Source organism: Eschrichtius robustus, chromosome 18 (assembly GCF_028021215.1).
Source record: "Eschrichtius robustus isolate mEscRob2 chromosome 18, mEscRob2.pri, whole genome shotgun sequence".
NCBI classification, from domain to species: Eukaryota; Metazoa; Chordata; class Mammalia; order Artiodactyla; family Eschrichtiidae; genus Eschrichtius; species Eschrichtius robustus.
This window is the reverse complement of record NC_090841.1, coordinates 2,018,946-2,163,124: the sequence shown is the minus strand read 5'-3', so window position 1 is coordinate 2,163,124 and position 144,179 is coordinate 2,018,946. Positions and strand designations below refer to the sequence as shown.

The 144,179-nt window shown below is 47.2% G+C and overlaps 1 protein-coding gene and 1 long non-coding RNA gene across 2 annotated transcripts; one reads left to right on the top strand and one right to left on the bottom strand.

Annotated features, from left to right (window-relative positions):
- Positions 1-92,521: 92,521 nt before the first annotated feature.
- On the bottom strand, positions 92,522-121,607 carry FGF9 (fibroblast growth factor 9). Its single transcript, XM_068526871.1, has 3 exons — positions 120,610-121,607; positions 111,822-111,925; positions 92,522-95,232 (listed from the first exon to the last, which is right to left on the bottom strand). Exons 1-3 carry the CDS (start codon positions 120,884-120,886, stop codon positions 94,987-94,989), a joined length of 627 nt encoding a protein of 208 aa, XP_068382972.1. The 5' UTR covers positions 120,887-121,607; the 3' UTR covers positions 92,522-94,986.
- Positions 121,608-121,845: 238 nt separating this feature from the next.
- Positions 121,846-127,728, top strand: LOC137752027 (uncharacterized). Its single transcript, XR_011071026.1, has 3 exons — positions 121,846-122,128; positions 124,290-124,680; positions 127,580-127,728. It is a non-coding gene; the product is annotated as an uncharacterized lncRNA (long non-coding RNA).
- Positions 127,729-144,179: the final 16,451 nt, after the last annotated feature.

The following is a 144,179-nucleotide window of genomic DNA, read 5'->3' as shown; positions in this document are numbered from 1 at the left end:
AGCAGTTAATGATGGAGAAATCAGAGCTACGTTCCATTAGCGAGAAGGAAAGCCAGTCCTCATCACACGCAGAGTTACAGAAAGATAGTTCTTTTCATACGTGGACAAAACGTTGTGAAACATTCAAAACTGAGGGCGGGTGGCTTGCTAAAAGTATGTGTAATTCCTTACCTTCAGCCTGTGGGCCTTGACTTTGCTGGGTCCCCATGACCCAGAGGCTGCAGTTAGCCAGAAGCCACTTGGAGATGTCTCTTGATGAAGGCTTCACGTGGGTTCCACTCTGCTGACCACTCATCAGGTATTCACAGGGCAGTAAAAGACTTGTTTACATCGCCACAAAAGAGAGAGGCTTTTGAAAGCACAGCAAGAATGTCGTGCATGTTTCCAAATACAACCAAAGACAGAATTAGATACTACCCAAAAAGCATGTTTGTGCAAACTTTTACCGACGTATGGGTATCATAACTGCAATGTAACTGAAGGTAGTTGGCCCAGTGAATGTGTCATGTAAAAATCTGTATTATTCAGTACTTGGTGTTCTTAATGACCTTTTCTGCTTTGAAAGTCCCTGACCCTGACAAGCTAGAAACCCATCGGTCATTCCTTACATGTTACAAACAGCACCCTACTTTCTGGCAAGATGTCAAAGGGCCCGGCCAAATGGCTACTTTCTCCAAGTACAATTGATAGCGGATGACAAGGTCCAGCTCTTCTCTAGATTCTGACAACTATGTAACAACAAATAAAAAACATTCAAATGATTTACTGTTTTAATTCTACATTGTTGTGCTCTGTGTTTCTTTAAGGAAGGTGCAAGTGTACGTGTGAGAGTCGTGAAACTCTGTGGTTACCATGGCAATTATCTGTGTTTAGAGAACGCACGGAGTGAAGGTCCGTGTCGTGGTTGAAGAAGAGTGCATGTTAGCGATGGCTTTCCGCGAGCCTAAATCATGTTAAGTCCCCAGTTTCAAAGCAATGTTGAAAAAAAAGGAATGTAAGCTTTTATGTGGAAAAGCCCTAAGTGCCAAAGTGTGTTTTGTTCCAGGGGCGACGCTCCTCCCAGTAGTTCGACGAGATCTGAAGACTGAAGCAAGGAGCATTGGGCTGGTGCGCCAGTGCAAGAGGGGATGTTCTGATCAGAGAGCTTTCCTCGCTGATTTACGGGGGGCCCACTGGCTCCCTTGCTTCCCACGATCCGGTGTGCAGCCCCTGTAACGCCGCTTGGTAAAGCCCAGTTACCTGGTGAAGCCAGTCTGCCAGAAAATACCCCGTCCTGTTACCTGACGGCTGCCATCTGAACGGAACTCAGCACCAGCTGAGGACAACGCTGCACTCACAGAGGTCAGGAGATGCTGGACGGCAAACTGACGGAGTCATTCTCTCTCTCGGGTCCCAAAAGGCAACTAACAACAGCAACAACCACCTGATTCAACAACGGGCAAAAGACCCGCTCAGAAGAAGATACACAAACGGCCAATAAGCTCGTGGAAAGATGCTCAGCATCGCTGGTCTTTAGGTAAATGCAAATCAAAACCACAATGAGATGCGACTTCACCCTCACTAGCATGGCTACTATTAAAGAAGAAAATACAGGAAACAACAAGTGTTGGGAAGGATGTGAAGAGACTAGAACCCTCGTGCACCGTTGGTAGGAATGTAAAATGGTGCAGCCACTGTGGAAACAGCATGGAGTTTCCTCAAAGATATAACAGAATTACCATATAATCCAGAAAACCCACTTCTGGGTATATATTCAAAAGAAGTGAAAGCAGGAATTCGAACAGATAATTGTACACCCGTGTTCACAGCAGCAGTATTCGCAAGAGCCAAACAGTGGAAGCAACCAAAGTGCCCATCAGCCAATGAATGGATAAACAGAATGTGGTATAAACATGCGGTGGAATGTCGTCCGGCCCTAACGAGTAAGGGAGTCCTGACACAGGCCACACCGTGGATGAACCCTGAGGACATTATGCTGAGCGAAATGGGCCAGACACGGAGGGACGGACACTGTGTGACCCTGTGTGAAGTACCTAAGAGAGTCAAATTCACAGAGACAGAGGATAGGAGGGTGGTCGCCACGGCAGGGGAGCAGTGAACGGAGAGGTAGGGTTAGTGGGGACCGCGGCTCTGTGGGGAGATGAGAACATTCTGGGGATGACAGTGGTGATGGCTGCCCAACTGCGAACGTGCTCAACGCCACTGGACTACATACTTTACAACGGTGGAAATGGTAAATTTTATGTCATGTACATTTTACCACAATTTTTAAAAAGCAAGGGGCCCGCGGTGCCAGAGGACCTCGGGGCGAACCATGTTTGCACAGCACAGCGTTATTACTAACCAGGCAACCGAACGTCAGCAGAGCTGGAGTCGTCCTGTTTGTAACCAGCTAGTCTAAAAATAAAATAGTGACTTTCCCCAGCTCATGGCTTTCATTATAAACGCCCAAAACAAAAATGTTTGCAGCTGAGTGATATTTACGAAAAATTCCTGCTCCCAGGTCCTCAGACCAAGGGGCCAAACAATGACCGGGGCCTCCCAGCAGGGCCGCCCTGAAGTCAGGCCGGAGCCCTCCCCATGCTGCACTGACTCAGCTCCGGGAAAAATCAGCGCTGCAGCTTCCGCGCCGTTTCCTGAGGGCTGCGGAAGTTATTCCTAAATACTTCCAAGCTCGTGACAATGAAGATCACAAACTGATTTTGAAAATACAGTCACTCAAAGGACAAAGGGGTGAAGGACTGACAGCTGCCTCCTTAGGAAATAAACGCCGGTCCGTGGTCTGCACATCAGGAGACAGTGTGCAGTCCTGAGGGTCGTCAAGCTGGGGGCTCAAGGAAAGCGGACGGCACTGTCTTCTCTTTGGAGGGAGGGGAGAGTCATAGGATGGGAAGGAGTTGGAATGTTGCTAAGAAGATGAGTTTGAAGTATTAGCCCAGAAGTACAGAAAACTAAGAAGGTGCAAAATAGTGAGGACACGGTGCTATGTGAATGTAGGGGTTATTCACACAGGTAAACTTATTTTTATAGATCACAGGGTTGATGCCTTTCACTGGAGCTAAATATGCCCCCCCCCAGAGAGTGCTGTCCCGCGTGGGAGAGTACTTAACTCCTGAGTACTTGACCCATCCTGGCTCAGTCCCAGGCTAAGAATCCGATGTCTGATTGTTAGGAGATAGATCCATCTTTAAGAATCATGTTATCACATCTTAACCCTCCGTCACCATGGTCTTCATGCCACCGAGCTTGCTTTACAAGTATTTATTTTAGGGGCTGGAAAAGTCCACGCTGCCTCTGGTGCTGGTTTCGTCTCATCGACTTCAGAAAGCACGGTCAAGTGCGTACCCCATGGTGACTCCCCTGGGAATGTAACAGAACTGAACCGGCCAGAACTTCTTCAAGATGAAGGTACTTTCTAAATACAATCTCTCTGGAATCAAAGCACATTTCAGCCTCAGCCTGGACTGAAGAGAAAGACCTTTTTAAAAAGAGTGAGGGGAAGTTGGGCTGTTCTTTTCTCATTTGGTTAAAGAATAAGACAGCAGATGGCACATAGTGAGTGGCTGTTCAAGTGTAACGTGGATGTGTCCAACCCCACACGGTTTATCACCTTCTCTATGTGGAACCAGCTGTTAGAATGGATCGGTGACTTCTTCTGCAGCTGAAGTTAGGAGGAAAAGAGCTCACCATCCCGGCATTCCCCAAAGTAATATTTATCAATTAACCTTTGCTCTCAGCACCGCTTCATCAAGAAGCATTTTGTGGCAATTAACAACCCTGGCTGGCTGAGCACTTACACTGTGCCAGGCAGCGCGCTCCTGCTTCATACACACGACTTTATTTACACCTCAGACCATCCCTATGAAATAAGAAAGTACGGTCTCCATTACGCTGAGGAGGAAGCCGAAGACGGGACCCCTTGTGACATACTGAAGCCACGCAGCGGCTAAGCTTGAATCCCAACTGCAGAGCCCGGCTCCCGGCCCCCAACTGCCTCACAGGCTCAGCACGGCTTGCTCTGCATCCGTGGAAAGGTGGCATCCCGAGCTGGCCGGCTACTAAGCTCTTCTCCACCCACGGCTGACCTTAGCATGCTCCTGCCACGTGGATCTTTCTTTCCACGAATGGACTGGCTTTTCCAGGCATTCGTTGGGTAAAAGAGCTTTAGAAAGTGACTCTCCCACTGCACCCCGGGGCATGTGGTTAAAATGCAGGTTCTGATCCAGCCCGGCTGGGCGGGCCTGAAGTTCCGGATTTCCAAGAAGCCCCCAGGAGGCGCCCAGGGAATGAGCTGTGACTGCGGGTGGGGCCCTGAGCACCAGAACGAGACAGGGCGTCGAGCAAGACACAGAAGACGTGTTGCAGCACTTCAGGAGCGCTCTCAGACGGCACCCAGCCTGCAGCCCGCCCCCAGCGGCACCCCCGCCCTTCCCAGCCCCCAGCCGCCTGGGCCCCCAGCAGAGGCAGCAGCAGTCCCAGAAGGCACACGGACATGCCGCGGCCCTCTGCTCTCAGAGGGCTTTGGGGCCAAATCTGAATGAGCGTCTTGGACAGTGGATTTGCAACTTCCACGACTTGTACACCAGTAGTACGTTAAATAAATAAATTCCGACTCCACCATTCGAGGACTAGACGGCCAAAGACATAGTAAGGGAACATTTCACGACATTAAGAGATATTCACAGTAAGTGGAAGGAGATGGCCGTGATATAATTACATTGTGAAGAAATACTAGAAGTTTCCACACCAAAATTTCAATGGCAGTTATCTAGGGCTAGGATGTTAAGATGGTTTTATTTCTTTTGCTTATCTATATGTTGTAAATCTTGGGCCTTCCCTGGTGGCACAGTGGTTAAGAACCCGCCTGCCAATGCAGGGGACACGGGTTCAATCCCCGGCCTGGGAAGATCCCACATGCCGCGGAGCAACTAAGCCCGTGCGCCACAAGTACTGAGCCTGAGCTCTAGAGCCCGTGAGCCACAACTACTGAGCCCACGTGCCACAACTACTGAAGCCCGCACGCCTAGAGCCCGTGCTCCACACAAGAAAAGCCACCGCAATGAGAAGCCCGTGCACCACAATGTAGAGTAGCCCCCGCTCGCCACAACTAGAGAAAGCCCACATGCGGCAACGAAGACCCAACGCAGCCAAAAAGAAAATAAATATATATATGTTGTAAATCTTTTACAATTAATACATCTTAATTTGGAATAAGAAGAAAAATAATTTTTTGCTACTTATTTTTAAAGATTACTCTGAATCCATAATGATCCTCAGCAGCACTGAGATGGGATGACCAGAGGTCGGGGGACTCCCAGCACAGGCAACAGGAAGCAAACAGAAGCACCTGTGAAATATTCTTGCCAAAAATGATGAGCCTGAACGGAATCGATCCTCTAGAGCCAACCTCCACTTGCAGGAAACATGGCAGGTAGAGGGCAAGTTCAAAGACTGAACAAGGAGGCCAGTGGACAAAGCCAGAATAGGGGACATTCTGCAGGGCAGCTGGCCCAGTTTCTGCAAGAATTCATGAAGGGGCGTGAAAAGACTCAAGAAAGACATTATAAATGAGTGCAACGTGTGACAGGTTAGGGGTGCTATGGACTGAAGGCCTGCATCCCCCCCAACCCTGTCCATATGTTGAAGCCCTAATCCCCAGTGTGATGGTACCTGGAGGAGGGGTCTTTGGGAGGCAGTAGGGTTTAGATGAGACGGTGAAGGTGGAGCCCCACGACGGGATTAGTGCCCTTATAAGAAGAGACAGAGACCAGAGCCCTCTCTCTGCCACGGGAGGACACGGCAAGAAGGCGGCTGTCTGCAAGCCTGGGGGAGGGTCTCACCAGACCGTTCCCCCCCCACCCCCGAATCGGTCAGCACCTTGATCTTGGACTTCCCAGCCTCCAGAACTGTGAGAAGCGACTGTTTGTTGTTTAAGCCAGCCCGTCTCTGGTGTTTTGTTGCAGCAGGCCGAGCTAAGACATGCAGCCCCAGTGGAACAACCAAGTGTAAGGAGACGTTTTTGAGCTGATCAGGGTAATTTAGTTATGCAGGTAATGCTAATTTTCAGGTGTGCAAATGGCCTGGTGTTATAGAAGAAATGTCCATACTTCTTAGAGATGCAGTCCGGAGTATGCGGGAGTAAAATGAAATGAGGTTCCAGATATTCTTTTAATTTTATAAATGGAGAGTGTAAGCAAAGCAGCAAAGTATCGTAACTGTCAAATCTGGGTGATGGACATGCCAGTGCTCACTATACTCTCTACTCCCCCTGCTTTTGTGGGTTTGACATTTTTCACAATGAAATATTTTCATGTGGTCAGGGATTCTAGTCTTTCTACACTCAAGCAAAGTCCTAAGGTAATCTAGGACACAGATCCACCTGAGACACACGGGTACCTTTAAGCTGGAAAAAGAGGCATTGTACAAAGTGAACTTCAAATGTTTCACATAAACTCACTTGAGTAATGGAGACAGCTGTAGGAAATCTGGATTTCGGGAGCTTTGAAGAGGGAACTTTGCTGTAATGAAGCTGCCGAGATACTGGTCAAGGCTAGATTCTGAACTCAGAAGCAATTCGCCCAGAAACACAGAGAAAATGAGGAGAATAAGAGCTGATATACGTACCGTGCTTTACGGCTCATGTGTATTTTCAGGTACGTCGTATCATTTCATCTTCCCTTTTCATTTAATCCCCTTTACTTCAACTCTTAAGGTGTAAGATTACTTTCCACCTTTTATAGACATTTCTGCAAATAGAGTCCCTTGGAGCAGGGAATGTGAGAGAGAGGTGGCCTCGGCTTTGTCTGCTTGGCACTGGCAGCCAGGTGTGCCCTCTGTGCCCCTGAAATGTAAACCTGACACATCATTTCCCAAATTAAAGTCCCTCAACTCACAAGGTGGAAGCAACCCAAGTGTTCACAGACAGATGAACGGATAAACTAAGTGTGTTCCATGCGTTCAGTGGAATATTTTTCAGCCTTAAAAAGGAAGCCAACTCTGGCATGCACTACAACACGCATGAACCTTGAGACATCATGTTACGTGAAATAAGCCAGACAGAACGACACATACTGTGTGATTCCACTCACGTGAGGTCCCTAGAGCAGCCAAGTTCATAGAATGGGGGTGCCAGGGGCTGGTGGAAGGGGCAAACGGGAAATTATTGTTCAGTGGGGTCGGAGTTTCAGTTTGGGAAGAGGATGAAATTCTGGAGATGAACGGTGGCGATGGGAGTACAGTATGGACGCACTTCCTGCCACTGGATGCTGCACTCAGGTCGTTAAAACGGTTAAACGTTGTGTTCCGGATATTTCACCTCAATGTTTAAAATCCTTCCATAATTTTGTCACCTAGAGAGGAACAGTAAGTTCCTTAGAGCCTGAGGTCGCACCCCAGCCCTGCCCCCTCCCGTAAGCTCCGTTCCGAGGTCCCGCTGCAGGCGTGCGGCGTGCGGCGTGCTGGCCGCGCGGGGGCCCTCCCCCCCGGGCTGTGTGTCCCCTCCTCCTGAGCCTGGGCCCCGGGGCTCAGGGGCCACGCTGCTGCCCGGATCCACGCCCCGCCCGCGCCAGCTGCGCAAGTCGCTGGCTCGCAGGCCTCAGCTTCGTCCCCTAAGAAAGCGCGGCGATAAACTCGCCGCTAGTGTGGCAATGACGTGAACGAGCACGTGCGCCCTTAGAATTGGGCCTGGCACACCGTAAACGCTTAACAAACTGTCACTTGTCGCCCTGAGAAGGTCCTCTGACGGGCTCGCGCCCCCTGGCCTCAGGAAGAGCGGGGCGCCTCCTCCTCTACTCCCCACGCCGTGCCTTTCACACACTTCGGTTTTTTAAGAAAGAAAGAGTGTTCGTGTTTGCGTAGACGTGTGTCTGCCGCCGAACCGCGCGCCGAAGGGGAGACACCGCCTCCCGCCTCCGCCCAGGGGCGGCCCCGGCCCACCGCGCGCCCCCGGCTGCAGGGAGGCTCCGTGGAGGCTGGGAGGCCCTGGGCCTCGGCACGGGCGCCTCGGGAGAGGACAGAAGGGCCGGCCTGGCCAGGCGCAGCCCCATCGCACGTAAACACTCACAGCCCGAAGGACGCGGACGCCAGCCGCGACGGCTGCCACGAGGCAGTGAGGACTCACCGGGCTGCGCGGGCGGCGGCAGAGCGGGGCCTGTCCCCCCGGCCCCCGGCCCGGGTCTCGCCTCCCGGACGGCGCTGTGCCACCAGAGCCGCGGGGCAGGGGCGGGCTGGGCTCCGCGTCCCCAGCGAGAGGGCTGTCACTGACCCGCCGCCCTTGTCACGCGGCCTCCGCCTCCGCCTGCCGACGCCTCCAGCTCTGCCTTCACCTCGCAGGTAGGGCCCCGGCTTCCACCCACCCCTCTCCGCCCCGCACCCTCTTCACAGGATATGTTAAGCCCCGGGAAGAATGCCTTAGTAAACATCGCTTTCTGTCTAAACATGTTAATAATTGTCGAATTTGGTTTGAGGGAATGTTTTATTATAATGGCTGTTAACAGGAAGGTCTCCAGCTGTCAAATCACCTCGCACGCTTCACAGAGAAAAATCTAGGTGTCCCAAGGGTGGTCCAGGACCTCTGCGTGGATGAACAGTCAGGTAGACGGGGCAGGGCGGGGGAGAGAGGGAGAGAGCGTTCGTGACAGAACAAAGAGGGGAGCTCAGGCTCACGACAGAGTGGTACCGACTTGTTCCCAGGCTCTGTGCTTACAAACCCCCAGGGGACCCGGCCAAAGCCAGAATCAGCCGCCCGGGGTGGGGACGGGAGGAGTGGCGGCCCGGAAACCCTCCCAGGCCGCGGGCTGCACGACCACCGTGCTGGAACCGCGAGCCTCTGCAACGGGCAGACCTTCCCAGACGCACGAATGAGCAGTGATTCTTCCATCCTTTTAGAAAAATAATGATCACCTTCAACCAATGTTTCTTTGGTTTTGAAGAACTTTGGGGCGAAATATTCTAGACATCTACTTCCTCAGCGATAGCCCTACCGAGGCCTCTGAAGTAGGGCCTGAGACTTGAATCTTGAGGGAGCCACTTAATGAGAGAAAAATACTGATTTGGGAACAAGTGCAAGAGGGCTGCCGAAGGAGAGAAGTGAGGTTTCGTGTTAAAACCCAATTAACCAACACGTTCCCTCTACCCACTTCGAGAGCTTCTCCCAACGACCCTGATCCAGATGAAAGGCGGCTCTCGTCTTCTAAACTAGATGAACACCTTAAAAGCTGTAAGTTAAACACCTTCTTACATTTCACAGCCTTTGGGAAAGACTTCTTATTCAAAGCTTCCTGTCGTAAACACTTTTGTTAAATAAATAGCATTCTTAATTCAACTTCATGTAAATCTGAGTTGTCCTGAGTTGAGTTGGATGATTTTGAATGAAAAATCACTCTCATTTTTCCTGTCAAATATCCAAGACCTTTTGACTCTCTCAAACCTAAGATTCCACAAAATCCAGACACACGTTCCCCCGAGAATTTGGCTGGTGTCCCAGGAACCCTGAAGCCTTCCACGGCCTGGCCCTCATTTCAGCCCACCCCCACTAAAACATTAAACACGTGAAAGCAAATGGTGCAGACAGAGCACTTCTTCCGTGAGAAATGAAGTCATGGCAGTGCCTCAGCCCGAACACGGCTGGCGCGGGCCAGGAGGGTCTCTGCACACAGCTATCCGTGGGCACGCAGCCGGGGGCCAGGGCAGCACGACGGCTGCACCCAGGACCCTGTCGTGGACTGGGTCACCGCTGGCCACCCTCTGGCCCAAGTCACAGGTCGATTCCTCCCCTCTGGCTCCAATTCCTGCTGCACCATTTGGCCTGCAGGACCCCCAGGCCAGCGAGTGTTCCAGCAGCCTCCCCAGAGGCAGAGGGGCGAGCCTGGGCCCCCTGCCCCGCCCAGGGCTTTCACCAGCTACTTAGCCTTGGAGCCACTTGCCTTTTGTTCCCCTGCAGTCCCAGCAGGAACCTGATGCCAGGCTGCTAGCCCACCAGGCAGAGCACACATTCCAGAACCTGGGCTGCCTGCCAACCACCCACCAGAGGTCCCCACCCCCGAAACCCAAGCCCGGAGCCTGAGCCCAGGAGCCCAGGCGGATCCCACGCTGGCACCGTGGGCCCGGGAGGCCTCCCCCGTCACGACCTGCCGCAGAGCCGAGGCCCAGAGGCCAGAGACTGGGCATGGCCGGGCTCCACTGCCCTCACCTTTGGGCTGACTTCGGTGGCTTCCCACGTCTTAGCCCTGAAAACAAAACGAAGCACTGCTGGGACGCTGCTGTCAGCGGTTTGGTTACGTGGCCAGACAGTCAAAGGTTGCCCTGGGGTTTGCTGAGTTTGGGGCTTTCTTCTCTCATTGATGACTGTTCCCAGTACCCAACCCCGGACGCCGGGGAGCGCTGAGCCCGCATCCTGTCTGTCTTGGGGAGCAAGTTGAGGCTACTCCTAAACCTCACCTAGTCTGCTCTCAGTACAGGATACCCAAGCAGAGACCTTCATCACCACTGGGGACACCAGGACCCCCGAGATGTCAGAAGAACTGTAAAATGAGGACAAGAAGGTCTCCTGAGGGTTCCAAAACTCATCTTTGCCTACGTCTCACAGCGCTGGTTTCTTCTCTGTCTCCATCTCTCCCTCCCTCTCTCTCTCTCTCTCGGCTTTCCCTGAATTTCAGTGACCCCAGATCTAATAGGAAGAAAACCATCTGGGACCCCATCACCCTTGGGGGTCTTTTCTATCTCCTCTGAACCCCCCGCCGGGCCCCATCTCCTTGGAGGCGGCACCTGACACCAGTGAGGGTCCCCCTCAGCCCCGGCCCCTCCCTCCCTCTCCCCCCACCTGTCTCTGCTCCTCCCTCTCCACCCTCCTCCAGGGCCCCAACACACCCTGCGCACAGACGCTGCAGGTCTTCCCCTGCAGCCTGACCGTCCTCCTGAAGCACCTGTGACACCCTGGGAGCCGCGTCCACCTGGGCCCAAAGCAGCGTGTCTGAGGCTGGGTTCACCCTCCCACAAAACCAGCTCCTTCTCCGACCCCCCTGCACCACCATCTCCCCAGGCAGCCGGGCTTGGAATCCACCCTGGTCACCCCATCTCCCTCTGCTCCCGCACCCACCGTCCCCGAGCCCCCTCTGTCCCATCTCCCCTCCCTTCCATCCCCTGCCCAGTCCAAGCAGACTCTTCGACTACGTGCATAGACCACTGGACGGAGCCCCTAGCTGACTCCTGTCCTTTGGAATCCAAAAGCTCTAGAGCAGAATCGGGCCTTCGGAAGCACCTCCTGTCTCCCTGGGCTCACAGGGGAGGGAGGAGGGAGGGGGCGGAGGCCTGAGGCGGCCTCAGCAGGGCGGGCATCGCAGGATCTGGCTCGTGCACTGCCTGCAACAAGACTGCAGCCGAGACACTCCCGTGCGGCATCTGCATGACACCAGCCCATCCCCTGAACACAGCATCCCTTCCTGCCCCTGCTGGCCTCCTTTTACCCCTTTCCCTGGGCTCATTCTTCCCGGCAGCCGGCGAGGCCCCCCTCAGGAGCCGCTCCTCCAGGAAGCCCACTCCGACCCTCCTGCTCCTGAACAAACACTTTCTCGACCTCTCTCGGGACGCAGCACATCTCCCCTCAGTCCAGGCCTCGGTCCTGCTTGAAACCGTAGACCACCTGCTCACTTTTTATCCTTTCCAGAACCTTTCGTCCTGAATAAGAAATAGTTACGCCGAATGGCATCATATGGCTCCACAGAAGCTGGCGGTGGTCCCCAGCCATGGTCCCCTCCAACTCCCAGCCCCGCCAGGAAGTGATCAGGAGGGGAGAGGACGAGAGAGGTGAAACCACCGTACAATGAACACCAGCAGCTATCTTCACAGCAGGAACGACGGGAAGCTAAGCCCGCCAAATGGCCTGCGTTGGGTGAGCCCTGCCCTGCTCCCGGGACGTGGCTGGCCAGGCTCCGCCGCCCCCCTGCTCCTACGGAACGGAAGCCAGTCCTGTCCCTGTTCAGGCTGCAAAACCGCAGGCCCACCCTCTGCCCCTTCCTCCTCCGTCCAACAGAAACTCTCACTACGTTTTCATCAGAAAGGAGTCCGTTCACTCTGAGTTGATATTTTGTATTTTGTTGCCCAGAGCACCATCACGGAACAAACAGGGGGAAACGGTTCCATGAGAAAACAGAGAGGCGACCTTCGAACTCCCGCCAGGCTCTCGAGGCCAAAGGCAGGCGGTGCTGGAGTGGAGGGGGACAGGCCCCATGTGGTGGCAGAACACGGCACGGCGATACAGGTGTCACCTCTCGAGGCCCTGTCACCACGTGTGTGCTGTTGACTGTCACAGGCCTGAGCCTGGTCACGTTGGTCATTTCTCCAAGAAGCCAGCATGGGGGGCGGGCAAGATGTGGCGGCTTCAGGGGATGCCCGGGGGGAGGGGAAGCGTCCCTCCCACCCCCCTCTGCTGATGCACAGAAAGGCAGTCAACAGCCGCAAGAAGAGCTGCGTTTCCACGAAAACAGGCTTCCAGCCTCCCGAGCTATTTCTATGGAAATATAATGTACCACTGGGTATAAATAGAACTCACGGCCGCCAGGAATTTTCTTTTCTTTTCTTTGTCCCTCTACAGAAGCTAAAGATATTCACACCATACGAAGAAAAACTAGTGGAGAATAATTTAAGACACCTCTGAAACGCCTGCTTGGGCTATTTTTACTTTTTCTCATTCCATTGAGACAAAAGGTTCTAAAAATGGACTTGGAGAAGCCAAGCTCTGATACAGCCATTGGGTGAGTTCCTTGAGAGCAGGCGCCCCACGCTGCGTTCCCCTGTGTCCCCGCAGGTGACCGAACAGGGCAGGGGGTAGGGACGCGTGTGGGTGGAGCCTTACAGAAAGGAGGAGATGAGGCGTCCCTTCCAGAGTTTCAGGGCGGCAAACAAGTTCCACGAAGGAACCTTCCTTTCTGTAAACCAGCAGGGTGAACAGGACCTCACAGCGGAACGAGCCGAGGAGCAAGGGCCATCCCAGGAGGCAGCAGCGTGCACAGAAGCCAAGACCTTCGGGGCCTGGGACAGGGTGGGGCCCGGGGCTGAGGCTGGAAGTGACACGGGCCCAAGCCTGGACGCGGGGCCCTGAGGACTCGGGGACTCAGTCACGGGGCAGCAGGGGCCAAGGAAGCCCTTCTGAGGAGAGGAAGCCCTTCTGAGGAGAGCAAGCCCATGGTCAAAGCTAAGCCACGTAGAGGACAGACAGGCCACAGGGAGGGCGCTGCGGGCCCAGAGGGAGCAGAGAGGCAGGGCGACGGCGGCATGGGGAAGAGCCTACTCACGGGACTCGGCGGTGGATGAGACGTGAGCAGGGCAGCAGGGGAAGGAGCGAGGCGCCAGACTGCGGGAGGGGCCACCCCCCGGCAGCCGTGGCTCCCACCTCAGCTGCTCTGCCCCGGGGCCTCTGGAGGCTTGACACAGGGCGCAGTGGAGCTAGAGCCGAGGTGGCTGGGAGCCCAGCACGGAGGGGTCAGAGGGGCCAGGGAGCCACGGAGGACACAGGCAGGGGCAGGGCAGAGAGGAGGGAACCGGGCTGGAGGGGTGCCGTGGGCCCTGCCCGCCTTGGACAGGACCGGCTGCCCCGAACCTACCTCCTGAAGTCGGAGCCCCCCGGAGCCCAGGCCCGGCCAGCCCGTGTAAGGACACTTGGAAGGGCTTCTCCCTAGTCCTTGGCCCCCTGCAGCGGAAGAAGCCCGCTGACCACTCACAACGCCAGAGGGAAGAGCGCTCGCTGTGCCCTCTAGTTTCCTGGTCTCAGCCAGCCCGTCTCTGTCCGGAGCATGAACATAAAACAAGGGAAAGGTCACTCAGATACACGAAGCCAGTGATCTATGCGAAGCCCCAAGGCCCTCCCCGCATTCAGTTAACCTTGTTACAAGCCTTACACTTGCCCTGTAAAGCTAGAGCTCCTGGTATTTCTAGGCAACGCCAAATATTCCCTCAGCAATTATCACATTGACAGGGAAACATTTCCTGTACGAGGGCCTTCTGAAACGTACACACTGGACCGTGACTTCTTAAAATGCATTTCAGCCCACCTCCACAAGCTGACTGCCGCCTCTACCAGCCCTCCCCGCCGGGAGCCGGGGGACCCGCTGGTGAAGACGGCTCTTGGCCACGTGCAGGCGGAGGTGGCCATCACCGAGGAGCCGTGACTCGGGACCCCGACAGCCGGGGTGGACGTCGCACGAGCCCTCCGAGAGCCCAGGGGCCCAGGAGGCTCAACAGAGGCCACCCCTGGGCCGCCACCCTCCTCTCTCCTGGTCCTGATTGTCTCCCAGTCACTGTACTGACTTGGCCTGACTTGGCCTCAGGGCGGATCCCCATCTCTGGCTCCTCCTCGGGCGGCTCGGTTCAGCATCCGGACGGTTCCTCCGGTTGCTGCTCTGTTTCGGCATCTCTCCCCGGGGCGTCCCTGACCCGCTAACCCAGTCCAGGGCCCCTCTCCCGATGCCCGGGAAACATTTCCTCAATATGACCAGCAGAGTGTTCTCTCGTGGGAAAAAACCCAAAGGAGAGAGAATCTAGAAATGGGGAAGGAAAAGCACCTTTCCCTCCTTCCTGGGGAAAACTGAGTTCTCTCAGGCAGCGATGGAGGTGCGTCTTGTGGTCACAGACACCCGCGCCAGGGCTGCCCGGGCGCCCGACTTCCCGAGGACGAGGCAGAGGGGTCAGGGGATCCAGCAGGAATGAGGGAGGCCCTGTCCACCCCTGCGCTCAGCACCTCGTAAGGAACAGCAGGACGTGTCAGCAGACAGATGATCCCAGGCTCCACTACAGGGACACGGAACACCGAGCACGCCCAACAAGCCCTGGTCCTGGAGGAGCCAAACAGCCTCACAGACGAGCCGCACGAACCAGAGAGCTGATGGCGGTGACAGGTGGCTTCTGTTCCAGGTCAAGCACCAGAGCAGCCGTGAGGAGACAAAATAAACTCACACTCATTTTCCTAAAATGAAGCTCATTGTCACAGCCATGGTATGAGATGGATATGCTTATTAAAGAGAGTGTGTGTCTCTAGCTGCTTTTTTGGGCCAAAGGGAAGAAAAGTAATAAGTGATTTTGTTAATCATTATGACCACCGTCATGCCCTTTACAAAATATAAAAGCATCAACAAATTAAAACAATTCTCACTCTGAGTCATAATAAAAATTCATTAATCCAGACTCTACAGGTACATTTTAAGAAACATTTTAAGAAAACCAACGTTATCCTTTTACTAGGAGAGTAAACGAGACTGGGGAGAATGCTAGGACACCTAAGAGGGGAAATGCAGAACGTTCTTCAGAACCGCCTTGACAGGTAAGTGCTGGGTTGTTTATTAACACCAATGAGCTGATCACCCGTCTCTCAGGCATTCGACAAACCACTCACCCCGAGTCTTCCACGCGCAGCCCGATTCAAGGCACTGGGAGTCCCGCGGCAGAGCGGACAGACACGCTGCCTGGCCCGGCACCTGAAGCGTGATGGCATATTTGACGACAAAAACAAGATCCTGCAAGTCAAGTTTATGAGAAATAAATCAAGTATGCAGAAGTACTCTTGAAAACTGAAGTGTTATCCAAATGTTAGCCAACTTTTTTTTTTTTTTTTGGCTGCATTGGGTCTTCGTTGATGCGCGCGGGCTTTCTCTAGTTGCGGCGAGCGGTGGCTGCTCTTCATTGCGGTGCGCGGGCTTCTCATTGCGGTGGCTTCTCTTGTTATGGAGCAAAGGCTCTAGGCACGCAGGCTTCAGTAGCTGTGGCGCAAAGGATCTAGAGCGTAGGCTCAGTAGTTGTGGCACGCGGGCTCTGTAGTTGTGGATCACAGGCTCTAGAGCACACGCTCAGTAGTTGCGGCACACGGGCTTAGTTGCTCCGCAGCATGTGGGATCTTCCCAGACCAGGGCTCGAACCCGTGTCCCCTGCATTGGCAGGTGGATTCTTAACCACTGCACCACCAGGGAAGTCCCTGTTAGCCAACTTTATCCACATAATCCCAGTTATCTATGTTCTTAAACCAGCAAAAATTTAATCTGTTTTCAAATATTCCAGCATGCAGACTTTCCCCTTAATTTGGAAAGAGCTTTCCCTCCATTTAATTTTGTTTAACTCTGATATGACTGTGTATCTAGAAGAGATCTGAGGTTCTGGGATCAAATTATACCACTTTAGAGGTAAGGAAGCCAAGGTCCAAGAAAATTACGTGACCCGCCCAAGGCCAAATAGCAAGTTGGTAGCCAAACCAGAACAAACGCCCAAGTCTCCTGATGAGGCAAAGAATCTTTTTTCCACAAACTGCTTGGTTTGTCCTCTATTGGAAAATCACACTGAGTGAAGATACTTACGATACAGATTGCCAAGAAAGGCTTAGTATGCATTATATATAAGTATCTCCCACGAGCAAATAAGAAAAAGTCAAGAGAGAAAATAAAAATAGGCAAAGATATCAACAGACAATGCCCAGAAGAGGGAATCTAAATTGTCGGGAAAATATATATATCACATCACTAGTAATCAGGAAAATGAAAAATGAAGCAAAACATAATTCCACATAAGCAAACATCTGAAGTCTGGAAACACCCCGTGAGGGCTGGAGCATGGGGCAGGGAGACCCCCGCCCCTGTGTGTCAGAGGACAGGAGCATCCACCGGTGTGGCCACACAGAGCAGCGGCCCGGCAACACCTCGTGAAGTCAGACCACCACCAGCTCCACGCTGGGGACGCACCCTGGAGAAGTTCCAGGCATGCTGCACAAGGAGATGTGGACAGGAATGGGTTTTTGCAGCATTTTAATAGGGAAAATATTGGAAACAACTTAAATATACCTTGATACAGTGGAAAATCAATTGGGAATGGATAAATAAATTCTAACTTATTCATACAATAGCAAGATGGAGAACATTTAAAATGAATTAACTCGCTATATTTAAAATGGATAACTATAACAAGGACCTACTGTATAGCACAGGGAACTCTGCTCAATATTCTGTAACAATCTAATTGGGAAAAGAATTTGAAAAAGAATAGATACATGTATACATATAACTGAATCAATTTGTTGTACACCAGAAACTAACACAATATTGTGACTCAACTATACTCCAACATAAAATAAAAAGTTTAAAAAAAAATAAAGTTTATCCAAAATAACAAAAAATAAACAAATAAACATAAACAGAAAATGAATTAACTAGTTCTACACATACCTACAGGACTAGGTCTCAGATGTATAATTATGAGAGGCAAAATAGTGCTAAATATAAGCTGTACAGTAGGATACTGTTTGCATGATTTTTAAATACCCCCAAAATACTATATATTATTTTAATTTTATACATACTTACTTAGCAGAGATGAAAAGAGGATTTGCTTTGCAGGGAAGGTACTAAAACGCAGATGTAAATAGTACATGCCTGCTTCAGGATAATGATTTCCTCTGGAGGAAGGGTGAGAAATTACAGCCAGAGGCTGGGCCAGTACTGTGGTGGGCATTCAACTGTACCTCTATTTTTATTTCCTTTTAAAAAGATAGGGCAAAATGTTATGTTTTTGCCTGTACTTCTCTGTTTGCTTTATTTAAATATTTTATAACCAAATTCAATTGAGAAAAAAAATTCTTTCTAATAATTCTTATTTGATTAATACAACTTGTCCTATATATATATTAAAAACCCAATGTGCCAAGCAGAATGTGAATCTAAACAACATGTGAGTGACTGTGGGGAAATCTGTCCTCATATGAGTCTTTGCCTATTTCCTGCTGGGGTCCACAAAAGGATTAAATTGAAAGAGAAATCTTTAAGCACTCTTCCTGATTAACGTGAAGGACTCTTGGACTGCTCGGCCTCAGTGATTTTCTTTTCAGAAGATAATGTTCCTAGACTCTTATTAGCTGTCCCAAACTGCTCTGTTATTCTTGTTTCATAGATAGATAATAATGATAGACCAATAAATGATAGAGCTCAAAAATAATAAATAAATGATAGATATAGATCAATAATAGATGATAGATAACAGATAGACAAATGACAGATAATAGATAGATAGATGATAGACAATAGATATAGATGATAGACAGACAGATAGATAGGATAGAATGACTCATCCAGCCCATGAGGGAGTAGCTTTCTCTCCTAACGATTTATAAGATATTGGAGTTGGGGGGAAGGCTTGGGATATGAAAGGCCCTGGAGAGAAAAGGCTGGACCTTAACTCCCCTCTTCTTGAATGTGGGCTGGACTTAGTGACCTGATTCCAAAGAACAGAGTGCAGAAAGGGGAAAACAGTCACATTTCCAGTGAAGAAGCCTGGCAGAGACACCTTAACGCACATGCGCGTTTGACCGCACCAGAGAGGTGCCCTCTGATGGGATATGCTTAGAAAGAACTCCATGCCTGTGGCATTCTGTCCCAAACCCATAACCCCAGAGTCAGAAATTTCCCATGACTTTGTATCTGACCCTAAGTTTGCCCTCATTTACCGTGTCCCACGAGTGCCACCTCCCCGGAGGTGCCAAATGATAATATTAACATCGGGTGGAGAGAGGGCCAAATGGCTTTTGAGATTCTCTTTTCAAACCTTGAGACATCTAAGTCTATACACTCAACTGTCCTCAAAACCAGGAATTAGCTGATTCAAAATGCTGCCACCGTCAGGATTATAATCATTACACAGACTTCAGATCAAATTTTCTGGTGCCTGGATTGGAAGCTAACTGTTCCATAAGCTACTGATTAAGCCCCCTGACTGAAGCTCACTTGTCCGCAAGTATGGAGTGGGCACTGCTGCTCTTGGGGGGCTGACCCTCAGCAGGAGGGCACCCGTGAGTGCACTGCCCCCTGGACGCACCCGGCGCCTCCCAGCCATATCCTGCCTCTCCAGCCCCGGAGCCTCCACCCCCACCCCTCACCCGGCAGCTGCTTTAGCCTCAGACACTCACCTCTTCCTCGGCAAGCCCTCCCCCGGCCAGTCCTGGCCACGTCCTGGAGCCCCCGGCCCTCCGTGTCCGAACAGTCATCAAGGTTTCCATCGCACGTTCAATGTCTGCACCCCCGTAGGCTACCCCTCTGCTTTGTCCAGCCCCCTAGCCCCAGGGCCACCTGTGCCACGCACCTGCCCAGCACACCCCAGATGTTCACCTAACCACTGCTGAAAGACGTGATTTACACGCTCCGGGCAGGAGGTCACCCCCACTCCCCTGTGCAAACGAGCAGCCAGAATTGACCACGGAAGTAGGCAGAGCAGTCGATTCAGACAAGAGGCGTGGAAAGGTCTCCTGAACTCTGAGATCTGAGAGGGTTAAGACCTCGCTTCAGGGGGAGGGGGGAGGGAATACAAAGCCCCATCTTCAGGAGAATAAATTAAATGTACAAGAGCTATGACATTTATGCATTATGACTAGACTCCTTAAATACCGATACGTATCTTGGAAAAACAGACGGCAAAGTAAGGGAAAGTCCTCCCCACAACAGTGCTCCCCTTCAGGGCCCTCAGTCCTTAAAATACTAGGTCGAAAAGCTGGTCCCAGAGAGCAGCACGGCCAAAGGAACCACAGACGAGGGCACTGTCCAGAAACCATCGTGCTCTGCTGCCTCCTGCCACTGCTTACTGGAACCGGTACAGAAGCCCAAGGCTGAATTTTGGTTTTGAAAAATCAGTTGAGTAGTGAAAAGAGTTCCTTCTAAGCATCTTGTTTTCTCATACAATTCAACAGCATTGTTTACTCTGAAAAAAAAAAATGACAAATTGAGCCTTAAGAACCTAACCTGGGCCCCTAAAAAAAATACTGAAACTCAAATATTTCAAGGTGAAAAAGAGAAGATCATCCTGAAGCATCCTTTTCAGCATATGGTGCAGCACGTGTGGTCACAGAGCCTGAAAGCAGCTGTCGAGGGCCAGAACCTCCACCTCTCCCTTCTCTGTGGCCACGACTATGAGCGAGAGGACCAGTTCTCTGTGATTTTCAACATGCACAGGGCCTGTGATTTCCACGAGTTCCCAGACCCCACCCACCACATCCCACTTCGGTTAGAGAAGGTCGTTAATATTAACCAGCGAATGCTCCAGCTTCCATCACGTGAGGGAAAGACGCTCCTTGTTGCCCAAACAGCCACATACCAAATGCATGAATTTACGGTGACTCTTAAAAACAGCACTTGGAGAAATTTCCATCGCTGAGCACAGGCTGCACCGTCACTGCTGCCAGACTCCAAGGACACAGTACCACACTCACCACCAGGGCACCAGAAGGACAACTGGACCAGCCTCCTTGGAGGACTGGGCGGGGAAAAAGCTTTGTCGACTCAGGATACCATCTGTGCCCTAACAGTGACTGACTACATAGTAATAGATCATCCTCATAAATGCCTCTCCCTAAGTGTCAACATGTACATAAAATTTATTTACCTTTATCATTTTATTCATTTCATTGTTACTTAGTCTATAATTATTTGTTATGACGTTACTTATTTCATCATTACTTATTCTGTAATTATTTGTTATGATGTTACTTGTTTCATCGTTACTCATTCTGTTATTATTTGTTATGACATTACTTATTCTGTTACAGGCAGACTGGGGACTTGACTCGTGCAGGCTGCCCCCGGTGCTATGTGGATCACAAGCCAGGCTTCCTGAGACTCCGAGCGTTTTTACCAACACCAGGGCTCACGTGATAAAGGAATATTTTTTAAGTCTGTGGGTTTCTCTAAATTTTTTTTAACTAGGAACGAGGATTGGTCTTTGGCCTTCTAATTTATGCCTCTTCAATTCCCGTCCCAGCTGTCAGCCTTGGACAAGAGAGACAGTGAATCTTGCAAATGTGATAAACTACAAATTGATCCAGCAGAGCATTTTCCAGTCCTGGACGACACTGCTCAATGCAGAATGGAGCAGTGATCATCACTGTTGCTTGCGGTCAAATGACCTTAATGTCTCCAGCCTCAGCTTCCTCACCCACTTAGATAATAAAGATAATCAGCCTTCTTAAAGGACGCCTGGGAGCATTTAAAAGAGGACACATTTAAAAGCACAATGCATGACACACAGAAGATACTTAATACCCATCCCTCCCTTCCCCTCCAGCTTCTCAGAAGAGCCTTCACCCAGGAGTCAAGAAGATTCCAAGAAATTCCCAACAAACCTCACAACCTACATGCAAGTCAAATGAATGTTCTTATACTCACTTTATACATTTATAAATTCACTTGGATTCTATTAATTCACATGCTGTGATCATTTCATCAAGGACCTTCCTTAGAAAAAACTTGCTTCACAAATAAGACAAATTACAACGCCAAGAATATCAAGTACAGGATATTTCTAAGCCCTGGCCGTGTTTTCCAGGATCCTGATGCAGTTCAGAAGCTCTGCTCACATGTGCTGGTTGTCAGTGCCTCTTATCAACCCACCAGTGCAGGTGACCATGGCGAGCAACAGGTTAACGAGCAGGGTAAGTGCAGAGCAGCAGAAATCCGCTGCCGTGATAAATCTATCGTTGGAACATTCAATAATTCGGTCTTATTTCCTCTATAAGTATTCCAAATCAAGGCTCACACCAGATAGCTCAGCCGCCAACAGAAGGACAGAGAAGCCGAGGGCCACCCTCTCACCCATCACAACGTTGCTGGCGTCCTGTCTCCCGGCAGCTGTGAGCTGATGCTGATATGCCCTCCACGCTCCACCTGGGTGCAAATTTGCATGTCACCTTCCCCAATCCTTGACCTACTTGTGCAACCAGATTACCACCTTAAACTGTTTACCTGAGATGTGTTTTGACATGCATTTTTCTCTTAGGCAAAACCCTCTGTGATTTGTGGGAAACTGAACTCATGTGTTTCTGGTTAGTTTATACTTTAAAGCACCAAAATGTTTTTTTGTAGAGCTATTTCAACGTCCAAAGAGTTTTTCAAAGACTTTTTTCTTAGAAATAGAGGTCAACATTTTGCCCAGGGAAACAATCCCCAGACCCTAAGGACCAGGTTTGGCTCAAGCTGTCCTTGGATTTGCAGAAGGCATTCAGTTCAGCAAAGAGATGTCACCACCAGAAGAATCCCAGAGTCTGATCAGTGTACCACGAGGGGAAGCCTGCCGTTCCCTCCGGGGTGCACCACAAAGAGCTTACAATCATCCCTCTGGGGGATCCTGGGTTTGGGCAGTCATTTTGCTCACAAAACCAATAATCTAGAGTTCATTTTTCCATTCAAACACAGCATCTTTTGACAACTGCCAGAAAATGTTTGAAAAGATGTACCTGAAGACTTGCCCACTCTGTTTTGAAATTTTAAACCTGATTACAAAATGTTTGTATTTAAGAGTGTTCTGAGGTTCCTATCTAATTCAAATCTGGGGTAGTATTCTGAAAGCAGGGAAGATCTGAAAACAAGTGAGTATGCGCCCCAGAGCTGCCCAACAGGGCTCAGCCTGCACGTCCCTCGCCCTCCCTGTCTCCTTACCGCTGGTTGTCACTCACTGTCCTGCCCTGGACGGTCTCCATCAACACAACCAACTCTCCCTGAGTCTGAAGGAGGCCATCCCCACCCCTGGGAGACCGTCCTGCACCAGGGAATCTAATAGTTGATGAACTTGGGTGCCTCCACTTTAGTACACACTGTGGGTATTTTTATGCCGTTTGGATAAACTAGTGGCCTGTCACACATTTGGGAATCATTTACTTCTAAATACAGATTCATTTTAGACACGTAACGTGTGGCAGGTTATGAGATGCATCTCAGCACGTTATAGAAGAACGCTCACCTCTTTTCGAAAGCAATGATCTAAAACAAAAGTACTACTATCAACTGTATATGAGAGTTGTTATAAAATCATGTGATCTATTTCTTTTACAAACACAACGGAACTCATGGAGTATCCTTCAAGGAAGCCACAGGAAGCACCGGAGGCAGACATAAAAAGCAAAGACACAGAAAGGCTGCCTCAAATGAGGCAGGAGACTAAAGAGGAAACAAGGAACAACCCCATCTAAGAACGTTCTGCCAGCTCAGAGGCAGAAGGGCACAGCCAAAAGTCGGCTCTGTGAGAATCCACAGGGTGTCAACTTACCATTAATGACATTTTTAGAACTGCGCCGTGACACCAAATCGGGCAGGCACTGTCATCACGAGAGTTCACTTATTTATACTCTGTCTTTTCATAGCGGCAGCCATGCCTAATTTTATATGTAAGAATTTCAGACGAGAATGTTGATAAAGGTCGCCATGGTGACCACACATTTTTGTCTCCATGGTGACACTCACAAATGGTAAAGACCCTTAAATTTAATTTTATTTAAAGTTCCAAAAGATTTTCTCCTCAGACTCAATAATATAACAACACTAAAGCAGTTCTGGCTTTCTATCTGCACTTGTTCTTATGAAATCAAAGGGAGAAGAAAGGTAAAAGGAAGAAGAGGTAAAAATTCTTTAGAATAGATATAATGTGGATGTGGTTTTCTTGCCTGGAAAACAAATCAATGGCCCGCGATAAAGAATAATAACAGTCTCCAATAATTAACCATCTCCTATTTTATACCTGTCTTCCTACTGAATCTTCACAACAGACGTTTGTCCTGTTTTACAGATAAGAAAACTGAGAAGCTGAGAATTGGTTTGTCTAAGGTTCCACCACTGGGAAAGGATGGGGCTGGGGGAAAGACAAGGCTTTCTGACCCCCAAACTCCTACCACTCATTCAAGGGGATAAGCCAAGCCGACACTCACTCAGCTCGACAGGATGGGAAGAGCTTCTGTGAGAAGTGAAGTAAGTCATGAATCTCAGTCCCTGTTCTCCAGACAGGAATTCAGAGAGACTCAGTCAGTCACACGATTGCTGGTGAGATGTAAGCAAACGAACAGAAGTTGAGAGAAAAGAACGGTTTTGCGCTCAGAAGTATGCCAAGAAGGCCAAGAAGGTAACTAAAAGGTGACGTGACAGTGACGTATAAGCCAGAAAAGCCTAGAATTCTTGGGCGGGGCGGAAAGCCTCTCTCACTTTGTAGACCAGGCGTGTGCCGGAGAAGCTGAAAACAAAGTTTCTTGAAATAAAATCTGATTTTTCATTAACTTTATGTTTAAAACATAGCTATTTACCCTAAATCTCCTTTGCTGTTCAGTGGAAGCCTTGATGAGCCTCAGTGTCCCATCTGGACGGAGCGCTGAGCGGGGTCTAAGAGCCCCAGGCTCTGTCCCCACCAGCTCCAGCAGAGTGGCCAGGCTGGCCCAGGAAACCCCTTCTGACCTGAGCGTCTCCGTCTGACCACCGCGTACATCACCTCTGAGCCCCAACGTCCCACTCCCAGCCCTGGTCTTCTGGTGCCCTTCTGACCCTTTCCATGTGGCCGTGCAGAAGCCCCTCCTCCAGTCAGCCTTCACCAGGAGGGAGGGCCACCTCTCGTGACAGGCCCCCTCAAGACTTCCTGTCTGGGGAGCTACAATGTATGTTCTCCCTGATCAATTCTGCAAGGTTCACATTTTCTTAGGACATATTCATTTAAAAGGAAGGACACCTGGAGAACATGTTCTGTGTTTTTCAAACTTTCACTCTGCAAATCCATTCATTGCAATAAACAACCCTCAGGCAAAAAGTAGAAGCAGCAAGGAAATGGCCAATCCCCCTTCCTCACCCCGCTAATTGTAAGGTCACCTGTTTTCTGGTCTCTGTAACGGGGCCAAGGAAACGTGAACAGTAAACAGGAAGAGAGTGCTATGCACGCGGGCGGCCCCCAGAACAACCGCTGAGGAGAAAGTGACAGAGCGTGGCCAGGTGTGCAGGGGACAACCTGGGGGAGAAGTTCTGTGACCAGCTGGGGCAGTGAACGTGCTGCTGACTCAGAGCTTTAAAGATTATTCTTCAGTAATAAGTATAACCCACACTGATGAAGAACACTTTCCTGCTACGGTATCAAAGTAGTGAGGCTGTGTGTCTACACATCTGAAATACGGTGTTACCAGGGGACCCCAGAGAAACAGAACAAATAGGGATACAGGTACAGACACAGACATAGATACAGATGACGTAAATATTCAGAGAGAGGGGGGAGAGTTAGCTTAAAGAACTGGCTCATGCAATCGTGCGTTTATGGGACAAGCCTGGAATCTGCAGGGCAGCCCGGCAGCTGGATACTCAGGCAGGAGGAGATGCTCCGGTCCGGAGGCTGCAGCCCTTCTTCTCCAGGAAACCTCAGTGTTTGCTCTTCAGGCCTTGGACTGACTGATGAGGCCGGACAACCCTGTCCAGGACCATCTCCTTCACTTAAAGTCAACTGACGTGAGATGTCAGTCACATGGCAAAATACCTGGACTAGATGTTTTTTTTTAACTTTTTATTTTATATTGGAGTATAGTTGATAAACAGTGTTGTGTTAGTTTCAGGCGTACAGCAAAGTGATTCAGTTATACACGTACATGTATCTATTCTTTTTCAAATGCTTTGCCCCGATCAACCAACTGGGCGCCACAGACTAGCCAAGCTGACACAGAACCAACCATCACACAAGGAAAAAAATCATTTTCTTTAAAAGGAAAGTGCCCTGAAGATGGCAGGGATGTCCCTGGGGCGGGGGTGTGGGTGGGAGCAGGGGAAGCAGCAGAAGCAGATGCCGGGGGGGGGGGGGGGGGGGGGGGGGGGTGGGCAAAGACCCGTCACAGTCAGTCCACGTGCCTCTCTCGTAAAGGACACAAACAGGAAGCCGCCGGTGTCCAGGGGGCTGGCAGGCGTGTTTTGTGCATTTAATGGACATTTATTTCAAACAGCCAAGCAAAGCATCACCCAAGTAAAGCACTGCTCACCTTTCTGGTTCCCACTACCTTTTACACTCTCAGTCAAAAAGAAGACGACCTTCAAGCCAAACAGTTTTCTATTCTCCTTGACAGTGTTTTGACCTCTAATTCCTCCGTCTCTTTCATTTTTTACCACAGTGAACAAGCCTCAGAGCACCCAAGGAGCTGTCTGGTGTGACACACGTCAAGGCTGAGTTGTAGGGTCGCTGGGAGGATGGGTGGGTGGTGGCAGGGCTGGGAAGAGGCATGCAAACACATTAACGCTTTAAAGCCCTTCTGCAGGGAATTTCATTCAGTTCAGGCAAATTTATACGGAAGTGACTGAAATATAGATACATATTCCTAAAAAGAAGAGCTGCATTACAGTAAGAATGCCTTTATTATCCCAAATTAGCTGCGAAAATCCCTTCAGAGACTTCACAGGAGGTAAAAAAGAGATTTTTCACAGGAGGTAAAAAAGAGATTTCTCACATCATCACAGAAAAGGAAAACCCCAGGATAAGAATATTCATACAATACAATACAATACAATTTTGTTTCATAACACAGTCACACAGTCTTTTAATACCCAGCAATTACAGCAAAGGAGAAGAATGAAAATTGCTGCAGGAAGTGAGGATGAAACACTGGAGAGAATTCACGCAAACATAAAAAGAGGGGGAAAGAGAAAGAACTCTAGTTAAAGCCTTAGGAATCCCAGAGTCAGGAGGTCAGCGTGAGGAGGGCAGCTCCACGCCACACAGGCACGTCTTCACCCCTGGCTCACCACCCAACAGGCCTTCAATGATCCAAACTGTACTGCAAAGCAGTGTGTAGCTGCTGAGTGGGGCCTGGAGAGCAACAAATGGTTCCTGCCTTCAAATATCTAAGAACCTAGTAAACATTCTTTTTTTTTTCTGAGCAATCTTGCAGTTTTTATGGAGTCTTCTATCTTCCCCAGAAAACTGAGTGATTTAAAAAAAAAAACAAACAAGCAGGGAGGAATGACGTCTCTACAGCTAGACGTTAACTGATCCCACAGTGTCAGAAACCAACCGCACACTTGGGTGGCCAGTCCTGCCTCATTGTGGGCCCACTGGATTCTCCTCAAGATCCCAGGGTCCGACAGGCAGCAGACACCATGTCAGCCCGTGGGGATGGGAGAGAAAGGACGTCAACGCAGCTGATGATCTTAGACGGCTTGCATGCCGGCGGGGGACACGGACGTGCACCCAGACAGCGGTGCCCGCAAGGGAACAGGAACCCAAGGGAGGAAGGGAACACCAAGCTGGGAGCTGAGAAGTTCTCCCGGAGAGAGAAAGGTAGAAACCAGCCACGACTGAGGCTCTACAACGTGGGCAGATGTCATGCTGCTGGCGTTGATGCTGGGACTTAACGGGGGAACTGAATTTCAGTAAGTAAACAAGGGTGCTCCAGGCAAAAGGGCAAGTCAATCAAAGGTCGCAGACAGAGACAGTGGGGCAGGCAAGATGTCCTGCAGCGACGGGGCTCCTGAGACCCACAGGCTCAACTCCACCTCGGGGGGACCCCAGGGAATCGTCCTGTAGCCTCTCTGAGCCTTGGTTTCCTCCTCTGTAGATGGTAGATCAGGACACATCATATCAAACGATGACGATTCAAGGAGACGTCTGCATACTGCCCGACACCTAGCTAGTGCTATGTGCTTGCTTAAAAAATTAATAAAAATAAATAAACAAACCATGCTACAACCCCTAACAGATCTTTTAATTAGCCAGATTAAACTCCTCTAGATTAATTCCATTTTCTCCCACTCAGTATTCAACAGGCCTGTTGTTCTCCACATGCAGTATTCAGACCAAGGGCCCATGGACATTACTGTGGTTTGCACATTTCCAAATTCACAGCCACCTCCCTCAGGGTCCCACCATGAGGCTAGTGTACCAGTGTCCCAATATGTGCACCAAACGCTCAGAAATATTTGCCCAATGTCACCACTGTCTGCCGGGCAATCAGGAAAGAGGTGGAGAGAGGCCGTGAAGAGCTGCTGGCCACTTTGCTTTCCTTGGATGTAAAGATCTCTCCCTGAAAAGTACTCAAACGCTACAGACAGAAGCCTCTGCGAGGTGTGAACAAGGTCTCTGAAAGCTGAGAGACGCCTCCCAGGCTGGTGTCCAAACTTATGCTTAGGAGGATCTCCCCCGAGAAGGAGCTGTGGTTAAGCGGGTGTAAATCACCAGTGTAACTGCTACAGTAATAACATAACAAGTGCTACAAGCATGTGCTGGCAGCTTAACCAATTCCTTCATTTTACACATTACTTTTGCAGTATTTGCCCCAAACCCTGGAGAGAAAAAATATGAACTTTACCAAACAATCTATTTACATGATTGAATAAAGGTGGATCTCAATCAGTTCGTAAGTATGTTTTAAAATAACAAAAAGATATGAGGCCTGATGACCTGGAGAATATGGAGCAGCCTAAAGCCACTTTTTTAATTTAAAATTTTTAAACCTTCTGCTGATTAAGAAGAAGAAGAACAAAAGCTCCTCCAATCCATCCCCAAGGCGACCACATGCCCATCCTCTCTGAGCTCTGTTAACAGGCTCTGCGCATTTGAACCATGTCCCCGCAGGAGGGGCTACCTACGTAACCATAGACAGACACACAGATACACAGACACACACATGGGTATTTAGAAAACTACGGTTTTCCTATGTAAAATTTACACTGGATTTTCTCCGACTCTGCAAGTGACAGGTGTGACAAGAATGGATGGTGTTTGCATGTACACAGCTGGTACGCACTGGGCACTGCCGTCCTCGGCACACACAGAAGCCACGGGTGGTTTAAGAAAAGATGAAGGCAAATCTTCCTCAGAACATATAGACAGCATCCTCCTCCTCCAAGACCTCACTTAAATGACAGCAAAGAAATGAAGTGGTGATAAACCAACAATGATGCAGAGAAGGAGGGGGGAAGAGAGGTCGGCGAATTTACAGGAGTGAGAAGCTACAGAGAAGAGCTGATGGAGCAGGACGGTTCCAGGGAGCTCAGGAGGGCTGTCCTCCAGGTGGAACCCCAGAGACTCGGTACCTAGAAGTATCAGAGCCATGATGGACAGCGCCTAGGAAGCAGTGCAACCAAGCCAGGAAAGCAGAGGGGCAGGGAGGGCTCTGGGGAAGAAAATGAGGAAATAATTGAAAGTTATTGTAAGAAGGCATCAATTCCACACACTTCGATTTCCAACCAGGAAAATACCTCCAGGCAAAAAAAACCAAAATCTAACACTTTACCCTAAAACATCTAACCGCTACAGAAGAAAGACCTATATATACATTCTAGTATATAGAAGTCCCAGTAAAAAATACTGTCACCACCTATCACCCTAAATCAAACCCCACCAATTCACAAACCCTATTTAAGTATATAGAGCTCATCATCAGGTTTTTAGTGCCTCACCTCAAAATTCAAAGGTCAGTCAGGAATCACCAACATATAAGCCTCCATCATGGGAAAAAAAAAAAAATACCAGGATAAATAGGAAAAAATACTATGGAGTATTCAGGAATAATTTGAATACTCCAATTTGTATAATCATTATAGATGGTATATATTTATAAAGCAAAAACAATGCAATGAGTAGAAAAATTAGAGAAAAATGAAACTTTTAGGGATGAAAAACATGATAAATTAATAAAAAGAGTGGAGGATAAATTGGGAAAACCTCCTAAAAATGAGAACTGTGTCTCTTAAGGAGAGACAAAGTTGAGATGATATTCAAGAAGTATATAGAATTAGTCCAAGAGGTCCAAGATCCAATTAATGGAACTTTCAAAAAGAGAAAAACAAAGGGGAAGAAATTATCAAATAATGTATTCAAGAGAATTTTCCAAAGATTAAAAGATAGCAATCTCCAGGTTTAAAATGCTCCCACATGCCTAGCATAATAATGGGTGAGAAAGGACCCACACCTGTGCCACACCTGGGGGCAACACTGTGAAATTCAGAATACCAAGAATGCAAGGAAATTGTCTTCAGGGAGAAAAATCAACCACAGTGTAAAACAAAAAACTACCACAGTGTAAAACAAAACGCATCAGGTGGCCTTCTCATCAATAACAGTGGATGCCAGTGACAATCAGAGATCCTCTCAAAACTCTGAGAGAAGTTACTTTCTACCTAGAGCTCTATTCATAACTGCAAATTGAGAGGATAAATTATCAACATCTTCAGAACTGGAAGGACTCAGAGATTTCTTCCTGCACTCACATCAAAAAGCTATTTGAGGAGGGCCTAGAGCAAAGGATCAACCAAGGATAAAATCTCAGAATCTAGGAAGCAGTGAAACTAAACCAGGGAAGAAATAAAGAAAAGTCCCAGTACACCAGCCAGGCAACAGGCCTGGAGAGAGTTAAGTCCAGAGAGAGGAGGAAGGCCCTTTGTTCAGGACTGGAAGAGGCCTCTGGGGAAAGACAGATTGAACAGCTGATTAGACAGACTGGGCAAACTTGGTTACAACTGAGAATGTGATACAGCAAAAGGACAAGACAAAAGTAAAAGCAATTATAAACTCCAGGAAAAACAAAAGGATGTACAAGAAAGAAAATACTTGGTTTACTTGGTTCTGCAATGAATAATATTTGCATAGTCACAAAAATAAACCATATATTATTTTTCTACTTGGATACTTAACCTATAGAGAATGAATGGATGAGATATATATGGTTACAGGACAAAATTGTTATTACTCTTGATATTTTAAAAGTAAGAAAGAAATGACAGAAGTTAAGGGAAGAAAGAGAGCTGAAGGGAAAGAGAAGCAACGTCAGGATGTGCCACCCCTGCAGCCCCACAGAGACCCCACCACAGAAGGGCCCCAAGCTTGGTCTAACGCTCTCGTCATCACCATGATATTCATAATACTTTTTAAACAAGGGGTGCTGCATTTTCATTTTCCACTGTCCCTAAAAGGTATGTAACTTGTCCCGGGGCTGAGTGCCCAGTTAGAAGCTGACATACTCCCAGCACTTAATGCAACAAGAAATCAAGCTATACTTACACTCCCTAAAGTGACAAAGTAATCCAGCAATGAAGGGACTCAAAATGTGGGTTGACTGTATCGAGATATTGGGAGAAATGCTGATGAGGATAGGTAACTCCTCATCTGTCCCATCAGACTAGAGAAATAACAGTATAAACCATTATTTAGGGACTGGCCATAACTAACAGAAGAAACAGCTAGAAGAGATAAAAGAAGTCGGGCCTGAGTAAAGGCACAAAGGATGAGGAAGGATGGGCCCAGGACCACTGCTTCTTTTTATAGGTCCCAATGTACACTGTTTTTTAGACCTTGTACATGTATTACTTTTGTTTATAAATTAATTTTTAAAGGATAATTTTAAAATCACAATATAGCAAAGATACATTCTATAAACATATTCTAAAAATTAGTTATACAAAGCAACTAATCATATACCTAAACATTCTAATTAACTACAAACGTTACATGATTTATATCTTAGAACAGGAAGTGGCAAGCTCAGAACATGTATGACATAGTTTCTGCCCTCTAGACGTTCATTCATGTTGTAAATCATGCTGTCTCAGCCAAGGTCAAGGCTATACGGAAAAAGAAGAAATTATCAAAGCCAAGTGGCTTACAATGGTCGTGTTTGCTTTAAAAGGCTGTTTGTCTCACTTTTTCTTTTTTTTACCGTAACACTGAGTTCGAAAGCTGGGCATGTGCAAATACCAATACAACTTTCAGCAACTGGTCCCTATTTTGGTTAAGGACAAAAGAAGCAGAACTCTTCTCCTTGGAAAAATAACTACTTAGTTATTAGTATTCTAAATAAAATGGGGCAGCAGGAGGTTTGAGGAAGCCAATGAGAGCTCCAACCCATCAGCAGCTTTCCCCGGACGCTGTTCCCCTGCCTGACGCAGACAAAAGCACTCCATTTTCAACACCGCTGGAATGAAGGATCTTCCGCAAGTAGGCTACAGCAGCTGACATAGATACAAAGTATGAAAGCTAAGTGTCTGGTAACATAGTAACACCCCATGTCATGAACAGAAGCTGCAATGGGTCCTGCACCGTCATCCAGTGTCCAGTCCTGGACACTCGGCCTTAATGGAAAGAGTAACTGAGGTAATAGCCACACCCCTGCTACCAGATAAAATAATTACGCTTAAATTTAACCAAGACTTAAAGGCTCAAATTCCCCTTCCCAGCACAAGTTTTAAAAAAAAAAAGGACAAGGAAATCCCAGCATGAGAACCACAGACCATCAGGTGCATAAACCAAAACTTGGCATTTCCCGGGTTTTGCTTAGTTACAGTATTTTCAGAAATTGTCTTAATGCCAAGATGATCAAATTCCCTTAATGTGAAAGAGTTATTACCAATCACACGATCATCTTTCGAAGTTGCTTTAACCTAGTTGATCTCACATCCCACAGATGAAGGAGTGGCAGGCATGTGATGGTCTACGAGGGGCCACACCTGAAGGGGGGCGAGGAGGACAGCTCAAAAGCAAAGGCGCTGCCAGCTCTGGTGGCCTTGGGAGCTTCAAAGTCCTGCCACGCACCTCAGCGTTGGGACACTTTGAGGAAGCCCATGGTAGGATCTGTCTGGTGATTCCTGAAGAAACCAATCCCGTCCCACCGAAATGACAGCGTTTCCTGAGGGGGAAATGAAAGGCCTGTCCCCTCAAGCAGTGGTCCGGAAGAGGAGGACCAAGACCTAAGAGCTGGACTGTCTAAGCCCAGCTCCAGGGGTCCACAGCCTGGGGCGGGAAACATGAACAGCAAGTGGTGGGGGAGAGGGAGCAGGCGGGGGTCTTCTCACCTGCTGGCTGGCAGGAGGGAGGGCTACCAAAGCAGCCAAACTAAAGGCAGATAGGACGAAGGGACAGGATGGGCAGGGGCTGTCACTGCTGTCTGGGGTCTGGGAGCCCGGCCGCAGGGCGCGGAGGCAGACTGGCTCTAGAGGAAACCACGGAACACGGAGAACAGAAGAAACGGACGGAGATGTGGATTTGACTTTCCGGCCCACCTCCACCCCAACTGTGGCAAAATTAGTAACTTTTTTCCTTCTAACTTTTCATCTTGAAATAATCTTATAAGAGTTGCAAAAATAGTACAAAGAACTTCCATACGCCCTTTATTCAGATTCACAACTTTAACACTTTGCTTTATCATACCCTTTCTATATATAAAATGTTTTACATATTTTACATATACTGTACAATATCATATATAATTACATTCTTTCTGAACCTTTTGAGGGTTAGCTGATGATCTCCTGCCTCGTCACCCCAAAATCCTACATCATGCATTTTCCAAAGACGAGAACATTCTCCTGTATTACAATAAACAAATATTCAGAAAAGTGAGCTTTGATTTGATAGGGTTATCTACTCCACAGTCCGTATCAGATTTCACCAACTGTCCCAACGATGTCTTTTCCATCTGTTTTACCCCATCCAGAACTCATGCGTTGCACTTAGTGGTCCTGTGTCCTGAATCTCCTTTATTCTGGAACATTTCCTCCACTTTCCTGGTCTTTTGTGACACTGGCACGTTTGAAGATTTCCGGTCAGTTGTCCCTCGATTTGAATTAGATGTGGGTTATGCACTTGGGCAGAAATGTTAGGTAGAAGAGGCATCACAACAGGACCTGTGTGTTAAATAGTTTGCCCTGTTGATTTGGTGACAGAAACTTTGCTTTGAATCCTTGATTGTTAATATGGGTCTCCCAGGTTTCTTCACTATAAAGTTGCCATTCTTACCTTTGCAATTAGTAAGCAGTCTGTGAGGAAGACTTTGAGACAATGTAAATACCCGGCTCCTCCCGAGAAACTGTCAACCAACAGTTTCAGCATCCATTAATGATTCCACCCTGAATAGACCTTTACTCTGACAGTTACAAAGTGGTGATTTTCTAACTCTATTCTTTCTACATGACATTCTGCTTTAAGGAAGAGCTTTCTTTTATTCTCCATTTACCTACTTATTAGCACCGTGAACCTGGGGATTCTCATACAATTCAGTGAATTACAGCCTATTCCTGTCATCTCTCGTTTTGCCACTCAGACTGTCCCTCGTTTGCAGCGAGAGCCCCTGGCCTGTCTGCGCTCCTGTGTGGTGTCCTATCACCGTGTGAGCGCTTCCTCACCTTCTGACTTAGTGAGATAAGCCAGACTCATCTTGTTCTTTCTCCTCCTGGCCCTGAACCCAGCCATTTCTCCAAGGAATGTTGGTTTATTTAGTGGGCATAATATTTAGAAACCAAGCTCTAAACACACCGTGTGCTCACGTATTAGCAGCTGCTTACAGGGAAGCATTCAAGGTCAATCTAGAGGGGTTTTGGGGGGGGGGGCGGGGGGGTGAGCTTTGCAGAAGGAGTTTCTAACCGGCTGTATATTTAGTTATATTTTAGCAAGCCCATGGGAAATGTGAAACATACTGCCCTGTTTTTATTTTCTGATAAATGCTGCTGTGGAGGTGCTGGCGTGGCTGTTGTTCTAAAATCCCAGGTGTTGCCTGATGCACAAGCACCTCCAGTCCAGCAGCACTGGCCACTTCCCTGGCCGTTCATGTAGCCTCTGTGTTTGTCAGTAAGAGTAAACTAACCCAAATTGACTCTTCCTGTACATCGACTTTTTGGCAAGGATGCAGTAACCCAACTAGGGCAGTTGCATTTATCCTGTAACAAGTATTTGTGTAATCATGGAATCTACCAGAAGCCATGATATTCAGGTGGCTGAAAGCACTGTCCCCTCACACTGACCGAGCCTGCTGTCTGAATAAATGGTCCATGTCCTCTAAAGACTTCTTCCAACCACTCACAGATGCTTTTCAATCCCTTCTATGTCAACCTTCAAGTACAGCTGCATTCCACCTCCTGCTTTCATTGGCTGGACCTCACCACATAAACCCAAATGTTCAGTGACAAGTTATTCTAGCCTACCACAGTAAAATTAATTTGGGGGAAATAAACGAAATAAGCAAACCCTCAAGGGAGGAGTTTACTACTGTCGCGTGCCGGTTTCCAATCTGAAACTAGAAGGATTAGACCAAATTTCAGCAGCTAGGTGGCATGTGAAAAAGAAAATATTTATTCTACACAGTGAATTTTTTAAGCATTGTAAAAATTTTGCTTCAACAAATTGTATCTCGTGCCACTTCATTTATAAAACTCTTCACCCAAATGAAGGCAGGAAAAGAAACTGCAGAGAGGTTTCAATGGGAAATGGTCCCAACAAAACCCCTTCTCAGATACCCCTGCCTGTTAATTAAATAGAAACTAGAACAAATATTCTCAGCTTGTTATAAAACAAAACATTATCTGCATTATATCCATAAAAAGTTTTTCTACCAGTATGTTAAGAGGTTTTATCCTGAATGATGAAATTATTTTCATACTCTCATATCTTTTGCTAAGTTTTCTACAATGTATATGTATTACCTTTGTCAGAGACTCAAAAGATAATAATAAATATGAGTTTACAGACAACAGGGAAAGAAAAGTACCAGTACCAGCAGCAGTTAGGAGCCTAACAAGAGACACTTCTGGGGTAGGCCTGGATGGTGGCGGGGAAAATGGCATTTAATTTCACAGTCAGTAAGAAGTTCCACAGCTGAATTTAAACAATTACAAAGCGAGAAAATTTCTTCAGACAGCAACTACAGAAAACTCGTCAGTTTTCCACTTACCAGGGTTTTCTGCCAATTCTCAGTAGAAAAAGGTTTAGTTTTGAAAGACTATTTTACGTTGCTGAAACCCAAGAGGACATCAGCTTCCTTTCGAGTCTGGAGACCTGTGTCTCCCTTTGTGTGTAGAGGGAAGGGGCTCCAGAGCGCAGGCAGAAACTGCCGCACGAGGGCCAGAGTGCTCCGGACCGTGCCCTGTCCTGCCCCACCTCAGTACATCAAAAAGACGTGTTCATTCAACAAACGTTTTCTCAAGACCCACCATACATGCCAGGAACTCTGCTGAGCAGCAGTACCACAAAGATCAACAAAATACGGTCCCTGAGCTCAGAAGTTCAGGACAGAAAAGACAAGATGAGGAAAACAGTACATTGAAAGAAGAGAAGGCTTTCTGCGTGGAAGTTCTTAGAAAGAGTGAATGAAAATAAAGAGCAGGGGGGAGGAGGGAGGGAGGGAGGGAGGGGGGGGGGATGTCTACCCTGTGATACCACAGCTCCTAAGCACGCTGATAAGCCAGCTACTTTAGTCTAAAGCTCTTCAAAGCAGAGAAAAAGCACACTTCTTTGCCTTAATCACGTCTAATATTAACCCACTACTGCCACCCTAATCTCTCCGGTTAGCGCACCACGTGTTTAACATTGCCTACAACCTCAGAGCTGAGGGCCCCAGACTGAGAGCTGGAGCCTCTGTAGGAACCTGTGGGTGGTAGACGGACTTCTGACACTGTGCAAAGGAGGTGGACAGCGGAGAAGTTGGGGTCTGCTGACCCCAAGCACCGTCCAGTGGCCTGGCCAGCAGAGTAGAAGGGGTCTATAGCAGAAACGTGGGTGTCCTGCTCCTATGTCCTCAGCATTTACCGTTTTCCTACAGGCTGACCCAACTCCCCACCTGCCAACCCCTGTAACCCTCCCGAGGACTTCGCCCCTCTCTCCGAGCAGGCCAGCTGTGCTGGGGAGTCCGCCCCTCTCCCAGGAGTGGCTCTCAACTGACAGACGGAGCATGAGTCAGTGGGGAAACATCTGTTTCCCCGCCCCGGGCGGGGTTCCGCAGAGGCACAGGACCGGCACTGGCCCCAGAGTTCCCGGCAGGAATAAGGCCCAGACGCCCTCAGTGGCACCTGCCTGAGAACGTGCTTTCCTCCCTGGGCTCACTCCCTTTCTGGTCTCCTGGGATCACCTCCCAGGGAAACTACTTGCGCTGGGATCCTTACCTAAGAATCCACCTCTGGAAGAACCCGCACTGAGACAGTGTCCAACCACAGACAGCTTCCCATCCCAGCTGGCTGCCAGCTCACTCACCTCATTCTGCCACCTTCCCTAAAAGGGTGGTGCACGCACCAAACGCAGGTATACTCACGGGATCTCAAAGCCTGCCCCGAACATTCATCAAGCCACTAGGGTCCAGTAACTAGAGTCTGGGAGATCCTTTGTTGATTTTATATTTCTGGCACATGCATGGAATACAGCTAAGGATTTTGGTGTGCCTTGATCATTCAATTTAGATAATATATCACTTATTTCCAAATCTTTTCTTAAGCACTTGAACTTTTCTCACATTCCAAGCCACAATGACATATTCTAGACCCATTATCTATTACAAATTATAACATTCAAAAAGTTACAACATTACCTGAAGCTAATCTAATACTGTACATCAACTATACTTCAACAAAAATTTAAGAATTAAAAAGTTACATGTAAATAATTTTCTTGTTAATACTTACAAGAAAAGAATGCGTTGATTTTACGTAAGAAATCAATAAATAAGTTCAGCTTTATCCCTCTGTGGAATATACCTCTTTCAACAATAAAATTCCTACATATTCCCTTAAAAATCTCATGAAAGCACTAAGCAGAAAAATAAACAGTTACATATACGTACAAATTTTTGCATTCAATATCTGGGTCTAAAGATTAGGTGCATCTGAGATCTCCAGGTTAAAAATCCTGACCTTACAATTAAGATATACAAGCATTTTAGAAGTGAGGCAAAGAACACATGAATTGTTTTTCATCGTAATTGTACTAATGAAATACACTGTACCAGACTCAGCCATAAACACAATTCCTCTATTCAGCTGTATGGCTGCATGCTGCACCTGAGATTAAAAACCAACTCAGTAAATATTGATGGAGTGCCTGCTTTATGGCCCCGGGGAGGGCCATAGGCTCGTTGCCATGCTTACATGGAACAGCTTACACGCCCCAATGAGGACAGCCAGGTCACCTGCCGCCTACTCCAGTCACCACAGCGAGAAATGGCCTCAGTTTCAGCACACCCCACTCCTCCCAGACCCATGCCCGCGGCCCCAGCTTCTGCTCTGCGCTGGTGGAGGGTGGCCCGCCTCCTCTCTCGCGGCTAGATTAAGACCGTCTGATACTCAGAGTATAGAACAGCATCTTGCATCCTATTTAATAAACATCTGGTGAAGGAATGAACCAATTCATTGACTTTTGAGGTGATCATTTGGAAAAACAGGCCATGAAATTCGAAACAGCAAATGCTACTCTCTCCACGACTCAACCCAGCAACTCGACGTCACACTCCCCTGCTTCCTGTGCCCTGCAAAGCACGCGCACCCAATAGGCTCCTTCCCACCGACGCAAAGAAAACTTTATCATACACATCAGAGCAAAGTGACTCGAACAGGGTGGCCGCTGCACAAAGCAACAGTGGGCGTCAGGAACCCTCCTGCATTTAGCCGACGCCACACAGGCCAGCCGAGGCAGCGCCGGGAGCAGGAAGCCGGGCCGTGCCACCCCGCCGCCACCTCCCCCCCACACCTTCTGGGCACCCGTGGCCTCCACGCTTCACCTGGGAGGCCTCAGCTTCCTTGTCTGCGTCGAGGGTAACCCTGAGATGCCCCAAAGCAGCGGACACATCGCTGTACGCCGGCCGTTGCTACGGTTATGGCCCCGCCTGCGCCCGACCCACCACGCCCCACCTTCACAGCTCAGAAGCAGCACCGCCGCCTCGAAGCCCGTCACCTCAGCGCCAACCACAGTGCCCTCCAACCTTGAAGAGAGAACCCCGCGATCCACTTACTGAGCCTTGGCCGTGCAGCAGGCAGCGTGCTGGGGGCCGCGCAGATGACGTCAGCACGCCCCACCCGGCGGCCGCGGTTCGGTGCCCGGGCTGGGAGGGACAGCGTGCGGGTTCGAGCTGCCCAGGAAGGGCCACGGCAGGTTCCCTCAGGCGGGCAAACGCGGACAGGCCGCTCCCGGTGGCGGCGACCGCGTGCGCACAGGCCCGAAGGGAAGCAGTTTCTGTGCTGTGGGCATTTACAGCCGTTTCCTATGGCAGGGGCCAGAACTGGAGGCGGGAGGTGGGCGGGTACGGGCTGGAGTAGAAAGCCCGGCCGGATCCCGCAGGCTTGGAGACCCCGTGAGCGAGCCTAAGCCCAGGAATGCACGCAGGCTGGCAAGGCAGACGGGTGGCGGGTCAGGGCAGGAGGGTCTCGCGGGCTGCAGGGCGCACGGTGGGTGTCCGAGACCAAAGGATCAGAGGCAGGAGGCTCAGCGAGGCGGCTGCCGCAGGAAAGCAGGCGGGAGCGAACGGCGTGGCGTGGGCGGTGCAGCGGGGGTAAAGTCACAGCCGATGGAAGGGAAAGACGGGAAACTCACGGAGCTCCTGGATACGGGGTGACCAAGAGGAGGGCGTTAAGATTTCTGCCTTGAGCAACTGAATGAATTCTGTGCAATGGGGAAACGGGAAGAGGAGCAAATCTGGAGGCAAAGATCATGAGTTCTGTTTCAGACCTGTTGACGTGGAGATGCCTCGGGACACGTGAGCGGACGTAACTGCTGGGCAACCGCAGAGGTGAGTCTGGCGCTTAGAGACGGAATGCGTTTGGGTGCGCTGGCTCTGGGTAGTAACTGGATCCTGGGAGTGAAGAAGGAGCCAGGCCGCCGGGTAGGCAGGGTAAGCACACGCTCAGGGTACTAGCAAACAGGAACCAAGAAAGACAAGATTTGAAAGATTTCACATTTCCTATTTCCAAAAGTGCAAAAAAGCTAGTTCCCACAGTGAAACTCAGTGCTGAGTTCATTGGTCGCTATGTCTGCTTTGCAGTTTAGAATGCATTTGAATTTCTCGTGGCCATGGAGGGGAAGATTTTGTATTGTTCCCGGCTAAAGATCCTAAATCAATCCTGAACGTAAGCACTGCTGCAGAAATCTGAGCCACCACAAGAAACACGAGCTCCAGGCAACAGAAGCAGTGGCTCTCTGCACGGGCGCTCATGGGGACCTGCAGGTGGCAGGGACCTGCAGGTGGCGTGGGCCTGAAGAGGCAGGGAGGGCCCAGGCCCTGGTCACAAGCCAGCTGGGCGGTGGCAGCACTTCGTGAGGCCCTACCTTTAGGACCTTGCAGGTGACTCTTAGTACGTGGTCTGGGTGCTGCTGTGTTAATACCCTCCTCTCTCAAGAGGAATTTTTGCACTTCACAGATGTTTTGAAGACCATGCCCAAACCAAAATGCAGAGATCTCCTGGTCTAAATTTCAGGCTCTGAGGTAGGTCTTTGAGGAGAGACGCCTACTTCTCAGTCAGGGGGTTGCTTTCCTGGCAACTTCCAAGTCACACTACATAGGTGGCCCAGTTCCTCCGCCCGCTCGTGTGGAGGAAGCCATAGCATGGCCATCACTCCTCCATTCTGCCTCTGAGGCCTGGATGGCATTCAAACTCACCCTCTACCAAGTCCCAAAACCACTTCTGGCTCTCGAGGTGCCGGCCGTTTATAGAAGCTCCGAAAAGCCAGAGTGAGGGCCAACTTCAGCAAAAGCTTGAGGTTTTCACTCAAGTGATAGCCCACTGTTGTGAAAGTCGGCGCTGGCAGGAAAGTGCCCCCAGGGCTCATAAAGCTGCTTTTCCATAAAACCTTCTCAGGCCTTGTAAACACTCTGTCCTTTGCGGATGTAAATGTTCTCAAGGTGTATTAATGAAACTGAATCACTTCCAGTTAAGCGAGTTATTAATAGCTGCTGACTCTTCCCCCCAGTTCTCAGACTCGTATGGAGAAGAGGGGGTAGGGTGGGGAATTCTGTTTACCTGCATAGCCGGAGTTACTGCTTAACCAAGCCGTGCTCAGCATGTGTGATAAGAGACCAGAAAGTAAGAAACAGTGTTTTTTCCTTGGAAGTTAGCAATTAACTTATGAAAAGCAGAGAGATGTGCTGGGCTGATCTGACAAAAGGTTCTAGAAGGTGGCATTCACCTTCCGCTAACCCCACGTCAGCAACTTGCAACCTTGCAAATAGAAAGACCAAGGAAACCCAACTGAAATAATTTGGAGATGGGGTGCAGATCAATCGGAATAAACACAGTTCAGCTGTTGGAAGGAAAAACGTGTGGAAGCCAGAGCACAGGGGCAGCCATTCCCCCCCATGCTCCCCAGCCCTGAGGAGGCTGCCTCCCTGTCCCACGGGAACCTCGTGCTCCCCAGGCCACATGGTGAGGGCGGCAGGGACACGCCTGCGGCCCGGGGCTGGCCCCGCTGGGGAAGGAAGGCTGAGCAGAAGGAAGACATCGTCCCCAGGGCATTCAAATCTTCGCGTGCTCCTCTATGAGAGATATCTGAGGACCCAATACAAAGATATTCTTTTTAAAATTTACTTCTCGGGAAGTAAAAGCGAAAACTCTTTTCTGGCACAGTTTTCTCCTGCGCTGCGCTGGAGTCTGCGCTCTAGGTGCTAGGATGTTGGGGGACAGGCAGTGAGATGGAAGGGGGTAACCACCCCGCTCAAGGAGCGACACCTCCGCTCTCCCACGGGCGTCCTGTGGGAGACTCACATTCTGAGACGGGAGCTGCGGGCTGCCGGTGCAGGTCTCCCCTGGCCGGCCCTGCTCCGTTGGCTCTGGGCGACCAGTTGTTCTTGGCTGGTGGTACTGCCGGCTTGACTCTGCTTCAAATATTCATGCATACTTCTCTTTCCTCCTACGTTTACAATTGCTTTTTAAATTCGGCTATGTTATCAGAGGGGGTTGTGAGCTCTCAGAGCGACACCATTAGTGGTCAATCTGTGCTCTTCACTTAAGTCCTGGGTTTTAATGCCTCATGTATTCATTGAGAAAGCGGCTTCGTCAACCTGCTTATGGCCACTCTGCTGCAGCATTTGTACTTCTCTGTTTATCTAGGTGTGTTTTTTTGTTTCCACATTTTTTTTTAAAAAAAGGACATTTTGAAAGGTTGTTTTACGACCGTGGTGTTGAGTCCGAGAAAGTCCCACATCTTAACCAAGAATATTATCAATGTGCCGTGGATAAAAATCAAGAGCAAACAAAAGCCCAGGTGAAGGGGTAACTGAAACTTAAATTTATAACCTGACGCTGCTTATCCGATGGCCGAGGTTGCCAAGAATCCGTTTCCTGGGTCCTTCCCCTCCGCACACCTCGCGTCTCGCTCTCTTCCCCCTTCTTCCCTCCAGCAGGCTCGGAGGAGAAACCAGGGCGTCTGGGGAAATGAAAAAGACATGCTGTGGCATCTGTCTTGAAAAAGCAATGAAGCAACCGTGCCTGAGAAGGAGACCCATCTTCTTAGGGCTGGTGGCTTCATGCCCTCCCGAACCTTGGGGTCGAGTGTGGCCGCTCGCTTCGCCCGCTAACACCCCGGGTAGAAGCGCATCTCGGAGGGCGGCGTCAGTCTCACACCTCAGACCAGTCAGACACTCGGAAGAGCAGGACAAAGGAACACTCGACGCTCGGCTTCAAAGGTAACGAAGCCGACAGACTGGCTCTTTGAGGTCGCGCACACGCACCCGGGGTCCCCTCTCTCCGTGGAAGTCAAGGCGTCCCGTGCACAGAGCTCACCGCACCCCCGTGCCGCCCGCGAGGCCCTGTCCCACCTCATGGGAGGGAGGGGCCGTCGTCCCGGAGTCAGTCCTGTGCGCGGACACGGCAGGGGCGCCGTCCCCAGGCTCCCGGCGGCCACCTGGAAGCCCCCTCACGCCGAGAACCTTAGTGCGCACCCGTCCGCCATCAGCCACCCAGGCTCCGCGCCCTGCTTCACAAGTACCTGCCTCCTCTTCCGGTTCCAGTACTAGACCCTCCACCGTGGACACGCCCAGAGTGCACGTGCGCGCGCACGCATACGCACGGACGTGCACGTGCACAGGCGCGCGCGCATGCGCACACACCTCGTCCTCCGGGCCGCCCTTCCCGAAGTGTCCGAGTCTGCGGGGGAGGCGCCAGCGGCGCTTGAGTCCCCGCGCCCGCCTCTCCCGCCAGCGGATGAGGGCCCTCCCTCAGGCCACAGGTTGGGGCTGACGCCCGCTCTGCGGCCTGGCCTGCGTTCTTCTCCTAAACACATGGCTCCTGCCTTCGTGTTTGGGCTGTTTCCGGTGTTGCGAGCCCCGGGGCCGCGCGCACACCTGCGGTCTCAGGGGCCCGCCCGGGGCGAGGCTGGGGCGCTGCGGAGGAGCCCGACGCTTGTGAGGCACCGAGAAGCACCAGGCCACGCACACAGGGGCTAGTTCATCCTCATTAATTCCGTGTGTTTCTTTTCTGACTGCACTTTACAGACGAAGGCATCAGTGGCCAGAAAGGACAGTTTGCCCCAAGCACACAGCTAATGTTGACGGTGACAAGATTTGGATTCAGGCCTGCCTGACTCCAAACTGCATGCGCTTTCATTTAAATGAAGTTTCCTGAAGATCAAGGTGTAGGCCAGGAGAAGGAAGCCGTCCAGGGAAACCTAGACCAGGAAGAATATTAGGTAAAGGATGACTGCCACGTCCCGGCATCAAAGCTTTCCCCAGAGAAGAGGGCCTGCCTCTGGCTGGATCTGTAAGGAGTGTACAGCCTGGTTGGTCTCGTGGTTAAAACCTCCTACTGAGACAGCCCTTGGCTTTTCTATTCCAAGTCCTTGGCACCGGATCCCGTGGCTCAACTCTGGATCACCCAGGATCCAGTGACGTGTGGAAGAGCCCCAAAGCCTCTACAGATTAACACAGTGTGAGCTGTAAGCCTCTGCAACTCACGTCAGCCCCATCTCCCTGATGCCCAGTCAGAAAGAGGACTCCAGTTAATTTAAAACCTACCTCTTGGACGAGATCTAGATGAAAGTCTCACTGCTCCTGCCCTCTCGCTTCTGCAAGGACACTTGGACCAGATGCTTGGGCCACGTTCTACCCTGGTGGTTAGAATCTGGTCCCACATCCAAAAGTCTGAACTAAAACACATTTAGATTTTTCACAAAGAGTTGATTGGGTCCACCGTAAAGCTGTCTGCTAGTTCTGTAGTTCCGACACCTTAACCAGATGGAATAACAAGCAGCTGCTTATATGAAAACGGTAAAGAAGAGGATCTGGAGTTGGAAATGTGAGTAGTTTTTCTTTTTTTCAAGGATATAATCTTCATAATTAAACAACCTGTTAACAATTAGTTCTTTCAAAAATGCCCCCTTCTATTTAGCATTTTATCACGTTTACTTTCTCTGCAACTAAATAGTCAGACACATGCAAGAAAAATTATATATATTGTCAGGGTCCATTTTACTAAAAAAAAAAAAAAATCACGGTTGTTTCACTTACGTTTTGATAACTGTAATTCTGGTTCTTGGGTGCTGGAGGACAACAAAAATTTACAGATCTCCACGAATAGTTCTAAATTTAAAAGGAACTCTACCCTCCACATAAAAACACAACTTGGCATTTCTTTTTAATCCTCCTTTTCCTACCCTAAACCCTATCTCTGTTAGTTATGCAATCTCTGTAACCCCATTCAGAGCAGGATGCTGCCAGCATCAGATAAGACACTTAACAGACTCCTATTTTTCTCGTATTAGTCCAACTTCTAATCCCCACTCAACCAGAGGGAGATAGACAGATAGAAGGCACTGAAGAAAGACTCTATTAATTTTACAGCCTTTCAATTAAACTGTTACTTCTGCAACTTCCCAGTCCTCATCTGACCATCTGGGAGAGTACGCCAAGACATAACCCTAAGACAAACAAGTACAAAGCTTGTTTGCATTTTGCAAAGAGCTAGAAATCAAATACATGTTTACTGTGAGCTAAATTCCATGAGTGCCACAACTAAACATTGTATAATCCTATACCTATATTCCAGCCCTCTTTTGAGAGAGGGAAGAACATTTTCTTCCTCCCCCTTCCCCCATAGTGTTAAAATTCTGTTCAATTTAAATCATCAACAGCAAAAATTTTTGAGGCGCAGCACAGCATATCGGTTAAGAGCACAGATTCTAGAGCCAGACCTCCTGGGTTACAATCCCAGCTGTATCACTTATGGCTTGTGTGGATTACTTAATATCTCTGTGCTTCAGTTTCCTCATCTGTAAAATGGGGACATTACAGGATACCTACCTCATAGGAAGCTATGGAGATTAAATAAATTAACATTTGTAAAGCTTTTTTAAAAGGCCCAGAGAAGTGTTTACTAAATAGAGAAAAAAGAAAAAACTAAGTGCCACCACCAGTCACACATCAACTCCAGCCTTTAAGGAAATCAACAACTAGTTAGGAACATGAGACAAAGGTAAACATAGGTACAAAGAAACGTAACATTTATGACATAAGTATTGGCTTTTGATAGTGACTGTGAGTGAAAATGACTGGAATATTAGCCTAAAAATAGACAATAGTCCACAAAGTCCTTTGAATTGATAAGGTGATGTAATATTTATACTATCAGTCATAAAAACTAAAGTCATTTTATTCATGACAATGGTTAGGTTTAAAACTCATAAAAGGGGAAATAATCCATCATCTTGGAACTTCCAATTCGGGATTCCAAATCTGGGCCAGTATTTTTACTGCTGCATTTTTTTCACCAGATAAGTTAAGAATGTGAGATTCCCTCTGTGTTTCTGGCCTGCGAGAAACAAATTCCAACTTAGGCTATAGTGTCATTAAATGCTAAACAGTGATGAGGGTGATATATAACCGTTTTCTCACCTTGAATCTTTAAATAAGTGTCACGTTTGGAGATTCATCAAGCTAAAAGTTATTAACATCTTTATTAAGTTTTCAGTAAAAGTGAAAGTCTATTTTAAGGTATCCATTTTTCCCCAGAGCCTACTATGTCCCTGAAATAGGGCTATATTCCACAAAAAAGAAAGGACTCAATGAAAAAAAATCTGTTCTAGAGGACTTTGCAATCACCCTGGAAAAACAAAACACACTGATATTCTTGAGACAACCAGAGAATAATATCAGGATTGTATGTAAGAAAGTACCTGGTGGGGAGGGTCTTCACTATGGAGAAGAGCCTTACACCAGGTCTCCAGAAGGTCGAGTTTCAGGTAGAGACACACAAAATGTGTACATACAAAATGCCTTTGAAATTAACTTAATGGTAAGTAAGGAATTGTAATAAATGCCGTAGTGCTGTAAACCAGGAGCAGACTTCACTGAGATGAGACCATCCATCAGAGGCAGGTTAGGGCATTCCCATTATCACACACTACAAGGATGACATTTCAGTAAAAGTAAGTCTAACTGTCACTTTTTGTGTGATTTACCTGATGAAAATACTGGTTAATATTCAGATTTTGGAGAGTTGATACATGTTTTTTGATAACGAAAATGAGGAAGTCATTTGTATTTGCTTTTGAGCAATAGCCTTGGACAATGAAATAAAATAAACAGGTTGGAAAGCTAGGACCAGGAAATTCAGAGATGAGCCAAAAGCTGGCGGAAGCAGGCTCCCAGGCTTTAGACTATACTACGAAACTACAGTCATCAGAACAGCATGTTACTGGCACAAAAACAGACACATAGATCAATGGACTAGAAGAGAGAACCCAGAAAAAATCCCACACACCTATGGTCAATTAATCTACAACAAAGGAGGCAAGAATATACAATGGAGAAAAGACAGTCTCTTCAACAAGTGGTGCTGGGAAAACTGGACAGCTACATGTAAAAGAATGAGATTAGAACATTTTCTCACACCATGTACAAAAATAAACTCAACATGGATTAAAGACCTAAATGTAAGACGTAACACCGTAAAACTGCTGGAAGAGAACATACACAGAACACTCTTTGACATAAATCATAGCAATGTGTTTTTGGATCTGTCGCCTAAGGCAAAAGAAATAAAAGCAAAAATAAACAAATGGGACCTAATTAAACTTAAAAGCTTTTGCACAGCAAAGGAAACCATCAACAAAATGAAGCCAATCTAATGAATGGGAGAAAATATTTGCAAATGATGTGACCAACAAGGGGTTAATATCCAAAATATATAAACAGTTCATACAACTCAACATTGAAAAAAACAAACAAACCAATTAAAAAATAGGCAGAAGACCTGAACAGACATTTTTCCAGAGAAGACATAGAGATGGCCAAGAGGCACACTGAAAAGATACTCAACATTGCTAATTATTAGAGAAATGCAAATCAAAACTTCAATGAGATGTCACCTCACATCTGTCAGAATGGCTATCATCAAAAAGAACACAAATGACAAATGTTGGAGAGGATGCAGAGAAAAGGGAACCCTCATACAATGTTGGTGGGAATGTAAATTGATACAGACACTGTGAAAAAAGAGTATGGAGATTCCTCAAAACATGAAAAATAGAACTGCCATGTGATCCAGCAATTCCACTCCTGGGTACATATCCAAAATAAACGAAAAGACTAATTCGAAAAGATACATGCACCCCAGCGTTCATAGCAGCATAATTTATAATAGCCAAGATGTGGAAGTAACCCAAGTGTCCATCAACAGACAGTTGGATAAAGATGTGGTATATATAGACAATGGAATATTAGCCATAAAAAAACAATGAAATTCTGCCATTTGAAGCAATGTGGGTGAACTAGAAAACACTATGCTTAGTGAAATAAGTCAGACAAAGACAAATACTGTATGATATCACTTATATGTGTAATCTAAAAAAAAGGAATATATATGTGTATACACACACACACACACACACACACATACACACACAAAACAGGAACAGGCTCACAGATATAGAAAACGAACTAGTGGTTACCAGTGTGGAGAGGGAAGAGGGGAGGGGCAAGATGGGATAAGGTATCAAGAGGTATAAACTACTATGTATAAGATAACCAAAAAGGATATATTGTAGAGCTCAGGGAATTATAGCCATTATTTTGCAATAACTTTAAGTGGAGTATAATCTATAAAAATACTGAATCACTATGCTGTGCACCTGAAACTAATATTGTAAATCAACTCTACTTCAATTTAAAATACTTAATTAATTAATTAGTTTTTTAAAAATGACCAGGCAGCAGGTCCAGAACCTGGAAGACCCCAGAAGCAAGGGCACAGCAGAGACGACAGCAGCATAAGGACAGGACCAAGAGCCAGGCCTGGTCAGAAGCCACTGCAGCCTGAGGCCCACATGTGGAAATAGGCAAGGGGCCCAGCAGCCTGTGCTGGGGGCAGGACAGTTCCCCTGGGGCTTCACACCAAGATTTCCATCAGATATTTTGATTTCAGATAAGGCTCAGAGTCACTTAATTTTTTTAATTTACTTTTAAAAAATGAAATACTTTCTATTATGAAATTGCATACTGATTTTTATTTTGTTTGATTTTTATCAAAATTACACATGTGCTTTAGTTCAATGTCAAATTGTTCTACAAGTCTTGTGAAGAAAAAAACCATAAAAGCTCCTGCCCCATTTTTCGCTCCCCAAAGGCAACCACTTTCAAATCTTTTAGCTAATTATTTTCACATTTGCATCCATGTCTCTAAATAACTTGCATATATTGCTACTTCAATTTTAGGGATTATCTGTTGACTCTCACCCCAGCCCTACATACACATACATACATTATCTTTCCAAAAGTTTCCAATTTAGTTTGACCAATATTCAGGGATTACATTATTATATCTCTGAAAATCCTATTCACAGATCATTCATGTTATACAATCGTTTCTTTTCCTAGCTGACACAAGAATTTGCTTATCTGTTTTTCATTTTCTTTCATTTCTATGTTCTTATTAACTCAGTTCCAAATTCTCCTCTAGTTCTGTAAACCTCCTCACAATACATTCAAATGCAAACATGTGCTACCTGCTCTCCTTTTCCTTTTGACCTGGTGGGTTTATGCCTTTTTAACATCGCCATGTTATTGTCCGTTTAGCAGCGCCACCAGAGAGAGGAGGGGCCACGGCGGGTGTTCACTCTGCCCTGCTCGCCTAGTGCCCAGAATCACTTAGCGCTGCTTGAACCTAATACTTTCACCAGCTGATGGCTTAATTGGGGTTAGGGCCCTTGGGAAACTGAAACACAAGGAGCAGAAGAAGTCGCTGAAAATGGAGCTGAGGGATTCACTTTCAGCGCCCGGTGTTGGATTTCCTGAGCTGTGCTGCAGATTGACCTGCAGGGCTGATGGGGGCGAACCTCAGCCTGAGGGAGGAGATGTGGGCACCGCTGCCCACACAGCATGACCTGGCCTCTCTGCCTCGGCCACCATCTGTCTCCTCAGGTGACCCTCAGGCAGACTTCCCTGCGCTGTCCTGCTCAGATTATCCCTGCACCTTCTTCTCAAGAGACAAGGGAATCAGCAAACACAAAGCTAAGGAAGAACCATTTCTCTCTGCCTCTACCTCCCGAGCATATTGTGTTTATCACTTGAGGACACATTTTTGGTACCCCAATCCTACAGCCCTGAAATGATTAGGGCTTCAGAACTGGTGCTAGGAAACGCGGGAAGCAGGGACAGTGTGCACTAGCAAGATCCCAGCCTTCTCTGCGGCCAGTTTCCTCCCACCCAAGGCTGGCTCCCCACCCCAGGCTCCCAGCCCGTGTGTATTGGGAAGAGCAGTGGCTGGAGAAAGACAGGTCTGGACTCCTTTGTTTACCAGCCATGTGATGCTGGGCAAGTCATTAAACCTCTCTTAAGCACTTTATTATTTGCAAACTGGAGATAACCATGCTTGCCTTGAAGAACTATTATTATGTTTATAGTTAATACATGGAGAACTTCCATTTCCAACAATATTAAAGATTTAATAACCTGGAAACTTTCCCACTATAACACAATTTAAGATGCTACATTAACCATGAGATTCCTTTTAAATGCCTAGCTGGGTTCTCAAAAAAAAAAAAAAAAAAAAATTGGAACTCTCCAAAGACCAGAAATGAAACTGAAAACCAGAGTGAGAACTGTGTGAGCCCACACTGACAACTCCAGGGAGAAGGGGGTAACAACCTTAGTTCCCCAGAGGGACCAGGAGGTGGAATGGAATCTCCCACATAAAGACACAACTCTTGAAGAATCAAGGAAACAGTGAACTAGGGAAAATTCACCCCCAGTACAGGCAGAGAAAGAGAAAGACTTTCTATCTCTGATAGTTTTCCCCCTCTGAGAATTCAAAACCTCAGGCCAGATCTCACACAAGTTCGGGGAGATTGTGCTACCCAAGATGAGATCCTGGATCACCTAGAAAACCATGCAGAACCTCTCTGGAGGGACATAATTCTCAAACTCGGGTTCATGTACAGCACAAGAAGCAAGAAACCACCAGCAATGAGAGTCGGCAGATGAAATAAACAGCAGGATTCAATTCTTAAGAACTTCTGATAATAGAACTATTGTTTAGCAACTAAAAAAAAAAATTAATGATTTAAGAAAAAATAATAAAAATGTAAGAAATAAGACACTCTTGAAAAAAGGGAGACACAGACTTAAAAAGCAAATAGAGTTTATAGTAATAAAAAGTATAGTCAATGAAATTAAAATATCTCAGTGGATGAGTTTAACACATTATTAGACAAAGTTGAAGGAAGAATTAGTAAACCGAAGATAAACCTGAGGATATTATACAGAATGCAACAGAGAAAGAAAAAAGAGATTTAAATAAATGGAGGTAAAATGAAAATGTCCAATATCTAACTGGAATTCCAGAAGAAATGGAGACTGGTATTAAAAGAGACATTGTCTAAAAATGAGGTACATAAGATGCCTAACAATAAATATTAATGATTTTGTCTTTAGTCCTTATGTTTATGTAACTCTGAAGCTCAAATACTATTAACCACAAGAGCACAGAGATTGCTGTAGATCTTCTACATCTATATTCATAGAATATTATAAATGGAAAGAACCTTAGTGGTGACCTAATCATACAACTTAATGGATAAGGCTGAGTTTTGACCCAGCTCTGTCACTTACCAGCATATAACTTAATTCTCTGAGCTTCAATTTCTTCAGCCATAAAATAGGAATAAAAACAACTAGTCTTCAAAAAGAGTTTCTGTGAAGATCAAAAGGAAAAATGCAGGGAAAACGTGTAATATAGAGTCTGGTACAGTGAGCATTCAACAAATGAAAGCTCTCAAGACTTCTCGTCATTCATTTTCACTTAAAATGAGAAAATAGAAGCCAAAAAAAGCTAAATAACTCCTGAGGGTCACACAGTGTATTCCCAGTAGCCCAAGAATTAGAATCCAGTTCTCTCAACCATATTCCTGTGCTCTTCCTGTCATGTTTCACCACCTCAGAAACACAGAGATGAGGGAGGTGTAGGCTGCCCTTAAAAGAGCCACATGAAACTTGGGAGACATGGCCCAAATGTTTTCCATCCTGGCTTGAGATGACTTAACATACTGTGTGAAGACACAATAAGCTTTCAAGACACAAACAAATGAATACTCGATGATGAAAGTATAGGCCTGTGGGGAAGACATTTCAAGCAGAGGAGTGAAGAGGCAGATCCAACACTTCAAGGCATATCAAGGCAAAATCAATGGCAGCTCTGCTTCTCAGAGTGATGAGGTGTATGCAGGCACCAGTCCCATGCTCTGACTGTCCCAGGGAACAGGAGCACACAGGCATATCAAGGAGATAGGTGCCTCATCATCATATACTGCAAATAACTTCTGGAGCTCAACTGGAAAAATTAGTCAATATCAATGTGTGTACTTTAGTAGCATCAAAGCAGATTTGAAATTGTCCATTGTCAGAGGTATGGTTCCCTGCTGGCCCCAAGAGAGTCTGAATTGGGCTGTCAATTGTGCAGTCAGGAGACTCAACTATAGGCTGCCTACAAGAGGCTCACTTCAGCTTTAGGGACACACACAGACTGAAAGTGAAGGGATGTAAGAACATATTCCATGCAAATGGAAAGCAAAAGAAAGCAGGGTTGGCTATATTTATATCAGATAAAACAGACTTTAAGACAAAGACTATAATAAGAGACAAGGAAGGGCACTATATAATGATAAAGGGGTCAATCCAACAAGAGGATATAACATTTATAAATATTTATGCACCCAACATAGGAGCACTCAAATATATAAAGCAAATAGTAACAGACCTAAAGGAGGAAATAAATAACAATACAATAATAGTAGGAGACTTTAATATCCCACTTTCATCAGTAGATAAATTATCGAGACAGAAAATCAATATGGAAATATTGGGCTTTAACAACCATGAGATCAGATGGACTTAACAGACATTTATAGAACATTCCTTTAAAAAACAGCAGAATACACATTCTTCTCAAGTGCATGTTGAATATACTCCAAGATATATCATATGTTGGGCCACAATACAAGTCATAATAAATTTAAGAAGATTGAAATAGTATCAAGCATCATTTCTAACCATAATGGTATGAAATTAGAAATCAATTATAAGAAAAAAAAATTTTTAAATATGTGGAGATTAAAGAACATGCTATTGAACAACCAATGGTTAAGGAAGAAATCAAAATACAATTTTTTTATTTTTTAATAGAAAAATATTTTAAAATATAAATTTCAAAATATTTTGAGACAAATGAAAACAGAAATACAACATACCAAAACTTATGGATGCAATAAGAAGTTCTAAGAGGGAAGTTTATAGGGATAAACACATACATTAGGAAATAAGAAAGATCTCAAATAAACCACCTAACTTCATACCTCAAGGAACTAGAAAAAGAAGAAAAAAATGAAGTCCAAAATTAGTAGAAGGAATGAAATAACAAAGATCAGAGTGGAAATAAATGAAATAGAGACTAAAACGACAGTAGAAAACATCAATGAAACTAAGAGCTGGTTTTATGAAAAGATAAATAAAATTGACAGACCTTTAGCTAGACTCACTAAGAAAAAAACAGAGAAAGCTCAAACAAATAAAATCAGAAATGTAAGAGGAAATATTACAGCTGATAACACAGAAACACTAGGGATAATAAGAAACTACTGTGAACATTATATGCAAATAAATCAGATAAACTAGAAGAAATGAATAAATTCCTAGAGACATACAATCTACCAAGGCTGAATCATGAAGAAATAGAAAATCTGAATAGACCAATTACTAGAAAGGAGCTTGAAGCAGCAATCAAAAACCTCCCAAAATACAAAAGTCCAGGACCAGATGGCTTCACTGGTGAGTTCTACCAAACATTTAAAGAATAATTAACACCAATCTTTGTCAAACTCTTCCAAAAAGTAGAATAGGAGGGACCACTTCCAAAATCATTTTATGAGGCCAGCATTACCCTGATACCGAAGCCAGAGAACACCACAAGAAAAGAAAATTACAGGCCAACATCTCTGACGAACTTAGATGCAAAACTACTCAACCAAATATTAGCAAACCAAACTCTAAAGTGTATTAGAAGAATCATACACCATGATCAAGTGGGATTTATTTCAGGGATGCAAGGATGGTTCAACGTTTGCAAATCAATGTGATACAACACGTTAACAAAATAGAAGGATAAAAATCGTATCATCGGGGCTTCCCTGGTGGCGCAGTGGTTGAGAATCTGCCTGCCAATGCAGGGGACACGGGTTCGAGGCCTGGTCCGGGAAGATCCCACATGCCACGGAGCAACTGGGCCCGTGAGCCACAACTACTGAGCCTGCGCGTCTGGAGCCTGTGCTCCGCAACAAGAGAGGCCGCGACAGTGAGAGGCCCGCGCACCGCGATGAAGAGAGGCCCCCGCTTGCCACAACTAGAGAAAGCCCTCGCACAGAAACGAAGACCCAACACAGCAAAAATAAATAAATAAATTTAAAAAAAAAAAAAATCATATCATCATCTCAATTGATGCAGAAAAAACATTTGACAAAATTCAACATCCATTTATGATAAAAAAAATTCTCAGCATACTGGGTGCAGAAGGAATGTACCTCAACATCATAAAGGCTATATATGACAAACCCATAGCTAACATAATATTCAACAGTGAAAAACTGAAAATTTTCCCTCTATGATCAGGAACAAGGGTGCCCACCATAATCACTTTTATTCAACATAGTATTGGAAGTCCTAGCCAGAGCAATTAGGCAAGAAAAAGAAATAGAACAAAAAGAAATAAAGACAGTGAAACTGTCTTTATTTGGAGATGATGTGATATTATTTACAGAAAACCCTAATGAATCCACCAAAAAACTGTTAGAACTAATAAACAAATTCAGTAAAATTGCAGTATACAAAGTCAACAACTGGTACAACAGCTATGGAAAACAATATAGAAGTCCTTCAAAAAATAAGACTACCATATGATCCAGCAATCCCACTTCTGGGTATATATCCAAAAGCATTAAAGCACAGTCGCAAAGAAATATTTGGGCACCCGTGCTCATAGCAGCACTATTCACAGTAGCCAAGAGGTGGAAGCAACCCATCCCTTTGGATGTGGAAAGCAGGAGAAGGACAGCAAGGAGTTAGGAGATATGACGGAGGTCCCCTCGGGTGGCCAGGCCTCTCTCGGGTGCGTGATGAGAATGGAACGGGATAGAAGGTTGGCGTTGCTGAGTGGGGAACAGCCTCAATGCCCACAATTCTTGAGTCAGAGCAGTGTGAGAAGCACCGAGGTTGGAGTGTGGGGCTGGTGCTGACTTGTCATCACGACCGTGTGACTTTCTCAGCACTGATCACAAACGCTAGTGAGGGGAAGAGGAAAAGGAGATGCAGGCCTCTGCGGCTGACCATGGGCCGGGAGTGAAGGCTGAGTGGTAGCGCTGAGAACGTTTGTTTCACAGCCATCAACTCAAAAAACATCCACTGAGCACCTCTTGTGTGTCAGACAATGTGTCAGGTACTGGGGTAAACACTTCCCCTGTCATTAGAGAAACCATAGTGTCTTATCAGCTCAGCTGCTACAAATACCACAGATGGGGCAGCTTAAGCAACAGACACTTCCCACAGTCCTGGAGGATGAGAAGCCCAGGTCCAGGGTGCCAGCCGGTCCAGTTCTGGTAAGAGGTCTCTTCTGGGCTTGCAGAGAGTGAAGAGAAGCAGCTCTGGTCTGTCTCTCTTCTTTAAGGGCACTGATCCCCGCATGGGGGCCCATCCTCATGACCTCATCTCAACCTCATCACCTCCCTCAGGCCCCACCTCCTGGTACCATCACATACAGGGCTAGGCCTTGTCCCAGTCCATCCGGCTGCTCTAACAAAGTACCACAGACTGGGTGGCTTATAAACAACAGGAATTTATTGCTCTAGAGGCTGGAAGTCTGAGATCAGGGTGCCGGCACGGTCGGGTAAGGGCCCTCTTCCAGGTCACAGACTTTTGGCCGTGTCCTCACATGGTGGAAAAGCGAGGGACGTCTATGGGGTCTCTTTCATAAGGACACTAATCCGATTCACAAGGGCTCCACTCTCCCACGATCTCATCACCTCCCAAAGGCCCACCTCCTGACAGCATCATGGTGGGTGCTAGGATCTCAACATACGAACTTGGAGAGGAAGTGACAGGAGTAAGCCTACAGTGTCCATCCAGCATGACACGTGCTACAGGGACTCTATAGAAGCACATCGCAGGGGCCCTAACCCAGCCTTGGAGGGTTAAGAAGCTTTCCACAGGAAACGACTTCTAAACTGAGGACACCAGAGGAAGAGTAAGGCAGTAAATTGGCCAGGGTAGAAGGTGGGGAGAAAGGGGTGTAGAAGATCAAGTGATGAAGTTGGGGACACTGGCTGCAGAGAAAAATGGGCCCAAGTTGCAAAGAGCCCCCCGCCAATTTAAAAAGCTTGAACTTGGTCTTGAAGAGCAGGTGCTGAGGCAGGGGGCCAAGCAGAGCAAGGCAGCGTCAGGCTCGGGCTCAGGGAGCTCCCTCTGGCTCTGGTGGATTCTGGGGGCAGAAGGCCAGAAGGCAAGCTTGAAGTTATATAAAAATATTTCCAACGCCACTGGGTTCAAAACAACGTCCACCCACCGCCCACCCCTGCCCCGCCCCGTATTGGGTCAACATTCAAATGTTAAAGATAAAGAAAGTAATAAAGATAAGACAGGTGTGAACCCGAACGCTGGCCTCAGAGCCCAGACAGGTGTGCAGATAGCAAGGCCTTATCCGGAACACGTCTCAAGACACTTTCCTTTTACACCCTCTCTTACAAAACCAGCGGCAGGCTTTTTTTTTTTCTTTTTCTTTATTTATCATTTACAGTGACAAGCATCTTTTTTGTTCTATGAAATAAACTTACAAAACACTGTAGTTTTAACGGTGAAGGTGATGGATGTAAGTCAGTCCAGTGAACCCTCTGGGCCGGGGTTACTCCCTGTGACCCTCCACATCAGCATCAGCTGGCTCTTTATTAAAAACCCCCGTAAATGCCCTCAGAAACTGGTGGCGGGGGGGGGGGAAGGAATATGTATTTTAACCAAGGTCCCCATATTACTGTAGTTTGCTCCAGCCACCATGACAAAGTGCCACAGACTGAGCGCCTTAGCACGGCAAGGGTACTTACCTTGTGGTTCCGGGGTCTGGAAGCCGGAACACAACGTGTGGGCAGGGCCTGCTCCCCTGAAGGTGCTAGAGAAGGCCCCTCGCCGCCTCTCTCCTGACTTCTGGTTAGAGGTTGTTCCTCAGCTTTTAGACACAGCACTCCAGTCTCCGCCTCTGTCTCCGTGGGGCTGCGTCCAAATTTCCCTCTTGTTAAAGGACACCAGTCATTGGATTAGGGCCCGCCTGATCCAGTATAACCTCACTTTAGCTAGATTGCCTCTGCAGAGACCCCATTTCCAAATAAGGTCACATCCATAAGTGCCAGGGGTTAGGATTTCAACACATTTTGGGGGGACACCATTCAACCCATAATCGTTCCTGTGAGTTTCATGGCTCTTGAATATCAGAGCATCCAGGACCTTGGATAACAGATTCATTAATGGCCCATTAAGGCACGAGGCCACCATGGCCACGTGGCGCCCTGACAGGCTGGGTTCCTGCACACCTGGTTTGATCTGAGGGTGCAGGAGGGGGAAGAAGTGGGTGTGGGCAGGCGGTAAGATGCACAGAACTCTCCCTGTGGGACGCACACAGGGCCACAGGCTCCACACTGCAGGCCAGCCTGCCCAGCTTTCCAGCAGCACAGTGCACTTTCCAAGATGGACACAGGGTCACAAAGAACCCATGGAACAAATAAAGTCATCTCATTTTACCTGAAGATCGAACCCAGAACAGAGGCCTTTCCCATCAAGGTTCAGTTTGTCTAGACTGTGGACCTGAGTCTGTAGCTCTGCCTGTGCTTGCGATGAGTGTTTGCTCAGGCTCTGGAGTGAAATGACCTGGTTCAAATCCTGGCTCTGTCACTCACCAAGTGATCTTACACAACGTACATAAGCCTCAGTTTCCTCATCTGTAAAATGGACGTGATAACCGGAAGGACCTGGTAGGATTAAATGAGATAATACATGGAAGCTCTTGTCACATAATCCGAGTTTAAGACACACGAGTTATTCCTCTAGAGCATCACCACCACGGTCCCTGGTGACAAGCTGATATCTGATGGAACTGACTTCTGTCGTTCCAGTACTTAGCATCAGTCCTCCATACGATCGTGTAACTCGAAACCTAATAAGTGTACGAGCCAGTGATTTCCTCCGATATCAATGAATGAAGGCAAAAAGTCTTGAGACTATGAAGTGCGTTTTGGTCAAGACTTCTGGATAAACCAAAGCACTAATACGTCTCCTTGGGGATTACAGAGGAAGGGCTAGGTCTTGGAATATATATTCATTATATTCTCAGTAGCCTACTTAAAATTGCTATGTATTGAAAAGTTTTATTAAATGCCCCATGAAATGTAATATGATTTACTCACACATATAAAAATAGAATAGCAATGTTCTCCCCAAACTCAGTAGAATCCAAGGAGCACGTTGCCAGGTGAAAAAGAAGCTGGCCCAAAACAGGAAGTCGCCAGTTGTGACCAAGAAACACCGAGTTGCAGAGGCCCTCGGTCTGTTTGTTTGCTCATCTAAATGCACAGGGGTCAGCGTTTGTGAAATTGGTGGAGAATGAGAGCAGACAGCCCCTCCGCCCGGCTTCCACGGAGGCTGCCATGGGCATTATTGTTGTGGACTCATTGCATCTTCAATCATAGAAATCAACACTGACACGTCAGGCAAAGGGCCAAGTTCTCCCAGAAGGCTGCCGCTTGTCCTTTGCACATTGCCACCCACGTCAGGGCACTGTGGCCTCTGGTGTCAGAGTGCCATGGCAGGACTTAAATCATGTCCTTTCCAGGCACAGACATCACGCAGGCTGTGCTCTGCCCACGTGTCAATGACCCACCTTCTGTTGGGGGCAAGATGAAAGCCAGTTACACAACAGCACAGATGTTGGTTTCCCTGGTTGATGCCGTGCGGAGTCACGGGACGAGGCTGTCAGGAACCGCGCTCTACGACCAGACACGCGTACTCGATGCCAGGATGCACCAGACACACGTGGGCTCCTGGAGGTGTCGGGGGCTGGTCACCATCTTGCCTGTCCACGGCCCGGGCCAGGCTGCTGGCAAAGCCGACTGGGTACCTGTGTTGTCTGCCTTCCACTTAGAGCTGATAGCAGAATGCTGTACAGTCAGTTATCAGAGCAGTCAATTTTCAGTGCTTTGGTCCTGGCGGGTAGGGAGGTGGGCCAGAGGTGCCGTGAGCATTCTCCGTGACCCCGTCACACCCACTCCATGATCCTTAAGGAGAGCTGTTGAGACTGGGCTCTGATTTGCTGTGATTAAAGCAAACACGCAAAAGGTGAATAATCCATTTGAGTCAATTCCCTTAAAACGCATATTTTTGTGTCTGTTGCACTTTGGGCGTTCTGTGGAGTCGTTGGCGTCAGAGTGGACAAGACACGTTCGCCACGGAGCTGCTGCACTTGGCACTCAGAGGCAAGCGTGAGGGGCTTCAGAGCCCAGGGGAGCTGGGAAGGGGGTCAAGGGGAACATGTCCAGGAGCAGAACTGAGGCGGGGCTGGTGGGAGCCAGGCTGCCTCCAGGGAAGCGAAGCAGGGTCGTGGGCAGGGCGGGAGCTCGGGGGGCGGTGCACGGGGATGGAGACCAACCTATAGACGACTCCAGGTTCAGGTCAGGGAACTCAGATGCCTCACCGAGTCCAGACTCCAACCTGAAGACAGGGGAGATGTGATTCAAGGCGATGATCAGATTTTCAGCAGAGAAAACATCGTACAGGGTGAAGGGCAGATGGGAGGAGCTGAAATCAGGGGCAGGAAGATCCCATGGAGAGCTAATCCCCACGGAGCCCAGGACCGAGAGGCTCTGGCGGGAGGGGTGGAGCTGAATTCTGGAGGTCCCCAGGCTCCTAGGGACCAGCCAGCGGGGGGGTGAGCACACGCTGAGCACGGGAGGGTTAAACATCACTAGAGCACAGTTAAACAAGAGACGCCACCTCTGTGTGACCAGTGTCCTGTTCAAGGAAGCTTGTGGACACGGTGTGCAAGAGGGGGAAGAGGCTAAAAATTCCAGTGCGCACTTCTCGGTCCTTCCACGCAGTGTACAAACACTGTCCCTGCCGTGAGGCCGCAGCTGCTCCGTCCTGCACCTGGCTCTGCTCGTCACCCACCCCAGCCCCACTCGGGCAGAGCCTGGGCTCCAGGAGGCCCCTCTGTCTCCGCTCGCTCTGCTGGCCTCGGCTCCACCCCGCACCCATCTTCACCCCCAGGGCCCCCCAGAACTGTGGCTTCACAGGTGACTCCAGTGCCCGCAGGCCCACAGTCCCTGCGCTCCGCCCAAGTGTGTAGCTTCAGCTGTTGGCCCAGATGGAGCGGGGCCTGACGCTCAGGTCCATCCCCTCGGGCAGTAGCTGCTGAAGACCTCCTGTGTGCAGGTTGTCACCTGGCACCATGTCTGCAAGACACACAGAGGTGCATCAGACCGTCGGCAGGAGTGGGACCAAGGCCGCCACAAAGGGGTGTGAGAGACAACGCAGGGTGAGACCCCCGAGCAGGGGGGCCAGCGTGGCATGGACACTGGCCCACAGACACCGGGCACACTCTTAAGGGCTGGTAGGCAATTTTCAGTGGTCAAATGTCCAGGAACTTTCAAAGGCAGTTGTTAAGCTGAGGGTAGTTTGAGATCAGCCATGATGAGAGTAGGTACACCATGGAAATCAGCAAACCCTATAAATCAGGCCTCCCCCATCCCATCACCCTGCCCGTCTCCTTGACACCTGCAGTGGTAGCTCTGTGGTGCTGCCCCCTTCTCCCCTCCAGCTCTGGGGTCCATCAGGGAGTGTAGGACACCAGCCCACATCACCATGGAGTCTGGCAAACCTTGTGCTGAACCTCAGCTTGGAATTGGACCTTGATGCTGTGAACAGCAGAGGATGGGATGCGGGGGTCCCAGCCACAGAAGTGGGGCGGGAGGTGGAGAAGGGGATTCAGCTCTGTGACTACAGATGGTGAATAAGAGGTGAGGCTGCGCGATCAGCCAAAGAGGAAACCGAGGGGGGGAAGAAGGGGCCAGCTGGGGTCCCTCCCTCCTTCCAGGACACGGCTGTGTGCCCTGGGCACAGACCTGACAGCTCTACGCCTGGTTCCCCATTTATAAAGTGGAGGTGCTAACGTCTGCCCAAGGACTCTTAGGACCAAGGGGCGTGGTGCCTGAAGCATCCCAACAACTGGGCACAGAGCAAGCCCCGCTCAGCCACTGCTGTCTTGTCCTTGGACGTTCCCGATATGTTCACAGGAGAAGCAGGAGAGAGGTAACGTGGACTCATCAGAGGCCTGCTTCCTCTCCTCTGAAAATCCCAGGCATGTGTTCCCACGACTGGACTGCATTTCCAGCAGTCCCTAACCAAGAGCTCCCCGACTATCTCGGTCATAGGAATCTTCTGGGAAACCCCTTCCAGCACAGAGTCAGACTCACTGAAGAAGAGTGCCCTGGCAAGCACAGGTCGAGCCTGTATCAGATGCTCTGGAAGCCCTCCGCCACCCAGGCTGGGGAGCCCCGCCCAGCTGTGGGCCCCCAGGTGCGTGCCCCCCCCCCACTCAGGTGTTTGGCGTCTGGAGATCCGGATGGGGCTGATCCCATCATTGAGAGGGTTTTTTAATCTTAGAATCGGGAGAGCTTTATTGCAATAAACAACGTGTGCTTCCTCACAAAGTAATGTAAACCAATAACAGGCTCCAATAATGCCATTTTTTAAAAGGCTTTAAATAACTTTCTCAATGCAAAACAACCCACTCAAGCAGACTTAAGTCATTTTATGGGCCAGCTGAACCATCGGCGCTCCAAGAGCCGCGCTGAGCCCCGAATCGGAGCAGTTTCATCCGCCACCAGTCGGTGCCCAGCACTGCGGGTTAGATGCACGGGCTCCACGTGGTACCCACCGAGGGATGCAGTCTGTCGGGTCCCTTACTCCCTCCCTTCGGCTGGCGCTGTCCTCCTACATTTCCCTTCACTCTTAACCGCATCTCTATTATGAACCAAAAAAAGTTCTCCTTCTGAGCCTCCGCTTCCTGGTGAACCAGGAGATGCATTCAGCGGCCGTGTTTCCCCTGATAAATTAACCCTAAGGTCCTCACAACGGTGACCTCCAATCCACACTGCGATCAACAGCGGTTCAGCCAACGCTGCCAGCCTGATAGCCCACTCGATGCCTTTTAATTAAAATTCCAAGTTGGTGTTTTTGTTTTCAAAGGAAGGATGGCGCGCATCAAGGTCACTCGGTGCCGGCTGCTGGGAAGAACGCCTGGCCACACACTTACCCTCGGCGGCTCCGGGGAGGGCCGGCTCGCTGCAGCAGGAAGGGTTTCTGACAACTTTCAGCACGTTTTCCAGATATAAATAGGCTCTACGACATGATCTATTCGAGCAAGGAAGACTGGAACAAAAGTAGGTTATTGACTGGCAGATGCCTGCCTTCCACTGGGCACCGGAGCATCAGAGATTGGGTGCTTTCCAGCTAAATTTAGCATCGCGTTAATGTGCTGGCGAACAATGCCCTTTAGAAAAGCCATATAAATCAGAGGAGGAAAGATCACTAAAATTTATGAAGCAATCACTGTGAGAAACCCCTGGGCACAATCGCTGTGATAAATACCTTGTTAAGCCCCCTGCCCATCCCCACCTTATGTTTCTTGTTAACACAAGGGGTCCATTACTGAGGTTGCCACTTCCCCAGGGAGAAGCCATCTGCATTTAGGATTGTGCAGCAATCTGGGCCCGGTCCAGCCTGACAAAACCCTTCCTAGAATTACAGAGATGGAAGAGCTCTCTGAGCAGGCAGGCTCCCCAGGTTTTCCAGGACAATCTCAATTTTTTTTTCATTTTGTTCTTTTTAATCGCCAAGTCATTAAACATGGAAGCAAGTAGATTTTCATGTTCACTCTTGGCAAAATTTTCCATATAAGTAATGGCACAAGTCAGAGAACAATCATCTGTCAGACCAGGCAGCCTGGTTCTGGGGTCAGAAATTAGGATCCATTGTTGGTTTGAAGTCCCCCATTTTGCAAATGGAGGTGAAGGGACATCTTCCCGCGGAGAACGAGCCAGCGCAGGTGAGAAGCGGATCTCTCCAGGGTGCCGTCCTGCCTTGGAGGGAAGACTGGTTGATAATCACACTAGTCGATTCTGCCCCATGGTCCCTCGTGGGCCAGCTGATCCTGTGTGGGCACACGGTGACACAGGGAAGAGTCCATCTAATTCCAGCTCCGCGGCTGACGGTGTGGCCTTGGGCAGAATCCTCCAGGCCTCTCAGCCTCTCTGTTTCTTCATCGGTAAAGTGTAAATAATAAGCATGCCTACCAGGAGGAGTTGTTGTGAAAATAAAACAAGGAAATGTCAGTCAAGGCACTTACTCTGGTATCTGGCATGTAGTAAGTGCTCAAGAAATATTAGGTCTTATTACGCTAGATGTTGATGATTCCCCAAAGGGAAAAAAGGTAAGGGAAATGGGGGGATTTTGAGAATGTTGACTCTGAACTCCATCTTCATCTCCCCGAAGCCAGAGGATGCAGGGTAGATGGACAAGTGCAGAGCTGTGATCTTCCACGAGAGCACCTTCATTCATTCAAATGTGTTTGGAGGGCCTCATGTCTTATGAGGAGGTATTGTGACTCTGTCCCCCTCTCATGAAATGCGTTTTGGTCAGTGCTCTGACCTGTACTGGAAGATGATAACGAACTAAGTCCAGACCGCTGATTGACTGATCACGGAACACAGATCATTTTCGTTTTTCATGGTGATAATGTGGATGTTATTCACGACACACAATTTTCAGAAATAAACTGAGCCCTAGGAGAGGTTAGTGTAATTGGGACAAAGCAAAGGCCTTTCACGTATTGAGCAATATGACAAGATTCAAAACAAGTTATTTTCTCTTTAAAACTTAATGTCCTTTAACCATTTCAGAGCAAGACGCGACTGCTGGCCAGAACAGTGCTGAGAAGCAGCGAGAAAGGTCTCCCACCCACTGGAGGGGTGACCCAGGCGGGGATTAAGTGCCCGAGAACCACCCCAGGCGGGGTAAGTGGCTGGTGTGTGAGAAGAACGGGGAAGAGAGAGACCACGTTCAAATCCTCACTCTAAGCTCTGTCACTCTTTCCGTCATTTGAGCACAGCTCAAACCTCTGTAAGCTTTAGTTTCTTCATCTGTAGAAATGCAAATAACAAGGCCCACCACCAAGGTTGTCGTGAGGATTAAATGGGCACCTGGCCCTGAGTAGGTGTGGAACTCAAGACACCCCCTCCTCCCTGGAGGACAGCCTGCTCGCCTCCTGCCTAGCCCCGACCTGGGCTCTCACCAGGCGAGGGAGAAATTTAGAGCAAGGCCAGTCCCAGGTGTGCCCCACCGTCCTCCGCACCCCAATGTCTTTGTGCAGATGAACTCAAATTATTACAAACATCAAGCAGCACTTGCACGTGACTTGGGCCCTCCCGCTGCACTGAAACTCTGCAGACCTTCGAATCCCCAGCCTCCGTCACGGGCCCTTGTCCTCCTGATTCACACACGTGGGCTCCCCCCACCCCCCGCTGCTTCACCTTCAACTCTCTCCCCCTTGTAAGTCTCACTCATGTCCACGCCTCGACTCATGTCCCTCAAATCATAGCTCCCAAATCTGCATCTGTGGCCCTGACATCTTCTCCAAACCCCAGAATAGGGGCTGAACACCCCAGTACCTACAGGGGCCAGGTGGGTGGTGTAAATAACTCTGACAGGCTGGCCAGGGGGGCAGTAGGGAGCTGTGGGGACTGCAGCAAAGTGGGAGCACAAACTCACTCCCAACCACAGCTGACTGTTGTCTTGGGAGAATGAGCGCTTGGTGCTCCAAATCTTAAGATTTTTCAAAAGAATTCAGAAGTGCAGATTTTTATAAGCAATTAATGAACAACTAATTCATTTTTTAATGGTGCGGGTGAAACCCATACAGGGCAAACAAGCCACACCTGGAAGCCAGACGTGACCTGTGAGCAACTATTTACGCATAATTCCAGACCCCCAAGTCCACCGGCTCGTTTTAAGCCTCATTTGAAAGCCTCTCTGGACCCTCAGAAGTAACATATTCGGACCCACCATAGCCTCCCCCAAACCAGCTCCTCTCAGTGGTCTGTAATGCAGACATCACCAACCCCACTCGCCCGAGCACCCGGGTGTGAAGCCTCCGCATCCTCGTCGACGTTTTCTTCCCTTTTCTCTCAGCTGGCCAGCTCTGCTCTGTTACCTTTGCAGCGGGTCTTGAATCTAAATCCTCCTCTTATCCCCTTGTCACCATGAATTCTCTGCTGCGACATTGCTGTAGACTCACTGGCCTCCCAACTTCACTTCATCTCCACCTCAATCCATCTACGCGCTACGGGCTAGTTAATCTTCCTAAAAACGCTCCTTTTCAGGTAACTCCCCTCCTCCAAGCTTCACAGCCTCCAGTAGTCTCTGAAGTTCCATATGCGCTTCTCAGCCCGGCATTTGAGGTCCCCCGTGACCTGGGGCGGGTACAACCAGTTGTCCTTTAACAGCTGTTCTCTCCTCCTCCTGTGGCAGCAGGACCCCCTGTAGTTTGCCAGGAACACGGGCCCCTAAACCAGAGTATATTTCCCAGCATCCCTTGCAGCTAGGTGTGGGCACATGACAAGTTCTCAACAACGGAATGAGTGTGAAGTCCTGGTAGTCATCTCTGGGAACCTCCTCTAAGAGATGAACACATGCCCCTCACCCCTTCCTCTTTGTCCCTTCCTGCATCCTGACTCTAGAACATGATGCTGCCATCTGGGACCATCAGCTAAGGGCCTACGCTGTGCACTAACATGAGGAGTATGGGTCTGAGACACAATGTGGCACTGTGCCAGCCCTGGGGACCACTGGGCTCCACGTGTGTTCATCTTGTTTAAGCCATCGCTCCCCTTGGTTTTCTGTCACTCTCAGCCAAACCTCATCCTTGCCGACACCGATCCCACCAAACATACCTCTTCCCACTCCCCAAACCATATCCCAGCCATCATCCCAACTAAGCTGCGTGCTGTTCCCCGAAATGCATCTGCTTTCCTATCTCTGCGCTTTCTCATGCTTCATCTGGATGGCTTTTCTCTTGATGAAATTCTATCCCTCTCCCAAGACCCTCTCAAATCTCATATTTCACTTCCATCAAATCATTCTTCATCCCCCAAATAGCACATGATTTCTCTCTCTAAATCCCATCAGCTTCTTACTTATTCCTCTCTCACTTCCTCTTGCATCACACTTATCCTAATACAGTACACACACGCGCGCACACACACAGCCAGCTGTGTGCCCAAACGTCGCTGCCCGATACCTGTGGAACAGTGGGTCTGTGACACAATGTGTTTCATTGACTTGAGGAGGAAAGTCACCAGCGAGAGAACAACAAATGGGCTAAAGGTGTGGGCAGAGGGAGTCCCCTCACAGGCCTTGGGATGCTGGGGACAGCGGCGGGGTCGTGGGGAGGCTCTCTGCGTGTGAGCTGGACGTGCTGCTTGAGGCACCAGCAGACAGAGCCATCTCCACGTCACCCCTCAGAGCTACGTCACCCCCAAGTCTAGGGACCAAGGACTCGCATCGAGTCACCGCACTTTGCCGCTGGCTCTCCCTCTGCCTGTCCTTCCCGAGGATGGTCCTGAAGTCACCACCGATTAACAGGCCGTTGTCTTTCTACTGGACCAGGAGCGCGTTTTGCACCTTCTGACTTGGGCGTAGCCTCCGCTGCACCTAAGGTCCACAAGCCCTGGATTTGTCTTCTGGAACCCGTCTCTGAATGACAGCAGGGATCGCTTGGCTCGGCAGAGGTCCAGGTTAGGGTTAGGTGACATACGGCCCTGTTGGATGCAAGCCACACACCAGCTTATCCGGGGGCCAGGCTGTGTGCCTGTGAGCTGCTCACCTGAGACCCCCCCCCCCTTTACCCCTTGTCACCAGAGACCTTTGACAAAGGAGGACGTCTGACCACAAACAGGAAAGAAGGGAGCTGGGAAAGGAGACAGAAATGCCCTCTCTCCCCGACCCCCGGCTTCTGAGACTGCGCCCCGCAGGGACCAGAGGCTCCCTTCCAATGAGCCCACGTTCGCCTCTCTCCTGGGCGACATACGTTCCGTGAGGATGTGCGCGGCCCTTCGGCTGATCTGCACCACCTCTGGAAAGAGAGGCTTCTTGGCCCGGCCTCCGTCCTCCCCACTGTACATCCTGTATTTCCTAAGCACACAGGTTAGCACCCAGGGGACCACAGACAGGAAGGGAGGAGAGCGTCCGTGTCACAGGCCGGGTGCCAGAGATTCCTGCCCGCTGAGGACAGGGCTGAGCAGGGAGGAAGGGCAAGGGACTGGGGGATGGAGGGGGCTCGGTCTCCCTAAGTTACGAAACAAGTTGCCCGCACGGCCCGAAGGCCAGCCTGCCCGTGGCGCTCTCACCCCTCGAGGCCTCCGGTCCCGGTGACTGCGCTCTCACTACAGACACAGAGCATTTTCCAGGCACTTTCAGACAAAGACCTTGGCGTGGACCTTGGGTCTGTTGTTTTTTAACCAGTCCTTTGTTTTTACTGCTTTTTTTCTTTCTTTCTTTTTATGTGTTACTTTTAACTTTGTCTTTATTTTTATTAACATTTGTTTCATCTTTTACTTCCTCTTTTGTTTAGTGGGAACAAGAAGTGACTGCTTAAAGAGCCTGCACCACAGGACTGTGCCTCTGAGATGTCTCAGGCCTGGGGTCAGCAGACTTTCTCTGCCAAGGGCCAGAGAGTAAATGTGCTTGGTCTTTGCAGGCCACGTGGTCTCTGTCACAGCGACTTGCTGCCGTTGTTAGAGTGTGAAAGCGGCAGTGGACAACACACAAACAAATGAGCATGTCTGTCCCCCAATAGAACTTTATTTCCAAAAATAGTCAGCAAGCAGATTTGACCTGTGGCCTCAGATCCAGAGCTGATCCAGACAGAGAACCCAAGAAAAGAGCCCAGGGAGAGAACCAATCTTATCAGCCCTTCAGCCAGGCACACGTTCCTTGTCCCAGCCCCCCAACACCCGTGGGACCTCCTGGCTCTCACCTGAATCTCTCAGGAACCATAGCTCTTGGTCTTCAATAATCTCCCAGAGCCCTACTGGGAGACCATGGATGGGACATTTCCTTCTCGCCTGTTACCAGCACTGACCCTCACATGCCCTAGTTTTATCTCCTCCCAACGCCAGACCACAGTCTTATTCCTGGACAAAGTGCTAACAGGAGTCTACGAGGACACAGCAACAAAAATTTTTGGTGGTGTCACAAAAGAAGTCACAAAGATGACATATGAGCTAGGTCTTTGCCAGGCAAAGAAGGAAAAAAAGCACGTTCCAGGTAGAGGAGAGAAACTGCTAAACAGAAAACTGGCATGAGATTTTCATCTTAGAAAGACAAACAGCTTCAACAGGGAAGGACGGAAGAGGGTGGGACCAGAGGCAGAGACACAAGGCTGGCCTAAGAGGCCTGGCAGACCGGAATGAGGTCCCTGGGAAGGCAGGGCAGCAGCTGGCATCATAGACTGTGTTTCTGTGTCCTCCCCAAACTCATATGCTGAAATCTCAACCCCCAGTGTGACGGGGTCAGGAGGTGATGAGGTCATGAGAGTGGGGCCCTCATGGTGGGATTGGTGCCCTTAGAAGAAGAGACGGCAGAGAGCTTGCTTCCCCTCTGCTCTCTCTGCCACGTGAGGACACAGTGAGAATCAGAGGTCAGCCATCTGCTTCCCAGATGCCAATCTGCCAGCACCTTGATCTTGGACTCTCAGCCTTCAAAACTGTGAGAACTAAATGCTTGTTGTTTAGACCATCCAGTCCGTGGTATTTTGTTAATGGCAGCCTAAAATAAGGCAACTAGGAAGTCATCTCAAACATGAATCGTTTCTACTATGATATTAAAAGACTTGAGTAATCAGCTGCGTGGACAAGAGAAAGAGGATAAGCTTGGGTTAAGATTAGGTTAGCTGTGGGGTTAGGTAGCATTCAGCTTAGGATCAAGGTCAGGGTTTGGCCCAGAATTAAGGCTCCCACTGGTTTGCTTCCCATGTGAACACATGACTCAAGAGGTTCTCGTGACCCATCGTAACTCACCGAGTCTCAGACGCATTCTTTTCACATTTTACACATCTATTTTTCACACATTTATTTTTCACCTCTCTAAATCTAGGAAGTATCTTACGAAGGTTCTCGCATTTTTTTGTAATATGCTGAATGTGTTCAAAACACAATGGAAAATCAAATGGTTCATGTTACTCGAGAGGAAGCACAAGCATCGTGCTGTGTCGTCTGTTAGTCTCGTTTCTAAATCTTGTCTACTAAGGAAGCTTTTAGACTCAGAAGGATTTTCTTGAATAAAAGCTAATCAAGCGCTCTCATGCATTGGGTGCAGTGTGTTTCCTGGAGGGACCACAGGGGAGCAGGTCGAGAGCTGGGAGTGTTCTGGCAGCAGCTCATAAGAAGACATAAAAATTAAAGAATAAAAATCGAGGTGGCCTCTGTAGAAACTGAGAGTAGAGTTCTTAAAACGTCTGAAAACAGAAAATATAGGAGAGAAAATATGAGAGCAAGAGGTATGGAAGTTTGGCTCAGGAATCTAGCAAGCAGGTGGATTCAGTAAACAAAATAGCTGTTTTTAAAACAACCTGTGACTCATTACCAACCTACTCTATGATTTGAGTTCATTTAGGTCTTTTGCTGTTGTTCAAACCGGACTGTGTGAGTTATCTTATAAACAGAGTGTCATGCGAACATGTTAATTGCCTGAGTCTGCGAAAGGGCTAGAAATCCTAAAAGGTGCCTAAGCATAAAAAAATAGAATCTCCCCGGAGAGGAGTTTCGGTTTTCCTGTCTCTGGCCACACTTCCGGAAGAGGGTAACCACCTCCTGACGGGAATCCCCGACTCTGGTCCTTCTTCAGCACCGTTTCCCACACCCCAGATGGCGCCCTAGGGCCTCCAAACTTGTCCAAATGTTTCTGCTCCGCTCACAAGGCCCCTGAGCGGGAGGACGTGGCTTGTCCTCTCCTGTGTCCTCTGCTGCCAGAAGCTCACTTCAGTCCACCCTCTGTGCCTCTCCTAAAGGTCCAGCCCACCAGGTCCCACCCCTCCATGGAGGCTTCCTAGGCTGCAGTCAACAGGCCAGGGAAGGGGATGGCCATGCCAGAGCTCCTGTGACAGACACCTGTGTGACCCAGTCCTGGCGACACAGCCCTCCCGGGGGGCTCCTGCTGCCCCCTAGGTGACCAGGTTCTGTATGACTAAGACTCTCTGGCCAAAGCTGATTGGATGAGAATGGGCTCCTAACCTAGGCCGACAGTCATAGGCTGGCCGGTGGCTGCTGAGCTCGACAGGGGCAGGTGCAGAAGCTCTGCTTAGAGAAGGATGAGGAGGAGAAGGCAGAGCCATGAGAGCCCCGCTCTTCGAAGTCTGGACAGGAGAGAGAGAGAGTACTTATAGGAGCAGGGGTGCAGACATCAGCAAGTGGGCAAGTTTCGTTAACAGCAGAGCGTTACAGAAGGAGCCGGAAGTCCTGCAGCGGCCAGCCCACAAGGCAGCCCTGTTACCAGAGCAGACTTGGGTCCAGGGCAGCTTCCCGAGCCCGGTTTCTACGGGGCCCAGTCTAACTCAATTTCTGCTTTCCCTAAGAACCAGCGTGCAGAGCGTTTCCTGGATTCTTATGAAGTCTGAATGACAGAGATTCCTGTTTCCCGCGTGTATCCGTACAGTACCGAAGGGAATCTGAATAAGTGTTAATCCCATAAAACAGAAGAACCATACACACACAGCGAGCTTCACCAGCCGCTGTTCCCTGAACATCTGCAGCATTTCCGGCCTGAACCATGCAATCTGGCACTTAATGCAGAATGTCTCTGAAGGTCACTAGTTTTGCATATGCTTTAATTTTGCTTCCCACTGATCATACACTTCCTCGGGGCGGGGCTCATGCCTCATGTGTCTCTTTTATCTCTCACGTCCTGTACGACCTTGAATAAGTTACTTAACCTCTCTAAGCATCAGTATTCTTGTTTTTAAATCTGGAATAACCGCAGTACCTACTTTAAGGGTGGTTTTGAAGAATAAATGAGAACACGTCTGCAACGTGCTTAGCATAGTACCTGGCACACTGTGAGTGCCCAGTGAGCCCTGCTGGGGGTGCTGATGGCAGGGCTGGTGACGCTGGTGGTGATGGTGGTGGTGATGCTGGAGGTGGTGATGGCAGGGCTGGTGACGCTGGTGGTGATGGTGGTGGTGGTGGTGTTAGTAGCGATGCTGATAGTGATGATGGTGGCGGAGGTGATTCTGGTGGTGACGGTGATAATAGTAATGGTGGTGATGGTGGTGGTAGTGATGCTGATGGTGATGCTGATGGTTGTGATGGTGATAATAGTGATGGTGATGCTGGTGGTGATAGTGGTGCTGGTGATGGTGGTGGTGGTGATAGTGGTGATGATTGTGGTGATGATAGTGGTGATGGTGATGGTGATGGAGGTGATGGTGATAGTATTGTTGATGGTAGTGATTTTGCTGGTGCTGTTGTTGCTGGTGGTGATGGTGATGGTGGTGATGGTAGTGATGGTGGTGATGGTGGTGGTGGTGTTGATGGTGATGGTGGTGGTGGCGATGGTGCTGTGATGATGGTGGTGATGGTGATGGTGGCAGTGATGGTGACAGTGGCATGATGATAGTGGGTTGATGGTGATGGTGGTGATGGTGATGTTGATGGTGGTGGTGGTAGTGTTAGTGGTGCTGGTGGTGATGGTGCTGGTGGTGATGGTGCTGGTGGTGGGGAGGATAGTATACATCATACCGTTCTGAACATACAGTAGATAACTTAGAAGTATTCACTGTCATGTGGGTCACCTGGCAAACGACATGCTCAGGGGCTCTCGAGGGGAATAAGAGGTAGAGACGAGAAGAAGTGAAAGCTAACACCTGTGGAGCAGCTCCGGGACACCAAGCCCACCAAGCACGACTATTATCTCATTCATACCTTGCAACAACTCACTGCTAGAAATCCTAACTTAAAGATGAGACAAATTAGGCTCAAATAAATTAAATGACTTGCCCGATTTTATAAAACTAACTAATGACAATGCCTGGGACCCAGATCTGCATAAGCCCAACTGCCAGGCCTTTTCCACAACACCAGGCTGCCCTGCAAATGAGCCTTCGAGGACTAACAGGTGGAGGGAGGGGCAGCCCAGCGACACTCTTCCAACGCAGCCATGGTTTCAGAACACAGACTCTGTCTTTTCTCGAAAAACGCCATACTTCTGCACACTAAATATGCCGTTTGCACCCGCATTTCCCCCATCAAACTCCATGTTTCATTGACCCCTGATCAAGGTTTACATAAGCATCCGGAGAAATAAAGTCAAATTACTCCATTTCAACTTTGACCTAGAAAGGAGGAGGAAACAAAAGTGAGGCGTCAAGAAGCAGTACCGCTGCTGAGGTCGGCGATGGGCCATTAAGATGCTGCAGGTCCAGTTCCTCCTAGAAACATCCTCAGCAGTTGGCTGGTTCTCGCCTTCAGATGACGGTTCTGAAAGGTCTGCTTTGCGGGGCCCACCTGGCTGCGCTTTGTGTCCTGACTCTGGCCCAGAAGCTGCTTTCCAGGTGATGGAGCGGAGTAGGGGGAGGTGATGCTTTCTGAGTGTCCACTACGGCCAGGAACTTAACCTCCACTCACTTGCTGAAAGATCTGTGGTCCTCTCTCCTCCACGCTTGATGAGGATGTGGAAGAGGCCCGGGCAGGGACTCCTCGGTGAGTAACGCGGAGACGGGACTTGGGTCCGGCACCCGGCCCCGGTGCCTCAGGCTCCAGGCGGCACCGTCACCCCACCTGCCCCGCGTCCCCTCATGAGAGGCGCCAATTCCCCAGGGCAAAGGCTTTGTGGTCCAGCTGCCCCGACTCAAACCCAGCTGTGCTGGGTGACTTCCCGCTACTTACCCAGCGTTTCTGGGCCTGTTCCTCAGCCTACTTGCCAGAATCACGTGAGCAAGAATGTGTGACTTGAGCAGAATGTGTCTCGAATGCGAGACACACACACACAAGTCCTGCAGCCCCAGCACGCACACTGTCCCCCTGCCCGTGGCAGGTCCTGTCACTGTCATTCATCACACTATGACACCTGCTCTCTGGGGCTCTGTTCTCTCTCTTTCTTCCTCCGATTTTTGGTGCTGATGCCTGACTAAAAGCATCATAGGAACACCAAAGCCCATTCTGTCCAGTCAGCAGCTGCCGAGGCAGGGTGATGGTGAAAAGAAAATGAGATATGAGTTAGTAAAGCTGATGCAGCAGCTAAACAGCTAATGCAGTTTTGGGCTTTGTTCCCAATGGTTTCATCAGCAGAGAACAGAGGTGAGAGTCCCTCTTTAATAGCCTTTCCCAAACCCACCTGGAAAATTACATTAAATTCCGGGCACTTCAATACCATAAAGATGCAGAAAAGCTGAAGGGAGTTCAGAGCCGAGTAATAAAAATGATGGGGAGGTAGGGGGAACTGATTTACTGGGAAAGATTAAAATAACTAACTATGTACAGCACGTCTGGGTGGTGACTGGTGAGGAGCCCAGGGAAAACATAGCAGCCTATAAATAATGGAGGCATGCAAACAGCCGCAGAAACCCTCTTTAGCTGGTACCAGGAGGCACAGCCAGAAAGGAGGGTAGCACGGAGGAAAGGACAGTTTATGAAGAACGTACAGAAAGCTGTGTGGGCATTTTTTTTTAAAAGGCAGAGAGACGGAGACAGAGAAATTAAAGATACCATGAAGTAATGTTCCAATCCGGCAGGAGGAAGTCCTACTTCTCTAAGTCCTACTGGTTTCCAGTTCACCCTGCGTGACTCCTACCCCAACTGCTATAGCCCTAGGCTGTCACCCTCTGTCCCAACAGACGGCAAGCTTAGCAGAGTGGAAACACACCAGGTTCGCTCACCGGTGACTCCCAGCACCTGAGGCAATGCCCACCTCATAGCCATCGTCCCATAAATATCAGCCGAATGAAAGCGGGGTGAATGACCAGTTTGCAAAGAAATAAATGAAAGAAAGCATTTATTACCAAAAATGATATGTAGTAACAATAATGTTAAGGCACCAAAGGCCTAGCAGGATCATTGCTATGGATTGTAAGATATAGAATTTTAAGATTAAAAGGGCCATTAAAAATCTTATATTTCCTATAGGATGGATAAACAACAAGGTCCTACTGTATAGCACAGGGAACGATATTCATATCCTGTGATAAACCATAACGGAAAAAATATGAAAAAGAATATATATATGAATAACTGAGTCACTTTGCTGTACGGCAGAAATTAACACAATATTGTAAACCAACTATACTTCACTAAAATTTTCTTTAAAAAAATCTTACATTTCAATGATTCTCAATTTTTTCTCCAAACCAGCTCCCGTGTGCGCCTATGTTTTTGCACAATTTCCAGCACGCTAGTGTATGTCCATCCCTGTCTCTCCACCATGAAAATGCCTGTCAGAAAGCAGCTACATGAGAAGGACATTCTCACACGGAAAACCTCGAAGCCACTCTGATCCACTATAACAAAAAAGTGAATAATCCTCGACCGTCCTGAGAGGCCCTTCCTGAGATCCACACGGGGCCCAGCACAGTCCCACATGCACACAAACACTTTCTGAGTTTTTAAATTTTGAATTAAAAGGTATCTGCTCCACTGCTCACACCTGGTTGTAACCTGTGCGTAACTCAGCACCTCGTTTGCTGATTAGGTAGAGTGACCTGCCCCGGGTCACCCAGTTCATGGTTCAGCCAAAACTGCTCAGGGTTTTACTGAGCTTTCCAGGGGCCGTTTTGCTATTTACAAAGGCAGAGACTGAGGCTTTAACTTAAGTAACCCAAGATCGAAACCACACAGGCCACCTGCCGAGCATCCCACCCCTCGGGGCCGCCTCCTGGGGGTACCCAGCCACGCCCCAGATTTCCCTGCAGCAGTTCATCCAACAAAGCTACGGGCACCGGTCTGCCAAGATTTGTGGTGAGGGCAGGATTTTCTCTGTCCATTTAGCGAATGTTGATGAGCCGTGGTTATGAAATTTGGAGGCAAAGTCCAGACAGCCCTTGATGCATAAACTTGTTTCTGGAAAAGTCAACTTCAAAGCCCAAAGTCCATCTGTGGCATCCCAATTCCCCCATTAACACCCAAAATAAAACAGTAAATACATTTCAGGGAGAAAGCAAGCAGAGGGAACCCATTTCTCGATTGACTCCAGAGAGCTGCTGCTGCCCCCGGGCTCCGGGCACATGGGGGGCGCGAGGGGGGCACTGTGGATAGAGCCCAGCACCACTCAGGAGCCCGCCAGCATGGGTGGTGGTGTCACCTTTGAGACGGTGCTCACAGGGAGCAGAGCAGGATTCGGGCTAAAATAATAGGTTCCCTGTGAACCTATGTGCCGAGTTTGAAGTCACAATGAGCCATCAGACAGAGGCATCCAACAGGGAGTTGGAAACACGAGCTGCCAGCCCCAGGGAGACGTTTGGTATCGCATGGTGGTAAATTAAAATTTCAGAGAGTGATCCGGAGCAGAGGCCATTCAGATTATCTTCTGCCCAGCAAGGAGGCAAGTGCAGGGAACATCTGGCCATGCTCTCCAGAAACCCCCTAAATAAGGTCGGTCGCACAGTTGAGGCAGGTGCAGGAAAGCACAGAAAAGGCTCCTGAGTTTCCCTGGTGCCCGTTCCTCCTGCCTCCGTGAGCTGACTTGGTCCCTGAAGCTGCAGCTCCCCTTGGGCCCTGTCTCCTTATACAGCCTCCCCTACTGCCCAGTGGTGTCTCCTTCCATGTCCTCTTTCGCTAACTCCAGACAGACCAGTTATCAGGGGAACCTTGTGGTCGCAGTTCAAGCACCACCATACAGCAATAAAACAGAAGCCCGCTGTTGAGTTATAGAGGTGGGAGAATGTGGTTTGTGCATCTTCTGAAACTGGTGTCATAAGGAGCTACAGAGCCCTCTGAGCTGAGTTGTTATTATGTCTGGCGGATGTAATACTAAGACAATCCCATATACCTCCACCACCACACTTTTCCTAGTGCTAGATTCCTTATACGTATTTTTCGTCTTCTCTGGGTAATCTCTGAAATGGTTTCAAAAGTCATTCCTAAAATGCAGGTGTGGCCTCTAGCGATAAACCACAAAATTCCCAACCAGGGAGAAAGCCCAGCAGTGTACCTAGCCAACAGTCACTGACAAGGTGGCTTTGCTCAAACGGGTAGTTCGGGAGTGGAAAATACACGGTGGAATTACGAAAGATTGCAAAGCCATTTTCCACGAGACAAATTCGTCTCACTCCATGAACATAGATGGTAGCACAACTTACGGGCTATTTTCTGGTTTTGTCTTTAGGATTTGTTACTCGCTTAAAATACCCAGCAGGAAGCTGCTGAAGGTGGGCAACTAAGGCCCTGCCCCGATAGGGGACGTAGAGGTGAGGCAAAGAGGCCCAACGACAGAGGGTCACTGATGCGCTTGCTTCTACTGAACAGCCCAGAGGAGGACGTTTAAGGCGCTTTCCCACCAGCCCCTCAGACACTGGGCTTGTCTACATGGTCAAAGCTGAGTCTCAAGGTCATGTGGGAAGGAGAGGGATAGGGGAGTGATGTGTGGTGTTTGAGGCCAGGTCTAAAAATGCCATAAATCTCTTCTGCTCTTGTTCCATGGCTAGAAATCAATTGGGTGGTCCAGCCCAGCTACAAGGGATGTTGAGGTAGCTGGCAGAAGGGAAACCTGCTGCTGAACATGTTGACCAGGAATCACAGCCCATGGTCTTCCCCCATCGAGCCCAGTGACAGGGGCAGCCCAGGCAGGTACGTCTCGGGGCTCCTGGACCAGTACCTGCCAGGTCTCCTCTGCATGAAGATAAAATAAACCGAAAGAGAAGCCATGTTTTGGGGTAACTAAAGTGAAAATTAGATCACTGGTCTTCTAAGGCAGACTGCTCCTCACTCCCAGTGGAAACTGAACCAAATCAAGTCACTTCATTTCTCTAGCTCCCATTTGTTTCCAGTTCCAAACAAGAAGGAGGAGGAGGAGGAGATGTCGAAGCAGAAGCAGCAGCAGCTAGTTCTGGGCCATGGCTTCACCTCCCTGGAATGTGACAAAGGTAGGTGAGATCACACTCGCCCTCTGCTTTGCTGCCCGGGATGCCCTGCAGCGTGAAAAGACCATAGATTTCGTGTTCGGGCTGCCCAAGCAGAGTCAGGAGGTGCACACGGAAACCCACCACGATTGAAAGAAAATGCTAGGTGGGAGTTTCCAAAAAGTAGAACTCCTGGTGGGCAGCACCGTTCCCGTGCTGTAATACAGTATGAGGAGGAAAGCTGAGGCCAAGGTCAGAGAGCCTAGGTTCACTCACGGGACTAGCGTGAACTAGCTAGTTTTTTTTCTGTGAAACAGAGATAATTAGTTCCTCTACATTTGAATTTTAAGGATTCAAATGTAAGGTGTGGAAGGACAGCCAAATCCCGCTGCGTGCTTACTGTGTGCCAGGCACTATTCAAAACGCTTTACAAACTTCACTTATTTCATCCTGACAACAACCCTTACAGAGGCAGGGCTAGAGGACCAAGCAAAAGCACAACGAGAAACATGGTCGTGTCCCAGGATTCAAATTCAGGCCACCAGACTGCAAAGCATATGCTTGTAAACCTGTGCTAAACGGCTTGGTGGAGAATGGGTATTTAATCAATGCAGACAAATGACACTCATGTAACTTCCACTCTTTTGAAAATGTCGTTCAGCCTCATTGATCTTCCATCCCATGTGAAGATGCAAATAAATATTCTTTATAAGCTGACATCTCCCAAATGTGAATTAACAGCAGTATAAACAATTACTATTTCCATGGGTTCAATCCTCTTTAAACAGTTAAGCAGCACAGTGGGAATGTGTAATTTTTAAGTCCAGTAGATTCCCCTTCAATGTAGGCAGAAACTGGCCTAATTTCTGTTGAGACAAACCATAGCTGGCTTCTTTGCTGCCCTCCAAAAGCGAAGTTCTCATTCTAGTTGTAGAAACAAAGCTTTGATTGGACCTCCTCTCCTTTATATGTAACTTGTTTTCAGACCATTAATCTGAAATCCTACGGTCTTGACCTTTGTATCTATCTTCAGTATAAAGTCCTACGGTCCCAAGAATGGGTGATTCAGTCACTGGATTACACGTTGTATTAATTCCTCCCTCTAATCTCTCGTGAACTTCACAGCATAGTAGGCATTCTGGCATTTGCTTCAAATGCTTAGCCCTTTCCAGAGAGCAGTAGCTAATCGAAGGGTTTGTACATACATTTGTCACACGGCCCTTAACAGAGTTCCCTGAGTGTGCTCAGGGCCATCAGGTGTGGTTCCCAATTTAGCCTCGTGACAAGTTGTCACCAGATAAAAAGAGCTAAACAGGAATTTTGAAACTTAACTCCTTTAGTTCTGAACTAAAAATACAGAACTAATCATTACAAAGCAAGCCCAAAAAGGTATTCTATCTGACACTACATATATGTCTCGATTGTCTTGCTGTTGTTTTTTTGTTTTGCTTGCACGCCTCCTTCATTGTATGTTGTAAGTCAAGCCACTCTCTCCTGCCGACGGTGTGCTGTCCCCACACGGAGGTTTAGTTTGGAATTGGGGGAGAGGGCTCTCTGGGCCATCACCCATCAAGAGCTGCTCTCCCCTGCCCCCAGATTCATCTGCCTCTCTCTGGAAGATCACCCCAGTCCAGAAACTGAGTTTTAGAAAATGGTGATCAGGGACAAATATCCTCATACTGTTTCCCTGCCTCTGGGTGTTCCTTTCCCTGCTGTTTAGCAGACGTGAGGACCTCTTCCCTGACGGAAAGGTGTCAGGCTGTGGCTGTAAGAAAGGGGAGCAGACTGACGTGCCAGGATCACACTACCCCCATCATCTCATTTCAGCTACAGGATAGCTCTTTATATAAATAGACTAAATATTTTATATAATGCTTCCAAATTTTTTCACTGTGGTATAATTGCCATGCCATAAACTGCACAGAAACGTAGAATGTGATAAGTTTGATGTATCTGCACACTCAGTAAATCAAGATCATTAACAAATCCATCACCCAAAGGTCTCCTCATGGCCCTTGGTCATCCCTCCTCCCACCCCTGCCTGTCCTACTCATTTCCGGGAAACCTCTGATCTACTTTCTATAGCTGTGTGTTGGATCTAATTTTCTAGCATTTTATTCAGATGGAAACATACAGTACGTACTCTTTTGTCTAGCTTCTTTCATTCAGCACAATTATTCTGAGATTCATCCATGCTGCAGAGTGTTTCAGTAATTCACTCACCTTTAGAGTCGAGCAGTATTCCATTGTCCGGGCGTATCAGAGATTATTCATTCACCTGGAGGGTACGTTTGGGTTTTTCCCAGTATTTGGCTATTGTTTTAAAAGCTGCATATGCCTTTGTATCTCTATTGGGCACATACATAGGAGTGGAATGGCTGGACCCTAAAGTTGACACGTGTAACTTTTTAAGAAACTGACAAAATGTTTTCCAAAGAAGGTTTACGACTTTACACCCTACCACCTATGTGTGAGCATTCCAGTTCCTCCAAATCCTCACCAACATTTAGAAGGGTCAATTTTTTTTATTTTAGCCATTTTAAGAGGTATGTAATGGTATCTCATTGTGGTTTTATTTCCCATCTCCCTGATGGGCAATGATGTTGAGTATCTCTTTAGTATCTTTTTACTTTTTAGTATCTTTTATCTTTTTAGTATCTTTTAACTTATTTGCCATTTGCATATTCCTTGGTGAATTGTCTGTTCAAATATTTTGCCCATTTTCTTGAGTTTTGAGAGTTCTGTATACATTCTGGATCTAGGTCCTTGGACAGTAAAGTCTGGACATAATTTGCAAATATGTTCTGTCAGTCTGTGGCTTTTCTTTTCATTCTCTTAATGGTGTCTTTGAAAGAGATTGTGTTCTTTCTGTGTTGTAACTGAGAAATCTTTACCCAAGTTCACAAATATTTTCTCCTCTGTTTGATTCTAGAAGCTTTACAGTTTTTTAAAAATTAATTAATTATTTTTTTTTTTTTTTGGCTGTGTTGGGTCTTGGGTGCTGCACACAGGCCTTCTCTAGTTGCGGCAAGTAGGGGCTACTCTTTGTTGCGGTGCACAGGCTTCTCACTGCGGTGGCTTCTCTTGTTGCGGAGCACGGGCTCTAGGCATGCGCACTTCAGTACTTGTGGCTCGCTGGCTCAGTAGTTGTGGCTCGTGGGCTCTAGAGCGCAGACTCAGGAGTTGTGGCACACGGGCTTAGCTGCTCCGCGGCATGTGGGATCCTCCTGGACCAGGGCTCGAACCCATGTCCCCTGCATTGGCAGGCGATTCCTAACCACTGCGCCACCAGGGAAGTCCCAGTTTTATAGTTTTTGGTTTGATTTTTAGGTCTATAATCCATTTTGAGTTAATTTCCATATATGGTACAAGGTATGGATTTGAATTTTTTGCATATGGATATATCCAATTGTTCATACCATTTGTTGAAATGCTGTCCTTTCTCCACTGAATTCCCTTTGTATTGTTGTCAGAAATTAGTTGTCCATGTTGGTGAGGGTGTGGAGCAACTGTAACCCTCATTCCTTGCTGGTGGGAATGCAGGATGGTGCAGTCTGACAGTTTCTTACAAAACTAAACATACTCTTACCATGTGCTCTAGCAATCTTACTCCTCGATATTTACCCAAAAGAGATGAAAACTGATGTCCACCCAAAAACCTGCACGGGGATGTTTATAGCAGTTTTATTCATAACTGCCAAAACTTGGAAGCAACCAAGATGTCCTTCAGTGGGTCAATGGATACATAAGCTGTCGTCCATCCAGGCAATGGAATTTTAGCACTAAAAAGAAATGAGCTATCAAGCCATGAAAAGACTTGGAAGAATCTTGAATGTATATTACTGAGTGAAAGAAGTCAATCTGAAAGGGCTACATATTGTATGATTTCAACTTCCAGGAAAACGAAACTATGGAGACAGTAAAAAGATCAGTGGTTGCTAAAGGTTTGAGGGGTGGAGGACAGAAGATTTTTACGGCAATGAAAATACTCTATGTTACACCATAATGATGAATGCATGTCATTATACATTTGTCCAAACCCATAAAATGGAAAACACCAAGAGTGAGCTGTAATGGGAATTACAGACTTTGGGTATTTTGACGTTATGTGGACGGGTGTATATGGGAAAGCTCTGAACCTAAAACTGCTCTAAAAAAATAAAGTCAATTTTTTAGAAGTATGAAGATTAAAATAATGAATGCAGCGCATCAGATCTCTTTTTCGGTGCTGCTGCTGCTATATTACATTTCCTTTATGAGTATTTGCTTTTTAAGATAAAATAGAGAGTAATAAATATCATTTTTAATTGGGTGTCTACTGAGGTATGGGTCTATTTACGGACTCTGTATTCTGTTCCAGTGATGGATTTGTCTATCTTTATGCCAACTGCACAGTCTTAATCACTGTAGCTTTATACACCTTGAGTTCAAATGGCGTTAGTCCTCCAACCGTGTTCCTTGTCAGAGTGGTTCTGGATATTCTAGCTCCTCTCCATTTCCATGTGAGTTTTAGAATCAGTTTGTTAATTTCTAAAACAAAAACTGAGAAATTCTGATTGGGATTAACTTTGATCAATAGAGCAATACACAGGAAATTTACATCTTAACAATACATAAACATGGTGTATTTCTCCATTTATTTAGGACTTCCTTTATTTATCTCAGCCATGTTTCGTAGTTTGCAGTGAATTGACCTTGAATATACTTTGTCATATTTATCCCTAAACATTTGTATCCTATCAAATGTTATTTTTATTTCAATATCTGATTGTTCATTAAGAATATGTAGAAATACAACAGATTTTTGTATATTGCTCTTCCATCCTGCAACTTAAACTCATTTTTTAATTCTAGTGGCTTTTCTGTATATATCATCAAATTTTCTGTATAAATGATCATGTCATCTGCAAAAAAAAAAAAAAAAAGACAGTTCTTCTTTCTTTCCAATCTGGGTGCCTTTCACTTCTTTCTGCCTAGGATCTCCAGGACAACGTTGAACAGAAGTGGTAAGTGTGGACAGCCTGCCTTGTTCCTGAGTTTGGACTAAAGCACTCAGTCTTTCATAAGTAATATGTTCACGTAGTTATTTTGTCGACACCTTTTATCAGATTGAGGAAGTATCTTTCTATTACTAATTTGCTGAGAGTTTTGCCAGGAATTATTTTAATTTTATCAAATGCTTTTTCTGAGTTTATTGAGATGATAATTTGCTTTTCTTTTTTGCTTGGTAATAGATGAATTACATTAAATGATTTTTTTTGTTTTAGAAAACATGTTTTTATTAATGCATTCTAACTATTTTGTTTACATCATACTGTTGATTAATACTGAATTTATTGTCCAGTAAATTACATAGATATGCTCCTAGTAAGCCATGTTTCTCCCATTCTGGTCTCTCACAGTTTTTTAGATCTAAGTTCATATTGTTATATTTACCTTTTTAAATTTCATCTTGTTTTATTTGGCTCATTGCCCAAACTGTAAAGATGTTTTTTAAGTTGAGATATAATTGACATATAACATTGTAAATTTAAGGTGTACAATGTGTTGATCAGATACATTTATATATTGCAATATGATTACCTCCGTAGTGTTAGCTGACACCTCCATCCATCACATAATTATCATTTCTTTTTTTTCGTGGTGAGAATATTTAAGATCAAGTCTCTTAGCAACTTCAAAATATGAGATACAGTCGTATTAACTATAATCACAAGGCCGTGAATTAACTATCCAGAACTTATTCATCTTCTAACTTCAAGTTTGTACCCCTTGACCAACATTTCTGATAAGAGGTTAATTTCCAAAATATACGAAGAACTCATACCACTCAATAACAAAAAGACAAACAATCTGGTTTAAAAATGGGCAGAGGAATTGAATAGACATTTTTCCAAAGAAGACATACAAATGGCCAACAGATGGCAAGATGCTCAACATCACTAATCATCAGGGAAATGCAAATCTAAGCCATAATGAGATATCACCTCACACCTGTTAGAATGGCTGTTATCAAAAAGATGAGAGATAACAAGTGTTGCCCAAAAATGTGGAGAAAAGGGAACACTTGTGCAGTATTGGTGGGAATGTAAATTGGTTCAGCCACTATGGAAAACAGTATGGAGGTTCCTCAAAAAAATAAAAATATAACTACCATATGATCCAGCAACCCCACTTCTAGTATATGTCCAAAGGAAATGAAAACAGGATATCAAAAAGGTATTTGCACTCCCATGTTTATTGCAGCATTATTCACAAAAGCCAGGATATAACAACAACCCAAGTGTCCATCAATGGATGAATGGATAAAGAAGATGTGATACACACACACACACACACACACACACACACACACACACTGGAATATTATTCAGCCATGAAAAAGAAGGACATCTTGCCATTTTCGACAACACGGATGAACCTTGAGGGCATTATGTTAAATGTGATAAGGCAGACAAAGAAAGACAAATACTGTATGATATCACTTATATGTAGAATCCAAAAGAGCTGACTTCATAAAAACAGAGAGTAGAATCGTAGTTACCAGAAAAGGGGAGGTGGGGGAACTGAGGAAATGTTGGTCAAAGGGTACATTAATTGATTTTCAATTGGCAAGTCAACCTTGCATTCTTGGAATAAATCCCTCTTGGACATGGCATACTATCCTTTTTTTACATATAGTTGGATTCAGTTTGCTAAAATTATATTTAGAATTTTTAAATCCATGTTCATGATGGATATTGATTGGTCATTTTCTCTTCTTGTGAAGTCTTTTTCTGGCTTAATTTATAAGATGAATTTTAAAATATTTGCTTCTCTTCAATTTTCTGAGTTTATCTTAAAATGATATTTCTTTTTCTTTAAACATTTGATAGAATTTACCAGTGATGCTTCTGAGTCTAGAGTTTTTATTTGTGGGAAGGTTTTTAACTGCAAATTCATTTATTAGTTTTGTAATTAATATTAATATCTATATCTCATTATATTAATGTTAATATTTAACATTTAAATATTAATAGCAATAATATTAACCCTATTAGCAGAAATAGGGCTATTCATGTTATTATCTACTTCTTTTTGGCAGTTTATGTTTTTCAAGTAATTTGTCCATTTAATATAAACATTTTAATTTATTCAATATTAAACCATAGCATCAATTGTTCCTAGTATCCCCTTATTTTATTTTAACATCTGTAGAATCTATAGTACTGTAACCTCTCCATTTTTATATCTATAACTTGTGTCTTACTTTTTTCCTGATCAGTTTGCCTAAAGGTTTATCAATTTCATTGATCTTGTCAAAAAACCAGGTTTTTTTGTTGCTGTTTCATTAATTTTTTCCTATTGTTTTTATATTTTCTATTTCATTAATTTCTACTCTGATCTTTATATGTATTTTGTTCTTCTCACTTTAGGCTAAATTTTCTCTTCTTTTTCTAGTTTCTTAAAATAGAAGTTCAGATCATTGATTTGAGAACTTTCTTCTTTTCTAATAAAGGAATTTAGTAAATATCAATTTCTCCCTAAGTATTAACTTAGCAGTGTTCCACAGTTTTTGATCTGTTGTATTTTAATTTTTATTTAGTTCAAACTACTTTATAATTTCACTTGACTTCTTCTTTGAACCATGGGTTCAAAGTTAGAACATTTAGAAGTATGTTGTTTAGTTTTCAGTATTTGTGGATTATCCAGAGAACTTTCTGCTAGTTGGATTCTATTTTGGTTAGAAAACATACTTTGTATGACTTGAATCCTTTTAAATCTATTGAGATTAATTATATGACTTAGAATATCTTGGTAAATGTTCCTTGTGCACTTGAAAAGAATATATATTCTGCTATCATTAGGTGGAGTGTTCTAAAAATGTCAGTTAGGGGGACTTCCCAGGGGGGTCCAGTGGTGGGACTTCACATTCCAAAGTGGGGCGTGTGGGTTCGATCCCTGGTTGGGGAGCTAGGATCCCACATGCCTCGCAGCCGAGAAACCAAGGCGTGAAATGGAAGCAATATTGTAACAAATTCAATGGAGATTTTGAAAATGGTCCACATCAAAAAAAAATCTTAAAAAAACTTAAATTAAAATATAATAATAAAATTAAAATGTCAATTAAGTCAAACTGGTTGGAAGTATTGTTTAAACATTCTATATTCTTAATGATTTTCTGTCTACTTGTTCTATCAATTATTGAAAGAAGGTTCTTGAAATCTTAAATTATAATTGTGAATTTGACTATTTCTCCTTGCAGTTTTATCACATTTCACTTCATGTATATTGAAGCTCTGTTTATTAGGCACACAGTTTGGATTTTTCTGTTCTTTTAATGAACTGACCCCTTTATCATTAAGAAATTAGCTTCTTTATCCCTGGTAACATTTTTTGCTGTACAATTACGTTTGCCTGATATTAATATAGCCACTCCAGCTTTTTTTTTGTAGAACATTATCAAAGTATATATTTTCTCATCTTTTTACTTTTAACCTATTTGTGTTTTTATATTTAAAGTGTGTTTCTTGTAGAGAGTATACAGTTGGATCGTGCTTTTTTAATCCAATCTATCTCTATCTTGTGGTGTTTAGGCCATTTACTTTTTTTTTCTTTTGGCCACACTGCACAGCTTGTGAGATCTTAGTTCCCCGACCAGGGATTGAACCTGGGCCCCAACAATGAAAGCACTGAGCCCTAACCACTGGACCACCAGGGAATTCCCTAGACCATTTACTTTTAATGTTACTTTTAGTATAGACAGGTTTAAATCTATCATCTCGTTATAACTCTTCATTTTATTATCTTAGTGATTGGTTTAGAGTTTATACTACACATCTTCAACTTATTGTGGTGTTATACCACTCCACCTATAGTATAAGAACCTTACAATAATGTACTTCCATTTCTCCACTTCCAAGTTTGTGGTATTATTGTCATATGTTTTACTATTACAAATGTGATAAATCTCACAGTGCATTCTTATTGTTTTTGCTTAAACAGTCCATCATCCTTTAAAGAGATTTAAGTAAGAAAAAATCTTACATTTACTCATGTAGTTATCATTTCTGGTGCTCTTCATTCTTTTGTATGGATTCCTATTTCCATGTGGTATCTTTTTCCTTCTGCCTGAAGGATTTTAAGGTTTTAACATTAACAATTAATACTTATAATTTTAACATTTCTTATAGTATGAGCCATCTGATGATGAATTCTTACAGCCTGTGTATGCCAGAAAAAGTCTTCACTTCACCCTTGTTTTTAAAATATATCACTGGGGCTTCCCTGGTGGCACAGTGGTTAAGAATCCGCCTGCCAATGCAGGGGACACAGGTTCGAGCCCTGGTCCGGGAAGATCCCGCATGCCTCAGAGCAACTAAGCCCATGCGCCACAGCTACTGAGCCTGTGCTCTAGAGCCCACGAGCCACAACTACTGAAGCCCACGCGCCTAGAGCCTGTGCTCCGCAACAAGAGAAGCCACCACAATGAGAAGCCCGCACACCGCAACACAGAGTAGCCTCCACTCTCAGCAACTAGAGAAAACTCACGTGCAGCAGCAAAGACCCAATGCAGCCAAAAATTAAATAAATGAATAAATAAATAAATTTTAAAAATAATTAAAGAAAATATATCATTGGTGGGTATATAATTCCAGTTTGACAGATTTGTTTTTTCGGTACTTTAAAGGTATTACTTCATTGTCTTCTTGTTCACATCATTTCTGACAAGACAGCTTCTGTCATTCTTATCTTTGTTCCTCTGTATGTAATACATGGTTTTTTCTTTTTTAACTGGCTGCTTTTAAGATTTTCTCTTACCACTGTTTGTCAGCAATTTGATTATGATGTGCCTTGGTATAGGTTATTTTTTTCATGTTTCTTATATTTTAGGTGCAGTGAGCATCTTGGGTCTTTGTATTTATAGTTTTTATCAAGTTTAGAAACTTTCTGGTCATTATTTATTTAAATTTTTTTGTCTCCTCTCTCTTCTTTTTTGGGGACTCCAGTTACATGGATATTAAGCTTCCTGAAGTTTTCCCACAACTCACTAACGCTCTGTTCAATTTTTCTTAATTCCATTTTCTCTCTGTCTTCCATTTTAGATAGTTTCTATTACTGTAATTTTGAGTATATGCATCTTTTCTTCTGCAATGTCTAAACTGCCATTAATCCTATCCAATGTATCTTTCATCTCACACATTGTACTTTTCATCTCTAGAAGTCAAATTTGAACTTTTTCTTGTATCTCTTCTTGTCTCACACTATTTTAAAATACAGAATATAGTTATAATAACTGTTTCAATGTATTTTTCTGCTCATTCTAACGTCTTTGTCAGTTCTGGGTCAGGTTGAATTGAATGCTTTTTTATCCTCGTTTTGGGTTGTATTTTCCTGCCTCTTTGCATGCCTGGTGATTTTTGATTGGATGCCAAACATTGTGTATTTTATCTTGCTGGTTGCTTGGTATTCTTTATTCCCATAAATATTATGGAGTTTTGTTCTGGGATAAAGCTAATTTTACTTGAAAATAGTTTGATCCTTTTTGGTGTTTCTTTTAAAATATGTTAGGTAGAATTGGAACAGTGTTTAGTCTAAGGCGAATTATTCTCCACAATTGAGGTAAGACCCTTCTGTGTTCTCCACCTAATGCTCTATGAATCTTGAGGTTTTCTAGTCTGTCTGGTAGGAAGAGGCACTGCTCCTCACCCTTTGGGAGCACCCAGTACTGTTACCTCTCATTCTTTAGGGTGGTTCTTTCCTCAGGTAATCTTCTTATATTCATGTACTAATCACTACATAGCCCCTTTCTAGAGAGCAATTACTAATCAAATGTATTTATAAATTGTGCATACATTTGTCACATGCTCCTTAATATAGTTCCTTGAGTGTGCTCAGAACCATCGGGTGTGGTTCCCCAATAAGATAGCTTCATGACAAGCCATCACATGTTTCTGAGATAAAAACAGTCACACAGGAATTTGGAAACTTAACTACTGTTCTGAACTACAAATAGAGACTAATCATTATAAAACATGACCAAAAAGTATGCTAAATTACATCATATTGACTTTATGCATGTTTTATTTTTCAGAGACATTTTTCAGTTCGAAGTCAAACCAAGAGGGAATTCCTTTGAGAACAATGATAAGCATCCAGTTGAAGGGGAACCAAAAGAAAATCTCCAAATGGCGCAAGTCCATTATAGTATAAAGTACCTGCTTTAAAGAGATGACACTCTGCTTTAAACCACATCCCAGTCGTCTTCTCCAAGGAGAAGTGATATTTTATATAAAGGAGACAAGAAGAAAATTATGACAATAAAATCATGACACTTTCACAAGAGGTAGGCACAAGCTAAGTGAGTCAATACATATTCACATTGCATATGAAAACAAATTTTAACGATTCTGTTTTACTTTATAATCCCCAGAATATGGTATATATCAATATTTGCTTGCTTAATAAATTAATGAGCTTCAGGGAAAAGTTCCCTTCACTTAAATTTTGGTCAGGTTCTAAATAATCCACTGGGTATTATATAGACATGTTGAAAAATCATGGGTTTCCCTAAGAATAAAACTCAATAGTTGACCAATTTTAAACGGTTTAAAAAAATTTAAAGCATCAAATGTGACCCATGACTACAAAAAAATAACTTTTATTTATCCCAACTACAATAATAATATTTATTCTTTCTATTTTATTTTTAGTTTTCCTATAATTTGAGCTCCTACTATTTGAAAAAAAACATGACCCAAGTGTCTATAGCAACCAGCTAATTAGGAAACAGAACAGCTCGTTTGAGAGCAGTCTGGCCATCTCAAGGAACTGATGCATTTGGGAACACGTTTAGGACCATGTGGAATGCAGAATGGCGCAATGGCTCACGGAAAAGTACTCGATGTGACTAGACTGTATTTTCAGGCAGGTTAATTCATGTACTTCAGCAGGAAGCATTGTTAATAATCTACATTTTAAAAGAAATAGCACTTTGCATCTGGAACCAAATGAAAGCTCTGAGATGAGAATAGTAGAATCCAGCCTTCTTGGATAGGAAATATGCCAGAGGAAGAAACAGGAAGCATGGGTATAGGCACATTAGAGTCACCACAAAATTTTAAATTGCTTCTTTGAAGCAGATCATCAGAAGAAATAGTCTGATTTCAAACTTTGCATCCATCTACCAAAGTAGCATTCATAACTCAAATTGATCTCTTGATGGCACGACATTGGGTGAATGGCAGCGTCAGGGAAATGTTCTGCCCTTAGGTTTTCTCCATCCAGGGACAGTCACGGCATATCTCCTGAAGGACAGAGAATTTCTTTTCTTGCCAATATGTCCTGCTTTGAATGCTGCTCTAATTCAATTAGCCCTCGTTCCCTAAACCAAACTCAACATCATAAAACTCTTCTGGAGAAATTCTAAAGACCACCCATCACATCGCACCTGTTCTACTTATTCTGTAACAGGCACCGAAGCATCTCTACTCGTCAAATGTAGGACAAAGAGGGGAAGACCCAAGAGAGTGGGAAGCCAGGGCACCCCTACAACTAGAAGAGGAAACCAAAGCCACAGGGGAAGCCAGAAGCTGATTAACTACAGATTTTTAATTCTGGCGAAGACAAAATGAAAAGTTTTATCCCTCTAACCGAGATGTATAATTTCATCTCTATGGTATAAAAGCTACTGTTACACGCCCATTTATATTTCAGTGAGGTGGGTTGTAAGGGAGATGAGATATTTTCCAAAGCTTCATTGGTTCCTGTAGCTTCAGAGTCCTGGTATCCTTAAAAGACAGCCAAATGTGTAATTGATAAACTTTTGGAATTCCGGTGCCTTTTCCTTTGGATTTTCCCAAGGAAGGAAAAATGGGACGGCCTCTATTTCAAAAGAAACTCATTTACTGCCAAGGAGGAGATCATCTACCGAAAGAATCTTTATCATCAAATCTGAGGACACATTCTTAAAACACTGTCCCGGGGGTGGGGGAGGGATGGAGTGGGAGGTTGGGGTTAGCAGATGCAAACTATTATATTCAGGATGGATAAACAACAAGGTCCTCCTGTAGAGCACAGGGAACTATATTCAGTACCCTGTGATAAACCGTTATGGAAAAGAATATTTTAAAAAGTAAACAAAATTAAAAAAAGAGAACGCTGTCCTACTTAAAACAATAGGACTTGAATGGGTCTGCATCTAACTGGGTTCTTACATATTCATGTAAATTGAATACATGGCTGAAGACAGGTGAAGTCCATGGAAAATTGTCAACATTATCCTAATTGCCTTATAACGTGGGCATCCCAGTCCTACAGTATCTTAAACTGCATGTTGATATAACAATTGACATAGAACCCAGCCTGGTATTAAGTAGCAAGATCAAAATATTGTCTTTTTTTCCTCTACAATATCCTTAGCACTGTTCCATGTCGTATAGCAGCTGCTCAATACATATTTATTGAAAGAATGAAGTGGATATTTTAAAGATTATCTTTTCACCTCTTTTGTTACCCTATAGTTTCATTGCTAGTCTGTTGTGAATTTTGCCTGTGACATGAGGTAAATGTGGAGGGGGAAAATTAAAGTGAGTAATATTAACAAAAGCTTGTAGAGTCACCTTCCTCTGAATAGCAACCAAAAGTAGCCAAAGAGCATTCTGAGCATGGCCCCAGTAGGCACAGGGCAGCAGAGATGGTCTGACTAAAGACTGGTCCCCTTTATCTCCAGGAACCAAAGCCACGACCGATGCTGGCCCATCAGCCGGCACTTTTCACATCCTCAGGGTCCATCACAGGCATCCAGGAAGCATCAGGAAAAGATCCAATGAGCCCCGATTCGCCAAGAACAAAGCACTTAATCTTGACACGGTTAGAAAGGCAGTGACTATAAGCTCTCTCTCTTGTACCTCCTGCTCGCTTGCGTCTCAGCTCAGACGTGACGACCGCAGGCCCTCAAAAGTCCATATGGGATGCACGGATGTCCCACGGCCCCCGGTACCCTCCCATCCCAGGGTCCATCACAACACCTCAGGATGCCTGTGGTTTAAGTTCCGTGTACCATCAGAGACCATGCCTGCCCTTTTATTGCTGATGCCAGCTCCACAATACGACAAAAGAAGGAGGGAAGGAGTGAGGCAAAGAAAAACAGGAAGGGAGGGAGGGGGCAGGATTTGGTCAGCCATGGAGTGAAGAGATGTTTGGAGTGCCGCTTCCTTCTGAAAGAGCAGCTATAATTCTAACATCTTCAAGGACTAGGAAAAGCCCTTTTTATGAATCGGAAACAGAAATCTCCCAAAGCTGTCATGGACCAACCGTGTACACCCGCAGACACTAGAAGCGAGAGGCAACAGCCAGGTGGAGTTTACAGAATGCTTTGCCACATCCCACAAAATGCTTAGGAAAAAGCCTGCGTGAGTGTGTTTACGATAAGTGTCTCCAAGCCGGGCCACGAACGTTGTCAGTAACGCTTGCGCTTCCACTGTGTGAGGAGGGCAGACTCAGCTGCTCAGCTCTGAATGTCCCCTTTACACACTGTCTTCTAACTCTTCCGTTCCCAGGATCAAATGTTCCCAGCTAAGTCCACTAATAACAACAGGAATCATCACCGAAACCACAAACAGAAGGCTCTTCAGAAGGGGATGGGAAAAAACAAGAGCCAGCTACCAGCGCATCTGGCCAAGAGGTACTGAGATATCGGGGATGCCTACCACTTGTTCTAATTAAAGTTGTTTTTAAAATGTTTTCCAAGATATATGCCGGAATACAGTTGGAGAGAAATGAGAAACCTATGTATGAATTTTCTCTCTGACGATCAACCAAAGTAGCAAAGAGGGCTCTCCCTGGTGTTCTCCTTGCCTCGCTGGTGGCCGTCACAACACCGTCCGACCTTACAGCCGGCGTCCACCAACCTGCCGAGTACGAGCTCGTGCATCGCCGAGACGTAGAACACACACACGTGAAGAACACTCGTTACCATTTCTTTCCAGAGAAAATTATAGAAGAGGCCGTTTCTCAGTTCTGCATGCTCCCCCCGGTGAAGAAGACGTTACAAGAAAAATTCTTCTGAAGACCTAAGGGAGGCGGCTGCCGAGGCGCGGGGCAGGCGGAGCGGGGAGCCACGTGGGGCGCGGCTCCGGCCCGCAGTCAGGCCCGCCCGCCACACCCGAAGCCCGGGACGCGGGGCTACTTACTGAGCGACACGTAATTCCTCCCACCCCACCTGTAACAATAAAGTGTCAATTTTCAAATGTGAAATGTCTGTGGATGCCCGTGGGTATTACGTCGCGTGTATCACACACACACACACGCAGACACAGGGGCTTGGCGAACGCATCTTTTGAATCCATCTGGCGTATTCCCTGACCCCCGCCACTTCATTGCTCTTTCATGCAAGTGACCACAAACAGTGGATCTAAATCCGGCACATTTCGAGGTCAAACGATGCAGCAAACAGAACTTGACCTCGGACAATATGCCTCTGTCCGCTCACCATCCACGTCAATGTGCGTACACACTGCGTTTTGCTTGATGCAAGTTCATAAATCTTTACCCCAGAAGCTTCCGTGCTCCCTCATCTAACGCTTACAGAAAAGACAGGACATCCGGATGCGTCTGTGCCCCCCATCATCGCCACATCCCCTCGTCCCTCAACACACACTCAACAGCTCAGCTGTAAGAGCAAGGAGATCGTGTTTTTAAAATCCATCGGTTCATGTAGGCACAGAATCGGAAGCAGCTCCAACATGGACATCAAGTAAAAAATACCAGTTTTCCAAAGTCTGTAATTATGTATTTACACAAATTACATAATCCTGTATGTATTTACATACAATTACAGATTATCAAGTAAATAACACAATGTTGTGTTAATGAGATGAAATCGAATGAAAACCATAAACGGAAGCCGTCCACTTATCCACAGAACAGGACCTGGCAGGGACAGGTGCCCCAAGGTACCTGGCACGTCGGCACCGCCTGGGGACATTCGCATGACAGATGGGGGGGGGGGGTGGGTCAGTCCGTGCCTGTTAAGTCTGTGACCAAGGTGCAGTGTTGGCACAAACGACATAGCGGTTTGGCTGGCCAGGCTTGTGTTTGTGAAAACTGGACCCATCATTCCACAGAGGCTTGAGCAGCCACCCACGGCCTTGGGTCCCTTACGACAAGAACCAGTTGCAAAGCCAGGAGCTGGGGCGACTTGCTCTGCGGCCCAGCAGGACAGCGCCCGCACCAAAACCCTGAGCCATCTACTCTCCCAGAACACTTATGTACAGAAATTGCATAAGTCAGTATTTATTTATTTACAGACCATTACAGTTTATCATATCAATTGCCAAAAGCATATAACATTTTTCTTTTTTCAAAGAAAAAAGTAACCAAAACAAAATAACTCCAAAAGTCGACATTAAAGTAGCATTTTCTAGGAATGCATGGAGAGTTTAGTCTTTTTCACAAATCATTTTCTTTCTTTTAGGCTGATTAATCTAGCATCTCATGCTACTTTAAGATTACTTTTGGCTATTTCCTAAAATCAATTTCTTCGGTGCTAAATATTGTACCTATGACATCCTAGAAACTTGATTCTTCCCTGTGATCAGATGTTTAATGTTTTTCAGCCAACAATATTAAATGCCTTTTGGAAAAACTAAAGCCTGAATATGTGCACATTTTAGCAGCAGCAAAGGGTTAAATAATAAATAAGAATACTACCTCTTGGAATTAAATGCAGTTTCTGTTAAGAAAGTTTAAAAAAAAAAAAAACAAGAAAATAAATGAAGAGGACATTGACTTTTACCACAAATCAGCTATTTTACATTGCTTCTGTCCCCTCCCCCCCAGCATATTTCTTAATTCCAAATGTTGGTTGGACTTAGTTTTTCTTTAATGCACATCAACAGGAGGCCCTGTCCATTCTGCCCTTTGGACCAGAGATGGGCCCCCTGCGCTCGTGACAATCAGCCATGTGCTTCTACTTCGAAACAGCTTTGACTCACCAGTGGCATACTTTTATTTTTCATAGAGAATGTGCATCAGAGCAAAACAAAGTTGGAATATTAAATTTTAAAATTAGTTACATAAATCCCAACACATTTTTTAACTGTCACTTTCAATTTCCCACACAAATGGCTAGAAAGTGTTATATGTGGTATGAGAATTTGTTATAAATTTATTTTTCTTAAATATTGCTTTAAGAATTTGGCTCTTTTCTCCTTAGTATATAGTAAGAAATAGTCTCCCTTGCCCAAGGGCAAGTTTCAAAATTATTGCTACTAAAGAAATATGTATTCTTATGCTTTTCAGCATAAAATGTTATAAAAGCCTTGTAAAAGGTAATCTATAGAGTAACCTCCCCTCTAAAAAAATTGAGTGCTTGTGAAGACCATTTTAAAAAACAAAACACGGTCAACAAATATATACTTTCCCCCTCATTGTCATGATTGATGGAGATTTATTAGTTTCATTTTGCAAGTTTTACTTGAAGGGTGCTTTTACCAGGTATTATGACAGGTCACACCGAAAGCAATTTTCTATAAAAGATGTTACAATAACCCCTATGGTACTTGTGTAATTTCATATTTGAGAGCCAAGTGCACAAATAAAAAGTTTATAAGAATTACCCTGTTGTCTGACTCTGATTCTTGCCCCCTAAAAAAAAAGAAAAATCTGTGCCAAGTAAGCTTTTTTTTTTTTTTTTTTCCTTTTTGAGAATTCTAATCCAGTACAATGTTTGATATGAGTCCTGTTGTTCTGGAGATCGACTAAAATAAAAGCACTGTTATTGTTTAGCTTTGGTATATTCTGCGATACATTTAGACAAGTAGAATATATACCAACCCTTATATTTTCCAACCGTGAAGTTACAATGAGGGAGGAAGTCACTTATGAGAGAGGAAATATTACAGACACAGAATAAAAGTTTGAGACCCAGTTTATCTTTAATCCTCTGGGATAAGCTATGGAACAAGCAGTCTGAAGAGTGGACACTCAGTGTCATGAACGGTATGCATCAGTTTACAATAACACGGGCACAAAAGCGATTGTCGCCTTTAGGACACTAGGGCCATCTGAGTGTCTCGCATCCATGCACGCCACGTTCGCTGCATGAATATGCCACAGGTTTGTAGCCGACGTTGCCATTTAATGCCTACAGAGCCTAAAGCTTCCAAAGTGCCTATCTGGCCTGTACATATTTCATTAAAAATAAACTCTATAGAATAAATAAATATATAAAATAAATAAAATGTTGCCTTTGGAATTTCTATAAATAAATTTAACTTTTTTTCTTTTTTTTTTTCTTTTTTTTTTTTAACTAAGAGGTCTTTGCTTTAAATTCACTGGGATGACACCCGTGACTAGGAACCGAGAAAGTCCTGTCGGTCAGACCGCACCCTCCTGCCTGTGAAAATGCAGCGGGGCCCGCCTCGGGCCGCCAGCCAGATCCCGATGCGTCCAGGTGTGGCAGCTCTGCTGATGAGGATGAAGGACAAGAGACCGGATGGGAAAGCGCATCTATCCCCACATGCATCGGCTGGTCCTCTCTGCTCCCTCCTCTCCGCAGCCCCACTCACCCCCTCACCCTGCGGCCTCCTGCCCTCTGCTCTCCACCCACCCGGCAGCAGCGGGCAGGGGGTCCCGAGAGAGGACGAGCCTGGAGAACAAAATCAGCATGTCCCCTCCACGCCTCCGTCAGACTATGCATGCGACAAAGTTTGGCAACAGTGGAGCTGATGTGATGACACAGCAAATCAATAAGAACCCACCGCGTGAAACCTTTATAGTGGTTACTTTTTTAAGGGCTCAAGTGAAGAAACGGTCTTTGTCAACTTTGGCTTAGGATACCCTTATAGAGTTCGGGTACTTTGTCGGGGTCCACTGGTCTGGGTAAAAAATGTGTGAATTTCTGGTGCCGTTTAGTCCTCGTTCCTTCTCTGGGGGTCCCGTCCTTATTTAACGCGACATAGAACCGCCTTCCAGTGTCCACGTGTTTGTACAGATTCGAGGAGTACGTGTTATACCAGTTTTCTTCAAACTGTTCTCTGAATACACACTCTTGGGTTAGTTTTTCCTGTTGAAAAACAAAAGCAAATATTTTGCAAAAATTAGCTACTTTCCGTACTGAAAGCAATTGCTACATAACATAACTGGTGACAAAATACCAATTTTAACCCACTTTAAGTGCACTTTGCAAAAACTGCTTACCTCTATAAATTTAACTACCTCCTAATTTTTTTTCATAATGATTAAAGCACAAAAGAGTCTAATTTTTTCTAGTTAAACTTTTCCACATGCCAATTATCTGAATGAGTCAGCAGGCAAAGGCAGCTAACGCCATGAGCTGTTCCCATTTTCACCACAGCAATTAGGATGGTGACCATCCTGGGGGGAGGGTCTCTTCGAAGAAAGAGTCTCAGAGCACTGCTTCATCTTCAGCGTATTTTTCAGAAAGTCCTCGCCACACAGACCAACATCACCAGTGACGTCAGAGATTTTCTGCCCTTTGAAGCAGCGGAGGTTATTCATTACACTAGAAGAGTGGTTTTCAAACTTCAGCGTGCAGAAGAATCACTTTGGGATGCTTTTTTTAAGTGTAAATTTCCAATCCCCAACCTTTTAAAATTCTTATCCGGAAAGTCTGGAAATACGCATTTTGAACAGGCCTTGTGGAATTCTGATGCAGCCACTCTTTGGTCCACATTTTGAGATACGATGCTTTCTATCAGGACTGGGTCTTCCTGAGTACAAAGACGTAAAGACAAACATCCTAGCCCTCCTGCTTCCTTGAACTTAGAAGAACCACCACACACTCCCCCCCAGTTTAAAAGCAGAAAGGTTCCACATTTTCATAAATGTATTACACTTCGCCCTCCACCAGAGCTTTAGGAGAGCCTGGGTTCCCTGGAACCCCATAACCTAGGGCCCCTGCAGCCGCATGTCTCAAGGGCAGTAAGGACCAGAAGCGATGCACAGATCGCACCCCAAACCGTGAACTCATTCCAGGCATAAACGTGCTTCTAGCTGCGCCTGGAGAAGTGAGGCAGTGGGGTGGACCAGCTTCTTGTTCTTCTCACCACGTTGAAACTTTAAGATCAGCACCTTCCCAGATGGCAGTGTTAAAAAATAAACACTAAAATGACTTTTGAAAACATTCCCCTTGCTCTTGCCCACCTGGCCCCTTACGTAAATAAGAAAACCTACAAATACATGTCCATGCACAGTCACACCCCTGAGGACACAACTTAGTGCACTGATTCACAGCCAGCCGGGCAGAAGGCATCATCTCCAGCTGCCGTGGTCGCGTCGGGAGAGCGAGGGTGGGGACGGGGGGCGTGTCAAGCTGAGGATGCTGAAAACCAGCGGCCAGCGTGAGCTGGCTTCCCCACATCACTCCGCCGTTCACGGAAGGCTTAAACCACCCAGAAACACAGGGGACCTGCACCTCCTGGGAGCTGCTCTTCTAGGTCAGCGGTCCCCAACCCCCGGCCACCGACCGATACCGGTACTGGTCCGCGGCCTGTTAGGAACCAGGCTGCACAGCAGGAGGTGAGCGGTGGGCGGCGAGCGAAGCTTCATCTGCCGTCCCCATCCTCCCCCATCGCTCGCATCACCTCCTGAACCATCCCCCCGCCCAATCCGTGGAAAAACTGTCTTCCACGGGACTGGTCCCTGGTGCCAAAAAGGTTGGGGACCGCTGCTCTAGGTGATCAAAATGTACTGAGCAGGTTGGTAACAAACTCTTATCTCCTTGGACCAGTCTCTGCTAAGTGAGCTGAAACAAGGGAAAGGAACAACAGCAACCAAAAGCATCGAGCAGGACAGGATGCTGGGGAAACTCTGGACAGCTGATGCTGGGTTTATAGGGACAAGGTGCGTTGCAGGGGGCGAGTGGCACCTGCAGCTCCCCTCCCCAGGGCGCTAGCAGAGAAGCCCCTCACCTCCCTCCACGAGCAAACCTAGAGGAAACCCCCTCTGCTGGGGAGACCAGGCTGAACGTGATTTCTGTTTCATCTCCATTAAAGCGGACAAAATAAAAATAGTGTGTTAAAAGACTTTAACAGCTATTTCAGACTTTACTTCCATCTGTACAATAAATATTCTCCCCACAGACAAGATTATTCCTGGCTTAAAATATCTAGTTTGAGTTTGCAGTGATTAAGTAAATTTTCTAAACAAGCGATGTTCATTTATTTTCTACTTAATAAAGGTGGACCAAAGTATGGAATTGTAGAGCCTTCAGTTCTACCAAGGAGATGAAAAACGAATTCAAACTAAGCTTTCTTTTTCTCAGCAGGAAATCACTTTACCTGACAGACACTTTGTTTAAAAATTAAGGCTCTCCCTCCTCCTTCTGGACCCCAAGGTACGGCCCAGCTTCCATCTGTTTTGTATACAAGTCGCACCTGCAGGGCGATGGCCTTTCACGGATCAGGAGGACACATGGTCACCTCAGAGTCTGCACACCATGAGGGGCCTGGCTTTGGAGCCACAGGCCCTGGTCCGGCAGCCTCACCTGGAGCAGGTGAGTGTCAGCACCTGAGGCGAGGCCATCACAGGTGCGTGGCCGGGGATCGGCACCCGGAGGCCAGGACATGCCCCCAGTCACCATGGGTGCTGTGGACACTGCTGACGTCAGAACCTCTCAGAACTGGAGCCAACCTCAGCCAACAGGTATTGCAACTTTCCTCGGAAAATGCCCGGGACAGGGGAGCCCGGAAGGGAGGTCACCTGCCCCAGACCCCGCACCTTCCACTTCTCACTAACGGAGGGTTCCTCCAGACCCCCCATCCGTCCAGGGACTTCCGAGGCCCCTTCCAAAGGGCCGGGCGGGGGGCTCCATGGACCACGCTCTGGAACTCGGTGCAGCCCCTCTGATTCTGACAATCACATGTGCTGCCTTTCTTCTTTACCTCAAAATGCAATTTTTTAAAAACACTATTCATTTTGCAGGTGGAACGGGTGGAGGTGGAGAGAAAACAGAGCGGATGCACAGAATTCTGCAGTGGGAAGGACGCTGCACGCTAAGACTGAAACACTAATGAGTCCAGTATTGAAGATAAGCCTCAATTCACATGTTTTGGGGGTATTGTCAGTTTGCGAAAAAAAAAAAAAAAACCCTTTTAAAAAAGTTGAACCAGGTAAGAAAATGAACTAACCTTTTCACTGCTCAGCAAACATGGCTCTGTTCCCCTTATGAGGCTGCTGTAACATCGTTTACACACACAATATAACGCTCTAGGCAACGTGGAAAACGAAGTGAACTGTTCCACGTAGAATAGTGTCATCTACAGACAGCAGCTTTTGTGATGGTTAAGAGTTCAGTCCTCTCCTTCACGGGAGGGTTGGATAACCTCAGTTAACTAGTGAAATGAGGCCGTGCAGACATTACATTGCAAAACCCCTGATCCAGTTCAGCTCCTGTAATTATTACACAAGGGGTATAACGCCACTCAGATAAACCTGCAGACCTTAAAAAAATTTTTTAATTTAAATGATCATAAAAATTAAAGACCCTGATACCTTTCTATACCATGTATATGCTTTCAAATAATTTCTTCTTGCTATTTGGGTTTATGTTAATGTGTGATTTTTGTTTCAGACAAAGGTAGACAAAGCAGCAAGATTTACAGAATTAATCTCTTTATGATTAGACTTTAGTACTTAGCGATAAAATAGTTAGTTGAGGTGAATATATTTATGTTACATATTTGTACTCCAAAGTGATTTCTCTAAATTAAAAATAAGAAAGTGAATGCAAATTGGGACAGCAAAAAAATATATTAAGCTGTATTCTTATATATACACAGAGGAGAAAAAACAGTTCCTGCCTTCAAATAAACTATACACTTTAGAATTATAGAACTCAGATGTTTTAAAACTCACCACATGTTTCCAATGCAGACAGTTTATAGAGTATTCCACTATAAAGTGATCAATTCTTCTTTTATTGTATTTCCATGTTTTAATATTTTTGGGGGGATTATTTAACTATAGCTGTTTATGGCATACCTATCTTTGAACTGCTGGATTATGTCACTCAGCTTGGGTGGAGAATGTGGATTTAATTCTAAAGTCTCCTAAAGCCCATGCTTTGGAACAAAATCTGGTGAATGTCAGCAACTATGGAAACCCCTTTTCATTTTATATCATCAAATTCGGAGCAGTGGGAAAAACTGAAATTAAAACTTCAAAACTTTTACCAATCCTATTAAAACCAAAGTATGAGATAATAATGTGAAAATTATAGTATACCCCAGAGAATGTTTAGGAATGTTATACGACATAAACTCATATGGACACTAATCTTAACTATTTGACAATTGGAAAATGTGTAATCCACATGGGCGTTACCATGCCTGATTCCTATCTGTACCCATTTAAAAACTGAAATCAGAAGTTTTCAAAATTTGAGATTCAAGAGTCCTCATTGAAAATGTGTAGACTTATGCTGCTATTTTAAAACATGATTTCCATTTTTATACATATAAACATATGGTGTAGCTTTAACCATACCATCCAAATGGTTGCTTGTGTTCAACTCAATGGGTTGTTTGAACTCCCTGCATAAACTCACAACACATAAATCCCAAGGTCAGAAACTGCCTTGATAGAGTTCCCGAACCTTTTATAAGTTACTGATTTGATGTACTCGCTCGTTCTCTGCCTACCGTTTACCCCAGTCGTGGTATTTAAACCTCCCTTAACTACAATTACTCGTAGAGATGTACCTTCCTCATTAATAATCTAGCAGTAACGTCTTAATGGGAATTGTTGCAAGGATCGGGGTGATTAAATATAATGACGAAAGGATCATTAATAAGAAGCTAGGTATTTTAACGCTTCTCTCCTGGGAGAAGTCCCCAAGCAGAAAGCAACAAACACACAGAACAGGCAGGAAGGCACTATTTCTCATTTTATTAGACGCTCCATTCAGATCCAGCCCCCTTAAGCCCTCAACACGCCTCCCTCAAGGCCCATTTTTCAAAACCTCTTTAAAATCCCTACCATTCCCAACGGGCCTGCTTTTACACCCATGATCCTGGCCATCAAAACTGCCACTGGAATTGTGGGAACAGTTGAATCAGTTGTGTCTGGTCAACGTACACAAACGAAGCAAGTGGGCGGGCAGCGTTTGTCTCATCAAATACACAAAAAAGTAAGAATTCCTACCTTCTCTCCACTCCTCCCTCACCAAACCAGACAAAGCAAAACAGAATTCAGCTTCGCTCCAGAAGCTGCGTACTTAGGTGTACCTGTGGACTCGAAGGTAGGGCCCAGTCTGAATCTGGAGGGACACACTGACATCTCCTATGGCGTGGGCTCACCAGCCATGTGGTACCCACCACACAGCCAAGGACAGAGCCTGCCGCGTGTACCGCAGGGCAGACCAGACAACTTAGAGGCTGTCCTTAGCAGCCACCCTAGAAACAGACATTTGTTTAGCAAATCAAGTGAGCTCATAAACTTGCAATACATGTTCAGAGATGGAGCCCCACAGGGGAAAGAAAATCCTGCCCAAGGTTGAACAGAATTCAAACGGAGAAGTTTAATATTCACCTTATGAAATATTTTTGCTTCTGCCAGCGGGTAGACTATGCACATTTGGTGCTTCTGCCGAGAGCCCTACAGGAAAAGCTCGTGAAGTTTCTCTTAGGGTCTTAGAGCACAGGTAACATTTCTTATCATAAATGATCATCTGATAAGAGAAGTAAGTCATTCAGTGACCACTTAAAATGCACATCAGAGATTTGCAAAAGCTGAAAAAACTTCAAGCTAAATATTTATTACTCTTTGTAAAAACTGAAAGTAGAAGGACAGACCATGGAGGAGAAGTGGACAGCTTCAAGGCTGGGAGGTGGAATGAAGGAAATAATTCCTATTATTAAGGACACCAGGCAGAGACAATGGAACCCAACCACCTTGTCTGCAGGATAATCAGCAGGTGCACCGCAGGAGGGAGAATCGAAACAGAAACACGTACCAGAGATCTTCTATGCTAGACAAAGCAGGCTGAATTCAGGCCTTGAGTGCAGAAATAAAATTAGAGAAACTGAAAGATTAACAAAGATAATGGCAAAGTAAGCGCAAAGGCAATTTCTGAAGAACTAAAAGATTCACGGAATTTCTATGGTAAAGGAATGTCAACCTCCTACAGACACACACACAGTGGGGTTGATTAGCCACCCTGGGCCTCAAGCTCCTTCTCTGTGACGAGAGGGGATTGGACTCAGGGATGTCCAGGGTCTCTCTGAGTCTAAGGCCGAATGATCCGGCCTTGGAGCATCCAGTATGGAGGCCTAGCCACCCACAATGACTCGGGAAGGACGCACTGACCAGGAGATGGAAAAGAAGCTGCAGTGTTGCTGGAAAATAGGGGAAGAAACACGCCCAAATGTGCCACCTCCGTTACCTCTGCAGAGACGGAGAGCTAAGTAATGCTTCCAGAAGCAGCCAAGCGGGGAGGCTGCTGTTTCGGAGAAGAAAGGACGGGGAAGAAGACACGGCTTTGGCACAAGGGGCCCCTCCTTCCCTCCCTGGGAGACCGACAGGATGTCCCCCGGTGTTGGCCTCAAAAAACACGGCTCACAAATGAACGTCTGCCTGACCAACAAACCCTACGTCATCAGCTGCCCGAAGAGGACTTACTGGGAAGAAAAACCAAATCCTGTAGGAAAACAAGAAGTTATCAAAGTCATAGAGCGCCCAGAGCTGGAGGCAAAGTTGGACGTGTGCACAAGGCAGATAAAAGGCAACGCTGAAGAGAAGCGACACCAGGGCTCCGGAATTTCTCAGACACCCAGCCACACCCCCTCCGAGGCACACAGAGAAACCCCGAGTGGGCTCACGAGCACACGCGTGTCTCTGGCACCTCTCGGCTCCCCGGGGCCCCCACCTGCCCGCCACCAGCTCCAGCTGGACTCGCGTCAGCCCAGATTTCTCTGGAACCAAACTCTTCCTCCCAGCCCCCGCCTCGTGCTGGAGAAATGGCCCCACGCTCGTGGAAAGTGACCGGTACTGCTGTCCCTTCCTCACACGCGGGTGGCTGTCCCATTCTCTCGGGGCCCCTCTGCGAACGGCCCACTTCCAGGACGAATCCGAGCTAATGCCATTGGCCAGTCTGCCTGCTCCCCCAAGGCACCAGAGCCATACACCAACGGGGGCCGCTTCCAAAGCAGCACCTTCACCCTGAAACACCGAGTCCGGGGGTGGCCACTGCGGTGCTGCCGCAGCCTAGTGACTTCACCAACACGTGGGCATGCGAAATCATGCTCACCATCACCACGATGGGAATGAAGCCCTTAATAAGAAGTCCAACTTTTTCATTTAATTAAGTGGGTAAAATAGTAATGTGCTGCATTTGAGAAGAAGGTGTATAAAATTAAGCTCAACAAATAAAGCTTTATGGTTAACGTTTTCAAGTATAATGCAAGGGGCGCCATAGTTCGATCTGAAGGGACATGTTTCTTTACTGTCACAGACTGTGTCCTGAATCTTAACTTCTGAATTCAGACTTGCGAGAAGCACCATTTCCGTGCACCTCCACGCAGGCGTCTCCTTCTGGGGCCACACTTACCCCTGACGGAGGCGAAGGAGCAGCTGCACAGCCCCCGGGGGCCAGGACAGCACTGGCTGCATCCTGGGCGCCGTCTCCACTGTCCTCATTACCCTGGTCCCGAGGCCCGGCCCAGCCAGTCTGAGGAGGGTGCCCAAGGCTGCACAGCCCATGAGCCACGGAGCTAGCGTCCCAGGCCCTGCGTTGCCCCTACTCCACGCCGCACCTCCAAGTTCAAACTCTTCAGGATGCAAGTACAGGCTTGAACCTTCCATCGAAACACAGCAAACTGAAAATCTACTCAAAAGACAGGGAGAGAAAGAAAAGGAATACAAGCCACCCCAGAGGGTCCAGAGAAAACGACCTGCCAACACAGCGATTCACAGGGAAAATGGAAGAGAGGGAGGGAGGGAGGGAGGGCAGGGAGGAGCCTCGGGCTGGGCAAGCGTGTGCCCACGTTCAGGGCAGTGTGGCAGCTACACGGACAAAGCCACTCCCGGCCACGGCAGAGCCAGCCCAGCGCGCACCGGGGAGGGTGCCCTTGGCATGACCTTGGCAAGTCCGAGCTCAGAACACTGCACTGAGCAGTGGGCGGTTCCCCACAAAGGAAAAGCAGACTGCAGCGGAGAGCTCTGTGAAAAATCACAACAACAAAAGATTGAGGAAGGAGGGGATGCATTTATGTCAGGATTGTAAGCATTCGTGGAGCCCTTTGCGGGGCTCCACTCCAAGCCAGAACCTCTCCGTCCTTGGGGAGCCTCGGCGGCGGGGTGCTGGGAAGGCAGACACTCTTCTCAGCCGCCTGCAAGGATGCTGCGGGGCGCCCAGGTCGACGGACACGCAGCGGACAAGCCAGTCCTGGCAGGGGGCAGGGGGGGCGCGGCCCCGGGGCGAGCGGGTGGGGCTTTCTCTGGGAGGGGGCGTCTCCCGGGCCGGACACGGAGCAGCAAGGCTGCAGCACCCCCGGATGGCAACGATGATGACAGTGGAGGACCCTCCAAATGTCAGTGTCGTGGCCTCTGGCAGCAGCTGAGAGAAACAGAAGCAGAGGCAGGACCGCTGGGGGTGGAGGGGGAGTAAAGATGGCAGAATCAGGCTCCTCCCGGCAGCCACGGCTCCAAAGCCTGCAGCCCTGAAGCTGCTTTCACGCCAGCCTTTCCCTCCGCGGGACCACCTGCCTACTTTTCTCCATCTCCTCTGTGAGTAATCCTGACGTCTCCTCCCAGGCCAGGGATGAAGCCCCCTCCCCCATGCTCCCCAAGGCCTTTCTGTATACAATTCTGTCACAACACCAATCACACCAAATTATAAGTCTTTGTTTGTACGTCTGACTGCCCCCCCAGAGCTGCAAGGTCACCCCAGGAGAAAACAGCACTTACCTGCATGGGGTGTTGCGTGTGGATCGGGGCCCTGAACCACGGCTCCCGGGGAAACACAGGGTGAGGATCCCGTGAGCCTCTGCTCATGACGTTTTTGTCAACCAATCAATACATGACCTTGTTTTACGTCTGTTTCTGTTTCAAGTTAATAGCGTTGGTTTATTAGCCGTGGACGCAGGCAGTGACTCAGGCCGACGGAGGCCCCTCTGAGGTGCACGTATCCTCCGTGAGGCTCGCCCAGCCTCCTGCACTTGGGACACCGAACAGCATCTCAGCACTCGGCCCCGGGGGCATTCTAACCAGCAAAACCACCACCAAAAGCACAGAAACGTGAGACCCGTGGCAGAGAGGGCGCTTGCTCAGTGGGAGCTGCCCTCACGGGGCCTCAGCCAGGAGCTGCCCCCCTCGAGACGCGGCTCCTGCTTCTCTGTGCAGGCGTGCAAGCGACACGACTGCAGGGTCACGCACCAGCTGCAGCCAGCAGACAAACGTGCGCGCACACAGCCTGCAGTCACGAGGGCCAACTGTACTCCTGGCACCTACGGAAGGGCCGGCCCGTGTGAGCAGTGACACGGTCATGTCCCCTGGCTTTGCAAAAGCAAAACGAGTGTGCAAGCGAGGGGAGCCGAGTGTGGCGGGGAGCGTGCGGGGAGGTGGCGACCAGAAGGAGAAGCGGAAGCCCCACGTCCCCAGCATCCAAGCAGCGGCCTGGCTCTGCGTGCCCGACAGACGACCCTCTGCAAAGATGTGCGCGGGGTGCAGGGAGCGGCGGACCGGAGCACGAGCTCAGAGAGGGTTCGGCCCGGAGACCCCGGACCCTAAAGAAAGACCCTCCCTGCGCACTGAGCGCAGCCCCGGGTCCTGGAACCTCTCCTCCCACACGGGTCTACTGGGCCCCGCCCGTGAGCTTCGACCATTAAACCGGGTCCTTCCCGAAGCCCGCGAAGACCTGTGCTGGGTGACTCCAGCCACCACTAACTTGCGAGGTTTTCCACGCACCTCAGACCGTCAGGGGAGGCAGCTCCGCTGCTTAACAACGGAAACGTAACTAAACTTAAATAAATAAGCAGATACGTTTTTTAAAAGACAATTTCCCACTAATTAACGGCCCAGAGTATAGATGCTAAGGAAGCAAATGAACCACTAAATAGAAACTTGGCTACTAGAAAGAAACAATTGTTTCAAGGTCCTATCTGTGAAGGGGAGACTACAATCTTGCTCTAATATGGGGTTATTTCTGGCAAAAAAAAAAAAAAAAAATATATATATATATATATATATATATATATCTTTTATTCACAAAAACGGATGGCCACTCATGCATATGTATCAGGCAAGATTTACTAATTCACCCATGTTCAAATAGTAAGTCCACGTACGCTCTGTGTTACCCTGACTCAGTCGCTAAGCCACTAAACTCTCACTCCCATCACCTCTAGAACAAGGACACGCTATGAACGAAATCAGCTCACACAGCAGAAGATGCTCTTCTGAGGCGCTGCCCTCCTGTCTTCAAAGTCACCACTTGATCCTCTGAACGCTGGCAACGTACACTAGCAGTTGAAGGCCTTGCTCTATCACCCGAAGTATCTATTTAAAACCGCCCACTTCCAGAGCACGCCTGCCATCAAGGAGATTACTGCACAAATGACCCTTTTCATTTCCTTTACAGGAATGACATTCCTTGGAGACTCGACGTACAGGACACGCCTGACCGTCCACCATCAAAGTCATCTGAACTGACACAGCACAACGACAAACTGCTAAGTCCAGTGTGGACAGGCCATCGGGTACGGTGTCCTGTTCCATAACACAGACGTTCACTCTGCTTGTTCCAAAGCCCCTCACAAGGGCGCCGCAGCACCTAATGCAAACAATAGGGACCCTCCCTGCCAGGGCCTCCCAGCCCCAGGCGTTTTCACAACTGGCACCTACGGATCCCAGGAGGATAAAGGACCAAATCTGGGGGCAACAAGCTTCCTGGAAGAGTGTTTTCTCTGACCCTTCATTTCATGAAAAAGTAAAGGGATCATTTTAAGGCCACTCTAGACCCTCCAGATGATCGCGCATAACCACGTACTGCTGCCCAAGAATGTGCGTGTGTCTAAAGTTACCTTCAGCGCTAAGCAGTACTACTCTCACCATCAGGGCTACTGGGAAGACAAACGACATCCTTGGAACGTCGGTGAAGGCCAGGTGACACCTGGCTTCCCAGTAATTCGCACCGGAAGACATGGGGGGAGGACCTCCTCCCCCAGGAGCCCTGGGGGACAGGTGTGCCGAGCTCAAAGCCCGGACACTGAAGCGGCATCTCAGCCATCACATCAGGCCCACCCTGCTGCTTCACAGTCTATTGGTCTTATAGTCCAGTGTGAACTTTAATATAAATATGTTTTGAATTGCAGTTGCCAAAGAGACATAAGGGGTTCGTGTTTGTACATATTCAAATAAGATAATAAAAATAATCTAAGGCAAATGGGGTTCTGAGGATCTGAGATACTTCACCGTTTTCCTCTTACAGAGGTGGACATACTCCTTCATCCTGGGACGGGTGGTCCTTCAGGCCCCCTGCTGCTGTCCCCACGGTGGAAACACCACACACGTGGAAACACCAGACGTGGAAACACCACACACGTGGAAACGCCGTACACGTGGAAACACCGCACACGTGGAAACGCCGCACATGTGGAAACGCCGCACAAGGAACTGCTCTGGCTCACACACGTCCACCCAGTAGAAACAACTGCCCCAGTGTTTTGGGCTTTTTTAAGTTCCTGTGCACTGGAAACACAGTCCAAATCCATCACACCTTGGTTACTGATTACATGCACGCACATAAACCCAGTCGGGCCCAGCTGTGTCTCTGGAAACGGAACAACTAACAGCAGCACCTCTGTCAGCACGGTGGCCAGGCCCCACAGAGCTGGCCTGAGTCCTCGCTCTGGCCCACCGGCCCCCGCGCTCCGGCCCCAGCGCGAGTCACCCCACCCCCTCCCCCTCAGCCGTGACAGTTAAGCAGGGTCCCGCGTGTGGAAGCCCAGGACGGTCAGGTGACAGCGACGTCCTGGGTAGCGCTGTGCACGAGGGCATGACCGGCTGAGCAGCTGGGGTGACGAACCCTGTGTGCCAACTGCTCGTGCAGAGCGGGCCTGCAGGAAACAGACAGACGGCAAAGACGGAGTCGGGCTCCTAAGATCTGAATCCAGCGGGAAAGACCAACGGGGAATGAAAGCTCCGGACAGAATACAGTAAGTGCTAAAAGGGATACAAACCAGAAGTCCATGTCATCCTTTTCACCACGTTTACAGATCCCATGCTCTGCTTTCCTGTATCATTACAACTTTAGTGATTGTGCTACCTTTTTTTAATGAAAAGGTCAATATCTCTCATTAAATGCAGGCTCCTTGAAACAGGTTAATTTTTTTTCAAGGCATTCTTTTTTTAAAGAGATATTTATTACAGTCAATTATTCTTGACACATTGAAGTATCTTGATGATACTCAGATAATTAAGATTAAGACCCTAAAAGTAACTGAGCCTTACTTCTAGTCTCTTTGATAAGAACGAAAGTGACAAATGTAAACTAATACTCTAATACTTTAATCCTCTGCCCAAGTGTGCACCCAAATGAGTGTGTATGTGAGAGATCTAATACCCTCCCTAAATTTCACCCAGGCAGGATATTCTAATCTTTACATTTGAAGCATTATGTGCCCTTCCTTGTCTGCCCCCCCTTTTCTGAGACTCCTATTCATCCCTCAAGACCCAATTAAGCGCTACCATCCAATTTCCCCAAGCAGTTATTTAAACACTCTTCTGGACTCCCAAGATACTTGTGATTCCTCTAATACAGTGCATTTCACATTGTACTGAATTATTTGTATTTCTCCTACCAGATTTTGAGATATTTGTTGTACTGTCATGCACTTAGCACAATGCTGGGCACATAGTAGGTATAAGTGTTTGTGAACAAATGAGCAAACGAATGGAGGCATGGATGAATGAACACATGAATACAATAATCAAACTCCATCCCAGAAGTAGAACGACTCAGGTTTCCCTTAAATCATATAATGATACACATCAGCAATAGAGTTTTTCCTATTTCCACAATCTAATAGGATGTCACAATCCCACATATTTTTCTGAAGAAATATTACACCATTCACCTCTGGCCTTTTAGATCTAATCCTAATGTAAACTTGGAAACAAAAGATCTACATAGATGAAAAGAGAAAAATAATCCCAAAATACATTTTACATTAATTTTTGCTACATTTACACATTCACTTACTTTATAAAAGTGATGGCTATTTCCCCAAATCTATTTACCTTCTTTCCCAATGAGATCAGTCTTTTCAAGTTTTCCCCAATGTTTAGAAACACACCTTTTGCACTTTACTGAGCTTCACACAACTTCATACAAGCAAACTCCTCGGGCTAGTTTCCAGCGTATTTAATAACAGTATCGTTGCCCGTTTCTCTCTTTCCTTCTCTCCATCTCATCAGGATGAAAAGGGGACATGTGGGTGTCCCCCCCATTCTCACTGCCACGCCAGGATGACAACCACAAACGCAGTGGAAAGTGGCTCCTGGCCACCGAGGAGATGGTCCCCCCCACGCCTCCGCACACCTGCATGAGGTACGGGCCACGGGCAAACCGGGCCGGCTGCTCGGAACAGACGGTCCTGCCGCGTAACATCATGCGCGTAGAGCACCCTGTGGGCCAGGCAGGCAAGACTCGGGAGCGAAGCCTGGAGAGTCCTGAGATCCAGAGCAGGAGCCATTCGGGCCACCTAAGTCCAGCCCTTGGTTTCGCGGATGGGAGGAGCAGGCAAGGCACCCAATGACGTCCTGACGCCCGTCCCCCTGCTCCCCCAGACACCACCTTCTCCAGCCTCGGCCACTCCCCCTGGGGACAGCCCAGCTCAGCACGGGGGTGGCAGGGAGGGACCCCTCCCTCCAGCAGGGCCCTAGGGACACGCTGACCTCAAGGGCTGCACCTCCAGGGCCAGTGAAGCCACGAATGAACCACGACGTTCAATCGGCTTCAACCCAACATGCGCGGGGCCCGGGCTGTGGCAGGGCGGGGCGGGGCGGGGCGGGGCGGGGCGGGGCGGGGCGACATTCAAAAGGAAGCTGCAGCCCAGGCCCTCGACGCGCTGGGGACACGGCCACACAGCCACACCGGAAGTGTACATTCCTCGCGTGATGACGGAAACACAAAGCATCCCCGGGGCCCAGAGGACAACACAAGAAATGCTGACCAGAAACTAGGGTCCGAGTTAGGGGTGTAGGGAAGGTTTCGCAGAAATGGCAGCATCTTCACGGAATCTGAAAGAAAGAAGGCTGCCTCCGCGGGCACAGGGGGGAGGGGACGGCAGGGCGGGGGGGAGGGGGGCCTGACCGCGCGGCCCATCAGACCGCAAGTGTCCGGAGAAGAGCAACGAGGCGGGCGCGGCCCGCACAGGGACAGGGGCAGAGACGACACTGCAAAGCGGGCCGGCAGCGTGGTTCGGGGAGAGGACGCAGCAAGAAGGGGGCTCGGCCTGCAGAGGCTTGAGGGATCCGAGCGGGAAGGGACCCTCCCATCAGGGTGGGGAAGGGGACGAGCGTGGACGCGAGCCGCCTGAGACGCTTTCCCACGGCGGGAAGCGGTCCTGGTCCCGCTGGCCTCCCAGCAGGGCCCTCAGGTGAGAAGGGACGAGAGGGAGAGGGGCCTGTCCCACCTCTGCTGGGTGCAGGCGGAGCTTGAAAGGCCCTAAATCAGGCAGCAGCGCCTCCAGTCCGGCTTCCCTGCCTCCCAGGAGGCGGCCTCCCGGCCTGGCTGCCGCCCCGTTGTCAGCGGGGCTCAGATGGGGCCACAGGGAGGCGGGCGGCAGCAGGGAGGGGGCAGGCGGCCCCCGGAAGCGCCCCTGCGCCAGGGACGCAAGGCCATCGGCTGTCCGCGTGGCCCGAGGGCTGAGGTCAAGCAGCATGGCCTCTGTCTACTCACTCGTCGCTGCCTTCGGAACACTCTGCCTTAAGGCGTGTTTTATAAAATAACGTAACATATATGAACTACGCGTTACATATGAAATTTTCAAATAATTTAAGATGCAGTGTTGAGATCCACACTCAAAAAATCTGGAGACCACGGTGATAAACTACAGTCCCTTCCACCCCACCCACAAAAGGTCAGACTGCGACCCAACACAGAAAGCCTTCTACTGAGCCCAACTATGACTGACTGAATTAAATCCACATTATGGACCTAAAAGTGAAGGAAAAAGTGAGGGGTGACAAAAGGAGAACATCACTTCATGTTTTAAAAATCTAAAAGCTTCCTTACATCTTGAATCTTTGCACTTAAAAGCATTGACGAAGATAATTTAGAAAGTAAATAACTTCATCTAGACCAAGAACTGTGTTTAAAAAACTAAACTCAATCCTATGCTTAAAAACCTATTTTAAAATAATCCATTCTCTCGAGGAAGCACTTTTTTTTAAAAAAGACAAATGTCTAACAAAATCAATCAATCTACATTCAAATTTTACCAAAGCAGAAAAACCATCCTTGTGTCATGAAAAATGGTGGGTGTTATATTCAAACTATACCATTTATTGTCTCCTGGAGTTTCTGAGTAAAAGTTGGATACCACTCCCAACCCTCGTGTGTGTGTGTGTGTGTGTGTGTGTGTATGCGCGCGCGCGTGTGTGTGTGTATTTACCAGTATATGGATAAAAAAAAGGATATCTAGAAAAAATTTCTCCTGATTCTACATAAAAATGCCCTTCATTTCTGCCAACAGAGGACTCCAGAACTTCTCCCATTCTGAGCTTCTTTTAATTTTCAACTTTTTGTAGATTCTAGCCAAAGTTCTCATATTGCAGATAATATGGATTAAATCCCCATTTGACCACCAATAATGGCAACAAGAGACTAAAGGCTGACTTCACTACAAATCTTTTGTTGAAAACTCAAGTTATATACAGTAACTGATAACCTAGTATTCACACTCATACCTTTAGCAAAAATGTGTCAAGTTCCTACTGTGCAGTAAAGAGATACAAAGTCTTCTCCTCCTCTCAAAGCAGAAGTGGGGGACTCTCGTTCATTTCTGCCCCCCCAACCCTGGCACCTAGAACCCTGCCTGGGGGGCTACAGTGAGCGCTCTTCTTTGCCTCACCCAAGGAGCTTACGACCCAGTGGAGATGGGAAGTAAGACAGGGGAAGAAAGAAACTCATAACACTTGCAAATAATTATTATATTTTTATATTCTTATTCACATACAAGAATATCTGAAAATAATTTCCATCTCCCTTCTCTCTCTACATAATGAAAATCTTATGTAGCTCAGAGAAAGGGTTTATACTCACTGCATGGTCTATTTCTAGTTTTAATTACAATGCTTGGCAAAGCTTGGAAGAAGATCATTTCAATTTGTTTCAAAAATAACTCCCATTCAATACAAGAAGATGGGATTTTTCACAGTTGTGAATTTTTTATTTCCTTCACAATGAAAATGGCTTGGCATATAAATAAAGCATTTGCTTAGAAACTTTGGTCTCGTGAAGATCCAGGGCTGATATCTATTAATAAAAATGAAGTGGTTTTCTTCAAAAAGTGAAAACCTACACTCCCCTTCCCACCACTGTTTCATTTCTATTTATAAGCTAGAGAAAGAGCAGTTCCCAGCAAACGTGAGTCAGGAAGGCTGGCAAGGTCTCTCTCTCATGGTACTTACTGATCCGTACAGCTCCCCCTTCTCATTCATGCCGAGGTAGAGTCCGCTGTCCACGCCTCGAATGCTGACCAGGCCCACCGCTATACTGATAAACTCCAGGATGCCTGTGAGACCAACAGCAGAGGGAGACAGGTCAGAGCACAGATCATCTCCCCTGGAGTGTCCACAACCCTGGGAGCATCTCCCCTGCAGCGTCCACATCCCTGGGAGCATCTAAGAGGAGGGCCGCACCTTGACCCGAGAAGTGTCTTCTCTTAAAACCACTGCCCCAGGGGGCTTCCCTGGTGGTGCAGTGGTTGAGAATCTGCCTGCCAATGCAGGGGACACGGGTTTGAGCCCTGGTCTGGGAAGATCCCACATGCCGCGGAGCAACTAGGCCCGTGAGCCACAACTGCTGAGCCTGCGCGTCTGGAGCCTGTGCTCCGCAACAAGAGAGGCCGCGATAGTGAGAGGCCTGCGCACCGCGATGAAGAGTGGCCCCCGCTTGCCGCAACTAGAGAAAGCCCTCGCACAGAAACGAAGACCCAACACAGCCAAAAAAATCAATAAATAAATAAATAAATAAAAATTAAAAAAACCACTGCCCCAAAGAATTGATTTTTCAACTAAATTTTATCTTACAGTAATGAGACAAAAATACTTATCAACACAACACATAACAAAATATTTTTTAAGTAAAAAAGCTAGCATTTACATAGATATGGTAAGAAGTGACATGTCAGTAAACCAATGCACATGTTCTAATTAACTTGAAAGAGTATAATGTAAGAGAAAACTTACTTCCACTTTAACAATGTGAAATTAAGTATCTGTGTATGGTCATGGATTGGAAAAAAAAAAAAGTTCTATTCAGAGAAGGGTCTATGCCCCTCATAATAAGAACAGGAGATGCCAACCAAAGACTTGTTTGGTTTACACCGAAAGTTATCCAGCTCTCTATTGTATAACTGTGTTGAGCTCCATCTGGAAAACTAAAAAGCCCACACATATCCCAAATACTTCTGCTTAAACAAAGTATTGATTTTCACTGTGCTTATCTAAGCCCCAAAGAGATAGTTAAGCAATTAAGATAACACAATATTCTGGGGGGAAAAAATGCTGATTCCAAAAATGCTCTTGATTTAAAATAGGCATGGAATACTATATCCCAAAATCAAATCAGCATAACTATCTTCTTTTATTTCCTTCTTTCACCTTGCTTACCTCACTAAGAATAACAATACCTAAGCTGGGCATAAACCCAGAGTTTTATGGTCATACAACAGCAGCTCCAGGTTCTATAATCATATTGTTGTTTTTTTTTTTTTTAAATTATTTGCTTTATTATTATTTTTTTAATTTTATTTATTTTTGGCTGTGTTGGGTCTTTGTTTCTGTGCGAGGGCTTTCTCTAGTTGCGGCAAGCGGGGGCCACTCTTCATCGCGGTGCGCGGGCCTCTCACTATCGCGGCCTCTCTTGTTGCGGAGCACAGGCTCCAGACGTGCAGGCTCAGCAGTTGTGGCTCACGGGCCCAGTTGCTCCGCAGCACGTGGGATCTTTCCAGACCAGGGCTCGAACCCGTGTCCCCTGCATTGGCAGGCAGATTCGCAACCACTGCGCCACCAGGGAAGCCCCATATTGTTGTTTTAACATGATTACCCAATGGTACATTTGGGACGATGCTAGTATCACTCATGCTCAGCCATTTTCTCCATTTTGTCTAGAAGTGCTACACTTTGCGTAAACCTTGTATCAACACATACCAAATATTGAGTTGTTTTAAAAATGTCTCCAAATATTAAAAAATTTACTTACATTTAAGAGTTTAGAAAGAAACTAAGGGTAACACTGGGCTAGAGTCAGTCTGATGTGACTCATAGAAAAGCACTTACATGTATTTTTAAACAATTAATTTTGCAACTCTCACAAAATAGACTGTGTTGCAATCACAAGAAGATATGAACTACATAAATCTAATAAAGCAAAGGTTCCAAGGTGATGGACAAAGGGAAAGAGATTTCTTATAAAGAGGTATTCCTAATTCTGTTATAAGCACAACTTGCAACAAATATTTTGAGCTTACAGTTTACAGAATGTCTATCTGGACCTGCAAAACTATGTGTTTTAACAGAATGTGAAATAGTGTATGGATAAATATAAAGAGAAGTTACAAATTGTGTTCTGGATCTGATAACCTGTGACCTCTAACCCTCTAGTGAAAAATATATCTGAAATAAGTTCATTACCAGCCATCCCTACCTCACAAACCAAATGGAAAGACAAATAAGGCAGTAGTTCCATGAGAGTCATTTCTTGTGGGATGCACGCCCTTATTGATGAATCATTTTATTTCATTATACTACATCTAACTCTTATGATTAAAAATAACTTACATTGTAGCATTTTATTACTATAGGAGTCACACACATGTGAATCTCTTCTTAGCTACCTGAAAACACACAATGTAAGTCATAGTTTTCCTGGAATAGTATAAGGAATTCATTAATGTCCAACTTTCATTGTAAAATGAAAACATTTGGCCCCTTTGCATCTGACCGATTTAATACACCATGTCAATAAAACTGAAAGTCATAAAACTAAACAATACTTGCACCTTCTAAGAGGGTATCTGATGATCTTTCTCTTTTCCCTAAACAGGAGGGCAGCTCTGAGACTATTAACTGACATTGCCCATCAGACCTAAGAAAAAATAAGTGCATGTGATCTCACAAAACCATGTAACTGGCTGGTCAGCGGAACATCAGGAGTAATGATATCAACAGCGACAATCGTAACAGCTGGACTCCTTGAGCATCTAGTCTGTGCCCAGTGAGAGGCCTGATGTCATTTAGCCCTCAGAACAGCCCTAGGCATTACCATATGCTAATCTCCAGATGACACGTGGGGACACTAGGTTCAAGGATAACTTGCCCCCAAGCAATCAGACTCCAAAGCCTAGGTCCTTACTGACTAGGTACACCTTCCCATCACTTTTACCTTTTCTCACGGGTCCGTGATTTCTGTACCACTTTTACATAGCTATTCCCTCACTAGTGACTGGAAGATGTTACCTAGGTGAGACTCTGCAGGCCCAGCGCACAGGACTAGAGCAGAGGAAATGAGTTCCTGGGACCGTGATCTTATCACACAGAACTTGGGAAGGTGGGCACCTCCTGTGTGTGCAGACTATTCACACATTGTTTTTTGTGCACATAGGTTTTTTTTTTTTTAAAGGACTTAAGGTCCGAAATGATTATTATACATTTTGGAAATGAAGGTAGTAAGATATCTATCTTGTTATCTCTTTCTGGCATCAGCAAGATATGCACTCACTCATTCAATCAGCAAACTAAGGAGTGACTGTGTTGTAAGCCAAGCACCATGCCCTTTGCTGAGGGTATGAAGATGAACAAGGTCTAGCCTACACCCTCAAAGAGCTTCCTGTCTAGTGGGAGGAAGGACAAATAACCAGACAAATGTAATAACGATGTGGGAAATACGGTGAGAGGCAGGCGTTCAGGGTATGCTCAGTATCCAAGGGTGGGCGGCTCACTCAGGCTGGACGAGGAGAGTCAGAGGGGCTTCCTAAAAGGATTCGGGCCGAGACAGGCCTCCGAGGGGTGCTCCACGTGAGAAGGAACTACATCTAGGGACCCCAGGTGGAAAAGGTTTCATCATCTCAAACCAGCACCCCTATCTCTGCAGCTCCTTGAGAAGCAGAGACCTCGAACGAGCAGCCCAGCTTTTTATGAGGTCACCTCATGATCCGAGGACGAGCAGAACTCAGAAGGTCTGAGTCACAGCCGTGCCCTCACGTGCAGAGAGGGCCGAAGCTGCGAGGCCGGAAAGACCTGGCAAGCTGGCAACCAGCTCCCGCCCCCCCGCAGACTGCAGCTCCGATCGTTCCTGCCACCATCCTGTCCACCGTGAACTCTAGAACCACAACCAGCTCAGCGAACCTCTCCCTGGGCCTGAGCCACTGCCGAGCAAGTGATCCCAGCCTCACTGATTCGAGCGGGGCCGCTCCCCCAGTGTCTGTTCACGTGGGCGTGAGGCTCAGGAAAAGCCCAGGAGAAGGCTTCTGTGTAGAAATGGCGACAGGCTTCACCATCGACAGGAGAGGAACGGAAGGAAGGAAAGAGCGAGGAAAAGAAAACGGAAAGTGAGGGAGGGAACGGTGGGGCTGTGCCTGAAATTAAAGTGTGGCCCTCACATGTGTCCCAGGGGGGCCCATCTCTCTCAGGCAGTTCAGAAGGGCCACAGAAATGGGCAGTGATGAAGTGGCCTGGGAAGCATGAGGTCAGTGACGACTGGCATCTGGCGATTCCCTTCCACGGCAGGCAACAGTTCCAGCGAGGATGGACTCACTGGGCCCGGGAAGCCTGACGGGGTCTGGTGGGGTCCACGGTCATCTGTGGTCCGCAAGAGGCCAGGTCAGTTCCTGGGACCACTTCAGGAAAATGACCTCAGCAGACCATCGTCCTCGCTCCGGACTCACTAGGTAGTAGCGCTCAGCCCCCAAGCTCTGTTCACGTGGACCATGACCCCAAAGCAGGCCCAGCTCCCAAGAGCCCCTCTGCATGGGCCTCACCTCCACGCTGGCCATGGGAAGTGGGAGGGCCGGCCCGAGCAGCTCCACTCTGGCCCGTGTTAAACAACCCTCCAGCCTAAAAGCCCCCAACACTTAACAGAGCTGCATTCTTCAGAGGACAAGAATGTGTGCAGACTGTGGAGAGAGGCCTGACACGAGGCTTTCGAAAATAGATTAACCGGCCCGCCCCCCGCCCCCCCACCAGAGCTCCCTGCTGGCCGGGAGAATCCCGCACCAGGGTTGCCTAATCAATCAGCTCAGAGCCCCAATCCCAGCAAGCCCGAGTCTGCAGCAACCTGAGCAAATCCCAGAGTTCATGTGGGAAATGACTAGCTGAATGGGAGCCATAACCCCACCGATTTTTCGAGAATCTGAACCTATCCTGAAAACAGCTCCTTAAATAGGCAGCCTTTCCCTTACTGAGATATTGAAGAGCCAGACACCCAGAACGGCATTGTTTCAAGTGCGAAACCCTGGAAGTAAGATTTTTTTGAACCTCTTTTTTTTAAAGCGTACTGTTATCATGTTTCTCCGCTCTGGTACAACTTCACCTGACCCCTGGACCCGGCAGCCCCAGCCGGGAGCCCTGGTCCTGATGCAGGCGGCCTGGCGGAGCTGCACTCGGGCCGGAAGACGCCCGGCAGGGACGCAGGCATCTCCGCACCAGGCCGGCCGGGGTCACCCCGCTCAGGCTCCTCGTGCCAAGTCAAATAACGGATCAGGCCCGACGCTCACTTCTTTATTATTCCACATTAACATTTCCTCAATTGATTTTCTGCTCACTTTTTCCGTCTAGCAAGTGCTCTAAGGAGGAAAAAAAAAAAAAAAAAGGAAACGAACCGTCTGGCTCCCCTGGCCTATCACCCAGAGATACGAGTCCCGATTCCCTTTCTCCAGGCTGGGCCTCAGCTCCACGCCAGCACCCCCGAAAGGAAAACGAAGAGCTCCCTCTAGGTCCTACCTAAGTTGTCACCGCGCAGCTCCTGCTGGGACAGCAGTAAGGTCCCCCGCCCACGACCCGCACCGCCGCCGCAGTGCCACCGCCACGCTTGCCAGCAGCTGCGGTCACCTGCGGCTGCGGGGGGTGGCACGTCATTTTCCCCGCACGCTTCCTCCTGCCTTTCCGTTTCAGGTAGAAAAGTCACCTTCTGTTTTAATCAGGGTGCAAACCCCCCTCGCCCCTACCCACAGCTACTCTTTCCTATGGACTCGGAAAAAAAAACCGAGGGTGCCTTCGAAGTCCCCAGAGCGCAGCGGGCGAGGAGGGGGGCGCACGCGGGGGAGGGTGAGGGCCCAAGGTGAGGCGGGCGGGGGCGGGGGCGGGGGCGGGAGCGCCAGGTGCGACGGCCGCAGCCCCGCCCCGGGTCCTAGCGCCCACCCGTCGCCTCCGGCATCCCGGGCGGGGCCGGGAGCCAGGGTGGGAGGCTCGGCCGCGCCGCGCTGCAGAGGTTGCTAATATTGGGACCTGCCGCAGCGGGAGACCGCGGCACTGCTGTCACCCCGGGGGCGCTCCTCCCTGCCACCGGATGGAAGCTGAAATAAGCCTCCCGCCTCGCCCTCCTTCCCCGCCCCCACTGCGCACACCACCCACTCAGCCGCATCCAAACCCGGGTGAGGGCGCGGCGAGCGCCGGGCGCGCCCCTCCCCCGCCGCCAGCTCCCAGCCGACCCCCTAGCTCGGGCCGGGCCCCCACGCCACCCCACCCCCGGCCGGGGCTTCCGCCGCCCGGCCTCCCACCCAGCACTGCGCCTACCAGCCCGCCGGCAGCGCCGGGCGGACAAGGAGTGGACGTGTCACCTCCGGGGTTGGAGGTGGGGTGCCGAGGCCGGGTTTTTGTTTTACGGTCTCTGTTCAGCCACCGTGCCAGCGTCCTTGCCGGCTGACCCCAGAGCGCGCCTCTCGGCTCCCCGCTTTCCGGTCCCCGGTCCCCTCCATCCACCCTGGTCCCTCGCTGTCCCCGTGGCGGAGTCACCGGATTCCTAATGACTCGGCTGCGTGTAGCAAACGTCCTACACGAAAGGTGACTGCGTTTAAAAAAAAAAAAAAAAAACCACGGTGGGGGCGGGGTGGAGGAGCCCCAACCGGAGCCTCCCCGTCTCTCTGCGTGGGTCCCGGGCGCTCCCGGCCCGGGCTCGGCTGCACACCAGGCCTCCGGCCGCTCTCGGGCGCCCACCGCGGGTTCCCGGGGCCGGCGCCCGGCCACGCAGGGCGCGGAGAGGGGCGCCGGGCCCCGCTCGGGAGCGGTAACAATGGCACGCGGCCCCCGCCGCCTGCGCCGCCCTTTGTCCCCCTCCCTTCCCCGCGGCTCCCGCCCTGCCGGCCGGCCCGACCCACCTCCGGCGTCGCGAGCCCACCGCTCCCGAGACCCGGCTGTGAGCGTCGAAGGAGGGAGAAGGGTCCGAGATGGGACGGGGCTCAGAGGCCTCGGCCCCGCCACCGAGTCCCCCGCCGCGCGCGCCTCCGGCAGCTCCCACCCCGCGCGCGGCCGCGCTGCCCGGGCGGCGGCTGGATCCGCTGGACCCGCGCTCACACGCGGCGAGCGCGAAGGGACACGGCTCGGGCAAAAGGAGCCCGACCACTAAGCGCGGCCGCAGCGCGCCAGCCGGCCGGGCGCCCGGGACACAGCGGTCCCCGCAGCCGAGGGCGCGCGGGGCGGGGGCAAGCCGCCGAACCCGAGCGCGTCTAGGACCGCGCGGAGTTGGCCGGCGGCCGCCGAGTGGCACCTGCCGGCCAGCGCGTCGGGGACCCGTCTGGGCTCGGCGCCCCCGCCCCCGGCCGCCCCGGGTCCTGCAGCAGCCCCGGGAGCGGCTGCAGAGAGCACTTTAGGAAAGTTTCGTCCCCACTCCTCAGCGGCCAGAGCTGCCTCCGCTTCTCGGGGCTACGTTTCCGTAACTGAGAGCTGCAAAGCAGAGAAGGGAGGCAGCCCGCCGTTCACGCCGGTAGGTTCGGTGCGGGGTGAGCCGAGGCAGAAAATCCCGGGGCTCGTGCATCCGGGACCAGCCCCGTCTCAGGCCCGAACCGTCCTCACCTCCGGCATCGTCTGCGGCCCACGAACCTACACAGATAGTTTAGATCGTGTTCAATATCTGGCGTTAAAGCTTGAGGAAGAGAAATCACCACAGGACTTTGTTTTTACGACCTAGTTTAAGTGTTGTCAGGTGGGTTTACTCAATAAGTTAACTCCTTCCAACAGTCTGGTTGCCCAAACGCCCCCCCTCCTTTTTTTTTTTTTTTTTTTTTGGTAAGTAAGGAAAGAACCCGAGCCGCCCCTGTACCATCAGTTCCCCCCACCCCGGGACTGTGCTCGCCGAGTCGCTGCTGTCGGGCTCAGGGTGGCCCAGCAGGCACGTGTGTGCACTCATTAAAGGGGGCAGTCACCAGCCCTCGGGTCTGCAGCCATCCATGCTGAGTCACAAATACCCTCCTCGGGAAATGAAATCCTCGGAATGCCCTTTAAAATTAGCTCGCAGCTTTTGCACGGGCGCACACACTCACACCAGAGCCACACAGGGCTGCACGCCATGGAAATGACAGAGCACAGGGACTAACTCGTGGCTGGAAGGACAAACGCCCCTGGTGAGCGCCCTGCCCCTTCCCGAGTCATTTTCCCCCAGCGCCTCTGACCCTGCAGCCCAGAGTCTAAAATACGACTTTAGTCCTCTTCCCAACAGAACAATCAGCAACCTTCGCCTAAAGGGTTCCAGACCCTCACGGTGGGAATAAGCAATACGCTTAATTTAAAATTCAAGCAGGATACTTATTGGAGGAAAAAAGGGAAGGGGCAAAAACTTCATTTGACACAAGATGATAAACACTGCCTTCAGGAAAATGCATTTTAAGTTCTCAGTAGTTAATCATGAAAGCTTTAAACTCGTGCAATCAGTCCATTCAAAAGAAACTTCCTAAACCCGATCTTCCCGTGTATCTGATGCAAAAGAACTAGGGGCTTGTGTTGTATTTATAAATCATGCCCTCCTTTACAAAGAAAAAAAAAAAAAAAAAGCCTTTCAATGTAGACCCGCATCAGTGCCAGCGGCAGATCTGCAATTCCGGAGGCTTCCCTCCCCCCACCCCCGCCCCTTGAGCTAGCAAGACAGAGACAGACCGAGACAGAAAGAGGGAGAGACCCCTTCTCGCATCCCCCGCCCAGCCACCTTCTCGGTAGTTACAATCCGAACATGCCAGCATGGACAGTAAAGGGTTAATGGTGTACCTACCAAATCGGCTGTGGTCTTTCCTGGTTCCCTGGATAGTACCATTGGGGAAGATTTCTAAGTGAAATCCAGTCCTGCAGTAGAGCTGCCTCCGCCTGAGAATCCCCTTTAAATGATCCAAGTCCGTGACTGCAGGTCCCCTGGGAAGCCCCCCTGCTTCGGACTGACCCAGGTGGTCACTTAACAAAACCGGGCTGTCCGCCGGCAACACGGGCACATTCCCAAACGGTGCCGCATCCTGCACACCGAAATAGTTCCCAACTTCACCTAGGGGAGCCATCAGAAGACTCGGCTTTCGGAGCACAGCGATAAACAATAATGATGGTGCCAACCCAGGAGCTATTAGGCGAGGTATATCCAACTCCCCTCCCTTACTGCAGTTCCAGAGAGAGAAAAAAGGTCCTTTTCTTCAATCCATTAAATGGATAAATAAAAGTCATCTGCTGTTTCACTGGCACAGGTTCAAGGTCAAACCACGGATAGTCTAAGAAGCCACCACTTTATACTCACACACTGACATATTGATAAACGTATCTATGTATCTCTACAGATAGATTCCCCGGCTCTCAGCAGGCAGGAAGGTCTTCATCCCATCCGACCGTAATAAGGAAAAAAAATCCGTAGTTTCTCCATTTGGTTTGAGATCAGAATGACCATAGCAACTTAAATGCCTAGGCGTTATTATAGGGGTTTTTAAGATGCACGGGCTACGTCAGAATTTACGGATCCAGGAAGGCATGCGCCGTTTTCACTCTAACCGACTCTGCAGATATCAGCAGGAATCCTTCAAGGGGAAAAAAAAAATCTCACGTTGGTGGCGGCGACAAATCTGCCCCCGTCCTCCCTCCAAAAATGAGAATAATGGTAATAAAACAAAAAGAAGGAAAAACTTTAGGCGTCCAAAGCTGGTATCCAGAATTCTCCAGGGGCTCGGCAGGCGTCCATTGGCTTAGCGCGGGCGGCGGGCGGCGGCGGGAGCGAGGGGCGCCGCGGCGGGACCCGCGTGCCGCCGGCGGCCGCGAACAGGTGTCGCCGCGGGCGCGGGGCGAGGTGGCCGGCGAGCGCTCCTCCTGCGCAGCCCCGCGGCGCGCAGAGTGGCGCAGGCAGCGGCATTGGGCTGGGTTTAAGGTAGCGCCGCGCCGCCCGCGCTCCCCGCGGTCCTAGCGCCCGCCACGCCCGCCGCGCTGCGGCAGGCCCCGCGCCGCGTGCCCGAGCGCGGGGCCGGGGGCGCCCCGAGCCCGGGCCTCACAAAGGGAGCGGAAGGCCGGAGCCCCGGGCCTTCAGGGCGGCCGCTCTCCTGCGGAGTCGAAGCCGGGAACCGAACCCTCGCTCGCTGCGGTGGCGGAGGTGCAGACTGAAATCGGGAGACTAGTTTTCACTTGGGCTCAGATGCTGCTTTGCGTTATGAAATAAAACTTAGCTGAGAGTTGGAGGGAAGGGGGTTGGTCTAATGAGCTTGAACGGACACCGCAGTTCCTCTCTCCTTCCTCCTGCAGACACACAGGCGCAAGCTGTGCGGCAGGTGAGACGGGGGTGTGCGCCCAGCCCCCTCCCACGCGCACACACAGGCCGCTGTGGCCGCGCTCCCGGTCTGGTTCGGGGCTTCCTGGGCATCTCGGGCCGGCGCTGCGTTTAGGTCCCGCCCCGCGGTGCGGCCGGCTGGGGGGCGCCAGAGCACCGCCTCTGTCCCCGAGCTCGCCTGGCGCGCGTCTGCGGAGAGTCCGGGTGCAGGAGCGCGCGCCGGGGGCTCCCTACCCCGAACCGCGCTCCGAGGGCCAGCAGGGCCCGCCCTCGGGGACGCGAGAGGCGAGGACCCGAGTCCCCCACGGCCCGAAGCCGCCGCCGAACCGGGGGAGCCCGGCGCGGGGGGCGCCCGGGGTCGCGGCCGCTGCTTCCTGCTCTGCCCCCGCGGGGCGCATGTGGAAGCCTGAGCCCCGAGCCCGGGTCGCGGTTCTGCTCGCGGCCGGCGGCCTTCGCGCCCAGCCCGGGGCCGGGACAAAGAAACCCGCCGCCCGAGCCGCCCGGCGCTCTCTGCGCCCGATCCCCGCGGGGCCGGCTGGAGCGCGGCGCCCCGACGCTCGCCCCCAGCCTGCCCGCGCGCCCCGCTCGCCCCTGCTCCTCTTTGTTCACATTGTCTTAGAAAGGGCCCGACTCTCGGGGCGAGCTGGTGAAAGTTGCCGAGACTGAGCACCGCTCCAGACCGCGGGACGTGCGAGTGAGAAGCAAAGTCGAAAGCAGCCTAGGACCCCTGCGCGGGGAAAGGGAACCGGAGCCTTTTTACGGGGAGAAGTCGGATCCGCCTCGGCGGTCAGCTCGAGGCTGGCGGCGAAGGACGGGGCTGGCCCTACTCGGGACGGAAGGCTTTCGCCGGAAGATGAAAGGGAGCAATGAATTTGCAGATTTCTCGGGCGCCGGAGGTGCCGGCGACCTGGAGCGACCTGCCCCTGCCCCCCGGGCGGGAAGGTGTGCTTGGCCCGCCGGGAGGAAGGAGGGGGCGCAGTGCCCTCCCTCTCCGTTCCCACACCCTTTGCCGCAGTCCCGGGTCATGGGGCGTCCGGGGCTGCCTCGTGCGTCTCGCTTACGCGTTTAGTGAGCTCCAGAGCCCTGCCCCGTGGTATTTACAGCAGTCACGTCGGCGGTGGGCTTTAACCTTAACTGCTCAGTGGCAGATACAAGAAGCTGGGGAGGAAGTGTCACTTCTCATAAAGCACCCGAGTAGCTCGCATTCATCACGCAGGCGTTACTGGACCGCTTGGGTACAAGGCGCGGGGTTGGCTACTTTTTTGTAAAGCCTAATGAAGAAAGACTGGCAGGAGGACAGAGGGAACGATGGAGAGAGGGAGACGCTTGACAGGGCAAGACGAGCAGCACGTGGACATGTCCACTGAAGACAGGCCTGGGACAGTTTCCACCAGCTGTCTCCAAGCACATTCTTTCGGTCTGAATTTAGACCGTCAGCCAGTGAGCAGAGACCATTTCCGCTTCCGAAGCCTCGGCAGCCCGGTGACTGTCCCTTTAAAAGCGATGCAGCAGTGGGCGAGCGGGCTGGGAGCTGATGGAGCACTTCCCCGGCTGGAAGCCGCCTCCTCGGGCGCCTCTTGCCCACTGCAGTTGCCTAGCCCGCGTTTCCTCGCGGCTCCAACTCCAGCTGCAGGAAGCCTGTGCTGCTCCCTCGCCCCTTGAACTTGCCCATCAGGCTTCTCCCCCTGCTTCTCTTGGGTCGAGCTTTCCTCTTCCAGTAATAGGCACGGTATCCTTCCTTTCACCGATCACATCCCGTTTCTCTGGACCTCACCCACTGCCCAGGGCTGACTCCCTCAAGATCTCGCCCCGCCCCGCCGTGGTCGAGAGCTCTGCTCACAAATACTCTTCAGTTAGTACACAGACGCTAAGCTCCAAGAGGACTGAGGCCTTGCTTCCTAGAGACAGGTGGTGTAATTGGCTTAATAACACCGCCTTGGAAGACTGTTGTTAGGAGTAAAAGAAGAAATGCCCATGAAACAGGCAGCACACAATAGACACTTAAGACACGGTAGCTATTAGTACAATACTCCTAATATAGCTCCGTGGATTTCTGCTGCCCATGGGGTATTTAGCAAATGGTATTATTGATTTGAACCCCAACGGTCCCTTAGGCTACCTCTTCCCAGCATATTAATCCCTCTTGTTTCTCCTTTTTCCAGTTTGTCACCTGTCTTTCCTGCTGATAATTTGAGACTGAGACCCAAATGGGAGAAGTAACAAGGGAAGTGAAGAGAGATCCGGAGGGAAATGTGCACTTGGATTAGGGGTCTGCATGTCTGGACCCGGCTTCCCCCATCCCACCCACTCCCTGTGATTTCCCGTTCGCCCCTCACAGAACTGCTGAGCGGACGCAAAGACGGGTCTAGGATGCATGTGTGTAAAAACGGCCTGGAAGCTATCGAGTCTCTACAGATCCAAGGTGACCATTTGGGAAAAGTGTCCTGTCCGCCTCCACTACGTCATTAGCATGTGTCTCCTCCTTTGACTTCCCTGGACCCCCCAAATGCAGACCACCACAGAATGCTTTCCTTCCTTTCCTGCAACAACCAGGTGAGGGTCCTTCTGTGTCCACTCCCCCCATCCTCCCACCCCACAGCCTTTCGTCTACTGGCGGGCTTTGGTGTGGGAACTCTGAGGAGTGGTGGGTGGGAACACTGGTTGGGAGGTTCAAGTCTGTTCCCAGTCTGACCCCCATGTCTGACCCCCATGTCTGACTGGGTTTGAGCTTCAGTGGTTAAGAGGACAGAACCACTGTAGCCAACATTAATCTGTGGCTTACTGTGCTCCAGAGGTTCAACCAAGTGCTTTCATGCTTCATCTTTTTAATCCTCAAAACTACCTTACAAGGTAGGTACTGCTGTTGTCCCATTTTACACATGAGGAAACTGGCTTATAAAGGTTAAGTAGGAGGCACAGTGCCCCGGGGCCAAGTCCATCGACCTCAGAGCCCCACGGTGCAGACCCCCAGCTGCCCTCTGTTATACTGCGCATATGCTTCTAAACATTTAGAAACAGCATGTTTCCATAAAATAAACATATAGGAATAAACAGCTTATATACATGTATAAACAACCAGTTAAAATGCATAATTAAGAAATAAAGACCACACAGTAGGAAAAGAAAGATAAGATTTCTAGGGAAAAAATTAACAAAAATGTGCAAGATTTATATGAATAAATGTGTTTAAAGCTCTCTAGGGACACAAAAGAAAACATGAACAAATGGAAAGCCACACAATGTTCTTGGATAGAAAAACTCAATTTCATAAATATGCAACCATTCCTAAATTAATCTAAAAAACACTTAACATCATCATAATAAAAACACCGATAAGTGTTTTTTTATTAGAAGAACCGATTGCTAAAGTTAATATACAAAATTAAATTTAAATTGAGAAAAAAAATGTTTGAAATTGACAAGAAAAATAAAAGGGTAACTAGCCATACAATATTTTAAATATTTTAAAGCTGTACTAATTAAAACAGAGTAGTATTATCCTATGACTTATTCATATTAGCATATGAATAAGAGATAAAGCAATAACACAAAATAGGAATTTTAGAAATAGACTCAAACACATATTGGAATTTAACACATGATAATCAATGGGGGGGAAAATGAACTATTGAGTAAATGGTTTTGAAACAACTGAATAGACAACTAGAAAAAAAGCAGTAGTACCTATTCTTCATACTCTGCATGAGGGTAAAACCTAAATGGAACAAATATTTAAATATAAAAAATAAAGCCATAACAAGTACTAAAAGAAATAATGGAAGAATTCCTTTATCATCTGAGTTGTGAAGGCCTTAGTAATTGTATCACATAATCAAAACATCTAAAAGAGAGTAATGATAAATTCAACCACACACAAAACATTTGTTTAACTGTGTGGGGGAAAACACAAATTTAAGAGATAAATGACAAAATAGAAAAAAAATGGGCATCTCATATCAAGATAAAGGACTAATTTCCCTAATATATTAAGAGCTCCTACAGATCAGTAAGAAAAATATGACTTCTGGTTTCCAGTCTGACATGCAGAACTTGGAGGTCCCCTCTCCTCACAAAAAGAAAAAAGTTGAACAGACTGAAAGTCAACAACACTTCTTAGATCCATCAAAGAATTGAGGTCACAGGATAAACTGCTGGTCTGGAAACTGGAGAGATAAGACAGACAGATACAGAGAATTCTTACTGGAGCAGAAGCCCACAGCTGGAACCAGTATCAGCAGGAACACTTTAAAGTGTAACTGATGAATTGCTGGGAGCTCAGTGTGGACAAGCTGAAAAGCCCAGAAGAGGCCCAGTCTTAGACCGGTCCTCACACTCTCCTGAGATTTACCTCCAGAAGCCCCATCAGGTTCTCACTGAGGATTTCTGAGAAAAATCTCCTCCTGCTTCCTTCAGGAAGAGGGAGGAAGTAATCATTTTGAAACATGCCCAGAGTTCTCTGTTCTCTTTAACAAAGCCTGCCTTCAAGGGGAGCTATTTTACCAGGACCCAACCCACCTGGGGGCAGGGGAATATCCAACTCCAGCCCACTCCAGCCTTCAATGTGGGGAAGGGAAACACCAGACCCAGGCTCACTGAAAGACGGAGACCTAGTCATAGGACCACAGAACATTTCCGTGTCCCCACCTCACCACCACATCCACAGGGCTTCCGTGTAATAACAGGGATTAGAGCTAAAAGAACTGCAGGACGCAGACCCTATTTAAGGAGTCTCCAGGGAAACCCAAAGACAACAGGGGAGACAGAAACAAGGACACCAGAAGAAATTTTAGCCCTTGACACCATAGCTACTGCAAACAGTAAAAACAGACTAGCTCCTAGCCAGATAAACTTAAAACCTCACACTAAAGGACTATCTACCTCAGTAATTTTTACCCAATACATCAAACTAGCTTTCAACAAAAAATTACAAGGCATGCTAAAAGCTTAAAAACACAAATAAACCAGAGTATGAAGAGACAAGCAAGCATCAGAACCAGACTTAGACAGACTCATATATGACGGAGATTTTAACAAGGGTAAGAATTACATCGGACTTGTCTTCAGAAACCATGCAAGCAAGGAAAGAGCAGAATGAAATATTTAAAGTGTTGAAAGAAAAAAAAATACTAACAACAGGATAAAATAGTCAGTTTACAGAAAAAGAAATGCAAATGGTTCTTAAACATTAGTAAATATGCTCAACTCCATTCATAACAAAAAAGGAACAAAAAATAAAACTGTGCTGATACACCATTTCTTACCTATAAATTTGACAAATATTAAAAATAATATGAACTGGTGTTAGAGTTTCGGCGATTCAGGCACTTTCATACATTACTGTAGAGATGAAATTGAGACAGCGTTTATGAAGGGCACTTCAGTAATATTTACTAAAATTACAAATACCCAGGTCCTTTGACTCAACAATCTCTCTTCTGGAAATTTATCTTAGATATCTATGGGCACATGCGCAGAATCGTGTGTCTAGAAGATTCCTCACTGAAGCACTATTCGTGGTAGCAAAAGATTGGAAACAGCCCATCAAGAATGTCCATCATGAATGACTGGTCACATGAATTATAATAAATCCATAAAGTAAAATCTTGAGCAGTTTGTTAAAGGAAAAAAAAAAAGGGAAGCTTTTTGTATACTGCTATGAACTAATCTCCAAAGAATATTGTTAAGGAAAAAACTACAGTGCAGAACAGTATATATGTTATGCCATCATTTGTGTCCTAAAAAGAAAGCTTTTCTATTTATACATGTAATTAATATCTCTATAAATGCATGCAATCTCTTTGGTTGCCTCCAGGAAAAGAAATTGTATAGCTGAGGGATAAGGGGTAGGAGGGAGAATTCTCACTATATACACTTCTTACCTTTTTGAACCACAAGAATGTAGTATCTATTTACAAAGGCATAAGCCTGGTTTAATTTTTTTAATAATTACATTTCCCTCCTTCAAAGGAGTGGAAGCACAGTGCCTGATGCAAAGATCTTGGGAGAAACCGTAGAAGATGCTGTGATTAGGGACCACGTTCCCACACACGACCCCAGGAGCATGAACTGACACATCTCTGAAAACGTGACAACGTCTAACTCCTCCGGCTCCAGGGCAGCTCTGTGGGTTGCTTCTCTTCGCTGTCTCTCCACTGCAGTGCCTGTCTTTCCTTAGCCATGCTCAGCTCTCTTCCTGCCCATCTTGCCTTCCTGCCTGTCCCTATGTCTCCTGTCACAAAACGTGGCTGACAAAGCCCGGGACTTTCTTCACTTACAGTTGTCCCAACATGACATCACTTTGCTGCCCACCTCCCACTCCGAGTGCATCCTTGTGGCCAGCAAGCTGCCAGCTTCCTCATGTGGTCTCCCCTTCTTGTTTGCCTCTTTAACTCCATTTTTCTTCACTTTCATTTTGGTCACTCCAGTGTAGCCCATTTTAACTTTTCTTGCCTATTTCCCTAACTTTTAGAATACAGATGGAGGTCAAACAGTAACAACAAAACAATAATATGTATCAAATATATTTATAGAAAGTTAATATTTATAGAGATATATATTTACAGAAAGAACTTCACATACATTATTTCATTTAAACTTCATTACAGTGTGACTCAGACATTATTATCTGTCTGTTAAGGTGGAGGAAACTGAGGCTCAGAGAGGTTAAGACACCTGACTGAAGTCACACAGCTAAGTGAGGGAGCAGGATTCTAACATAGACCTTACAACACCAAATCTTGAGTTTTCTTCTCCTTTAATATCTCGTGAAATTTAACAATAACTTAAAACTGGGGCGGGGGGGTTCTTTTAAATAGCTAACTTGGGGATTCTTCCATTCGACCAATTAGGTGAAAAAAAGCTTCCCTTTTTCTCTAAAGGCCTCTTCAATATTTGCTTCTTCCTTTATAGTTGATGGAACGTTCCTAGTATTCTCTAAGGATGGTTAGAAACAAGTAGCCAATCACTACTCATTGGTCTCATTGGTGCCACCCAAATTCTCCTGAAATGAATGAGGCTCTCGGCCTTCGGCACTGACCCTGCGGGACCTGACAGAGCTAATCGCGCTCGGCTTGCATACACTTGGAGCGTCCAGAGGCTCAGTCCCCGAGCCGTTCTCTATACTCCCTTCCTAGACGATTTCATCTCCTCCCAAATCTCTAAATACAGTCCAGTAACTGAGACGTCCCGAATTACCTCTCTGGACCCCCCTCTCCCCTAAACAATAACGTGTAACCAGCCCCCTCCCTGCCACCTCCGCCTGACTGTCCAGGGGGCCTCCAACACCCAACACTACCACTTCCCCCGGAAATCCGGGCGCCCGGGTCTCTCCTGTCTCAGTCCGAGGCACCGGCATTCACTCAGCTGCTCAGACCCCAAATGCAAGTCACTCTTCATCCAAACCCTAACAGTTCTACTTTCAAGACACATCCCAAACCCAGCCACCTGTCACCGTCTTCACTGATGCCACTTTGGCTTCACACCAGCATCTCCCCCACATGCTGCAACGCCTGCCCCTCTGGTTCCTCTGCTTCAGTGTGTCATCCAGGCCACGTCAACACGTCAGATCCTGTCACTCCCCCGTCGCCCTTACACCTAATTACCTGCAACACCTGTGAGCGCCTGAGCTCCGACTTTTTCCCGACCTCATCTCCTACTTCCCACATGGTCCCTCTGCTTCCCGAAAGCTGGCTCCTTGAGTTTCCCTAAGATGCCGAGTACGTTCCCATCTTCTGGCTGACACTCTGCTCGGAACACTTTTCTCAAACACCCCGTGGCTTTGTGGAGGTCTCCATGGAATTGCCATCCTCTTAGGGAGAAGTTCCTTGGTCACTCTACCTAAAACAACGCTTCTATCACCCACTATCATTAGTTTTTGTCACAATAATTATTACTGGCCAATATGTTTACAATAAACAAAATAGACAAGGCCCTTGCTGTCGTGAAGCTTACATTCCATGCAGAGAAGCAGACAACAAACAAGTAAAGAAGGTAATTCTAGAGAGTATCGTGTGCTATCAGAAAATAAGAGTCCTGCAGAGGTGCCTGGAAGCTCTTCTTTCTAAGAAAATGACAAAAAGGAGCTGGCCTTGCTAAGACCTGAGTGAGGAGAATTCCAGCTGTACAGGGTCCACAGCAAGAATGAGAGTGAAATGACTGCGGGACGGAAGGTCAATGGCAGCAGCAGCATAAGTGCAGGCTGGAGTTGTGTCAGGCGAAGGAGAGGTGGGCCGGATCCTATGGAACCTGGGAAACCTTGCTGAGGAGCTGGGCGTCATTCCAGGTGTGATGAACAACCATTGTGACTGATAATGATTCCCTCGAAAGGGTCCACACAATGGACAACACAGTGCAGTTACTTCACTTTTCAAACATAACAGACGCTGAGCAGTGTTTAAAAACACAATCAAAGTCCTCTGGAATTTTATGAACTCTCATTATAATCAGTCTTTATCTTTCCCAATACTTCCTGTAACTCCTTATTCTTTCCCAAGACTATATTTTCCCCCGGTTTCTCCACTCCCACTTGTCCCCACCTTAAGCTTAACTTGTAACCAGGAACCCACTGAGTCATCTGTCCATATTCTCTGCTCCATTTTTTCCACCTTGGCTCTTTAACAGGATGCTGGGCTTAATGGAACATCTATCTGCCTCACTGTCCTGTGCTTCTTCGTGATTCAACCGGTAATTATCAAGTTACCATTTTTATAACAAGTACCTAAAAACATAAGACATAGGAAGAATAGAAAAACTATAAAAGCATGGATTATATTAAGAAGAAAACAGTATTAGAGGTGTGACTTAAATTTCTAGAAGCCGTGTATCAAATGTGGTGAAGGATGAGTGAAAAAGAAAAGAAAGGTAAAGAGAAAATTATTAACAAAGAAAGTAAGGGCATCTAACTTCTACTATCTATCTGCCAGCAAAAACTTCATACTTCATTAAAGAATTGCTTTTCCAATTAGATCAGAATTTTTTAGAGTAGGAGAAAATATCCAGAAAAATATTATTGAGTACATATTTTGTACAAGACATTGTACTAGAGTTTGGGACATGCATACAAAAAAGACAGGATTCTTCCTCTCTTTTATTTTTATACAGTCTATATTCATTTACATTTTTCTTTTCCTTTATTTTCTCCTGCATTTCCCTGCTTTCATCTGGGAACGTTTTCCTTCTGCCTAAATAACTCTCTGTGGTTTTTCTTTCAGTGAAGCCTATAGGCCACAAATTCCTTCAGTTTTTGTTTGTTGGAAAATGTGTTCATTGCACTCTCATCTTTTCAGATATTTTCACTGGGTATAGAACTCCTGGTTCACAGTCCTTTTATTTTATTGTCTTATAGCTTCTGTAATTTCAGTGGAGAAGTCATCTGTAAGTCTTATTGTCGATACTTAGCAGGTAATGTGTCTTCTATCTCGAGATGCTTTTAATATTTTTCTTTTTGTCTTTGGCTTTTCAGAAGCATTAATATGTTGTGCTTAGACACAATTTTTTGTGTGTTTACTCTGCTTGGGATTTACTGAGCTTCTTAAATCTCTCATTGATGACCTCCAGTTTTGGAAAACTCTTGGTCATGTTTTTGAATATTGCTTCTTCCCTATTCTCTCTTTGCTGGGACTACAGGTATGTGTATGTTAGACATTTTTTGTTTTGTTTCCCATTCCTTTTCTCTTTGTACTTCAGTTTGAGTATTTTCTAATGGTCTCTCTTCCAATTCACTAATCCCATTTTCTACTGAGTCCATTCTGCTATTAAACCACTCACTAAGTGCTTAATTTCAGGTAGTAGTTTTGTCAGTTCTAAAATGTCCGTTTGATTTTGTTTTAATAGATTCCCATTCTCTGGTGAAATTTTCCATACTTTCATCTGTTATTTCCATCCCCCTATATACATGTGTGTGTATATATATATATATTCTTGAATATTATTTTAAAGTTCTTATCTATTAACTTCCGCTGTCTGGTTTTTATCTCTTTATCATCATTTATATTTTCTTGCTTCTTTGCATGTCTAGATGTTGTTGATTGTAGGCCAGATGTTATACATAAAAAATGGGAGGATCCTGACGATGCTGAATTCCATTCTTTTGGAAAGACTGGGTGAGGGGCTGATCACCTGAATCCAACCAGGAATTGAGTTGGGTTGGTGCTGGGTTGCACTTTTAGTCAGACTCTGGACCTGTGGTTCACCCCTGCTCCTCGGTGTAGCCCCCTGACCCCATGCTTCTGAAAGGGAGGCTGGTGGGTATCAGTTTCCTCAACCCTGAAAGATTATGGGAAATCTCTCTCTACCCTTCAGAGGTATTAAAACCAGCTCTCCAACCTCCTGGCCCCAGAGAGTTTCTGAGTCTGAAGCCCCTCAAGTTTCCAGTTTGTCCCACTAGCCCCATGGGGGTTAAAGCTTTGCCAGTTTCTCTTTCCTTCACAAGGACCCTCTGCCTGAGCCAAGTCTGAGCCTCGACCTATGTCCAAAATCAACGAGTACTCCGGGGCCAAAAACAGCTGTCAATCACCAGCTTAGGGCTTCCCTGGTGGTGCAGTGGTTAAGACTCTGCCTGCCAACGCAGGGGACACGGGTTTGAGCCCTAGCCCGGGAAGATCCCACATGCCGCGGAGCAACTAAGCCCGTGCACCACAACTACTGAGCCTGCGCTCTAGAGCCCACGTGCCACAACTACTGAAGCCCGCGTGCTTAGAGCCCGTGCTCCGCAACAAGAGAAGCCACTGCAGTGAGAAGCCCGCACACCGCAACGAAGAGTAGCCCCGCTCGCCACAACTAGAGAAAGCTGGCGCGCCACAACTAGAGAAAGCTGGCGCGCAGCAACGAAGACCCAACACAGCCAAAAATAAATAAATAAATTTATAAAAAATACATATATATAAATCACCTGCTTACCTTGGAACAATGTCCCTGCTCTGTAATTTTTGTTCCATCTAGTTTCTTCCACAACGTTCTGTGTCTTTAAAGATATCGTTTTTGTAATTTCTCCAGTTTTTCCTAGCTGCAGTAGGACAACTGGCCTGCCTCAACCAACCACCTGCTATCCAAAAATAGTGGTGAATTATTATGTCAAGGATTCTACCGTCTATTTCATAGTGTCTTCCAGTTTTCAAAGATCTTACACATCCACTATCTCACCTGAACCTTTTCCCAAGTCTGGGACATGGATAAACCAGGGCACCTGCCTCAGAGGAGTCACTGAAGTCCTACCCCCTGGGCATGACTGTCCATGAGAAAAGCCAAGAGGGCTTGTCCAAGTTCTTCCGAGACCTAGCTTGTCTGCACTGATGCTAATTTAAGGACATAAAAATAAATGAGAGGTTATTCACCAGGCTAAAAGCATAGCCTTCAACAACTAACTTAGACTTGCCAGCCTTCGCTTATAAGACTGCATGAATGCAGACAGGTTCAAGGTGAGGGTTAAGGTCATCAGTGAATTACCTTCTTAGGTCTTCAGAAAGGCGGCTTTACAACATTTATGAAACAATCACCTCAACCAGCATTTTCCACTGAGTTACTGAACAGAGAAAACACAAAATCAAAAATTACATTCCAAATTTGTCTAAGGATATATATATGGCAGTAAAATCGTACCCTATATGAACCTCCTGGCACATTAATTTTATGAATTATGTTGGTATGTAAACTCACCTCTAGATAACTATGCTGGCTTCTCGATATTATAAAACAGAGAGAATATGTTTATCCTTACAATCTCTCTAGGGAACTCTACCAAGCTAACCTTGCGAGAAAGTGGAAAGCACAGCATCTCTAAGCATCTTCTTGTAGATATCTTGGCCAGTTCAGCAAAGCCCTTTCCCTGGGGCACAGCAGCTGCTGTTTGGCCGAGCTGGTCCTCAGCATGGTGGTGAGCAGGATTTCTGCAGTAGCCTCTCAACGAACTCCAGAAAGTCTCTCTGCCCAAAACTTCTCCCCTCACACTAATGCAATTAAAACCCAACAACAACAACAACAAAATCAGAGGGGAAAAGAGAGGGAGTCTTATTCATGAACTAGCCAGACCCAGAAGACATCGTTAGTATCAAGTGGTGTGTGAGCATTTATCAAGAATAATTAAATAGCATGGGCTCAAAGAAAAGTAAGAAAATACAGAGACACCCAGCACACTACATCACGGTAGACAGTTAATGTTGGTGAGGCGTTCTTATTTGCAATATACAGGAGCAACTTGAGGGCAAAGGAAGTGAAAGTGTTTTTTTTTTCTTTCTGTAATCATTTTTTTTAGTATAGCTTTTTGGAGTATAATTGCTTTACAATGGTGTATTAGTTTCTGCTATATAACAAAGTGAACCAGCTATACATATACATATATCCCCATAGCCCCCCATCTTGCGTCTCCCTGCCATCCTCCCTATCCCACCCCTCTAGGTGGTCACAAAGCACCGAGCTGATCTCCCTGTGCTATGCGGCTGCTTCCCACTAGCCATCCATTTTACATTTGGTAGTGTATATATGTCCATGCCACTCTCTCACTTCGTCCCAGCTTCCCCTTCCCACCCTGTGTCCTCAAGTCCATTCTCTACGTCTGCGTCTTTATTCCTGCCCTGTCAGTAGGTTCATTGGTACCGTTTTTTTAGATTCCATATATGTGCGTTAGCATACGGTATTTGTTTTTTCTCTGAAAGCATGTTTTAAACACCAGCAGTGGTGATGTTCCCTTCTCCACAGTGCTGTAATTTGTTCATGTACGTATTTTAATCAACCGCCCGTATTTGGGGTGTTTCCTTTAGTATGGCATCATTTACTTCAATACATTAATACACACAGGGAAAGGACAATAAAAAGTTCTTAGTATTTCTAAGTATACCCTAATATGGAGAGAATGCTATATTTTGAGTCAGTTCTCATGTGAAAAACCACAAGGAGATCCATCTGACAGTGCCCATTCTTAATCTTTGAACATTTCTTTAACGATAGCTGAATTTTACTTATTTATTTTACTTGCTATCTTTCCAACTGGGTTGGATGCTCATGTAGCACTTTTTCTGTCGGTTTCAAGTATGTATGTGATTATGTGGATTTCGAATGAGATAGTTACCAGTGGCTAACCCAAAACCTAAAAACTATGGCTTTTTCCTCTGTAAAAATTATTGGAATGTGAACTAAATTTGAAAACATAAATTGAAGTAAAACATCAATATTCACGCACCTAAAGAAAGGTGTGCTCCCCTTTGCTAAGTTGTAGAAAACCACTTACACTATATGACAAACTATGGAACCAGATCCTGAATCTCTGACATACTCTTTTCCACAGAACAGTATGCAAAGGGATGTCCCCCCACAATTCATAAACCCCTGTATCCACAAAAGGAAAGATAAAGTAAAATAAGGAAAACAAGACACTATAGCAAAGTAGAAAGAGGACAGTTCAGAACCCTGCCACCTGGCAGATGAGACAAGCTCTTTAATGGTCCTAAGACCAATTTCCTCATCTGTATAGAGAGGATGATAATAATATTTGCCCCATACTTGTTTTGAGAATAAAAACAGAGAGACCATGTAAAATGCCTGATACCTAAAAGAGGCTCAATAAAAGTACGTCTTATTAATGAGCAGAAATTAATTTTACATAAACAGTAAAGCTATTTTCAACAAAGGAAAAATAAAGAGGAAATGATATTTATGAAGACTAAGTAATAACAAAGGGAAAAGCAAAAAAACAAAAAACCTTTTAATACAGTATGATCCCCACCATAAACACCCACGTTTGAATGGGGTAGGGGCTCGGGAGGGAAGCCTGGCCGACACACGGAATGCCAGGCCCTGCTTGTTACGATCGTGAACTTGCCGAGTGTTTGTGTTCTAGTTCACAGGCTTTCAATCGTGTGCTTAATGTTACTTACATAATGAAAAAAGTTGTTTTTGAATTTTGAAAGCTAAATGATGCCCTTTCTCATAAAAATTACCAACTTCCTAGCAGAGACATTCAAAATATTGTTTTATATACTCCAGAGCTGTTTGTGTACTTGCTAATAATAATTTCATTCAATTCATCATTTATTGAGAGCCTTTGGGCCAGAGTCCAGAAGGAAACAAAATAAATGAGATAGGGTTCTGTCCTCAATATGTCCCTTGACAATAACAATGGTGGTAGTTCTCTTATTGTAAATCAGCTTGTTCATTAGGCTTCCAGGGAAACAGAGAAAGGGAGAGAGAGAGAGAGGGAGGGGGAGGGGAGGGGAGGTGAGGGGAGGGGATGGGAGGGGGAGGGGAGGGGGAGGGGAGGGGGAGGGAGGGGAGGGGGAGGGAAGGGAGGGGGAGGGCCCAGGAGGTTGATCGCAAGGCATTGTGGGGGCTGGCTTGGCAAATTCAAACTCTGCAGGGCAGGCCTGCAGGCTGGAAACTCTGGGGCAGGAGGAATTTCTTCTACTTCAGGGAAACCTCACTTCTGCTTCTAAGGTTAAATTGATTGGATCAGGCCCACCAGATCATCTAGGATAATCTCATCTACTTAAAGCCATCTGATCCAGATGTTAACACCACCTACAAATACCTGAGAGCAAGCCTGCAGGACTGTTGGTTGGATAACTGGGGGCTGCGGCCTCTCCAGGTGGACACTCACACTGACCCCCCCCACCCTCCACAGGTACCCAACTTTGCGCTCCTTTATCTTCTCCTACTTCTTCATTTACTTAAAGCCGCTGGTGTCTCAGCTCATTTCAGACCCCACCAGAAACAGGGCTCTCAGGAAGCAAGGTCCTTGCTAAACCCCTGTCTTCCCTCCCAAGGCCAGCTGGACACAACACTTGGTTGTTCGGGAGCTTTCCACGTAGCTGAACCATCGTTACTCAAACACGGTGTTGTTACTACACGGGTATAAAAGCTCTGTCACTGGACAGTGTTCTTATTCTGGGTAAAAACAAAGGCCATTGCTTTGATCCTGGCGAAACCAAGGTAGAGAGGCACCAGAAAAGTTCACGAACAGCAAAAGCCACTTCCTACTAACCGCACAGCACGTGCCAGGAGCCAACACTGCAGTCTCCAAAGGTTCTGTGATCCATTAACCTTTATTTTTACCTTTTTATTGGGCAGTCTCCTGTTTGAGCTTACTGGAGGCTGTGGTCCCTTACTTATTCACATAACCAGCCTTGCTCACGTCACACGTGTCTACGCTGCGGCCATTCTGCCCCCAGGGACTTTAGGCAACAGCTGGAGACCTGTTTGGTGGCCACCATTGCAGGCAGAGGGGTGCTGCCGGCATCTACAGGTAGAGGTGCATCTACAAGGGACAGGACAGGACCCCACGATGAAGGATTATCCAACCCAAATGCCACTAGTGCCAAGGTTAAGAAACGCTGGTCTAGCATGAGTCCTGCCACAAATTCCAATCAAGTTCCTCAAAAACTAAGGCTATAAAGAAAATAAACTTGCTAAATTTTCTTAACTTCTAGTTTCCAGACATTGCTGACATTTCCCTTCAAAATCGTATTGGAGTTTTTAGTGATTTTGAAAGAGTAAGATGAAGAAAATATGTCTGCTTTGAAACTAGCTGAAACACACATGTTCTGAGTGAAAGTTACTGTTATTGATTGTAGTATTAAATCTTTAAATATGATCACATGTATGAGATGTCCACCACAGTGCTGTTAGTTTATCATGAAACATAACTTATGTTATTGATTTTTTTAAGTAACATATTTCAAGTGATTTATTCAATCTTCACTTATTCTTTAACAGAACCTACATTAAGTATCACGTGCTCCTTTCAAAATCCATTTCACCTCAAATGTGGAAGGAGAAGAAGTTTTCTAGATCATAACTGTAGCATCCTCATGCCCAGTGATTCTAATTTACGTGTAATACATTTTCTGCTAACAATCCAATATATTTGTCATTGAGGAAAAAATAAAGGCTAAAAATAAACTGAAAACTGTGGGTTTTTCATTCCCCATTGTATTAATCAGGATTCCCTAAAGAAATATAATCAATATGATATATGTGTGTTCGTATAGAGAGAGAGAGAGAAAGAGAGATTGATTACATGTAGTAGTATTGCATTATATATTTAAAGACATACACAGAGGGAGATTTGTTGTAGGGAACTGGCCCCTGCGATTAGGAAGGCTGGCAAGTCCAAAATCTGCAGGGCTGTCCAAAGGCTCGAAGCTGCTGTAGAACCAGGAAGAGCCTACGTCCTAGTTTGAAGGCCGTCAGGTGGGAAAATTCTCTCTTACTCAGGAGGGGGGAGTCAGCCTGTTGTTCTAGTCAGGCCTTCAGCTGATTGGATGAGGCCCACCCTCATCTTGGAGGGCAATCAGCTTTACTCGGGCTACTGATATAAATGTCAGCCTCATCCAAAAGAACCTTCACGGAAACACCCAGAATAATGTTTGACCAAATTTCTGGCACATAAAATTAACTATCACACCCACTGAGGGAAAAAATGACACCAGGAAAAGGGAAGAAAACAGAGAAATAATTTAAATGTCCAATAATAAGGAATCAGTTAAACAGACTAATTCAGCCACAAACTGATACACATAAACCATTATTTTTTAGTGCAGTAGAAGATTGCTTAGTATCATGGAAAAGTTTCTTAAATACCATTGCACAGGCTCCACCATTATGGACATGAATTCTTATTGTACCTTGATATATAACTCATCCAGACCTAGAAATTTAGATCTATTTAATGCTCGCAGGTACTCATTTGTCAGAGCAGTAAAAATGGAATCACGTAATGGAAGGAAAGTTTGTGATGATCTCATCCAAAGACCCACTAAGAGTGATAAAGAACAATAAGATGAAAAAAAAAAAAATAAGATGGTGATTTCAGTTTACCTTAAATTATTGATGGAACCTTGATTTCAGACACTTTAAAATAATAAGCACTTAAATATCAGACTAAGATTTGATGCTGACCATTAAAAAGCACGGGGAAAGTACAAACCTATCATGGCAAAATAATGCTTCCCTATTCCTATTTTTTGTTAACACACACACACAAATTCCTATTTTTCTGTTACACGGGAGGGACCGATTTGTGCTCTGCAGAGTATTGTTACCATCAGAGGAAACCCCAGGCATCGGTCTGGGTCCTGCAGATGATGCGTGCGGATTCCGTGTCGGGTGACAAAAGAATATAGTTGCTTGGGACTCATCTCAGATAAACTGCTAGGATTTCCCTCCCCTTCTGGTGAGAATACTGGTCTAGATTTTTACTTAAACTTTTGACTTGCTTTTTTCAGACATGCCCAGAGCAAAAAGCAAAAAAGGGTGTTGGGCGTGCAAATTACGATACCAAAAAACAGGCCTACAATTTCAGAAGCAGTGTTTTCACAACTACATTTTCCCACGTCTAAAACAGAGGGGTTTTTTTTTTTTATCAGAGAGAGTCTTACTGAAGTCATTTCTGAAGTTAATCACAAAAAAGTAAAAAGATTATCGATTTTAACTTGATCAGTGTCAGGGACCAGCCTTTCAGAATTCAGTTATAAATTTATAATACATCTATCTGCTAACAAAGAAGAATGTCTATAAAATACGTTAAGCTCCTTAGACAAAAAGGTACTACTAGCCCCAAACTCTGAAGCTACAGCATTATTATAGCTACAGTAGTCAACATAATCAGAAAATTTTTCTATAGTTTTGCAAAACCAGTTACTGAAATATATTACCTCTATTGGGAGGTTAATGAATTAGTTTTTCTTAAACCAAATTCAATAATTTATTAAAAGACCTTCCTTCCCAGAGCAGACAGCTTCCTCTAAGTGGCCACCAAATAAAGATGACGCTACTGAACCAGGTCTGTGCACCAGGGGTTCCAGAAGTTTACCTGGAAGTTACCTGGGATCTTTGTTTAAATGTACATTCCTGAGATCAACCCATAGAGATTCCAATTCAATATGTCTGGAGTGGGACCAAAACATCCACATTTTTTTTAAATTAATGTATTTATTTACTTTTGGCTGCATTGGGTCTTCGTTGGGTTGCGCAGGCTTCTCATTGCAGTGGCTTCTCTTGTTGCAGAGCACGGGCTCTGAGGCTCGAGGGCTTTAGTAGTTGCGGTTCTCGGGCTCTAGAGCGCAGGCTCAGTAGTTGTGGCACACGGGCTTAGTTGCTCCCCGGCATGTGGGATCTTCCCGGACCAGGGCTCGAACCCGTGTCCCCCGCATTGGCAGGCGGATTCTTAACCACTGCGCCACCAGGGAAGCCCCCAAAACATCCACATTTTTAAAGCATAGCCAAGGGACTCTGGGTGGATAGCCAAGGATAAATCAATCAATAAGTAGTTAATAAATTAATAAATGGTAAAGATTTCATATGTATACTTAGTTATATATTTATTCTTGGCTACTAAAACACAACAGTTCTCATGAAGGAGAGGGACCCTCCTTTTCTAGGTGTATATACCTAATATAAATATTACTGCAAAAGGAATACAGGCTTGCTGTAAAAATTTCCAGACAATCCAGAAGCATACGAAGTAAAAATTTTAAAAATCCCTCCCCTCCTCTCACGGGCTAGATCTAGTCCTTGATGTGTATCCTTCCAGACCTTTTCTAAGTAGCGACCTATATGTTTAAGGTTGTCTCTTTAAATGGGAACAAATTACACAGATGATATGCAGCTTGCTTTTTAAAAATCAGTGCTGAGCCATGGACACCTTCCTCTTCAGAACCTGCAGACTTACCTCTTTCTTTTCTCACAGCCACTTCATTTTCTGTAGAATCGATGCGCTATAATTCAACGATTTCTCCTGTTGATGAGTGTTTGGGCTGCCAACAGTTTTTCCCTCTATGGACGATGCTAGGCAATATCCGTTGACCTGAAGTCAGGACCCCTCCTCGCAGGACCGCAGGACATGACGCTCAGAGGTGAGAGGTGCGCCCGGGGTCGTGCAGCCCAAAGCACCTGCCCCTTTAGGACCGTTCGCGGTGTCACCCTTCTCCCCAGGAGGCTTTCCTAACCTGTTCGTGATATTCAGCTCTAGCCGATCAACACGGATTGAGGTCCTGCTAAGCGCACAGCCCCATGCGACGTGCTGGGAATTCAAGGCTGCATGTCCCCGCCCTCAGGGGACTCGCCATCACGCTGTCAGGTGCCAACTGGTGATGGAAACAAGAGTGGAGGGAGAGGGCTTCCTTGGTGGCACAGTGGTTAAGAATCCGCCTGCCAATGCAGGGAACACGGGTTCGAGCCCTGGTCCAGGAAGATCCCACATACCGCAGAGCAACTAAGCTCCTGCGCCACTACTACTGAGCCTGCGCTCTAGAGCCCGTGAGCCACAACTACTGAGCCCACGTGCCACAACTACTGAAGTCCGCGTGTCTGGAGCCCGTGCTCTGCAACAAGAGAAGCCACCGCAATGAGAAGCCCGCGCACTGCAACAAAGAGTAGCCCTCGCTCGCCGCAACTAGAGAAAGCCCACGCGCAGCAACGAAGACCCAATGCAGCCAAAAATAAATAAATTAAATAAATTAATTAATTAAAAAAAAAAAAGAGTGGAGGGAGAACAGAGGCAGGGGCGACGGCCTCCCCAGGCCCTGCTGTCACCCCCTGCAAACCTCCACTAACTATGCCCGCCCCATGAACCCAGCCGCTCCCAGTACCTGGCCGCCTTTCCGGAGATGAAATCACCCGAGAGCATCCCACACAGTTCTCCTCTGGGAGATGCTGGCTGTACATCTTGCAATAAGTAAGTAAATAAACAAGCATATAAATATACATTACACACACCTGCGCCGGGGGGTGGGTACAGACAACACACCTGGAAGTGAGACCCAGCCCGCACGTGGACGTCATGACGCGCGTTCCTTCCGGGAATTTCCATCTGCAGGTCAGACACAAAACGCATTCGCTCTCTAACGTGCAGAGCTGTGTGTGGTTCAGGTTCGCTGTTTATCTCTCTAAGGCGATTCGTTGTTCATTTATGTTCAATGTGTCAGGGCTGTTCCAGGTACGATGTGTGATTGATCTCCTTGCTTTTCCCCGGCTGGCATCACACTCTATCCCTCCACAACCTCAAGTTTAGATTTCTTTCCCAGTTGACTTGTTCCTTCCGTTCTGTCCTCAGCAGAGACAGTCACCGTCCTCTTCGGATAACAATTCTTCGTAATCTGAATGCCATCAATAAGTCTCATTTCCGCCGATTTCCTCATCCCATTTTCATTGTCCTCAATTTCCGACCTTACACTATGTCTTGCATTTTCTCTGCACGTCCCATGCAGTAGGACATGCTCCCAACACCACCCGGGGGTGAGCCCTGCACGTCAGGCTTTGTCACCTACACGTCCAAGTCCCCAGAAGGGGCTGCTCCTCCTCAAGAGGACCTGTTACCTTCCAGGCCTTCAGTTCCCCTCTCCCAACACCACTGTGCTGGTCGGCAGGGTGCCTGACTACACTTCACAAGAGGAGAAGCTTTCGCGTTCTGTAAGATAGTACCTGCAGCTGCTTACAAAACGTTCCTCGTCCGCTCGAGGTATTTTATACTCGGCGGCCTTGATGTTACAGCACTGACTGTGAAGGCGATGTTTTCATGCCAAGCCCCAGCCTTGCCATCCTTGCTAAGTAAGCATACCCTCCGGCACGATAGGTCAGCGAATGTTGACACCGGGTCAGAAACCAGTTTTTGAGCAGGAAGCTAAGGCTAACGTCTCCCTCGTCCTTTGTGAGTGATTATCTCCTCTTCACCTTTTGGGGCAGATTGACCCTCAGGTAAAATATGAGCTCCCCCCCCCCCTTCCTTTCCCTTCACTGTAGGTACGTTTGCTGTTGTTCCTTAGACCCTGCAGAAAGGAGAGAAAACCCTAAATGAGGGATCTGAACAACCCTGAAGGCTCCATTAGACCTTGGCAGACACCCAAGGAGACCACCAAGCTTGCTCCTAAGTGCACAGTGTCTAATAAAAATGTGATGATGATTACCATGATACATTTATTGAGCAGCAAAAATGTGCTACATTTAAAAATGTATGCGCTCTGTTATTCATACCTCCTGATGGGTGTGTAGAAACTGCTGGCTCTTTATTTTCCCCGAGTACTTGCATCTTGTTTTCCTGGCCTGATGACTGCCCATGGCCACCATTCTGCTCACGTGCTGGGGTTTTTCTGTGGACCAAGGACTGCAACTGACCGTCACCTCACGTCAGGACCACTTAATCGTGGGTCGAGCTCCATTCTATGGAGTCAAGGATATTTACTCAGCCCACTGGATTTTTTTTTTTTCTATTTCTCCAGAGGAAAGCATTTGTTTGAGCTTTCAAAGTGAGGAATTTGCTTCTTCACTCAGAGATCTCACACACACACACACACACACACACACACACATACACACAAGCAACTTCATATCCTGAATCCACTTCTGATTTAGAAATCACGGCAGGAAATCACTGCCCTCTCAGGCGAACTCCCATTCTGCTTGGAGAATAACAACAACAAGAAATTAGTTCCTTGGGGAATTTCCCCCAACAACCATTGCTTTATAAGTACTTTATCAACTCTTAGGCAAAGTGTCTTAAAATACAGCAAATGTTTAACAAGTGGGAAACCACAAGTTGCGTTTCAAACCAGAAATAGGTGCTTTGTGAGCTGCTTGCTTTCTCTAAATTCTGCAGTGAAAAGAATAAAACCAGTCAATAGAAATCTCTTGTTGTAAATCAGGTGAAGTCTGTTTTTCTTTGTACCTGCCCTCCCTTAAAGCTGCAAGTCACCAAAATGACTCAGCCAAAGCAGAGAAGGACCATTGCAGGACCCAGCCGGACTGGGCGTCTGCACCCGGCACACCGAAGGCCGGTTCTTAAAAGGTCCCCTCCCCTTTTGCACCTGCAACTATTTTCAGGCACAAGTAACAGAAGTTAAATTGGGCACTTGTGAGCTGAATTCAGCCCTGGCTCCTCATTTCGACTGAACGGGAATCATCTTCTAGTGAAATTACATTTTACGAGCAATTTTTGTGTCTGCGTGTTGCGGCTGAAACCAACCACCCTAAAGATGACAGCAACCACTGTCTTTAAAACTTAGTAGTACACTAAAAGTACTTGTCATTCTCTCTCCTCCTGGCTTTTCTAAGATGATAAATCAACACCTGTC

What these genes read in the sequence shown, in the direction of transcription:
- FGF9 (XM_068526871.1), bottom strand. Translation starts at nt 120,886, where the DNA reads ATGGCTCCCCTAGGTGAAGTTGGGAACTATTTCGGTGTGCAGGATGCG. An exon ending in GAAAGACCACAGCCGATTTG is followed by an intron (nt 111,926 to 120,609) that starts GTAGGTACACCA and finishes TTGGTCTCACAG; the next exon opens with GCATCCTGGAGTTTATCAGT. An exon ending in AGGGGGAGCTGTACGGATCA is followed by an intron (nt 95,233 to 111,821) that starts GTAAGTACCATG and finishes GTTTTTCAACAG; the next exon opens with GAAAAACTAACCCAAGAGTG.